Source organism: Mustelus asterias, chromosome 4 (assembly GCF_964213995.1).
Source record: "Mustelus asterias chromosome 4, sMusAst1.hap1.1, whole genome shotgun sequence".
NCBI lineage: Eukaryota > Metazoa > Chordata > Chondrichthyes > Carcharhiniformes > Triakidae > Mustelus > Mustelus asterias.
Window position 1 is genome coordinate 46,144,865 of NC_135804.1, and position 144,179 is coordinate 46,289,043.

A 144,179-nucleotide genomic window follows, 5' to 3' on the forward strand; every position below is an offset into this window, starting at 1 on the left:
TAAGATGCTGAGAGGCATAGATCGGGTGGACTCTCAGAGGCTTTTTCCCAGGGTGGAAATGTCTGCTACGAGAGGACACAGGTTTAAGGTGCTGGGGGGTAGGTACAGGGGAGATGTTAGGGATAAGTTTTTTCACACAGAGGGTGGTGGGCGAGTGGAATCGGCTGCCGTCAGTGGTGGTGGAGGCGAACTCAATAGGGTCTTTGAAGAGACTCCTGGATGAGTACATGGAGCTTAATAGGATGGAGGGTTATAGATAGGTCTAGAAGGTAGGGATGTGTTCGGCACAACTTGTGGGCCGAAGGGCCTGTTTGTGCTGTAGTTTTTCTATGTTTCTATGGAAAATTACTTTCTATTAGGCCTCTCGTTAAGATATGTAAAGGGACCATAAGATTTAGGACCAGAATGAGGCCATTCGACCCTTCGAGTTTATTCCACCATTCAATCATGGCTGATAAGTTTCTCAACCCCATTCTCCCACTTTTTCCCTGTAGCCTTTAATCCTTTTACCAATCAAGAACCTATCTAATTCTGTCTTAAATGTACTCAATGACCTGGCAGTGAATTCCATAGATTCACCACCCTCTGGCTGAAGAAATTCCTCCTCATCTCGGTTCTAAAGAGTCGTTCCTTTACTCTGAGGCCGTGCTCTCAGATCCTAGTCTCTCCTCATAATGGAAACATCTTCCGCCTGCTCACTCTATCCAGGCAAACAAGGCTTGTTTTAAGTGGACAGATCGGATATTCAAACTGGCTGGTTTTCAGGCAATCTTGAGACACAGAATGTTTTTACTTTGTGGCCTTTTAGAGAGATGTTTGTTCAGTGAGATAAATGTACGATATGATCCTGTACTATTTCTGGTGCACAATTAAATGCTTTAAAAAGAAGTGTTTGACCTGCTACCATCTACACCCAGCATTGTGCATATGATCATGTTTCTGTTCATAAGGAGCACATTGTCTGTTGAAACAGTATTTATTGTTGAGCATGGAAAAAATATCTAAAGCAACCACATATGAGACCAGCACATTCAACTACATATAATACAGCAATATACTGTGAAATGTTCTTCTTATTTGCTCCGCAGTGGACATCATTGCACCTTGTAAGCACTCTACGTGTTCACAAATAAAATGATCTTGGGGCACTTTGTGATTTGTGGATGGTCAGGTGTGCGTGCAAACGATGAGTTTTTATGGAATGCTGGGGTGTTGGAGTTGGCTGAACAATGCCTTTATGCAGGGTAACATTGACCAACGTAAAAAAGACTCACATTTATATGACCTCAGGACATCCTAAAGCATTTTGCAGCCAGAGGAATACTTCTGAAGTGCAGTCACTGTTGTAATGTAAGAAACGTGGCAGTCAATTTGCACACAGCAAGCTTTCTCAAACAGCAAAGTGATAATGACCAGATAATCTGCTTTTGTGATGTTGATTTCAGTTTGACATTTCAGTTGAAAGGTGGCACCTCCAGCAGTGCAGCATGCCCTCAGTACTGCAAGGGAAGATCATTTGTGTGCTTCAGTGAAAGTCTTGCACTTGGAGCCCTATGACTGAGAGGAAGGAGAGTGCGCTACCATTTGAACCATAGTTGACGCAGATGTGTCATGGATTATTAATTCTTAAACTAAGAAAACCATATTTTCACTGATGTCTCTGGGGACTACAGACCTTATTCACTACTCTGTGCAACCTCTAATCTGGAGTGGCTCATTCTTTTAAGAATTAGCCCTATTACAGATTCATCCCTCCCCCAAGAGCCTGTCTCTATGCTGTACATTCTCTGATTCGATAGGCAAATGGGGTTAACTTAGATGGGCTTTTTGGTCGTCATGGACCAGTTTGGGCTGAAGGGCTAGTTTCCGTGCTGTACATTCTATGATTCTAGGAGTAGACTGGTTTTAGACCCCAGTACTTGCTGTGAACAAGTCCTTGCTATCACTGCAAACATTGAGGCTGGATTTTATCACAAGCACAAGGCTTGAGCCACTTTCATCGATCTTCCCTCAGCCTGCAATACTGTGTGGAAACATGGACTGATGCTCAAACTATTGTTGCTGCTGCCAAGTACCAGGCAACACCAGCTGCTGTGGGCATTTCTCAGCCACAGATGGGTGAAGGTCCACCTACGAGATGAGGTCAGCACTTCAATATGCTCAATAACATCATCTGCAAGCTTGCTCCCACAAGCTGGAGCTTCTGCCGTTGCTCTGGTCTTCTCTACAGCTGAGTACTGTGCACCTGTATGAACCTCAAATGATCACAACAAATTCAGACACACAACTTCACTCAGTAATGAGGATAATCTTTGGAACTCTGAAAGCAACTTCAGTTCAGGGGCTCTCAGTCCACTCAAATAGCGTCCCTCCCTCCATTCGACAGGACTCGGCATCGTGCAGAGAAAATAACCTGAATCAGCAGCAACGTGAACCTTCCCATCCATAAAGAGCTTCAATATCCCACCCAACTCACCATGTGGCTCAACAACCTAGACTCAGATTGAACATTTCCAACTCCATTACACCAATGAAAACTGGAGGAAAGCTTACACAGAAAACATCGAAACTCCCAAGTGAGCACATTAGCCAGACTTTACCAGTCATTCCCGCCGGTGGGATCTTCTGGTCCTGCCAATGGCGAACCCCTGCCATGGGTTTCCCGGCGGCGGCGGGGGGGGGGGTTGTATGCAATGGAAACCGCATTGACAGCAATGGGACCAGCAGATCTCACCGCCGGCCAATGGCAGGCCACCTCTGCCACCACGAAACGCACCATGGAGGCACAGAAAATCCCACCCATTGGCTGGAATTTTCCTATCCCATCCCGGCAGAATCCCCCCCACCCCGGACGTGACAGATCATTCAAGTGCCCATTGATTTCTGCAGAACCAGAAGATCCACCAGCAGGAAGGCCTGAAAACTTTGGCCTTTGTCTCTGATCCAACATCTCAATAACCAGGCTTTAATCTCCCCTGGTGCATGTGGTCAACCCTCAATAGAATATGGACAGGATATGGCCTATGTGGCTACCTGATATACAAGTGACATCTCAAAACACCACCTGGCTGTGACTGTGGTAACCCTGACCAAACCATGGAGCATTTGATAACATCTTACCCCGACTCACATTGGAAGGTGAGATCCTGGAGTTATACCTGCTCTCTAGTGGAGCATTGGTCTGGTCAGCGAACCTGAAATTAAAATGTGACAACAGCATCTGCTCCTAAAACCACACAAAAGAAAGAAGACTGGTTGATGATGGCCATTTGGCCAATGGGCAATGTTGCAACAGAGTGCATCTCTTCTCCTTCCTTCATGGAGTTGCAGTTTAAGTGGATGACATTGTTGAAATGCAGCTCAATGCATTGTCCAGTGACAGGGGTGCAAGTTCATGTGCAACTCCCATGTTCCCTCTTGCCTCTAGTGAGTTCCCTATCAATGCCATGTAACCATGAGATGGTGCTAAATATTGTCTCATGGAAAGAGAAAATCAAAGACCCAAAGTTACCTTGAGCAGCCTTGTCAGAGGTCTTAACCCTGATCACCAACCTGCTTCCCTCCTTAATTTGGGTGCATGGAGCAGAGATACAAGTAGCACAGGAAAAGGGGAAGGTTTTTTGCTTCTTAAAATGGTTGGTTCCATTGGCAAAATAAGTATGATTGTTAAAGGTTTCAAATGTTTTTTGCAATACTGTACTCATAAAAAAATGACAAGCAGATGAAATAGACACAAAACAGAAGCAAGCGGCTCATGACGATACCAATTCTTGGTACCAACAACAACTAAAAGCATCTTTAAAGTAATAAAATATCCTAAGGCACTTCACAGGCACATAATAAAATATGACACCAAGCCATATATGGAGAGATTGGATCAAATGACCAAAGGTTTGATTAAAGAGGTGGGATTTAAGCCATGTCTTAAAGACCTAAAGTGGAAACGCGGTAGAGATGAAGGAAAACACAAATCTTTAACCCAATTCTTGTCAAGGGATTTTACTTCTAATATTGAGTCCTCAATGACTGGTGCAATGACTTGAATGCCACCTCTATTTATTAGGATACTTATAAGAATATCCGGTTTGGTCAGAAATGCGATGAATAAACAAGCCAGTTTACATTCCCAGAAACAGTTGTGTTCGATTTCATCAAAGATCACATTTCATTCTGGAAGTCAGAGATTAATTCAGAGTCATCTGTTTTATGCTGGAGTGGAAGTTAATTTATCTCCATCAATTATCACTGTGTGGACATACGAGATTGTTACAAGTTTATTGTCCCAGCTGCATAATTGTTTGGAAATAGCTTTGCAGCTGAATGATCTTGGGCCAGATTCACTCTCCAGTTAAAATAAGAGGAATGTTGTAGAGCATAACTGTGCATATAATGGTCAAAGTAGGATACATGGTTTTGCTGAGTGAATGTCCTAAATTGCGATTTGGGAATGGTTCCTTGAGATTCAAGCGACAGGACTTGTTAGGAATCTCTTTCCAGGGAATCTCCTTTTCACAGGCTGTAACACTCTTCAGTTTCACCTTTACCTGTTCAAAATAAATAATTGTGTTAGCAAGGTGAAGTTTATTTTTTGATTCCTATCCTTGAAGCCATTTGGAATGTTCAAATGTTGTTTGCTCATTTCAGCAGAATGGACATCATGACAATTTGGTGGGATTTTGTGCCTGCCACCACAACAGGATCTTCCAATGCCCCCGCTGTTAATGTGGTTTCCCCTTACTCACACCCTACTGCCAAGGAGCCTGTGGCAGGTGATTGCCATCGGCGGGACTGGAAGATCCCAGTGGGGAGAATGCCTGGAAAATCCCATCCATAATTATCTTTTTTAACATTAAAGACTAATTCTGACAACACTGGGACACAGCTAAGCCTTAAGCATTACGTCCAAAAAGCATCAATTTAAGTCTCAACACAAAATGTGAGGGCATAGTACAGTATTGGGAGACTCTCTTTGTACAAAGTGTCTCTCTTTCAGATAAGATGTTAAACTGAGGTGCTGGCTGCTTGCCCTGGTGGATTATAAGAACATAAGAACTAGGAGCAGGAGTAGGCCACCTGGCCTCTCGAGTCTGCTCTGCCATTCAATTAGATCATGGACTCAGCTCCACTTACCCACCCTCTCACCATAACCCTTAATTCCTTTACTGTTCAAAAATTTATCTATCCTTGCCTTAAAAACATTCAATGAGATAGCCTCAACTGCTTCACTGGGCAGGGAATTCCACAGATTCACAACCCTTTGTGTGAAGAAGTTCTTTCTCAACTCAGTCCTAAATCGGCTTCCCCTTATTTTGAGGCTATGCTCCTTAGTTCTAGTTTCACCCGCCAGTGGAAACAACTTCCCTGCTTCTATCTTATCTATTCCCTTCATAATCTTATATGTTTCTATAAGATCTCTCCTCATTCTTCTGAATTCCAATGAATATAGCCCCAGTCTACTCAGTCTCTCTTCATAAGCCAACCCTCTCAACTCCGGAATCAACCTAGTGAATTTCCTCTGCACTCCCTCCAGTGCCAGTATATCCTTTCTCAAGTAAGGAGACCAAAACTATACACAATACTCCAGGTGTGGCCTCACCAGCACCTTATATAGCTGCAACATAACCTCGCTGTTTTTAAACTCCATCCCTCTAGCAATAAAGGACAAAATTCCATTTGCCTTCTTAATTATCTGCTGCACCTGCAAACCAACTCCTTGAGATTCCTGCACAAGGACACCCAGGTCCCTCTGCACAGCAGCATGCTGCAATTTTTTACCATTTAAATAATAGTCCATTTTGCTGTTATTCCTACCAAAATGGATGACCTCACATTTCCCAACATTGTACTCCATCTGTCAGACCCTCGCCCATTCACTTAGACTATCTATATCCCTTTGCAGACTTTCAGCGTCTTCTGCACATTTGCTCTGCCATTCATCTTAGTGTCATCTGCGAATTTTGACACACTACACTTGGTCCCCAACTCCAAATCATCTATGTAAATCGTAAACAATTGCTGTCCCAACACTGATCCCTAAGGCACATCACTAGTCACTGATCGCCCACCAGAAAAACACCCATTTACCCCCACTCTTTGCTTTCTGTTAGTTAACCAATCCTCTATCCATGCTAATACATTACCCGTAACACCATGCACCTTTATCTCATGTAGCAGTCTTTGGTGCGGCACCTTGTCGAATGCCTTCTGGAAATCCAGATATACCACATCCACAGGTTCCCCATTGTCCACTGCACATGTAATGTTCTTAAAGAATTCCACCAAATTAGTCAAACATGACCTTCCCTTCATGACTCCATGCTGCGACTTACCAATGGGACAATTTATATCCAGATGTCTCGCTATTTCTTCATTGATGATAGATTCAAGCATTTTCCCTACTACAGAAGTTAAGCTAACTGGCCTATAGTTACCCGCCTTTTGTCTACCTCCTTTTTTAAACAGTGGCATCACATTTGCTGTTTTCCAATCTGCGGGAACCACCCCAGAGTCCAGCGAATTTTGATAAATTACCACTAGTGCATTTGCTATTTCTCCTGCCATCTCTTTTAGTACCCTGGGATGCATTCCATCAGGACCAGGAGACTTGTCTACCTTTAGCCCCATTAACTTGCCCAATACTACCTCTTTCATGATAATGATAGTTTCTAAGTTCTCACCTGCCATAGCCTTCCTGTCACCAATTTCTGGCATGTTATTTGGGTTTTCCACTGTGAAGGCCGACACAAAATACCTGTTCAATGCTCAGCCATTTTCTCATTTCCAGTTATTACACCCCCCTTCTCATCCTCTGAAGGACCAATGTTTACTATTGGCCACTCCTTTTCATTTTATATATTTGTAGAAACTTTTGCTATCTGTTTTTATATTCTGAGCTAGTTTACTCTCATATTCCATCTTACTTTTCTTTATAGCTTTTTTCATGGCTTTCTGCTGACCTTGAAAGATTTCCCAATCCTCCAGGTTCCCACTAATCTTTGCCACTTTGTATGCATTTTCTTTCAATTTGATACCCTCCTTTATTTCCTTAGATATCCATGGCTGGTTATCTCTTTTTCTACAGTCCTTCCTTATCACTGGTATATACTTTTGCTGAGCACTGTGAAAGATCGCTTTGAAAGTCCTCCACTGTTCCTCAATTGTCCCACCGCAAAGGTTTTGCTCCCAGTCTACCTTAGCCAACTTAAAACATCCAATGACACTATTCTAAAAAGAGCAGGAAAGGTGCCCCCAACCAACTTTTATTCTCAACTTGTACAACGCAAACAGAGCTGAGGATCTGGTCATTTATGTCATTGCAGTTTGTATAACCTTGCTCTGCGCAAATTAGCCGCTGCATTTACCCACATTACAACAATAATTACATTTCAAAAGTGAATTATTAATTGTGAAACACTTTAGGAAATTTTAAGGATTTTCAATATCCTATACAAATGCATTCATTTTTCTTTAGTGGTTTTAAGCTGCCGGCTTGTCCATTAAATGTGTTGTATTTGGACTTCCACAAGGCTTTCGACAAAGTACTTCACAAAAGGTTATGAAATGTTGTTGTTGGTAATACATTGACATGAATAGAGAATTGGCTATTTGGCAACAAACAGCAAGTGGGGATAAGGGATTGTTTTTCAAGTTAGTAACCAGCGGATTCCATAGGGATCAGTGCTGGGACCGCAACTATTTACAATATTTATTCATGATTTAGAGGAAGGAAGCGAAAGTACTTGCCAAACTTGCAGACAACACAAAAATAGTTGGAAAGGCAAGTTGCAAGAGGGATCCAAAAAATTTACAAAGAGGCATTGATAGGTTAAGTAAGTGAGCAAATGGAGTACAATGTGGGAAAATGTGAAGTTCATTTTGGAAGGGAGAACAAAAGAGCAGGGTATTATTTAAATGGAGAAAAACTGCAGAAAGTTGTGACACAAAGGGAGCTTGGGACTACTTGTTCACGAAACACAGAAAGCTAGCACACCGATGCAGCAGGTGATCAGGAAGACTAATGGAATATTGGCCCTTTTTTCAAGGGGGTTGGAGTATAAGCTTGGGCAGTCTTGCTGCAACTGTACAAGGTACTGATGCAACTATATCTGGAGCACAGCAAGCAGTTTTGGTCCTCTTATTTGAGGAAAGATATTACTTTATTGAAGGCATTTCAGAGAAGGCTCACTAAAATGATCCCCAGTATGGAGAGATTGTCTTATGAGGAAAGGTTAAACAGATTGGGTCTCTACTCATTGGAATTTGGAAGAATGAGAGGTGATCTCATTGAAACATATAGGATTCTTAAGGGGCTTGGCAGGGTAAATACTGAGAGGATGTTTCCCCTCATGGGAGAGTCTAGGACCAGAAGGCATAGTCTCAGAATAAAGGGGCACCAATTTAAGACTGAGATAAGGAGGAATTTCTTCTCTGAGAAAGTTATGAGTCTTAGGAACTCCTTGCCCCAGAGATCTGTGAGGGCAGAGTCTTTGTGCATATTTAAGGTTGGAGATAGATAGATTTTTGATCAGTAAGGGAATCAAGGGTTACAGGGAACGGGCAGGTAAGCGGACATGAGGAATGTCAGATCAAACACGTGACTTTGGAACTCTATGCCTGAGAAAACAGTGGAGGCAGGAGTCACTGAATATTTCTAAGGCAGAGATTAGATAGGCAAGGGAATCAAAAGTTATCGCGGATGGAAGGGAATGTAGAATTCAACACAAACACATCAGCGATGATCTTATTGAATGGTGGAGCAGACTCAAGGGCCAAATGGCCTACCTCTGCTCCTATAAACACTGCATTATAAATCCATTCAGAAGTGGAAACAACAGCAAAATGCAGCAGATGCCAGCAATATTATTGCCAAGATTATGTGTAGAAAAATATCTTCTCATCTGGGACATGTTCCGATCACATCTCATCAATGATGTTGTTGCTGAATTTAGATCACAAAACATTGATATTGCAGTGATTCCTGGTGGTCTAATCAGCCTTGTTCAACCATTGGTTGTCTCTCTAAATAAACCCTTCAAGGATAGTCCATGAGGTAAAAGTGGAATGACTGGATGATCAGAGGAGAGAAGACGCACCAAGAGAGGCAGCGAACGGGCTCTGATGTCAGCAATCCTGTGTGAAAGGGTTGTAGGGCCTGGGGTGAAATCAGAACGGAGATTGTTGTCGAATCATTCAGGAAATGTGGGATATTAAATGTCCTCGAAGGGAGAGAAGATGATTATTTGTAAAATTATATGGCCAATGATGACATGATTGATGCTGAAGATGCTTTAATGATCAAAGGGGGTGCAGAGGAGATTCACCAGGATTCTGCTGGGATGGAACAATTAAGTTATGTGAAGAGGTTGGACAAGCTTGGGTTGTTTTCGTTGGAGGAGAGGAGACTGAGGGGTGAGCTGATCGAGGTATACAAGATTATGAGGGGCATGGACAGGGTGGATAAGGAGCAGCTGCTCCCCTTAGTTGAAGGGTTAGTCATGAGGGGACACAAGTTCAAAGTGAGGGGCAGGAGGTTTGGGGGGGATGTGAGGAAAAACATTTTGACCCAGAGGGTGGTGACGGTCTGGAATGCACTGCCTGGGACGGTGGTGGAGGCGAGTTGCCTCACATCCTTCAAAAAGTACCTGATGAGCACTTGGCATATCATAACATTCAAGGCTATGGGCTAAGTGCTGGTAAATGGGATTAGGTGGGAGATCAGGCATTTCACACGTGTTGGTGCAGACTCGATAGGCCGAAGGACCTCTCCTGCATTGTATGATTCTATGATTATGCCACTGAAGAAGTGGAGTGAGAGTTAATTGGTTCTGAAGATGAGGAGGATTAAATGGTTATTCTGGATTTTAATTTACATTCACTGCCTGTTCTGCTGTGAAGTAGTCTTCTGTATTGTGATGAAAACTGAATAAAATTGTATATGGCTTTTTCTAGATACATTTAGTGTCTCCTTTGAGGTTATTATAAAAATAAAAACTCAATAATAAAATACATTTCTCACAACATCCTCTGATACCACAATTTACATTGTATCTTATTAAACTGTTTGAAAGGAGAAATAAATTATTTTCCATTTTTGCTACTGCTTTGGCGAGTTTTGAGGGAGGAGTTGGCAGGAACAGATTCTTACCTGGCAACTCTATGATCAGCTGATGAACCGCAGTAAACAGTTAGTTAGCAAGGCAATGGGAGTGGATGGCACAACAATTAATATCAGTTAAAGTGTGTCTGTAAAGTGTCCTTATTTGCAGAATTGTCATACCCAAGAAGAAATCTAGGCGATGGCTACATATGCTTAACCTGCAGAAATGGCCTGGCTTACTGGTAATTGGTAAATATTTCTCACGTTAAGACCGTGCCAGGGATGTGGGTTCAATTCCACCCTTGGGTGACTGCTTGTGTGGAGTTTGCATGTTCTCCCCGTGTCTGCATGGGTTTCCTCTGGGTGCTCCGGTTTCCTCCCACAGTCCAAAGATGTGCAGGTTAATTGGATTGGCCATGCTAAAATTGCCCTTTCTTGTCCAAAGATGTGCAGGTTAGGTGGATTAGCCAATGGGAAGTGCGTGGGTTTATGGGAATAGGGGAGAGGGGAGGGCCTGGGTGGGATGCTCTTTCAGAGAGACAGTGCAGGCTGATGGGTCGAATGGTTTCTTTCTGCACTGTCGGGATTCTATGAACAGTTATCCCTCCAACGTGCATGGATTTCAACCTCTCTAAATATTACTCGTGTGTAAGTCAAGCCCCCACTTTTTTGCCTAAAAGTTTGGTCTCCAAAAAACTGTACTTTTACATAAGTATTTATGGTTAAAAGAGAAACACGGTTCAGGCACCGTGAAACAAACAGTTATCATTGCAGGTCTGTGACCTTTCATCATGTTAGTTACCCTTTTGGTTCAGATGCTGTGTAAAACTCTTGTCAACCCTTCCCCAAAATACACCCTATCGTAGCCTTTTTTAAATTCAAGGATGACTGGTGGGAAAGCGAGGGTAAAATCGGGAGGGTCGATGGTGATGGGAGGTGGTGGATGGGTAATGGGAGGAGGGTAAAAGGTGTTGGGACACTGTCTGGTAGGTGGCGCACATCACTTAACCTGCGACTTCCTGTCCACCCTGCCACGAGATGCGCACATGCGTAATTAAAGAGACAGGGAGCAGGGATTGCACATAACGGCCCAACTTGCTCATTGGCGGAAACACTCCGGTTCCCGCTGTCACCTCGGAACTTGGCGAAATTCTAGCCTATAAATGGAAATAGAATAGGATCCCTACAGTGCAGAAGAAGGCCATTCGGCCCACTGAGTCTACACCAACTCCCTGACAGAATATCTTACCCAGGCCCTCTGCCCCGCACTATCCCAGTAACCCCACACACATTCACCATGGCTAAACCATCTAACCTACACATCTTTAGGCACTAAGGGGCAATTTAGCATGGCCAATCCACCCAACCTACGCATCCTTGGACTGTGGGACCAAACCGGAACACCCGGAGGAAACCGACGATAGGATGTTCGCAGTATCACTCTCATTGTTTTCCTGTCTGTCATAGAGAACACAATACGGCTGCAATTCTGAAAAACCAAATCTCAATCTGAAGGCACAAAGAAACTAAGTGCCTGGGAGCAGGTGAATGTGTGACAATATGTAATAAATAGGTGAATAGCACCGAGGCATTTATAAGAAAGTTAGATGAATGCATGAGAGAGGATACTTAAAGTTGCTGCTAGGTTTGGATGAAGAGTGATGGAGGAGAGCTTACCTGGAGCACTGATACTGATAGCAGTTGTGGCAGCCAAATGGGCTGTTTCAGCACTGTACATTCCATATAATTCTGCGTAATGGGCAGTGACATTTCTCAGCAGTTTTGTTCTTAATTGCATAGGTATCTAGGTTGGAAGGTTTTGTAGCCCCAATAAATACTAACTCCTGTCCTTAAAGTGTTGAGTTGAGAGGAGAGCAGGAGGCAGCAAAGCTTCTAGATGTTCATTTATGCATCATGCAAAACAGAACAAGACTGCAACAGTTGTATTTCTAGAAGAAACAGTCCAGAGGAAGTGAGTGTTACTTTTCTAACTACAGGAAATGTTGACTAGCACCTAACACCCACTGTCAGGTTTGTACCAGCGCTTCCAAACGTGCTTTCCCTTACTATTTTGACTTCAAAATATCTTGGCCATTACTTAGCAAAATGTTGATAGATTATAATGATATTAAGTATGTTGGAACTAAAAACAAACTAAGATACTATTCTAAAAATCATATGCAATTTTAAAAATTATTTTTAAATGGTTTACTGCTGCTGACCGTAATAGAGAATTAGTTGGCACGGTGGCACAGTGGTTAACACTGCTGTTTCACCAGCGCCAGAGACTCAGGTTCGATTCCCAGCTTGGGTCACTGTCTGTGCAGAATCTACACATTCTCCCCGTGTCTGTGTGGGTTTCCTCCAGGTGCTCCAGTTTCCTTCCACAGTCCGAAAGACATGCTGGTTAGGTGCATTGGCCATGCTAAATTCTCCCTCAGTGTACCCGAACAGGCACCGTAGTGTGGCAACTAGGGGATTTTCACAGTAACTCCATTGCAGTGTTAATATAAGCCTACTTGTGACACTAATAAATAAAAATTGTTCAATCCACTCTTCTCTGTGTGACTTATTTTTTTTTACTATTTGCGTTACAATTACCAAATCATAGGATCATAGAATCCCTACAGTACAGGAGGAGGCCATTCAGCCCATTGAGACTGCACCGACAACAATCCGACCCAGGCCCTATCCCCTTAACCCCACATATTAACACTGCTAATCCCCTTGACACTAAGGGGCAATTTAGTATAGCCAATCAACCTAACCCCCACATCTTTGGAGTGTGGGAGGAAACCAGAGCACCCGGAGGAAACCCATGCAGACATGGGGAGAATATGCAAACTCCACACAGATAGCGACCCGAGGCCAGAATTGAACATGGGCCTCTGGCGATGTGCAGCTGCAGTACTAACCACTGTGCCACCTTGCTGCCGCTATATAACATCCTGTCTAGACCAATATATGCAATTAATTGGTTAACACAGGACTTAAATCCCCATGAATTGGGTCACATTGTTGAACACATTGCAGCAGGGTAATGGTGTGGTTCTGGAGCTGTACTGGAATATGGGTTCACCCAACCAGTTTCTGTCAAGTGAGCTTCTGATCCCAACCACACCATCCTTGGGACTGTCCCCACCATCAGATAAAGGGATGTACGGTTGGAAGTCACCCAAGCCACTCTCAGACTTGAGCGCGGGTCAAATATTGTCCTCAGACAAAATGTAATGTATGAACCATGCTGAAGTGGGGATTTTTTAATATCAATCAATAGAACCTGAGGGGGCACATGATTGAGATGTATAAAATTATGAGGAGCAGAGATAGAGCAGACAGGAAGAAACTTTTCCCCTTGGTGGGGGGATCAATGACTGGAGGGGGTCATAGATTTAACGTAAGGGGCAGGAGGTTTAGAGGGGATGTGAGGAAAAACTTTTTCACTCAGAGGGTTTTGGGAGTCTGGAAGTCACTGCCTGAAAGGGTGGTGGAGGCAAAGATCCTCACAATATATAAGAAGTATTTAGATATGCACTTGTGACGCCAAGGCATACAAGGCTATGGACAAAGTGCTGCAAAATGGAATTAGAATGGTTGGGTGGTTTGTCTATGACTGGTGCAGATGCAATGAGCCAAAGGACCTTTTTTCTGTGCTCTAACCTGGAACTTGAATTAAATTTTCTCTCATAGTTTAGGTCAAATGGACACCTTGGGCGGAGTTTTACGGCCTCACTCGTCCTGAAACCGTAAAATCCCGCCCAAGGTCAACGGACCTTTCCATGGACTGCCCCTCACCCGCTCCGATTCCTGTGGCGGCCGGGATGGTAAAATTCCGGCCCATGTTTTGACAGACCATGCTAATTTGCTAAAATATAGACATGCAGAAGTTCTCGAGCAAAAGGTTCATGGAGTAGCACCTACATGAAAGCAATCAAATGACCCACTTTTTTCATTAGGACCTGTAAGAAAATAGGAACAAGAGTTGACAATTTAGCCCCTTCAGCCTATCCACCTTTCCCTGAGATCTGAGCTGATCTGCAGCCCAATTCCCTTTGTCCAACATCCCTTAATATCTTTGGTTAAAAAAAAATCAATCCATTTGATCGAGCATCAATTGACATTCGTGGAAGAGGGGATTCCGAACTTCCTGTCAGCATTTGTATTTTTCCTAATCTCAGTCCTGAAAGGTCTGACTCCAAGCCCCCTAGTCCTTGGGGCGAATTTTCCTGTTCCACCCGCCACAGAAATCGGAGCAGGCGAAGGGTGGGCCATGGAAAGGTCTGTTGACCTTGGATTGGATTTTTCAGTTTCAGGGCGATCGCAGCAGGAAAATCCCACCCCTAGACTCCCCAACCGACCGAAATACAGTATCTCGAGAGAAACTATTGATTCTTCTTAATACCTTGAAAACTTCAATCAAGTCACCTCTTAGCCTTCTAAGTTCCTAGGAGTGTTCTACATGCAGAAACAGAGTTCAAACCTGATGGAGGAGTTTCCTCAGCTCCTGCCGGATATAGATCCCCACATCCTGTGGATGAGTGAGGCTCGAGGGAAGATGCCTGATGCAGTAAATTTCTGGCTGGGGAGTCGGCTGCAGTAACTTCCTTGCACAAAGCTCACTATCAGAACCTGTACTGTGTGGTTCTGGAGAGAAACACTTTATCCTCCACCCTCCCACTGACAGACCCTTTATCCTAGGAACACTTTATGAGTAAATCCCTCATAATCTCACCTCATAATTTAACCTTTGGAGACTAAATAACGTTTGGTAAATCTCCAAGATCATAGAACATAGAACATAGAAAGCCACAGCACAAACAGGCCCTTCGGCCCACAAGTTGCGCCGATCATATCCCTACCTCTAGGCCTATCTATAGCCCTCAATCCCATTAAATCCCATGTACTCATCCAGAAGTCTCTTAAAAGACCCCAACGAGTTTGCCTCCACCACCACCGACGTCAGCCGATTCCACTCACCCACCACCCTCTGAGTGAAAAACTTACCCCTGACATCTCCTCTGTACCTACCCCCCAGCACCTTAAACCTGAGATATCAGTATATCTCTCCTAAAGTGTGGAGCCCAGAATTTCTCATGGCACTCAAAGTGCAGTGACCAGGGCCTTGCATTGCTGAAGCATGATATCTTATCCCCTTGCATTCCAGCTATGAAGGCTAGCATTCCATTAGACTTTTTGACCATTTTCTATATCCTGTTTGTGTCATTTTTAGGATCCATATTACTGGACCTCCCAGTTCCTTGGGCCCTCAATGGTTTCTAATTTTTCACAATTTGGAAAGAATCCTGTTCTATCCTGTTTAAATCCAAAGTAAATAACCACGTATTTGTCTACATTGAAATTAAGCTGGAGTTTTGCTCATCCACTCAGTCAATATTTCTGCAATTTTATGCATTTATCTGCATTGTAAGCAATGTGGCAAACCTTTGTGCCTTTGACTAATTGAAATATGTCGCATTCCATTATCCAAATTGTTAACAAATACGATGAGGCCCCATAACATATCCTTATATGGAATATTGCTCGTCACATCTTTTTAATTAGATTACCTACCTGTTAGCCCTACTTACTGTCTTCAGAATCACAGCCAATTTCCTAATCAGATTAATAATTTTCCTACAATTCAATTATCTCCACCTTTAGCTAGTAGACTCGATGCCGGACTTTCTCAACTGCTTCCTGGAAGTCCGCATAAACAGCAGGCATGGGGATGACTAATCCTTTACAAATCCTTCTTGGCTCTTCTTAATCAGCTGAAAAATGTCAACCCTTAATAATAGATTCCAGTCAGTTCCTGACAATAGGTTTAAAGCAACTGTCTAAAATTCTCTGGTTTCTCTCATTTTTCTTAGATAATGGAATGATATGCTCAATTTTCCAATCTAAAGGACCAGTTCCCAAATAGAGAGAACTTTGGAAGATTATGTTTGGGGTAACGGCAATGTCCCCACCTCCTTCCTTTAAAGCCTGGTGAAAATCCCTCTGGATCCATCTGCAGATTTGTTACTCCTTAGTATTGTTACTTTCTTTTTCCTGACATTAATTTTGATAAGTCCCTGTCTCTGATTCAATAGGATGCTGACCCCTTCCTGTACTGTAAATACTGAAACAAAGTAATTATTTAACATGTCCGCCATTTCCTTATTTTCATTGACAATTCAGCATTATAAGTTCTTAAGGGGATTACTTCTTAACTGCATTATCTTGATCACTTAAAATGACTTAAAATGTGTTGATTTTGTGTCAGTTGTGGTTTAATTAATCACATTCTTGCCTCTCTGTCGCAAGGTCCCACCCCAAGCTTAAGCAAAAACTGTGGCTGATGCTCCAGTGCAGTGCGCTGCAGAGCGTTGCACTGTTGGAGGTTTTTTAAAAATTCATTTGTGGGAGGTGGACATCACTGTCTATGCCAGAGTTTATTGCCCATCCCTAAGAAGATGGTGGTGAGCTACCTTCCCGAACTGCTGCAATCCCTGAGGTGTAGGTACACCCAGAGTGCTGTTAGGGAGTGAGTTCCAGGATTTTGACCCAGCGACAGTGAAGGAACGGTGATACATTTCCAGGATGGTGTGTGGCTCGGAGGGGAACTGGCAGGTGGTGGTGTCCCCATGTGTTTGCTGCCCTTGTCATTCTAGATGGTCGCGGTTGTGGGTTTGGAAGTTGCTATCTTTTGGATCAAACATGAAACTGAGATCCCATCTGTCTGCTTGGGTGGATGGAAAAGAACCAAGGTGACTATATTCAGCCCTCATTCAACATTTCAAAAACAGGTTATCTGATCATTATCACATTGTTTGTGGGAGTTTGCACTTCCTGCATTACAGCATGGATACAGATATCCCATTTAGAATACATTTTAATTACGTTTTCATTTTGGAGCCATTTGAAAAGCGGGAACTTTCCTGAACGTTTCCCACTGCCATAACCTCGATTTTTGATTTAGTGTGGTGGGGTTATTACTGCACATCTACTAGCTAAAGCTGGAGGTAATTGAATTGTAGGAACGAGAGTAAAAGATAGAATTAGAAGGTATGCTGGGCACAGCTTGCAAGAAGTCACCTCGCTCCGACACCATCTTAGAGATAGCAGGGGCATTACTACATCTACTTAATCATTAGTTAAACAAAAGGTGTAGTGCCAGAGAGCCGGCAGATAGATGACATAATACTTACATTTAAGAAGAGAGATCGAACATACCTGAGCTGGGAGTGTTTTTTTGAGTCAGAAAACTGGGATAACATCTGGCGAGCTACCTTCCTGAACTGCTGCAATCCCTGAGGTGTAGGTACACCTAGAGTGCTGTTAGGGAGTGAGTTCCAGGATTTTGGTTGTGGTTTGCTCTGGGACCTGGTGGTGGACACCAGCCTGGGTCCGAGCAACCTCCCTGATTAACTCCACTGTGCCAGCCTGACTGGCTCCAAGATGTGTCTCACCACTCAGATGGCCTGCACCACTTCAAGGGCATGACCATACACCAAACCAAGGCCACAGCCCTGTCCTGAGGGTAACTTGGAGTTGGTGACCTGGCTGAGCAAGCAGAAGAGCAGAGGCTGGCTAGAGGGCCAGCAGATACAGGGCCATATGGTTCAGCTAGCTACTGGAGATCAGGGATATCATTAACCTGGGTGACTGGTAGCTTACCCTGCACTGTACAGTATTTAATAAAATGTCAAGTCATTGTGATAGCTAAAAGAGTTGAAACTGAAACTAAGTGCGTGCTTCTTAATTCCTCTTTGCCTTCTCTCCTAATCTCTTTGTATTCTCTTACTTCATGTGTGATGCGCTATCAATAAGGCGAAAGACTACCGATATGCCAATATAAGTGTAGGCTTTTATTCACAACAGAATCAGGAGCAGATCCCAACATGTAACCAACCTGGACTGAACAAGGGGGAGGAGACAGCCACCTTTATACTAGGTGCTGAGGGGAGGACCCAAACTGGAAGGGGATGTGTCCAGGTATGACAAACACACAATGGTGGTCCATATAGGACAAAGGCACAACTGAGGTCCACCACAATGTGTTCCTCTCCTGCCTGTATATTTAATGCATGTCTCTTTCTTCAAACTCAATTGTTCGTTTATGTCCTTATTCTTCACTAGAAGCTCATTAGTATTTAGTTTGTTCTTTCCTTTTAGTGGAATATATATTTCCTGTATTACAGACATCTTTTTACAATATTTCCCATTGTTGGTCTATTTGTTCTTTGCCAATGTAGTTGCCTGTTTTTATTTTCCCAGATTCTATGCTCATCCCCACAACATCATCTTTTCTCAATTACCCTGGTTTTGTCAAACCCATATCCTTTTCCATTGTCATCTTCCAGTGCTTTATATTATCGTCACTATTTCCTAGGCGTTCCCCTACTTTTACTTCTCTTAACTGCTCTGGTTCATTCCTAGCACTAGATTCAATAGTGAATCTTCCCATGATGGGCTTTTTACACTTTGGTTGAGAAAGGAAATTTTTACAGATGCACCATAGAAAGCATCCTTTCAGGATGTATCACATCTTGGTATGGCTCCTGCTCTGACAAGACCGCAAGAAACTACAAAGGGTCATGAACAAAGCCCAATCCACTAAGCAAACCAGCCTCCCATCCACTGACTCCATCTACACTTCCCACTGCCGCGAAAAAGCAGCCAGCGTAATCAATGACCCCACGCACCCCAGACATTCTCTCTTCCACCTTCTTCCGTCGGGGAAAAGATACAAAAGTCTGAGGACACGTACCAATCAACTCAAGAACAGCTTCTTCCCTGCTGCCATCAGACTTTTGAATGGACCCACCTCGTATTAAGTTGATCTTTCTCTAAACCCTAGCTATGCCTGTAACACTACATTCTGCACCCTCTCTTTTCCTTCTCCCTTATATTTAAGTTTATTTATTAGTGTCACAAGTAGGCAATGAAGTTACTGTGAAAATCGTCACGCTCCAGCACCTGTTCGGGTACATTGAGGGAGAATTTAGCATGGCCAATGCACCTAACCGGCACGTCTTTTGGACTGTGAGAGGAAACCGGAGCAGCTGGAGAAACCCATGCAGACACGGGGAGAACTTGCAGACTCCGCAGACGGTGATCCAAGCCGGGAATCAAACCCGGGTCCCTGGCGCTGTGAGGCAGCACTGTGCTATGGTGCCGCTTTATGAACTCTATGAACAGTATGTTTTGTCTGTATAGCACACAAGAAACAATACTTTTCACTGGATCCCAATACATGTGACAACAATAAATCAAATCAAATCAAATCAAGTCAAAATCAAGTCAAAAGGAGTTTTCTCTACACATTGTGATACATTTCCTTATCCCCTTTACCCATCTCTTTTGTTTAATTAATATCGGAGTAGTTGAATTGCCACAAAATCATGGTTCTATTCTACCTAATTTGACAGATTTTCTCCCTTGAGGGTCTTTAGTGAACCAGACAGATTTTTAACCACAATCTGGTAGTTTCATGACCATTGTTGATCATTAATTCCACATTTATTAATTCATTCAATGTAAATGCCTCCAGCTGCCATGGTGAGATCTGAACTCACATTTCCAGAGCATTAGTCTGGCCCTCTGGATTACAAGACCAATAAAGTATCACAACGTTATCATCCCCCAATTTTTGCAGAAAGGTATTCCGGGTACATTCGAGAAATCCACTAACTTTCTGACTTGTACTGGACTGTTTATCCCAATCTAAATGAAATTTTAAATTCCCCATTAAAGCCATTCTGCATGAATTAATAGATGTGTGTGGTGAACCATAGATGGTTACCACTATGGGTACTGAACCATAGATGGTTAGCACTATGGGTATTTGTACATATGTTGCTGTTGTCACTGTTGGGGTTAGGGTTGAGGTGTTCTACCTGTTGGTATTGTTCTGTGGTACACTCCGGTTGGCTCTGCATACCTGTAGGAGTATAAAGGTCACTGCACTGCCTGGTGACCCTTTAGTCTGGGATTGTATTGTTATATAGTATGCTCCATTCTTGTTACTAATAAAAGCCTTTATTTCCCGGGTACGATCCAGCCTCCCGAGTGATCAATCACGCATCAATGTGGAATTGCTATTTGTCTATTTTCTATTTTGTGCAACCAGCTACTTCACAGCTGTTCTCAAGGGTCCATAGTCCAAATAAAAATAGAAGGGTAGATGCTGAGGAGATAAGGCAGCATCTGAGGAGAGAGAAATGGATATCATGGGGAAGATTCTCCCAAAACATTTCTAAGTGTCATAACAGTGAGGATAAAGGAGCGATTCTGGCCGGCCTCTCAGGTACGCTCCGCACTGCAATCCTCCCACACTCAGTCACTGTTTTCGAGAGTTGGGAGTTTCATGTCAGCACCAAGGGGGTGGGGGACGGAGCTTAAATATGCCGGTGAGCCCGGTTTCTGAGCGCTCGGGCACCATTTCTCAAGGGCGCCCCGATCTCAGAGTGCATTGGGAGACCCCTCTCTCACCCCATGGACATTGGGGCCCCACCCATCGCTGGTGGCATGTTCCTCCACCCATTCCCCAACACAGGTCATCGGCCTCGAGACCCAACTGATGTGTCCCCCTCCTGACCTTTGACATGCCCACCCCCCCATCCAAACCCCTGACATGCCCCCCCGATCAAGACCCCCAACATGCCCCCCCATTAAGACCCCTGATATGTCCCCCGTCCCCCCCCCCACCAAACACCCCAGCATGCTCCCCCCATCAAGACCACCCATCAGGCCACCCCCTCCTGCGTAGATCACCTATCATGGCCCCCCACTCAGGCCCACTCCCTTGGCACTGCCCATGGCATACTGGCGGTGTCCAACTAGCACATTGACAGCACTCAACTGGCACGCTGACAGTACTCAACTGGTGCACTGGCAGTACCCAACTGACGCACTGACAGTACCCAACTGACACCACCAGGCTGTGTAGTGTCAACTGCCACCACCACCGCTGTGCCAAGTGGGCACTGCTGATGTGCCAGTTGGGCAGACCACCCAGGGGCTTCAATAGCCCCCAAGCCCCCGACATAACCATCGCAACAGGTCTTCACCAGTGGAGACTAGCAGTGATTCTCGCTGTTATCATGCCTAGCTCGAAGGCTGGTGAATTGCATGCGCTGAGATTTGAATGGGCTATGCATATTTAAATGCTACCCAAGGCCAGTGGTGAAATGAAAATAACAGGAATATGAAAGAAATTGGAATATTGTCTGCTTGCTATATATTTTAAAACTGTAGGAAACCCAGGTCCCTGGCACCGTGAGGCAGCAGTGCTAACTACTGTGCCACCATGCTGCCTCCAGGTTCAATCTTTCCACCCTTTCCTCATAATCCTCTTATCCCAGGAATCCATCAAGTGAACCTTCTCTGAACTGCTTCCGATGCAATGATGTCCTTTCTTAAATAAGGAGACCAAAGGAGACCAGTGGTCCAGATGTGGTTTCACCAATACCCTATGCAACTGTAGCAAAAACTTCACGAATTTTATATTCCATTCAGTTGCCGAATCTGCATACTAACTTTTTGTGATTTATGTACTAGTGGGAGGCAATGGCCTAGTGGTATTATCGCTAGGCTATTAATCGAGAAACTCAGCCAATGTTCTGGGGACCTGGATTCAAATCCCAGCACAGCAGATGGTACAATTAGAATTCAATTTAAAAAATCTGGAATTTAGAGCGGGAGTTTACAGCCTTTCTCGACCCGAAACTGTAAAATCTCGCTCGAGGTCAACGGACCTTTCCATTGTCCGTCCCTCACCCACTCTAATCCGGGCAGACGGGGTGGTAAAATTCCGGCCTAAGAATCTACTGATGACCATGAAACCATTGGTGATTGTTGGGAAAAACCCATCACTAATGTCAGGGAAGGAAATCTGCCTACCTGGTCTGGCCTACATGTGACTCCAGAGCCGCAGCAATGTGGTTGACTCTCAAGTGCCCTTTGAAACAGCCTAGCAAGCCACTCAGCTGTGTTAATGTTTCAAGAGGGCAGCTCACCACCACCTTCTCAAGGGCAACTCGAGTTTGGGCAATAAATGCAGGCCAGCCAGCGACGCCCATGTCGAATGAATAAAAAAAACACCCAAATCCCTCTCTCCCTCAGAGTTCTGCAATCTCTCTCCATTTAAATAATTTGCTGCTTTTTCAGTCTTCTTGACAAAGTGGACAAGTTCACATTTTCCCACATTATACTCCATCTGCCAATTTTTTGCCCACTCTCTTAATATCCATGTCTCTTTGCAAACCCCTGCGTCTTCTAAACAGTTTACTTTTCTACCTACTATGTGTCATCGGGAAATTTAACATTGATATAAATTGTAAATAGTTGAGGCCCCGGCACTGATCCATGTGGCACTCCACATGTTAACATTGTGCCAACTTGAAAATGGCCCATTTATACCCATTCTCTGTTTCCTGTTAGCTGACCAATCTTTTATCCATGTTAATATGTTACCCCTTACATCATGACCTCTTATGTTATTTTGTAATCTTTGAAGCAGAACCTTGGTCAAAAGCTTTCTGAAAATCGAAGTACCAACACAACTGCAGGTTCCCCTTTATCCACGTTGTTAGTTACTTCCTGAAAGGACTCTGATAACTTTGTCAAACACGATTTCCCTTTCATAGAACAACATTGACTCTGTTGGATTGCATTGAGATTTTCTAAGGTAGCTGCTGTAACTTCCTTAATAATAGATTCGTGATTTTCCTACAACATATATGAAGCTAACTGGCCTGTAGCTTCCTGCTTTCTGCCCGTCTCCTTTCTTGAAAACATTGTTTTCTAATCTGATCGGACTGTTCCAGAATCCAGGGAACTTTGGAAAATTAAAACCAATGTGTCCACTAACTCAGCAGCCACTTCCTTTAAGACTCAAGGATGAAGTGCACCAGGACCTAGGGACTTGTCAACTTTTAGTTCTAAGAGTTTTCTCAGTACCCACCCTTTCCCTGGTGATTGTAATTAGACATAGCACCTGTTTAATCTTCACGGTCAACTTCCGACTGCCTTAACCAACTAAGCCATCAGAGGAACTTGGGGGAAATGTATTTTTAATACAGCCTAAATGACTGTTTAGTAAATCACAGCAATTTTATCTTACAGCTTCTATGATTTCTCAGGAAAATAGTGGTGAAATGTAAATATCAGGAATATGCAAGAAATTGGAATATTGTCTGCTTGCTATATATTTTTAAAACTGTGGGAAAATGTAAGTTGCGTGGGTTAGGGACAGCTTGGTTATGTTAATGGAACCACTGCCTTAGATATATTGATGAGTTTGGCAGCACTGCAGACAGATATTTACCTAAGGCAAGTTGATAACAATGGGGGAATATAACATGAAGGGATTTGACTAAAGTAGTAAAGGTTCAAAGGAAGGGGCAAGGTATGAAGGGAGGATCATAAAGCATTTGCATTTGTACTCTAAAAGATAGAATTAACAGATGAAGGTAATTAAGTTTGACTTCTGAAGATGTTGGCTGGGATTTTTTGCTGACGTTCACCATGCAGGAAAATGGTAACGCCGGTGGAAAATCCCGCAAGACCACTGAAGCAAGAATCTCGGCAGCGAGATCTAGTTTTCTGATTTCCCCATCCCTCGCCAGTGACATAGCGAAGTTCCCATTATTTCCATGACCTATAATTGAATTGGAGGGCTTCCCTGCCGTATATTCCCCCCACATTAGGAATTCCCCCTCACTGGCGTGGATGTCATGACAGCAGAGTTTACAACAGCCTTTGCAAAACATGAACCAGGCAAAGGGAACCCGCTGGGGACGCACAGGTAAGTAAAGCTCCCAGGGGAGGGAAAGGAACATTCCTGGGCATTACCCTGGCACTACCCGCGGCATCCTGGCACTGCCCCCATGGGGCCAGGGTCAGGGGGCCTCCTCTGGGGAACTCAATTGGGTCGGTGCCCTTATCCATGGGGTGGGTTTCCACGTTTCCCCTTATCTGTGGGGGGTGGGGGGGGGGGGGGGGGTTGCGGTGGGAGATGATTTTTTTTCTTACAGGTTAGAGCTGTCTGCAGCATTTTTTTAACTATAAGTTCTGCATTACCTGATGAGAAAATCTGGGAGCTGCACACCCGTTTTCTCACCAAAGCCAGCACTGAGAGAAAAAATATGGAAGATTTTGCCCGTTAGCTCAATAAAGGAAGATCCAAATGGAAAACAGGATATAAGGAGATGATTAAATCTATGCAAGGGAAGCTGTTATTTAGACCTCAACCAATAGCCGTGTATTTCCCCACAAACAGTGTCCGTGAAGAAAGCCTGTTTTGAAAAGCCAGCTGTTTGTTCTATCTCAGTAGCAACTCCAAAGAGATATAACTGCCTGGTGTTACTGGATTCTTATAGTTTTAAAATCTGTATGGTGTTATGGAAACCTTTGCTCTAAAGGTAGTGAAAGAAAGATAGTTTAGAACTGTGTAACATTAGTGATACTGTGTATAGTCATTGTCTTAGTTAAGTGTACTTCCTGTTTTGTTTATTGTCATTTATTTTAATGCCCAATTTATTTAATTTAAAATCATCACAAAACGTCTAGGACACCCAAATCTGGATTTCAAACCTTTCCTCACATTGTACCAAATTGCAAGAGATATAGCAGCAGGCAGCTGTTTCAAGTTTCCCTTCTGGCATTAACCGTTAGCTGTGTGCATAACAGATGTCTTGCGTGCTGTGAATCCTTTTTATTTCTGTGAATAATATTACCGAGTTCTTCGTTGTGGATTGTAATACTTATTTGTTTGGATTACCACATCCTCTGATTTCTTATCTCTGGTAGTAATGGAAAATTGCCATTGCTTCAGCTTCCTTTGATTAATCGTCACACGAGCGCTAAGTAAAAATCATTGACAGCTAGCTGGCCGATGTGACCTGCTCGGAATAATACCTTGAATAGTATCAGGAGAATAGAGTGCAGCCATTTAAATGCTTCAGGCAGATTTCAAGTGCAGATTTCTATCAAATTTTATAGAACTTTCCAATTGCCTGAAATGTTCTTACCATGATAACAGTCCATTAACACCATAGGAAGAACTGTCTAAAAGACTAAAATTGCCCAGAATGGATTCGGCCAGCATACAATGCAGCATAGAAACATAGAAACTAGAAGCAGGAATAGGCCATCCGGCCCTTCAATCCTTCTCCGCCATTCATTTTGATCATGGCTGATCATCAAATTCAACATCCTGATTCCCCCTTCCCCCCATACCCCTTGATCCGTTTAGCCCCAAGGGCTATATCTAATTTTTTCTTGAAATCAGATGTCTCGGCCTCAACTACATTCTGTGGTAGTGAATTCCACACATTCATCACCCTCTGGGTGAAAACAAGCTGAAGTTCATTAACAGCGTCCTAAAAAGCTAAGTACTCAGAAACAACATTGAATGTAAGTCGGCTGTGGGAGAGTACTGCAAGTGCAGTGGGAAATGGAGCTGTCATTGAAATGTATGCATAACCAGGCAATAAATCAAATGGAGAATTGAGAATTCTTGACCCAGAGGGTAGTCAGAATGTGGAACTCACCATCTTTAGCTGCAGTTAAGCTGAATGGCGAAGCATATTTAAGAGGAAGCTGAATAAACACATGAGAGGGGGAAGCGACCAAAGGTTATGCTGATAGGGTTAGATAAAGAATGCAAAGAGTACAACATAGACCAATTGCGCCAAACGGCCTTTTTGTGCTGTATAAATTCATGTAGCTTTATGTAGCATTCCTTCACTCATATCAGAGCAAACCAAAACCCAAAATCTTCAGGTATTGAAGACGGAATATTCATTTTCAGGGAGGAAATTTCTGGTATTATTTTCCACCTTACCTGGAAGAACTTTCATTTTTGACTTTATTTGGTGCTTTTCTCTGGTATTTTAGAGTTCATAATGAATATGGGCTTTTGATCAAAGGAAGGGGAGGGATGTTTTCCTTAATGTTATTGAAAACTATTCCCTCGTTATCACTTAATTATTTCTCTTCATTTTAAAAATGTGTTTCTCCCGGTAGCAACAAAGAAACTATTATGAGGAGAAAAAAGGAATTGAATTAATTTCCCCTTTTTAAAAACTGCCCACTTGCAAAGGGGACATTTCACTCATTTCGACTGAGTATAAAATAATTCCAGTTAGGGCCACAGCAAAGGGAAGGCGATTCTCCCAGCCCACTGCACTCATTTTTTAGCGCAGCGGGATGGGAGAATCTCACAGCAGCTGATGTGTGGGATTCATGCATACGTTCTCACCCTGATAACGTCTCCCAGCGCCAGATTTCCGGCAGCGTTGCATCGGTGCCGGAAATCGGCGGGGAGCCGCATTTATGAAGCAAATGTTAATTTCAATGTCGTTTCAATGCCATTAGCGGGCCCAGGACTGAAGTCTCCAGGCCCACTAGCCTCTTCTGCCCCGCCAGGAGTATTTCACTCCAGCGGGTTTTACAGTAGCTCCCCACTTTTGGGGAGCTCGTGACCCAACGCCGCTGGAGTGAAGGGCGGGCAATTGAGGCCACCCCAGAGGGTTGAGCGGTGGGAAGGGTGCCCTCTGGCCCCTGGGCATTGGCACTTTGATGTGGAGATGCCAGTGTTGGACTGGGGTAAACACAGCAAGAAGTCTCACAACACCAGGTTAAAGTCCAACAGGTTTATTTGGTAGCAAAAGCCACTAGTTTTCGGAGCGCTGCTTCTTCATCAGGTGAGTGGGATTTCAGTTCACAAACAGGGCATATAAAGACACAAACTCAATTTACAAAATAATGGTTGGAATGCGAGTCTTTACAGGTAATCAAGTCTCAAAAGTACAGACAATGTGAGTGGAGAGAGGGTTAAGCACAGGTTAAAGAGATGTGTATTGTCTCCAGACAGAACAGTTAGTGAGATTTTGCAAGGGCTTGCAAAATCTCACTAACTTGCCTGGGCTTGCAACATCTCACTATTTGTCCCGGCTGGAGGCAATACACATCTCTTTAACCTGTGCTTAACCCTCTCTCCACTCACATTGTCTGTATCTTGAAGACTTGATTACCTGTAAAGTCTCGCATTCCAACCATTATTTTGTAAGGCCGGGGGTGGGGGTTCGGGCCTGGCCCGGAGATGGTCAGGGGGACCAGCAATCAGGCCGTTGGGTGGCGGGGTGAGGGGGGGGCGGGGGGGGGGGGGTGTTGCGAGGATCACAGGGTTGGCCGGCAATCAGGAGGCCGGCAGTGCAGGGCTACTGCGCATGCGCTGATCTCAGCACTGACGGTCTGGCACATGCGCAGTGGCCTGATCAGCCCTATGCTGCCAGCCTCTCCAGTGGGAATAGGCCTCGCTCACTGTTTTATAATGATACTCAGGTTGGTGGTCTCTGCAGTGCACAGAATGTGGGAGATTCTTCTCTGAGCTCCCACTGAAAAAAACAACCAGAATTACTCCAGTTTTCCAGCGAATCCGGCACTTAGAATTGTTCTGGGAGAATTCCGGACCAAATTTATAAATGTAAAATAATCCTTCATAGAATCATAGAATCCCTACAGTGTCAAAAGAGGCCATTTGGCCCATTCTAACCTTCTCATGCTGCCCAGCTTCCTTCCAATGAAGCATGAGCCAAGATCATTTCAATGGGCCTGGAGCTATGTTCCCAGAAAAATGTTGACCTCCCATCTTAAAATGTTGCTAGTGGGTAACCTTTTACTTTGGATCCTTCCTCATATTCTTAATCGTAAATAACTGAGTGTGAATTTTGCCTTGGTTCTATTGATGAATGTGGCTGGCGTTCCCAGCTTGATGGATGTCTATACAGACGGGGCCAAATAGAGAATACTTCCTGTGTGGATTGAAAGTGATGTGTTATTTCTATCCCATCATTTTAGTTATTTCCTTTCACAAGTAAATATTTGTTATGTCTCACTGCCTGACATGAGGCTGCCACTACGCAGCTGAAAATACCACCTCGCGATGAAAATTTGAAAGAAAATGACTTCATTCATTCACTGATATGGCTGAGACTGCAGCTCCTGTCCCATTACACAGAGCACAGATATACTAACACACATTGCTACCTTAATCACAATCATATATTTGGGGGATTGGGATGGGGGAGTGGAAGAGAGAGGTTGCGGGGGGGGGGGGGGGGAAAGGATTGTTTTCATTGTTGAGGTTTACTCCCAATATTTTCTCCAGAGGAACTCTGACTATTGACACCTGCCTCATTTTTAATTCATAGATTTCATAGAATCCCCACAGTGCACAAGGAGGCCATTCGGCCCATTGAGTCTGCACCAACCTCTGACAGAGTATCTTATCCAGGCCCAACCCTCTACCCAATCCCCGTAACCCCACATATTTACCCCGCTAATCCCCCTAACCTACACATCTTGGATCACTTTGGGCAATTGAGCATGGCCAATCAACCTAACCTGCACATCTTTGGAATGTGGGAGGAAACCGGAGCACCCGGAGGAAACCCATACAGACACGGGGAGAACATGTAGACTCCATACAGACAGTCACCCAAGGCCAGAATTGAACTTGTGTCCCATGAGGCGGCAGCGCTAACCACTTAACTAACCCAAACACAGTGGCAATAGTGTAACACATACCCAGCCAACCTCTCCTACTTAGCTTTCTTACCTCTTCAACTTCGCGGAACACCCGGAGAAAGTTGTTTCGTAGTACAGCTTTTAACTCTCCTTCCATCCAGTTGCGCCTCAGCAGTTCCTCAATTAGTGCAGGATATTTTGATACATCTTCTAGACCCTGTGGGGACCTGCAACCCACCACAAATGTCAGGAAATATTGGGCAACATATCAAAAGAAGTAACATTTGGAATAACACTGTATACAAACCCAACGGCCCCATCATAATCTGCACCAATTCCAATCGACTCAATACCAGCAATCTTCTTAATGTGGTCGAAATGATCTGTAACAGCAGGTGCAAATTGTAACACCGACTCCAACAAGAAACTTCAATATGCTCCTAGTTTTACCCTCAGTGAGGTTCAAAATTCAGCTTGTTCATGCAAAGGAATCAATATCAATTAAAAATTCTTTTAAACACAAATACATGCTGTTTTATGTCAATTGTTGAGATTCAGATTTTTATTTTGCTTGTGTTGGTTTAAGCTGTACAATGGATTTTGAACTTAAAATAACTTACAGCACAGTAGGAAACCGTTCAGCCCATTGCTGGCTCCTCAAGTCCAGTTAAACCCCCACCCTACCTCCACCCCTACCTCCACCCCCCCCCCACCAGCCCCCCCCCCCCCCCCCCCCACCACCACCAACACTTTCATAAACTCTCTTTCCAAATACCCATCCAGTTAGCTTTATTGAGGCAGAGACGATAATGTCAGATGTGGTGATATACTCTTGTGGTTGATTTCATAGAAAATCATAGAAACCCTACAGTGCAGAAAGAGGCCAATCGGCCCATCGAGTCTGCACCGACCACAATCCCACCCAGGCCCTACCCCCATGTCCCTACATATTTACCCACTAATCCCTCTAACCTACACATCTCAGGACACGAAGGGGCAATGTTAGCATGGCCAATCAACCTAACCCGCACATCTTTGGACTGTGGGAGGAAACCGGAGCACCCGGAGGAAACCCACGCAGACACGAGGAGAATGTGCAAACTCCACACAGACAGTGACCCAAGCCGGGAATCGAACCCAGGTCCCTGGAGCTGTGAAGCAGCAGTGCTAACCACTGTGCTACCGTGCCGGAAGTTTCAGCGTATTTACAGCTCTATAAGGATGGAAGCTCTGTAAGTGTCAGTTGCTGCTTAAAGCTCTGCTCCCTACTTATCTCAGCAAAGCAGAGATGGTCCCAATCATTCATTACAGTCCATCATTTATCTTTCATGGCATTTGAGCTGCCGAGGCCTCATACCTGAGGCATGTTAATGTTTCTTTAGAAGCTGGGTTTAGACGGATAACTCTTTTACAGCAATTTCCTAAATATTTCTATGGGGAAAGGGGAAGGGGGGAAGGCAGATAACCTGCTCCCATTTTCGGGGAGAGGGGCACGGGACCAGGAACGGGAAATCCCCCGGGATTCCCAAAATGCCAGTGGGATTCCCCATTCTGATTGACCCCGCCCCCCCCGCCAATGACATAATGGGGATGCCGACGTTGAACGTTGGGATCCCCATTTGGATGATGATCAGGTCCCGCACGACGTGCACCTGGTGAGCAGATCCCATCAGAGACATGCAGGTGAGTAAACCTCCCAGGGTGGTCCCTGGTACTGCCCCGGGTGTTCCAACGGCAGGAGGGAGGATGTTTCTATTTTATCTTTTAAAGGGCGCCCTGATTTTTTTAAACACTCTGGCCAGAATTCTACCGCCTCGCTTGCCCGTTGGCCTCGGGAGGATCTTACGAGCCTCGGGCGGGCAAGGTGGTAAAATTCCACCCTCCGGGTGTGATCTTACCACCCGTTCACACCCCATTCCCATTGCAGCGAGGATGGAGAATTTGGTGGCCAGCCAGATCTCCGTTCACTGCAGTAGAAACAGCAAATCCTGCCGGTAAGAGAGGTAAGATTCCGGCTTCCGCACTGGTTTTCCCGCCCACTGTGAAACTCTGCCTAAAGCTCGGAAAATTCCACCCTGTGTTTCTATCTATTCTGTGCTGGTTTACATATTCCTGAGCTGTTCATTGCATTCTGTATCAATCTCTCAAACTATGGTTTCCTATCTGATCAGGGACTTAATTCATATTCACTTGATTAAAAAAAACTTATCAACGCATAAGCAAGAGAAGCTCTGTCCTAATCTTTCAAGGATGTGGCTTTCAACATTGCTTTCCTCCACATCCCCAAACCGCATTACCACCCTGAAACATTTTGTGTACAAGTGCAAAGTAAAATTATTTAATCAAAAGGCATTTTTTAAAAAAAATTTGGTTGAAAGTATCAAAACATTAAAGATTTTATCCCTATTAAAAGGGGCAGGTCAGCCTAACATGATTCCTTTATCCCAATACAACTGTTCAAATCATTTACCTGCAACTATAGAAATATTGGAAATCTTCTGACAGGATACAAAGCCAGGGTAGAAGTTCACCATCACAAGGCCCCTGGTCCTCTTCTGAAACAAAATGTGGAAAAGAAAATCATTTAATTTAACCTTAGTTTTAAAGCTGTAGTTATTTTCCATCTAATCTTCAGATCTTCCTCTCTAGTCTCTGGCTCAGAGATCAGACAGATCACCCGGTTCCAGGCTTCTGCCAATACTTTATTTTAACTTGTCATTAAAGGAGAAACAGCCTGGATGATTCCTCGCATGTTTCCTCATTCAATTAGAAGGGTTTATTGACTTCTGTTTGGTATTTTCTTTTTGATATCACTGCTGAGATCAGGAACTCACCGTGTGGGGACGTGGCAGCGCAGAAACATATTCTTCTCCTCTGTGACACAGTACATTGGAGTACAAATTGACTGAAACCTGATTGTGCTTTGTGGGGGATGTGAGGGTCCTTCAGTGGGTGCAGAGGAGATTTACCAAGATGGTTCCAGGGATAAAGGATTTTAACTCCAAGGTTAGGTTGGAGAAGCTGGGGCTGTCCTTGTTGGGAGTTGAGGAAAGGTCTGATGACAGGTTTAGATAAGTCATTCAGAGAAAAACTGTACTCATTAGCTGATAGTAGAATGATGAGCAGACACTGATTTAAGATTTTGGGCAAGAGATAAGGAGTGATATGAGGAAAAAGCTTTTTTTGCGGTGAGCGATAATGGCTTAGAGCCTCTGTGATTGGTGGGAGCAGGAGATGATTGATTACAAAAGAAAATTAGATAGGCATTTGGGCAAAGTAATCTTTCAGGGCTATGGGAATATAGTTAGGGGAATGGGATTGACTGGGTTGCTCTACAGAGAGCTACTACACATTCAATGGGCAGGATGTCTGTCTTCTGTGCTGTTATGACTCCAGTGTACTCTGACCCACTCCATAGCCATAAAACAGAGTGGGCAGGCTAAATTGCCCAGTGGTATCTCTGCCCTTTGCTGAGGGAGGATGTCCCACTCTCAGGAGCTATTAGCCAGTCAGCCGTCCCAGCAGCAGAGCCAGGGACACAGGAGTGATTGCTGCCAGGACTGTGAGTAGGCCCAAGGAGAAGGGGCAATGGATCCCAGAGCAAGCTATGTGCAGGATATTTATTGGATAGTGTTGGGGAGGGGTGGTGGGCGGGGGTGGAGGGGGGGGGGGGGGTGGTGGTGGTGTGTTTTAGAGAGCAGGCATGTAGGAAGAAAAGTGGGGGGGATAGTTCTACCTGAGGGCATCTGTTCCCCAGTGCACAAAGGACAACCCCCAAAGGTAGTGATTCCCCTTCCTTCCCTTTTAAAAACGGTTTACAAAATGGCCTGCCCGTTCCCGGCTAACTATCCACGCCAATCGCTTTATAGCATGGGCAGCAGATTATCAGGGCCGGTTGGCTTGCTAATTGACCCTCAATTATGTATTTAAATATGACTGGCAGGCTGCCAATGTCTGTGCCCACCCGCCCACCCACTGTGTTATGCGGGTGCGTTGACAGGTGGGCGGGAAGGTGTATATTACATGCCCCCACGTCCCTCAAAAACACGTCAGGTGGGGACATGGTAAAATCCAGCCCACTGACTCTAACCATCTTCCACCCAACACCAATGTACCCACATTTCGTAACATCAGAAGAATAAATGGCTTGGCTCTAGTATCTGGTCCAACACAAACGAATTGTGACAAAATCCCATGTTTAACATAGAAATCATAGAAACCCTACAGTGCAGAAAGAGGCCATTCGGCCCATCGAGTCTGCACCGACCACAATCCCACCCAGGCCCTACCCCCATATCCCTACATATTTTACCCACTAATCCCTCTAACCTACGCATCTCAGGACACTAAGGGGCAATTTTAGCATGGCCAATCAACCTAACCCGCACATCTTTGGACTGTGGGAGGAAACCGGAGCACCCGGAGGAAACCCACACAGACAAGAGGAGAATGTGCAAACTCCACACAGACAGTGACCCAAGCCGGGAATCGAACCCGGGTCCCTGGCGCTGTGAAACAGCAATGCTAACCACTGTGCTACCATGCCGCCCAGTGTAAACAGAATTAACAGTTTTGCTGCACTGCATTGCATAATATTTAACACTGACCCCCACCATTGTGACACAATGGTAGATTCTCCTGTGTCAATGGACATCACTGCTCCTGGAAGGCTATGATATAGATCAGTAATTTATCATTTAATGTGTTCTATAAAAAGAAGCACAGACCAGAGTTGAGTTTAAATTGCTTACAATCATCCTAAGAAGCTCATCTGGAACATTCCGGGGATGCTTGCAGATGGCATAGGCAGAGGAATGGCTGAATATAACCGGTGCCTTGGAGATCTGAAGGACAGCTTTGGCTGTGTCAGCGGCGGTGTGTGACAGATCTATTATCATTCCCAATCGATTCATCTCCCACACAACCTCCTGAAAATTCAACATTGCAATTACAAAGTTTAGTGCCGTACCTTTCATTGAAAGCTCGCATATAAAACTGCTGTTAGAACTAAAGTGCTTAACTGACATTAGATTAAAGAAAAATGGATTGCTTTCAACTTTTTAAAAATGTTAACTTATTCTCTCATTGCTCATTAAGTGCTAATGAGAATGAAACACTTTCCAGTTCATGCGTCAAGTGTTCCCAGACCAAGTATACACCAGCTAGAGATAGAATCATAGAATCCTACAGTGCAAAGGGAGGCCATTCAGCCCGTCTAGTCAGCACCAACCACAATCCAACCCACGCCCTATCCCCATAACCCCATGCATTTACCCTAGCTAGTCCCCCTGACACTAAGTGGCAATTTAGCATGGCCAATCCATCTAACCTGCACATCTTTGGACTGTGGGAGGAAGCCGGAGCACCTGGAGGAAACCCACGCAGAAACGGGGAGAATGTGCAAACTCCACACAGACAGTGACCCAAGCCGGGAATCGAACCCGGGTCCCTGGCGCTGTGAGGCAGCAATGCTAACCACTGTGCCACCATGCCGTCCTATATACAGAGCTGAATATAGCATACAGCTCTACCCCAAAATCAGGTGGCCATTCTTTCCTCTTTCAATATGACAGTTTTATAGTTGCACCACCAATGATCCTTCAGCCTATCTGAATGAAGTTGCTAATTAGTGCGATCGGCTCTTTCCCAGTAAGAACTGGACAAAGGCTACCCAAACTCATTTCAGATAGAACTTCCACAGTCACTAGACATAGCAATCTGGGCTGGATCAGAACCTCATGGAGGTGCATGTGTCTAATCCTCTCAGGTGGGTACGAACGATTCAATGGCGCGATTTCCAACAAGAGCCGATGACTTTAACCGTCTGCCACCCAACCCTAACATATCCCCTTTCGGAAAGCCAGAAGAATAAACGACTTGGTTCTAATAGCTGGCCCGGCACAAGTAAGCTGGCATCAAATCCCAGGTTTAACAGCGTAAATAGAAGTTTTGTTGCACTTGTACCAACGTTACCGCATGAGGCCGGGAGAAGCTCAGAGGAAATTCCCACCCCCGTGTTACTCACTGATTCCTGCTTTTCCTGCTGTCCTGGCCAATATTTATCCCTCAGTCAATACCTGCGTAAGTGATAAACTCGTCATTTTCACTCATTATGTTCCACGTGGAAGTTTGCTGTGCACAAATTTTCCATTATGTTTCCTTCATTACAACAGTGACGACACTTCAGGAAGGTCAAGGACTTGTAAATGATGTTATTTTTCCAAGTCCTTTTTTTTCCCAAATGCATCGTGCCACCCAGTTCCTCAGTTCTCTTTTTAAATTTAGTACATCAAGAAGAGTGATTATTTTTTCCCAGTGTAACAATTATGACAAATCTTCAGTGAATCCAAACTTACACGCCCTATTTCCTGAACCCATGACCCTAGAATAATATAAACAAAAAATGACAATCCACAGGCCAATAATAGCACCATTAGCTTACCCAATCGTAGGGAAGCAGAATCACTATACTACACAGCTTTGCACTTACAGTTGTTTAATTGCCATGATACATTCAGTTGATGCCAAGTACTTTCTTTTGAAGCAAATGTAAGTAGATTGTTAAACTGCTGACACGTCCCCGTATCAGTTCACAACACAGTAACAGAAAAAAGAAATCAATCTTATCTGACCTCCTGGCTGTACTTCCGATGTGGCCTAAGGTTGTGGGGGGAGGACTGAGTATTTGTTTTTGTTCATTTGTGGGGCATGGGCGTCACTGGCTGGTCAGCATTTATTGTACATCTCTAGTTGCCGGAGGGCAGTTGAGAGTCAACCATATTGCTGTGGCCCTGGAGTCACATGTAGACCAGACCAGGTAAGGACAGCAGATTTCCTTCTCTAAAGGATATCAGTGAACCAAATGGGTTTTTCCCACAATCGACAATGGTTTCACAGATATCAGTAGAATCTTAATTCCAGATATTGGAGCCGAGATTTTTTTTTTCTTACATTTTATGATTATAGTAAAGTTATAAAGGTGACAAGCATGTTTTTTAAAAAATCTTCCTTCCCTTTTCCTACACTTCTCTACCCATCTTTCCTTCCTCGACTCCTCATCTCCTCATTTTCCTCTTCCCGTCCCTCCTTTGCTCTCTTTTACAAATCCCCATTCCACCCTCCCCTTCCATCCTCCACCCTTCTTGTTCAATACAGCTGCTCAAATCTGCTCCAGTAAGGGTCCACAATGAGTTTCTACCTTCTGAACTGATGCTCCAATTACACTGCAAATAGAACAGACGCTTGTCTGAAAATAATCTTACATTTATATGGTGCCATTCATGAGCTCAGAACACCCCAAAGTTCTTTACGCTCAACATTCTTTTGAATTGCCATCACTGCTGTAATGTAGAATATTTGCCAATTTAACACACAACAAGCTCCCTCAACAGGATTGAGGGATAAATATTTGCCAGGACACGGGATAAATCCACTACTCATTAAAATAGTGCCATAGGATTTTTTTGTGACCAGAATTCTCCAGCCGTTCATGCCCCACTGCGCTCAGCCAAATCTCCATTCACTGCAGCATGACCGGAGAATCCCAGCTGCAGGTGAGGTTGGAGAATCCAGGCCTGTGCCCACCTGAAAGGGAAGACGAGATCTCATTTAGCATCATGTCTGAAAGATAGCATCTGCAACAGTGCAGCATTCCCTCAGTAATGCACTGGAATGTCAGCCTAGAATTTTGTACTCAAGTCCTGAAGTGGGACATGAACCCACAACCTTCTGACTCAGAGCGCTCCCAATGAAGAAATAATTACACAAAGATTCTGGGCCAGGAAAGCGCGTTAGTGTCAGGGTTGCAAATTAGAAGCAGGAGAGAAGTCATGGCCCATCGAGGATCTTGAGCCAAAATAGCTGTGGGGAAATTTGTGGAACCAATAAACAGCCCTGTGAATCCGTGAAACATGAGTTTGTGTCTGTTACAAAAATGTACCTTTATCTAGATGTGTACTCCAGTTAGGCAAGCTCATGACGTCCCCCTTTAGAATGAATAAGGAATCCTGGAAAAGCTATGGGATCCAAAATGTGACATTCTCCACATCACTGAAATCCTGCTAAGAACTGGGAGGAAACCAAAACATTTCCCCATCTCCCCAATACAATCAACATCCCCACCACAACAAGTACAAGATGAAAGGGAAGGATTGATATGGGGCAGGCTGTACCCTCAAAAAAACTATCTGAGACGACTCTTTTTTTCTGCTAGAAAGTTGTTTTTTTACAAATACCTCACAGAGCTGCATTGTTGTGGTGGGGACATAGGGAAGTTGTTTCCATTAACAGGGGAGACTAGGACGCGGGGGCACAGCCTTAGAATAAAAGGGAGTCACTTTAGAACAGAGATGAGGAGAAATTTCTTCAGCCAGAGAGTGGTGGGTCTGTGGAATTCATTGCCACAGAGGGCTGTGGAGGCCGAGACGTTGAGCGTCTTCAAGACAGAAATTGATAAATTCTTGATTTCTCGAGGAATTAAGGGCTATGGGGAGAGAGCGGGTAAATGGAGTTGAAATCAACCATGATTGAATGGTGGAGTGGACTCGATGGGCCGAATGGCCTTACTTCCGCTCCTATGTCTTATGGTCTTATGGTCTTAATATTCAGCATGGTGGCTGTTTAGATGTGGAAAGTATCAAAACATTTTTTATTATATTCCAGCATTTGCTAACCAGAAATTGTAGGGTTTTTTAAATAAATATCAATTACAAAGACTGGAACTGATAGATTAAATTGATACTGCCACTCAATTTTCCTGCTTTGAGCTCGCCACAGTGAGGGTGGCACGGTGGCACAGTGGTTAGCACTTTTGCCTTTCAGCGCCAGGGACCTGGGTTCGATTCCTGGTTTGGATCACTATCTGTGCGTAATCTCCACGCTCTCCCCGTGTCTGCGTGGGTTTCCTTCAGGTGCTACGGTTTCCTCCCACAGTCCGAAAGACGTGCTGTCTAGATGCATTGGCCATGCTAAATTCTCCCTCAGTGTACCCAAAGAGGCGCTGGAATGTGGCGACCCAGGGATTTTCACAGCAACTTCATTGCAATGGTAATGCAAGCCTACTTGTGACAATAATAAATAAACTTTAAAAACTTTCAAACTTTGAGCTTGAGGTATGTGTAGCTGAAAACACATTGGCTGCTTCTTTGCCCTAAATTGTGTACTGAATATTACACATACAAAGTTTGAGCTCAGCAGTAAGGAAGTGTGAAGCAGCCTACAGGATACAACTAAACCATTAAACCTTCCCTTTCCAGCAAGACTACAAAACAGACAGGAAGTTTTCACAATGTGCGTGCGTATTGCTAATGATTTAAAGATAAAAAAATGAAGTGTGGAAATGTAGAAATGTAGAAATACTACTTGGCCATTTTGTAGTATTTTTGTGAATGCAAAGTTTAATGATGCTGATTACTACTTAGGTCCTGATAAAGTGAGGTTCCAGTTCATGATTGTGGCTGTTTTGCCCTGTCTGGAAACCTCTGTCTGTAGCGGATATGATCCTTTTGCTCCCATTATAATGATATTGCTGCTGGAATAGATTTCTGATAACCTGCGTCACAGTGTTTCCACTCTTTCCTCTTCCATTTACAATTCATTTCCTCCCATTAGGGTCTTCCTGAAGCAACCCAGCTACATTAATGAACAATGATAATATAATCAAGACTGGGAATGTTGTCGGTTTGGTGGGATTGTTGTCAGTGCAGGCTTGATGGGCTGAACGGCCTCCTTCTGCACTATAGGGTTTCGATGATTGTATGAGTGCACAAAGCACTCACTCCTTAGATCCCTGGTGGAGAGCATCTCACACCAGTTTGAGTCCTTAAAGTGCGCGGTGTAAATCTACTCTTCTGGAAATAATAGACAATTTTAAATTTCTAGCATCTGTGGTTTTGAAAGCTGTTTTCTGACCTCTGAGGATCTGAGAGAGAAGACAAACACGGGACACAGTGGACAGAGTACCCTTCGTCGTCCAGTACTTCTCTAGAGCGGAGAAATCATAGAAGAAATCATAGAAACCCTACAGTGTAGAAGGAGGCCATTCGGCCCATCGAGTCTGCACCGACCACAATCCCACCCAGACCCTACCCCCACATATTTACCCGCAAATCTACGCATCTCAGGGGCAATTTTTAACCTGGCCAATCAACCTAACCCGCACATCTTTGGACTGTGGGAGGAAACCGGAGCACCCGGAGGAAACCCACGCAGACATGAGGAGAACGTGCAAACTCCACACAGACAGTGACCCAAGCCGGGAATCGAACCCGGGACCCTGGAGCTGTGAAGCAGCAGTGCTAACCACTGTGCTACCGTGCCGCCCCAAAGAAGCTACGGCATCTCCTCCGGAGCCTTCAACATGTCATTGATGAAGACAAACATCTCGCCAAGGCCATCCCCACACCCCCACTTCTTGCCTTCAAACAACCGCACAACCTCAAACAGACCATTGTCCGCAGCAAACTACCCAGCCTTCAGGAGAACAGTGACCACGACACCACACAACCCTGCCACAGCAACCTCTGCAAGACGTGCCGGATCATCGACACAGATGCCATCATCTCACGTGAGAACACCATCCACCAGGTACACGGTACATACTCTTGCAACTCGGCCAACGTTGTCTACCTGATACGCTGCAGGAAAGGATGTCCCGAGGCATGGTACATTGGGGAAACTATGCAGACGCTGCGACAACGGATGAATGAACACCGCTCGACAATCACCAGGCAAGACAGTTCTCTTCCTGTTGGGGAGCACTTCAGCGGTCACGGGCATTCAGCCTCTGATATTCGGGTAAGGGTTCTCCAAGGCGGCCTTCACGACACACGACGGCGCAGAGTCGCTGAGCAAAAACTGATAGCCAAGTTCCGCACACACAAGGACGGCCTCAACCAGGATATTGGGTTCATGTCACACTATTTGTAACCCCCACAGCTTGCCTGGACCTGTAGAGTTTCACTGGCTGTCTTGTCTGGAGACAATACACATCTTTTTAGCCTGTCTTGATGCTCTCTCCACTCACGTTGTTTGTATCTTAAAGACTTGATTAGCTGTAAGTATTCGCATTCCAACCATTATTCATGTAAATTGAGTCTGTGTCTTTATATGCCCTGTTTGTGAACAGAATTCCCACTCACCTGAAGAAGGGGCTTGGAGCTCCGAAAGCTTGTGTGGCTTTTGCTACCAAATAAACCTGTTGGACTTTAACCTGGTGTTGTTAAACTTCGATCTGAGAGAGCCACAGAGGCAGTACAGGAAAAACTTTTTTCATTATTACAGTGATGCTTAATTATCTATCATTACTCAGTAATGGTGACTGTGAAGCCATTCTGGTTCGCTAATGTGTTTTAGGAAGGAAACTTGCCATTCTTCCGTGGTCTGGCCTACATGTGACTTCAGACCCACAGCAATGTGGTTGACTCTGAATTGCTCTCTGAAATGGCCGATCAAGACACTCAATTCAAGGGCAATTAAGGGATGGGCAATAAATGCTGGTCCAGCCAACAATGCTCACGGCCCTCGAAAGAATGAAAGTATATATAATGTGTCATACTAATTTTAAAAGACATTGAAAATGTGAGGCTTGAGTATCGAATTACCGCTTATTAACAGTGTTGCGGTTTTTACAGTTCCTAAGATAGTTGGTTAGAGGCTGGAAGAAAGCATGTGTTCTTTGAAAGAGAAACAGTTCCGTTTTGAAGACGTTTCCAAATCAAGTGTGAACTCTGAGTTCTGCATAACACTGTGTAACAGTGATGACCCCCATGACCTGGTGAATGGAACTCACTGGAGCTACAAAGATGAGTATAGCCCCCAGGGGGGAAGAGGGTCGTGTCAGGCAGTACCCTGGCACTACCCCATGGCACTTCCCCCAGCACCGTCACAGAGACAGTGCCCAGGCAGTGCCAGGGGGCAGTACTGGTGGGTGTTCCATGGGTATGGGCTCAGCGGGGGTTCCATGGTTGGGGAGGGTTTCCGTGCTATGTTCCTTTATTTATTTTTAATCACGTGTCCTTTTTAAATTGCTGGCACCCACTCCACCAGCATGAGAGCATGCGAGCCGTCCCTTAACTTTATTTCTCCAAAGTGTCAAAAGAAAATGGCAGGAAAAGCCAGCAGTAGAGCCGGCGTGCTACACTCTGCTTTTCCTGCCCGAGCTCCCACTTAACAAAAATCAGATAATTCCACCTCTTAAACTTTCAACATCACACAACATCAATCCTGCAGGTTACCCTGTCCTGTACCTTCACTTCCGTGGCACCTTCACTCTACCAATTCACCACCTCCAACCATTCCCTGATGGGCTGTTCATGAAATGCCATTGATTCACATCATTCAGTCACCCGGATAGAATCGCCACAACAAAAAAGACACCCGGATCTCCGGCCTTCTCCTTCTCCTTCCCAATTCAGATTTATTTCACCAAACACTTCTCTTGATTATGGCAATCCTTGAAAATGTCAATTGCGTACATCAGTAAATTCACTCTTCTCCAGTCGGATTGCACCTGGCTGAAGACGTTAAAGAAGCCCAGTTAAATGGTGCTTAAAACAATCCCGCCAGAACTGATGGTTTCTCCAGCCACGCTTGATGTTATTTTTTATTTCAGGATAAATCACAGACTGGCTGTTAAGAAAAGAGGTGTTTATTTTTCCCAAGTGAGACAGACTGGCACTTCTTGACTAATGGGGAACATAATGAATGGGAAGAAACATACTTATTAGCTCTGTCTGAGACATGAGTTAGTCATGATGTGGAGATGCCAGCGTTGGACTGGGGTAAACACAGTAAGAAGTCTCACAACACCAGGTTAAAGTCCAACAGGCTTATTTGGTAGCAAAAGCCACGAGCTTTCGGAGTGCTGCTCCTTCGTCAGGTAAGTGGGAATTCTGTTCACAAACAGGGCATATGAAGACACAAACTCAATTTACAAAATAATGTTGTAGAAACTTGATGTCTGTGTTGACATGAGTTAGTACCAACTGTGAAATAATGGTGTTAACGTTTCTCTGAAATTTCTCTCTCTGCCGCTGCTTTAACAGGGGCAGTGACTCATTCGAAAGAAATGTCAACTGATCTGCGGGAAAGATAGAGAAGAACTTCTGAGAAATTCATATTGCACTGTCAAGTCCATTATTTTTGTTAATAGAAACTGGAAACAGGAGTAGGCCATTTGGCCCTTCGAGCCTGCTCTGCCATTCATTTTGATCATGGCCAATCATCAAATTCAATATCCTGATCCTCCATATAATGTCATAGCAATGTAGGAGTCTGAACCATTTGAATAGTCGGGAAGATGCTGCGACATAAGCAGGTTTCTGCAGTGCTGCCATAACCAGTTGTGAATGGTGGCGGGCAATGAAGCCAGTAATCATAGAATCCCTACAATACAGAAGGAGGCCATTCAGCCCATTGAGTCTGTACCAACCACAATCCACGCAAGCCCTATTCCTGTAACCCCATGCATTTACCCTGCTAGTCCCCCTGACACTCGGGTCAATTTAACATGGCTGATCAACCTAACCTGCACATCTTTGGACTGTGGGCGGAAGCCGGAGCACCAGGAGGAAACCCACGCAGACAGGGGGAGAATGTGCAAACTCCACACACACAGTGGCCCGAGGCTGGAATTGAACCTGGGACCCTGGCGCTGTGAGGCAGCAGTGCTAACCACTGTGCCACCTTGCCGCCCAAATCAGAGGAGGAGGCTTCACAAACATCCCAATCCTCAATAATGGCACGTTGTTGTCATTGTCAGCTCGCCCTCTATTCGAGGATGACTCCCACTCAGGGTGGAAGGTTTCTGCCAGGGTCTTCATGTGACTGAGCAGGTTAATTTTTGACCTTTAGTTCTTTGGGCACACAGGGTAGGACATTTCATGAGGTGGTGGGGTCTGGAGTGCATGATTTTCTTCCTTTTCTTTCCTTCTCTGCCACCGCTTTGCCTCATCATTATGACATTGTAACGCAAAGCGCGATGCAGCTTGATGGATGAGTTGTCGCCATTTTGAATGATTGGTAGCAAGTTCCTCTCTATCAATACTCTAGAACTTCAAGGAGAGCCTCAGAGTGTCTTTGGTGTATTTTCTTCATCCTCTCCTGTAAAGTTGGCCATTTGACAGTTGAGAAAAGAGGACTTGATGGGAGAAACGCTTTTTAGCCAACTGGACCCAGTGTCTGGTCCATCAAAGTTGATTTTGGGGGTGTTTTGCCAAAAGAACACACAAGACTGAAGCATTTGCAGCCATCTTCACCAGAATCACCAGAGTGGATGATCCATCTTGGCCTCTTCTTGTGGTTCCCACCATTGCAAATGCCAGTCTTCAACCAACTTGATTCATTCCATGTGGTATCAAGAAATAACTGGGACCAATTTCTTCACAGGGGGTTTTAGCTATTGCTGTTGAGGAGGGCTTGAACTAGCCAGGCAGCATGATAGGAATCTGAGAATTGATTCAGGAAGGAGAAAAGAAAAGTAAGAAATGGAAGGCAGAAAATTAGTAAGTGTTTAGAAGACAAAGAGAGATAACTGGGGAGGTCACACTGCTAACTGGTTTATAATTCAATGCAAGAAACCTAGGAGATAAGACAGATGTACTGAGAGTACAGATTGACATGTGGCTGTATGATAGGTATTACTGAAACATAGCTCACAGAAAGGGAAGGAATGGCAACTCAACATTCTTTCCAACAGGTTTTTCTGATGTGAAAGAGAGAGAAACAAAAATGGAGGGGAGTTTATAATACTGATTTTTAAAATTCATTTATGGGCGTTACTGGCTGGGCAACGTTTATTGCCTACCCCTAATTGCCCTCCATTTCAGAAAGCATTTGAGAGTCGACCACATTGTTCTGGATCTGGAGTCACATGTAGGCAGACCCGGTAAGAACAGCAGATTTCCTTCCCTAAAGGATATTAGTGAACCAGATAGGCTTTTATATCAATTGACAATGGTTTTGTGATCATCATTAGTCATTTTAATTCCAGATTTTTTTTTACTGAATTCAAATTTCACCAATTTATGGCAAGCATTATAGCTGTGAGGAGCTGATAGGATTCTCAAATGAGGCCATATAGATTGAAGAGAAGAACAAGGGCAATCACAGAACTGGGAGTGTACTATAGATCTCAAACAAAGAGAGATAGAAAAGCAATCATGAAGGCAAATCTCTGAGAAGTGCTATAGGTCAGTGTTGGTTATGGAAAAGGACAACGTACAATTCAGGATAAGAATAATTAACTGGGTGAATGATAACTTCAATGGATTAAGAATGAGCGGCACGATGACACAGTGCTGCCTCACAGTGCCAGGGACCCGGGTTCGATTCCCAGCTTGGGTCACTATCTGTGTGGAGTTGGCACGTTCTCCCCGTGTCTGCATGGGTTTCCTCCGGCTGCTCCGGTTTTCTCCCACAATCTGAAAGACGTGCTGGTCCGAACAGGCGCCGGAGTGTGGCAACTAGGGGAATTTCACAGTAACTTCATTGCTATGTTTATGTAAGCCTTACTTGTGACTAATAAATAAACTTTAGAATTAATCTGGGACGCAGTAATGGGAATCATAGGTTGGCAGGAAAAATAGTACCTGTTCAATGGGTACAGATAATGGGTAAAGAAGAGATAGTTCAGGCACAGTCAAGGTATACTCCCAAAAAAAGGGAAAAAATGTGGGGCTAATAAATCCAGAACTCCCTGGATAACTAATGAGATAGTGGTCAGATAGATAACACAGGGGAGAACCCGATTGAATATAAAACCTTCAGAGGAGAAGCGAAAATGCAAATAAGAGAAACAAAGAAAGAATATGAAAACAGAGTAGCAGCTAACACCAAAGGGAATCCCAAAGGGATTATATGCATATATTAATAGTAGAAGGATGGCAAAAGGAGGAATGAGGCTGATTAGGAACCAAAGATTCAAGCCTAGAGACAGGGACAAGGCTGAGTTATATAATTAATATTTTTCATATCTTTACCAAGGAAGAAAATGCTACCCAGGCCATTGTGAATGAGGAGATAATTAGAATGGTTAATACACTTGCAAAGATTCAAAAAGAGGAAGTATTAGAAAAGCTGTCTATACTTAAAGTTGATAATGCATCTGGACTGAAAGAGATGCATCCAAGGATACTGATTGTTGGGTCCATTCATTCATTTGAACAGACGAGGGGACAGCACTGATATGAGTTTTAAAATGGTCTTCTTTTATTGAACAGAACTTTTAAAAAAATTAACATGGCAGAAGCAGTAAAAAGCGAGCTTGGAGACTGGCTTCTGACCAGGCCCTCGAACTGTGCTGAACCTGAACACACTCAACTGAAACATTCTAAAATCCAAACTATATTTTAACCCTTATCTCGTTATTGGAAGTGTCCTTCATATGCTGTCTCCATCTAGAAAAACAATCCTTGCAGCTGCTGTTATGCTGTTGTTTGCCTGCACTGTGTACCCTTCAGGAATGCAGTCAATTTTTAGCTAACCCACCATGCCTTGTAGGCAGAAATATCTTAAAATTAAGTCTTTGCACAGAGTGAAGCAAACAGGGCTAAGCATACACAGGATCCCTCACTGATGAAAGTGAGAGTGGAAATCACCGAGGCACTGGCCATCATTTTGCGTTCTTCCTTAAGACTCTGGAATGATGCTAGAGGGCTGGAGAATTGCAAATGTTACACCCTTGTTCAAAAAATGATATTGAAATAAGCCCAGTAACCACAGGCCAGTCAGTTTAACTTTGGTGGTGGGGAATCTCCGGAAACTATAATTCAGGGCAAATTTATAGTCATGTTGACAAATACAGGTTAATTCCTGCAGGTTAATGCAGGAAAGCCAGCAGAGATTTGTTAATGGAAAGTTGTGTTTAACCAACTTGCTAGAGTTTTTGAAGCAGTAACAAAGGGCTTTCTATTTGAGCGGTCTAAATTGCCTCAAAACTCTATACTGTAGTAAGAATTGCCAGAGGTCCTGGTCCCAAGTACAATAAATAATTAAATGTTCTAATTTATTGGATTCTGCAGGAGTTTTATGTTCTTCCTGAATGAGTTCAACCGTCGCTGTCACACCTTCAACCTACTCATAGCGCAGGAAATGACAGGCGTGGATGCACGCCAATGGAGCAACTCCCTGAACATTTCCAAGCTTGGTCAGGTGGGGTCAAAGGTCACAAAGCCATTCAAAACATCAGGTGCGCAAAATGGGTAAGTACTCGGGACGCCACTGTTCCGATGCAGCAACTCCCCAAACAAGACAGTGGTCGGAACTTCCTAGCCATTCCCACAGGTGGGAACTTCCAGTGTGTTCCTCAATGATCGAGGATGCGGGCACACAAAACCCATAGACATTGGCAGACCCAGAAGATCCCATCGCCGGACCATGGCAGGCTGGCTCCATTACCACAAATTACGTCATGGCGAGATGGGTCTGGGGGGGGGGGGGGGGGGGGGGCAGAAAATCTCACCTAGTTACATTTTTTCACTCATATAAATTGTTTGCACCGTTTGTTTCTCTTCCCATACCTAGTGGTGCACAAGGCAAACTTTCATCTGTTTCCATAGTGAGTTTTTTCCTGAAACAGGTTGCGAGCTCACAGGCTTAAAGCTTGAGGGATGCCGCTCTGCATCAAGCATGGCTGACCAGGAGTCTCTCCCACTCTTACCGCCAGCCACTATCATGTTTGGAATGATTTGCAGGTTGACATTCAACTTGTTTGGCCGCGTTATGAATGCTCCTTCCTTGGCCATCAAGTCCTGGAGTGGGACTTGAAGACAGAGCTTCTGGCTCAGAGGCAGGGGCGGTACCCACTGTGCCATTAGACCTCCAAAATTCCTGTATGGCCTGCTTTCAAAGGAAGTCCGATTTCAGGATGCTGTTGGTTTTCAGATGGATTTGCACAGGCTAATCAGTGACAGGAGTCATAATAGCAGGATAGTCACTATCCATGGAGGGCAACACTTAAAAAAGGATTAATTTAAAACAGAAACCTTACCCGACCAAAATCAGTTAAGCTGGATTTGGGAGGCACACTGTTATGATGAAACACTGCACTCATTGCCCTGAAAAAGTAAATAGCAATGATTGTAGTTTGCAATTTTAACCAGAGTTTAAATCTACAAGATTACCAACATATTGAAAGAAATTGTACACATTTCAAAATGCCCTTTTTGAAACAGTAAGCTTTACAGTCTTGTATGGCAACATATAGACAGAAACAAGATTCTGGAAAGGATTACACAGAGAGACTTTCAATTTTGATTCAGGCTAGCTCCCCTGATAGCTCAGTGGATTAGGTACAGTGCGGTGAAAATGAAATCCCTGATATATTATTTTGTTCTCTTTTCATGTTTGGCTGTAATTCTCTTTCCCAGTGAGCAGTGCAGGCCGGGTCATTTTTAAGATTGAGTTCGATAGATTATTGATTGGCAAGCTAATCAAAGGGGGTAGACAGGAAAGTGGAGTTGAGACCACAGTCAGATCAGCTATCAAATGGTGGAGCAGCCTCGAGGGGCCAAATGGCCTCCTCCTCCTAATTTATATATTCGCATGTAAATACAGGGTTATAATTAAGACTCCTGTAAAGAAAATATTTTTATTACTCAAAATAATATCGGGAGAATATCTTCTAATGTAAAGGATAAGGAGACATATGTTTTCACAATCTGTTCACCCATTCCCCTTGTTCTCAGTTATCACATTGACTCCTTGTTAAGCTAAGAATTCTTAACCTTATGCTTATTCCATAGCTTCATCCTATCCTATCCTTGCATTCCTCTTCAGTGTTGCATCTCCATGCCACATTCCTCGTCCTCTGTCTTCCATTTTCTCACTATGTACCAGCTGTGCTTTCAGTCATCGAGATTCTGATTCTAAGTCCCCTACCCCATTCTCCAAAATCCACCTTTAAGATAACCCTCTCTCCGACCAATATTTTGGTCACTCCTCTCATTATTTCTTTTGGCTTGGCATGGCCATGTGATCCTGTGAAGCAGTTTGGGACATTTTTCTGCATTGAAGGCACAATATAAATGTTTAAAATAAGTAGAGATATTAAATTGGAACTCTGTGCCTGTTTGCCTCGTTATTGTTTTCAAGGCGCAGTTACTAATGGCTGTTAGTTGGATTCCTCTTGCATCATTCAATGGGACAGATTAATTTTCTCCCACACAATTTGGCACAGGTATCTTGTGATGCAAATATTTGATTGGCAGCTTTAATTTGTTTGAGTTTTTATGAAGTAATTCTTGTTCTGGCTGACCTTTGAAGAGTGTTGTTACATCAGAAGCTGATTTACTCCCATTCAGCACTCATTCTGACACAGGCCAGAACATTGGGGATTGTTTGTCAATGAACTATTGAGTATGCGTCAGGGGTCATACTTTCAGTCCAGTTTACATTAAGGAGCATTTTGTTCTCAATTATTCAAAGAGAAACACGAAAATCTGTTATCATTATTCATCTACCACTTTTATTTAATATCCTTAATCTGTTTTCTGTTCAATAAATCTGACTAGTATTTTAATTTCAGTAGGACATCTGACAAACTCATTCTTTTGGGTTTGCTTCTTCTGGGAATCCTTCCCTATTCCCCACTCCTATTCTCTTCATGGTCCTCATAAATATCAGGACCATGGCGTTAATAACCCACCTATATCGTGTTCTTTAAACCACAATCATAATGTATAAAGTTGCTGTACATTTGGACTCTGTAGCTGGAACGTACTAAGGCAGCCATATCTCCAGTTCTTCAAGTTAAGGAGTGGGTGAGGGAGTTTTGGCCACAGTTCTCGGAAGTAGGCAGGACTCCGAGATCACGTCCATGCAAATACATTAACTGATAAAGTTCCAAAATGAATATTTATTACAGTTAATCCAAATTCACTAAGATTGAAATCAGAATTGTACTCACTTCCTATTTGCTTATGGCCTAGTCATATTCACCTTGTGGCCCAGTCATATTTTTGGAGAAGTCTTACACCTGCATTTATGCAGCAATATTTCTGGCTTTATTGTGCAATCTTATGTCAGGCACTGTGGGGGGAATTTTCCAGTCCCGCCTGCCACAGGAATTGTAGCAGACGAAGGGTGGGCCATGCAAAGGTCTGTTGACTTCGGGCAGGATTTTCCGACCTTGGAGCGAGCAAGGCCAACAATATCGCCCTATGTTTCTTGTTTTTGTAGCCTAAACAGATTTAACTGACATTTTCTTTCAATTTCTTACATTTTACTTGAAATATGTGTGCATATTTATTTGACAATGCATCTTCTTCATATCATCAATTATTTCATTTTCAAACTAATGAATGATAATCAATCTTAACATTAGTGAGAGGGATACAGGCTGCTAATTTGCACTCTCTGTAACCATTCACTGCATGTTTTCTATCCATTAGGTTTTCTTAATTGCATTATAATGATCACCTGGAGTCAAAAATACACACACCACAACAACAGATTCCACGTAAAGCACCCCAATCTATTGGGGAGTGGATAAATTACTCCTGCAGAGAGATGACAAGGACCAGAATGGCTGAATGGCCTCCTTTTCTGTTGTAACCATGAGGGGCACGGTGGCACAGTGGTTAGCACTGCTGCCTCACAGCGCCAGGGACACAGATTCAAATCCTGGTTTGGGTCACTGTCTGTGTGGAGTTTGCACGTTCTCCCTGTGTCTGCGTGGGTTTCCTCCAGGTGCTCCGGTTTCCTCCCACAGTCTGAAAGACATTCTGGTTAGGAGCATTGACCTGAACAGGGGCTGAATTGTGGCAACTAGGGGAATTTCACAGTAACTTCATTGCAGTGTTAATGTAAGCCTCACTTGTGACTAATAAATAAACTCTAACTTCAATGTAGAGACCTCAGCATAGTGGCTGCAACCATATATTGAAATCACTTTTTAAGCAGCAACTCAAGTGCAAAGGGCTTGTATTATTTTGGAAAGCAACATATCTTTGAGTGCTGTTCATGATTTCAAGCTGCCATTTCACTTAGTTCCACCAGCCCCATAACTGATTAAATGACTTGCTGGAACAAAACATTGACCTTTCTGTGTGAACTGACATTAATACAGTGCAAAACAACCCTAACATCTAGATTGTTACCACACAAATATAAGTCAGAACATTGACCCTTCGTGTCAGCAGAATATATCTATTTTTAAAAGTATTAATGGATATGTAGACACCCAACAATACAAATATCAGTTTGAAACTGAAGTATATTACAACCACGTTTCGACAGAATACAATATCTAATGAACTACACGACAAATGGCTACAGTGTATTTGGGGATTTCCTGAGGATGTGAATAGTATCGCATGTGTGAGTTTGTTCTTTTTGAGCTCTGCCTCAGAACAAAGCTCTTTCAATAGTCAGGTTTGAGATGTAGTGGTGCAGGGTCCAGCATTAAGATTAGTTCCATGCTTACAGATTCAATTTAAGTTGGAGGCCTGGGGCTTGTTGCATGGAAACAGTAAATATTCTAGTCCAAACGCTATGTCCAAGACAAGACATAAAAATAATCACCAGAGTGCCATTGACAAATTTTGTCACATCCACAAAACTATTGGGTATGATTACCATGCACAGCTTTTAGTCAATTGGTTTAGATTTGTTGCTTCCACTTAGATGTGTTTAAATTGCATTTTTCCCCAAACAAGCTCTGCTATTGCTATTTCCAGATGACCAGAAGATGAAACTTGTAACAAGATGTTTAGTTTGGCTATCCATTCAATGCCCTTGAGAGACTATGTGACGAGATGTAAAATTTGCAGATTAATTTTCCTGAACTTAATTCTGACAAACCACAATAGGAGAACATATTCTGTCACCTTTAGTGCCCAATAAATAGTAAATATTTCTCTCCCAAAGTCATCCACTCCCTCTTTAATTGTACCCTCATGTCCTCAAGTATTCACAAATGAATGACACTCTGTATGCTTAAACTATCAGTAATGTAATTTCTCTACATTTCTCTACATGCACAAGGGACCTGGGGGTCCTTGTGCATGAGTCGCACAAACTCAGTCTGCAAGTACAACAGGTGATCAAGAAGGCAAATGGAATGTTGGCATTTATCGCAAGGGGGATAGAATATAAGAACAAAAGAACAAAGAACAGTACAGCACAGGAAACAGGCCCTTCGGCCCTCCAAGCCTGTGCCGCTCCTTGGTCCAACTAGACCAATCGTTTGTATCCCTCCATTCCCAGGCTGCTCATGTGACTATCCAGGTAAGTCTTAAACGATGTCAGCGTGCCTGCCTCCATCACCCTACTTGGCAGCGCATTCCAGGCCCCCACCACCCTCTGTGTAAAAAACGTCCCTCTGATGTCTGAGTTATACTTCGCCCCTCTCAGCTTGAGCCCGTGACCCCTCGTGATCGTCACCTCCGACCTGGGAAAAAGCTTCCCATTGTTCACCCTATCTATACCCTTCATAATCTTGTATACCTCTATTAGATCTCCCCTCATTCTCCGTCTTTCCAAGGAGAGCAACTCCAGTCTACCCAATCTCTCCTCATAGCTAAGACCCTCCATACCAGGCAACATCCTGGTAAACCTTCTCTGCACTCTCTCCAATGCCTCCACGTCCTTCTGGTAGTGCGGCGACCAGAACTGGACGCAGTACTCCAAATGTGGCCTAACCAGCGTTCTATACAGCTGCATCATCAGACTCCAGCTTTTATACTCTATACCCCGTCCTATAAAGGCAAGCATACCATATGCCTTCTTCACCACCTTCTCCACCTGTGTTGCCACCTTCAAGGATTTGTGGACTTGCACACCTAAGTCCCTCTGTGTTTCTATACTCCTGATGACTCTGCCATTTATTGTATAACTCCTCCCTACATTATTTCTTCCAAAATGCATCACTTCGCATTTATCCAGATTAAATTCCATCTGCCACCTCTCTGCCCAATTTTCCAGCCTATCTATATCCTGCTGTATTGCCCGACAATGCTCTTCGCTATCCGCAATTCCAGCCATCTTCGTGTCATCCGCAAACTTGCTGATTACACCAGTTACACCTTCTTCCAAATCATTTATATATATCACAAATAGCAGAGGTCCCAGTACAGAGCCCTGCGGAATACCACTGGTCACAGACCTCCAGCCGGAAAAAGACCCTTCGACCACTACCCTCTGTCTCCTATGGCCAAGCCAGTTCTCCACCCATCTAGCCACTTCTCCTTGTATCCCATGAGCCTTAACTTTCTTAACCAACCTGCCAAGTGGGACTTTGTCAAATGCCTTACTGAAATCCATATAGACGACATCCACGGCCCTTCCTTCATCAACTGTTTTTGTCACTTCCTCAAAAAACTCCACCAAATTTGTAAGGCACGACCTCCCTCTTACAAAACCATGCTGTCTGTCACTAATGAGATTGTTCCGTTCTAAATGCACATACATCCTGTCTCTAAGAATCCTCTCCAACAACTTCCCTACCACGGACGTCAAGCTCACCGGCCTATAATTTCCTGGGTTATCCCTGCTACCCTTCTTAAACAACGGGACCACATTCGCTATCCTCCAATCCTCAGGGACCTCACCCGTGTCCAAAGAAGCGACAAAGATTTCCGTCAGAGGCCCAGCAATTTCACCTCTCGTCTCCCTGAGCAGTCGAGGATAAAAGCAGAGAAGTCTTGCTGCATCTGTACAAGGCATTGGTGAGGCCGCAGCTGGAATACTGTGTGCAGTTTTGGTCCCCTTACTTGCAAAAGGATATATTGGCCTTGGAGGGAGTGCAGAGAAGGTTCACCAGGTTGATACCGGAGATGAGGGTAGATTATGAGTGATTGAGCAGATTAGGTTTGTACTCGTTGGCGTTTAGAAGGCTGAGGGGTGATCTTATAGAGGCATATAAGATAATGAAGGGGCTGGATAGGGTAGAAGTGGAGAGATTCTTTCCACTTAGAAAGGAAACCAGAACTAGAAGGCACAGCCTCAAAATAAAGGGGGGGTCAGTTTAGGACAGAGTTGAGGAGGAACTTCTTCTCTCAGAGGGTGGTGAATCTCTGGAATTCTCTGCCCACTGAAGTGGCGGAGGCTACCTCGTTGAATATGTTTAAAACACGGATAGATGGATTCCTGATCGGTAAGGGAATTAGGGGTGATAGGGATCAGGTGGGTAAGTGGAACTGATCCACTTCAGATCAGCCATGATTTTATTGAATGGCGGGGCAGACTCGAGGGGCTAGATGGCCTACTCCTGCTCCTATTTCTTATGTTCTTATGTTCTAGTTTAAAAAACAATGATTGACTAAGTTTTCAATGAACTCACCCCTTCCACTTCTGGACCAGAAATTAAATAAGTATTTTTCAGATCAGAAATGAAATGAATATTTTCTATGGTGAAAATTGTTGCACAAAAACATGGGTTTACGATTGTGATTTTCTTAATTTTATATTTCAGGATATTTTTCTTTTCTGAATTCATCCCGTTAATTTTGTTATTTCTTTTTCTCGGTATAATTCTGTTGTAAAATTTGAGGACAGAATTGGACACACCCTTTTACTGAGAATGCTATTGATTTCTCTCATACCATCAGACAATACAATCACACAGAACAGAATGAGTGTCTTTGTCAATATTCCACTGCCAACCACCAACTGAAACAGATAAACAAATTATTCCTACCACAGCAGTTTGTGGAACCTTACTGTACATAAAATGGCTGTTACACTTAAGTATAGAACACCACTAACTACAATTCTAGGAAATTAATTGTATCAGAAGTACCTTAAAACATTTTTGAGAAATGTGCTATATGAAGGCAAGTTTTTTGCATTTTCTTTAGTAATGCATGCCAAGCATCCATACCATATTCAGGGGTTGTACGGTGGCACAGTGGTTAGCACTGCTGCCTCAAAGCGCCAGGGATCGGGGTTCAATTCTGGCTTTGGGTGACTGTCTGTGTGGAGTTTGCATGTTTTCCCCATGTCTGCGTGGGTTTCCTCCAAAGATGTGCAGGTTTGGTGGATTGGCCATGCTAAATTGCTCCTTAGTGTCTCAAGATGTGTAGGTTAGGGGAATAGAGGAATTAGCAAGGTAAATTCGTGGGGTAACGGGGATGAGACCTGGGTAAAGCGTTCTGTCGGTGAGTCAGAGCAAACCCGATGGGCCGAATGGCCTTCTACTGCATTGTACGGGTTCCACGAGAGTCACAATTGAGTTAGGGTAGCCATGTTGCCAGAATGCCTGACATGTCCTTACTAAAGCAAATCCTTTATAGAGAGCATGAGTCTGGGGTGTGCTCGCATGGTGCTCAAAGGAAGTGCAAGGCCAAACTGCAGGCCTCGCTTAGAAGTCTTGATGTTGACTTCAAGTCCTGGGGGAAGCCCACTCAGCATCTCTGCACCTGCCACAACCAAATAAAAAATAGCTTGTGTGCCGTCCTTCCCAAGCTAACAAATATCAGAGGCAGAAAGAAAAGACAAGCAGAGAAAATGCTGAGCCAGCAACATGTCCAAAACTCAATTGTCTGCAATGTCCTATCCTCTTTGCAATGAGTTCAGATCAGCCTTGGCATCACCTACTCATCAGAACCTACTCATCTCGAAACTCCATGGCCTGGGCCTCGGCACCTCTCTCTGCGACTGGATCCTGAACTTCCTAACTCACAGACCACAATCAGTAAGGATAGGCAACAACATCTCCTCCACGATCATCCTCAACACCGGTGCCCCACAAGGCTGTGTTCTCAGCCCCCTACTATACTCCTTGTTCACCTATGACTGTGCGGCCAAATTACCCTCCAATTCGATTTTCAAGTTTGCTGACGACACCACCGTAATGAGTTGTATCTCAAACAATGACGAGACAGAGTACAGGAATGAGATAGAGAATCTGGTGAACTGGTGTGGCAACAATAATCTCTCTCTCAATGTCAACAAAACGAAGGAGATTGTCATTGACTTCAGGAAGCATAAAGGAGAACATGCCCCTGTCTACATCAATGGGGATGAAGTAGAAAGGATCGAGAGCTTCAAGCTTTTCGGTGTCCAGATCATCAACAACTTGTCCTGGTCCCCCCGTGCCGACACTATAGCTAACAAAGCTCACCAATGCCTCTACTTTCTCAGAAGCCTAAGAAAATTTGGCATGTCAGCTACGACTCACCAACTTTTACAGATGCACCATAGAAAGCATTCTTTCTGGTTGTATCACAGCTTGGTATGGCTCCTGCTCTGCCCAAGACCGCAAGAAACTACAAAAGGTCGTGAATGTAGCCCAATTCATCTCGCAAACCAGCCTCCCATCCATTGACTCTGTCTACACTTCCCAATGCCTTAGCAAAGCAGCCAGCATAATTAAGGATCCCACACACCCCGGACATTCTCTCTTCCGCCTTCTTCCTTCGGGAAAAAGATACAAAAGTCTGAAGTCACGTACCAACCGACTCAAGAACAGCTTCTTCCCTGCTGCTGTCAGACTTTTGAATGGACTTACGTTGCATTAAGTTGATCTTTCTCTACACCCTAGCTATGACTGTGACACTACATTCTGCACTCTCTCCTTTCCTTCTCTATGAACGGTATGTTTTGTCTGTATAGCGCGCAAGAAACAATATTTTTCACTGTATGTTAATACATGTGACAATAATAAATCAAATCAAATCAAATCAAAGAACCCTACCAAACACATCAGATGATGAAAGTGGTCATCTTGGTCTTGAAGGATGAAACATATAGTAATAGGGAATTGTGCTGATTGTTCCTTTAAGGGCAACACAGCAGAAGAGGCTCACCTGGCTTGAGGATCATTTGGGACTGAGAGTAAGTAATCACCCCAGGGGGTGGAGTCCTCTTTTAGGCAGAAGACTCAGGCAGTCGCATGGGCTGCTTTGGGGCAGCCATGTGCTGTTGGCCTCTGTACAGTTTTTCTTATTAATCAACACCTTTCATGTTTCTAATGAATCCTGTGAACATGTGTCATTACAGAAACCATCCATTTGTCCCAGAAACTGCTGACTTGAAACAACCTATTACATCTATATTTCATCAAACAGCTAAAAGCAGATATCTCTAACATAATGTCCAAGCACTAGACAATGGGCCCGATTTTACCATTTTGATTCTAAGTGCTGAATCTGGGCGTAGTACAGATCCGACTTTGAAATCTGCTTTCCAGCGCGCCCATACGCTGTCAGCCATCTCCAGTCCGATCCGTGCTGTGGGTGGGGCTTAGCGCTGCCGGAACAATTGGAGCTCTGAACTGCACATGTGCAGTTCGAAAAAAAATCTGAAAAAGCGCGCCCGTGTCGGGAAAGAAAAAAAGAGCAGAAAGCGGAGAGAGCGGCTCTCTGACACCAACTTGCTCACCTAATCTCCACACGCCATCAAGTATCAACTGATCTAATTCTGCGGTGTTAATAGCCAGACATAACATAATCTCAATCGCCCATTACCATCATTCTCACTGACACTTCTTCGTTTTCACGGCTTAAATATAACATGGTTCTTTTTGCATTAATAAATCCACGTTACATTCCCTTCCGTCTCCACCTTCTCCTCCAGATCGACTGCGAATGCATTTGTCATCTCTACATCATTTTGATATAGATCTGGCTTAGTGGGATTGATTTAACTCACTCAGTTCTTAACCATTCAGTTTTAACTACAGAGTACCCAAAATAAATGGCTGTGTATCTGACACCAGAGCAGTGAACATCTCAGTATCCAACACACCCATTCTACCTCCCTGCACTTCATCCACCTCAAGCTGTACGCTGCTCACACCAATCACAAACATGGAGTGAGTTTCAACTTGCTGTAAATGCAGAACTCAAAATCCTCACCAGCTCCTCACTTCTTTACTACCTCTGTGTTTGCAGAATACAACTAGGTGCTTTTCTATCAGCTGCAGTTTTCTCTAATGATATAGAAGGAATATCAAATCGTCCATGCTTGATGCCCATCAGCAGCTGTACAGGTGTTATTGAGTCCTGAATCTTTCCATAATCCTCTCGATATTGTCTCAAGATAAAATTACTTGAACTATCTTTTGTCATTCATCGCAAAGGAAGAGTATTGGTGCTTCCAGGCCATTGCACACTTCACGAAATGTCAGTGTACCATTCCTAAAACCTAAATCACACAGTTTTCAAATTCTAAGTTTCAGTATTTGTCTTCGATTCACCATATCTTTATTTCCATGACACTGCCCCTTCTGCGCATCTTCCATTTTTTGTTGACATTCTCACCTGACAGATCACAGAAACAAATCCTCCAGAAATCTATTCCTCCTTTCACAGTTTGAAGTGGTCAGCTATTGTTCCTTTTTTCGGTCAACGTGAGCTGCGATAGGGCACTGCCATGGCACAACAATGAAACTGAGTCTGTGGTACACATCTAACTTCGTTTTGAGCTGAAGGGGAGAGTAAATTTTGTGATGGATGCAAGAGAAAGGATGTGAAGTGAATCAGGGTGAGCATTGTAGGAGTGCGTGGAGGAAGGGTGAGTGGGATTCATTCCTCCGGTGGGGAGGAGGAATCACCCGCAGAGTGGCAGCGGACCCCCCTGCCCCCCTCCCTCCCCACCGATCACCTGCAGAGTGGCAGCAGACCCCCCTGCCCCCCCAGAGGATGATCCGACCTGCCCCCCTCCTCCTCCCCCCAACCAGAGATACATCAGAGCCACCCCCCTCCTCCCCCCCCCCCAACCAGAGATATGTCAGAGCCGCCCCCCCCTCCTCCTCACCCCCCCAACCAGAGATACATCAGAGCCACCCCCCTCCACCTCCCCCCCCCAACCAGTGGATGATCTGGGCCAGAGAGCCGTTGCAGCTTTGAACTCGCTTCGGAGGTTCCCCATCAAAATAAAAATCGTGTTCGGATTTTTATTTTGCAGGTCGCTAAAAGCACGGATCCGGAACAGAACAGAAGAAGGGATTTGATGGTAGAGTTGGGCGGGCAGTTCATTAAATCTATTTAAATGCATGCTGATGCATTTAAATCGTCGGGCCGCCCGATTCGGGCGCGGAACGGATCGGCACCCGAATCGGGTGTCGGTAAAGTCGCGATTTGCTCGGATGCGGGTGCAGATCGCGATAAAAGCCTCACGCCCGATTTTACCGCGATTTCATGCCTGAAAATGGGCACAAAGTGTTGGTAAAATCGGGCCCAATCTTTCATTTGGATCTTTGAAAAGAATTTCTCGTTAAAATTTAATTTATCCAGCCTGACTCCGGGTCTGGGAATCCGGTGTCTGGAATCCGATAGTTCATGTCCAGGTCCCAGTCCTGAGCCAGGCTTTCATCACTAATATAATGCCATTTTAAAATGCGGATCCCCTAATTGGGCCAGAGCCAAGCTAATGGCTTGGAGCACTGCCAGAAAGGAGGAACTGGCTTTAAAGTACAGTTCACAAAGGCAGATGGCAGGCATGATAAGGTTTGTTGTTGCCTTGCAGGAGACCAGATGGTCAACAGACTCATGGCTCAGACAATTGGTCAAACAGTCAATGAAAAGGTACTAGATCCACACAGTATGAACGTCCCTTTTTTTCCAACACTGCCACTGCAGCAGAAACATCATTTAATGGCTCTTCGCATTGCCCCTGACACATTTCTTTGGCAGAAGTAAACAAGCTATTGACCATTGTAGGGCCTAATCATTTTTTAAAGTTATTGGCACTTCTCCCATCAAAGTAATCTGAAGTCTGATCCTCAATTGGTCAGTTTTCACTCACATTCTGTCATTGAGTGTTTAAAATGGAAAGTATAAAATATACATATTTAAATTTACCACAACCAGATATGAGGTTGCTGTTTGCAATACTAGCAGGTGTTGAAGAATGCATTTTTATGTTTAGAGCTCCATTTTGCAGTTAACGAACAGTTCTTTCAGGTGATCTTTGTAGAATATCGACAAAGAAGCTCAAATTTCCAGAACTTTACTGATTTTTGTCATATATTTCTAATAAACATTCTAATCTGTTGGCAACAATATGTTGACATTTTCTGCACTTGTAAGAACAATGTTTGTAAAATGATGCACTTTCTGGAATGCTGAGTTGATGTAAGTTAGTAAACCAAGAATGAAGATCAGGAAGAGCCAATGATCTTAAAAAGTGGGACCATTGTCAGGAAACAAGTGAAGATTTGAAGGACTAATCAGATTGTGACTGAACTCTGCATCTGTGATATAAGATCTTCTGCAACCTTTGTATCATTGCACACATCTCCTGTAATAAAATCTTTAGGAGAGGTTTTCCATTGGGATTGGTCAGGGAGGAAGAGTGGAGGAAAAGACTTACTGTAAATTCAGCTCAGAAGAATTGAATGAGACTATCTCCCCTCTGAGAACTGTGGAAAATAATCTGAACCTAGTTCCCAGCACAAGCCCAGAGCATAAATCTGCCCATGATTTGGGAAAATTTGCTTTCAAATTTAGAAAAATGAAAATAAATTCAGCCTGGTTGATTTGATGAGTTTGAAGTTAAGGTGTGCTGTTATCTGTGTAGAAGGAGTATAACTCTGTCTTACATCACTTATAACTACGGAGTGCTCAATGCTGACAATGAGTTCTAAGATTGGAAAACCTTCAAATCATACCAATCTCCAGTTTGAGCACATAAAAATCATTCCTCTTTTGCAACACAAGAGATATTTAAGGAAGTTTATTACCATGGTGTGTGGCAGTTGTGAGTCAAAGACATAGAGCGTACTCCAAGATCATAAAACATCCTCAAGGTTGCCAAACTGCTGTCAATTGAGTGTCCTCCCTCAATACTGATGAGGCAAGCTATTTTTTCCATATTATTTCTAATGCCTAGATTTAAAGAAATCACAAATTGACATTAATATATTTTATCGTATGCATAAATTCAGAAATGTTCAATTTCCAGATAAGCTTTATTGGGACATTCACAACTGATACCTTCTGAAGTTGTAACCAACTTAAATTCTTCATACTTTCCACACATTCGTTTGATGACATCTATTTGTTCCAGGGTCAGGCGGACCGCATCTTTGTATTGGGATGAGCACAGTACGTAGGCAGACCACAACTGGAATGAATAATAAAACTTGGTTGTATTTATTGCATGAATTGTGACTATTAAAAATAATAAGCTTCAGTGAAAGATAAGATGGAACGTTATCCCTGACTGTTGTATGTGTAGGGCAGGCACTCGGAAAAACTGGTTGAGTTAAATATTGGGAAGACCAAGGTCATTGGCTGGGATTTTCTGTTCCCATTAGCATCAGGCGGGAATGGTGAGAGGAGTGGAAAATATTGCGAGAAGGCCAAAGTTACGTTTTACGTTGGTGTGAAAGCTTGTCACGATTGTCTCCATTCCCAATGAGTGGCAGGCCGCATTTTCCACTGTTCAACATCAGGAACACCATTATAATATATTTGCATCTGACAATCAGCCCCATATGCCAGAATCATACCCTGCCCTCATCAAAAAATCCACCCACAGCAATGTGATGTCAGAACAGTGCAAATCACGACTGCTTCAAAATGCGTGCACCTGGCAAGCACGCCGCTGAGGGGAGGTGAGTGCAGTGTTCATGGAGTGACTCCACATATTAAGGAAGTTGACTCAGGGGTACTGACTCAAAATCAGGATTACCGGCTCTGATTCGGGGGTGTCCAGACTTTGACGAGAGCATAGCGGTTTTGACTGGGGGTGACCAGCCTTTGAGTCTATGGCAATCAAACTTGACTGGGGTGACGAGGGTAACACTGGAGGTAGACCAAGGTAACACTGGAGTGAGACTGGTGTAAGACTGGTCTAAGTCTGGAAGGGTACCCGGGAGTTAATTCCAGTCTACCAGGGAGGAAGACTTCATAGTACTTACCCTAACCCTAGTCAGGAGAAATGGGGGAAGCAGGAGGAAGACAACAGGGTACCATGGGCCTAGTCGGTGAAGACCTGGGGGAAAGACTCCAGGGTACTGGCCATTTGACTCAGGGGAGATTGGGGAGGGGTCGGTACCAGAAGGAAGACTGTCAAGCATGAGAAACACCGTTCCTGAGGTTGCCTTCTGCTGCAGGGCCACATTATTCCTGGAAGAATCTCATAGAGAAAGGGAAGCCTGGGGCAGTGCGGTGGGTGGGTGGGAAGTCATCATGAACCGGCAGTTCACTTAAACCTGGGGGAGGGGGGACTTCTAAAGGCAGGATGTGACAAGGGCAAGGCTAATAGAAAGACATGTCACCAAGGGTGGCATCAAGGAACCCTAACAAAACTGGAGTCAATGGGAATCAAGTGGAAAATTCTATGAACTGGAGCCAACCTAAGAAAGGAAGATGACTGTCGTTGTTGTTGGCCAATCATCTCAGTTCCAGGACATCACTGAAGGAGTTCCTCAGGGTAGTGTCCTAGGACTAGCAATCTTCACTTGCTTTATCAATGACCTTCTTTCCATCATAAGGTCAGAAGTGGAGATATTCACTGATCGAGTCTGTTATAATTAACCAATTGGTGAATTGTTGTTACTGAGTTAATTTCTTTCTGAGTAAATTTAATCGATTTAGCCATTTGTGATTATTGTCCCAAGAAATGGAACAATGAGTGTACATGATGTTTCCCTTAACCAAATTTGTACAAGTTTCTATTTTTTATCCCTGACATCTGCTGCCCACAGCCAAGGACAGAGGTAATGCTGGGTGGTATCGGATTGTTCCCTTTCCCACAAAGCTTACAACCGCAAATTAACACTTCTAAACTTACAGACACTAGTACATTCCCAGCCTTAATAACTACTTGATATTGAAAAAGGTTGGATCTCATGGGATAAAGGGGGAGGTGGCAAGATGGGTGGAGAACTGGCTTGGTCACAGAAGACAGAGGGTGGTAGTGGAAGAGTCTTTTCCGGCTGGAGGCCTGTGACTAGTGGTGTTCCGCAGGGCTCTGTATTGGGACCTCTGCTGTTTGTGATTTATATAAACGATCTGGAAGAAGGTGTAACTGGGGTGATCAGTTAGTTTGTGGGTGACACAAAATTGGCAGGACTTGCAGATAGTGAGGAACATTGTCAGAAGCTACAGAAGGATATAGATAGGCTGGAAATTTGGGCAAAGAAATGGCAGATGGAGTTCAATCCTGATAAATGCGAAGTGATGCATTTTGGTAGAAATAATGTAGGGAGGAGCTATACGATAAATGGCAGAACCATAAAGGGTGTAGAGACGCAGAGGGACCTGGGTGTGCAAGTCCACAGATCCTTGAAGGTGACGTCACAGATGGAGAAGGTGGTGAAGAAGGCATATGGCATGCTTGCCTTTATAGGACGGGGCATAGAGTATAAAAGTTGGGGTCTGATGTTGCAGATGTATAGAACGTTGGTTCGGCCGCATTTGGAATACTGCGTCCAGTTCTGGTCGCCACATTACCAGAAAGACGTGGAGGCTTTGGAGAGAGTACAGAGGAGGTTTACCAGGATGTTGCCTGGAATGGAGGGGCTTAGTTATGAGGAGAGATTGGGTAAACTGGGGTTGTTCTCCCTGGAAAGACGGAGAATGAGGGGAGACTTAATAGAGGTGTATAAAATTATGAAAGGCATAGATAGGGTGAACGGTGGGAAGCTATTCCCCAGGTTGGTGGTGACGTTCACGAGGGGTCATAGGTTCAAGGTGAAGGGGGGGAGGTTTAACACAGATATCAGAAGGACATATTTTACACAGAAGGTGGTGGGGGCCTGGAATGCGCTGCCAGGCAAGGTGGTGGAGGCGGACACACTGGGAACGTTTAAAACTTACCTAGACAGCCATATGAATGGAGTGGGAATGGAGGGATACAAAAGAATGGTCTAGTTTGGACCAGGGAGCGGCACGGGCTTGGAGGGCCGAAGGGCCTGTTCCTGTGCTGTATTGTTCTTTGGTCTTTGACCTATTCTTCAGTCGCAACATCATTGAGGAATGCAACTTATTCTATCATATGATTCTGGCTGGTTACTAATTATACAGTAATTCTTGTTCAGTACATATGAAAGATTGTTAAGTATAGATGCAAAATGGCTTACTTGGTCCACTGCAAAATGGTGTTAGCTTAGTATAGTGAATATAGTGTGAAAATATCCTAGAAAGGCCAAGTTAAACTGAAATCTACTGTTTAGGTCTGCTTCCACATGTCTACCCATCTCACCCATCTACCACCTCACTGACCACCCACCTATCCCCCACCCACTTACCCACCTGCCCTCTATCCACCTACCGGCCCACCCACACAGCTACCCTCTGTCCACTTACCCACCTACCCTCTGTCCACTTACCCACCCACCCACTCTCTATCCACTTTCTCACCCACCCCACCTACCTTCTGTCCACTTACCCGCCTACCCTCTATCCACCTATGCACCCACCCACCTACACTATGTCCACTTATCCACCTCCTCTCTATTCACTTTCCCACCCACCCTCTACCCATTTGCTCACCCACCCTCTACCCGCTTACCCACCCACCCTCTACCCACTTACCCACCTCCCCACTATCCACTTACCCACCCACCCTCTACCCACCCCCCCCACTGATCCATTCGCTCACTCACCCATTCACTCATCCAATCATTAACATTCAAACTGGACTTTTAAACTTACCATATGGGAGCTAGTGCAGTAAAAAGGGAGCATATCCTATCTTTCCCCGACTCCTCTCATCTCTGATGGAGTCCCTTGCTCAGTATTTCTTTGGAAGCTGGGCTTGGATGACCCCAGAATAAATGTGTAGCTGTGTCGAATTGGGGGAATTTTCAATCACAGCGGAAATCTGGGGATCGTTGCTGCTGCTCGGATGGTCCCAGCCAATATATTTATCATAGAACCATAGAATCACTCCAGTGCAGAAGGAGGCCATTCGGCCCATCGAGTATGCACCGACTCTCCAAAAGAATTTACTTAATTTTAAATGTTTCCATTTTAAGCTCTGGATAAATCATTTTGGCTACAACTTGTGCACTTACTTGAAATAGCTCATGCTATCTTAAAAGAATGATTCATATAATTGCAAGGACCAATCTAACCAGTTCAACTGATCCTTAACTAGTAGTGTATATAAATCACATCAGCCCTGCAGGGGGCCAACGCTAACCTAATCACATCAAGTACAAATCATATCACACCGAGGAGACCCAGGCACTGGAAACTTCATAAACGAAACATGTCCAAAACTCTTGTCACTGTGGAGGAGACCATTACAAAGGCCAACCTCGCAGTGGTATGGCTATGAGACAAGTCCTGGCATGCTACACTGTCCAAAGCCAAAATGGAAAATAAAGTCTGTAACCTATTGCATGGTTTGTTAATTTTTGCCACATGGTAATGCTTAATACAGCCTCCTGAACTGCTGAACTAAAGTAGCCTGATGCCTTTTTGTCCCGTACGTAAAACCTATCAAAATTGTATAACATTGGCCCACCACCTCCGAGTAGGTGCAAATCCACAGCCCAAAACGGCCAATGATTTAGAACTAAATTGCAGAGTCTCACTTTAGAAGGACAAGAACAGCAGATACCTGGGAACCATCAGGAAGTTCCCTCCCGAAGTCACTCACTATCCTGACTTGGAAATATATCACCGTTCCTTCAGTGTCACTGGGTCAAAATACTGGAACACCCTCCTAACAGCACTGTGGGTGCACCTACACCACATGGACAGCAGCGGTTCAAAAAGACAGCTCACCACCACCTTCTCAAGGGCAATTAGGGATCGGGTGAGAAATGCCCACAGCGACATCCACATCTTGTAAATAAATTCTTAAGCTCTCAAAAGTGTCACGTGCTTGGCTAGACCAGGGAAGCTGTCAAGTTGATACAAACATTATGGTATGTATTTATTTTTTTAAGTAAAATAAACGCATTTAATGAATATAATGAACATGCAGAAAACATTTGGAGATTTTCCACTTCTAATCGCCTGGCATGAATATTCCCTTTCGTGTGGTGAAAGAACTGTGATTGTACCAGGTTTTCAGGTCAGCGCCTTTTTTCAACTACTGCAGTTACCATCAGCTCAGCAGCTGACAGTTTAAGAGACTCACCTTACAATTTCTTAACTGCCCCTCGGAAATGGCCGAGCAACCCACTTAGTTGTGGCGCAGAAGGCAACTCACCATCACCTTCTCAAGTGCAATCAGGTAGGGACAACAAATGCTAGCCTCACCAGTAACACCCAGTGATGAATAATAACAAAAAAATATCCCAGCATGGGATGAAACTGCAGCATGCCAATTCAAAGAGCCAAGGATATGATGGCTTTGACGAAATTGTAACCCCAATCTACAACATCCAGCACCTTTGAACTTTAAATTACAAAATTACTGTTCATTGTGAAAGTTCTAAAGCACCATTTAATTTTAAATTACAGAATTACTGTTCATTGTGAAAGTTCTATGTACTCGCCCAGCCACTTCATCCTCTCAGGAATTGTACCAGGATGACATGAGGTGGGGGGAGAGGAGAAGAAAGGAGAGTTAAAAAAGAAAATGGAGAAAATATACCTGGGCTCCCACATTTCCTTCTTTTAGTTTGTTAATATTTGTATATGTCTTGTTCAAAGTGTTCAAGTCAACTGCAGTCAGGTTGTTGTTAAAGTATCTTCTCAGCTGTAGTGCTAAATCATTGTGGCTAAGAACAATAACAAATGATTATCAGCTTATTCTAAACACTACCCATGGAAGTTAAATTGTTTTGATTCTGGTTAACGCTATTTGACCAGTAATTGTCCCTCCAAAGCAGTCTCCCATTATTGAACCCAATTGTTCCTTATTCTACCCAGAAATATAGTTCATGTGTTGATCATTCCTTGTCGTTCTCATTGAGTTCCATTCCTATCTTTCCAGTTACAGCCAGAGACTCACCTGTGATGGGGTCTTTTCCCACACCCACACCATTCCCTCTGATGTCCCCCCAAGGATCAATTCTTTCCACCCTCCTATTTTTCACCTACATGTTGTGACATCATCCAAATCACAATGTCAGTTTCCATATCTGACAACACTCACCTTAACATTGTTATCCTTTCTTTCAACCCCTTCACTTCCTCTGATTCATCTCACTCTTGCCTAATGCAAGATGAGCAATAATTTCCTCCAACTGGATATTGGAAAAACCAAGTCCCATTGTCTTTGATCCTTGCCATGAACTCCATTCCCTATCCACTGATTTCATCCCTTTTGTGTGCCAATCTCTTTGGCTGAACCCAACCATTTGCAGACTTGGTGGCCTATTTGACTGTGAGCTGTGCTTCTGACTCCATATACACTCCATCACCAAGAGCATCTCTTCCCACCTGGGTTTATTGGTTTGAGCCTGTGTTGCCTCCTCTTGTTTCCACTGCTTAGTTTAATTAGTTTAACATTTTCTGTTATTGGATTTCAATTTGCTTTCCATTTCTGAATCTTTTATCGTCCTATAAATTAACAGTCTTCCAAATAGCGAATGCTAAGCAAGGAAATAAGGTGAATATGGAGAACGTACCCATCAATTAATGGTGCAGATTTCATTATTTGATTTACTCGGTTGTCTCTTTGGGACATCAGTGTGTTGGACAGTAGGAAGAGTAGAAACAAAACTGGATGGAATGATGCCCGGAAAATCATCTTGCAGGACGAGGCTTATATCTCAGAATTGTAGAGATGTGATAAACATTCAAGTATGACAATAAAACACAGACAGCTTCTGGAAGAGAAAAAAAAACAAAATGTAAAATTTAACGAGTGCCACAACTCAACTCAGACGGATACTACACTGGGTGTGCTAGAAACATTTTCACTTTTCTTTCGTGCTGATGGTGGTTGGGGGTGGTTGGGGGTGGGTGGCGGGGTTGTGGGGGGGTTGTTTTACAAACCACAGGGTTTTCCTGAAAAACCCAGCTGAGCAGTAGATATTCCTGCCTGACACTACCTCAGGAATCCATCTCAATGAAGTCTCAGTGCACTTTAGAGAAAGGCAGAGAAGGGGGGAGAAAGACTTGCATTTGTATAACTCCCTTCATGACCCAAAGCATTTTATAGCCAATCAAGTCGTGTGAAGTGGCCTCACGTGTAAGGTAGAAAACGCGACAGCTAAATGACACACAGCCACAGCCCAGACACAGCAACTGAGCAGGTCATTTGTATTTTTAGCTATGTTACTTAAAGGATAAATATTGGACAAGACTTCAGAGGCATCTTAGGAATCAATGGTGTCATGGTAATGTGAATGGAGCAGTAATCCAGAAACTCAGATGGATGCATGAGGGACATGGGTAAAATTTTAAATTCAACTAGTTAATAAATCTAGAATTTTAAAAAGCTAGTTTCAGTAAGGGTGACCATGAAACTATTGGATTGTTACAAAAACCCCTTCACCGGAATTTTGCCACCCTGCCCGCCACAGGAATTGGAGTGGGCGAGGGGTGGACAATGGGAAGGTCTGTTTAACTCGGGCAGGATTTTACAATTTCAGGATGAGTGAGGCCATAAAATCCCACCCTTTGTAATCATTAATGACATCTGGCCATGTGGCTGACTCTTAAGTACTCTCTGAAATGACCCAGCAAGCCAGTCAATTATACCAAAATGCTATGGAAAAATTATAAAGAAGAAAACCAGGTGAGACAACTGGCATCAACCTAGACATCGGAAATGACTTTGGCACGTCCAGGACTGCCAAGCCTGCAACTCCTCCTAACATCTGGGGGCTTCTGCCAAAATTGGGAGAGCTAAACTATAGGTCAGTCAAACAATAGCCACATACAGTCACACTAACAGAATCATACCTTACAGACAAATATCCCAGACACCACCATCACCTTCTCTGGATCTTAAAGTTTATTTATTAGTGTCACAAGTAGGCTTACATTAGCACTGCAATGAAGTTACTGTGAAAATTCCCAAATCGCCACATTCTGGTGCCTGTTCGGCTACACTGAGGGAGAATTTAGCATGGCCAATCCATCTAACCAGCACGTGTTTTAGACTGTGGAAGGAAACCGGAGTATCCAGAGGAAACCCACGCAGACACAGGGCAGCTGTGCAGACACCGCACAGACAGTGACCCAAGCCGGGAATCGAACCCGGGTCCCTGTCACTGTGAGGCAGCAGTCCTAACCATTGAGCCACCGTGCCGCCCTCAGGTCTGTTCTGTCCCATCAGTAGGATAGACCCAGTAGAGTTAGTGGCACAGTGGTATATATTAACTCCAGACCCCATGAAAGATCATGGCAGCAAGTCAAACATGGACAAAGAAACTTGCTACTTAAACCACCTACCACTCTCCCTCGGCTGATGAATCAGTATTCCTCCATGGAATCAGTATTCCTCCATGGAATACTGATTCACCACTTGGACAAAGCACTGAAGGTGGCAAAGGAACAGAATGTAGTCAGGGTGGGGGACTCCAATGTCCCTCATTAAGATGGGGCTCGGTAGCACCGCCACAGACTAAGCCCCCGCCACTCATTTCTTCCCTTTTAAAGTCATCGCCGTTCTTTGGTTTGATGCCACGAACTAAGGACCAGGCAGACAAGTGTTTCACTGAGAGGAAAGGGGTCAAATCACAAAACCTTTTCAGTTCGGTGTAGCGGCGGGACTTGGTTAATGTTTCTCATTTCAGGCTGTTCCCCAGGTTTCATTTACCTAAAGATAAGACACATTGTAACGCATGGTTTATAGAGTTGCCAATTTGGATGTATTTCATCAACCTTCTGCATTGCCCAGTCAAATACCACTTTCCCTTCTCCAATATTTTTATATCCAATAATCTGAAGAGTTCGAAGAATTTTTATTTAAATGAAGCGTAATTTTAAAAATACCCCACAAAGGCTCCAGTGCAGTCCTGGAGAGCTGGCAAGTAAGTCTACATTAAGCCGGACCCTGAGAGGAAGACAATTACATTCATGTTAAATACAGCGCCGCACTTGATAAAGAGATAGCCAGGCACAGCTTCCACTGCCCCCTCTGTACCTGTCCCGCTGCACCACCCGCTCACACACTGCCAACCGGCTGCCCACTTCGCTGTCACCTTACCCCGGCCGCCGCTGCTGTGGCACTGACCCTGGGGCTCTGCTGTACGAGTTTCCGCGGTATAAAACGCCTACATTTCCATTGACATCACTTCAAGCCCTGCCTCGAAGTGAGACCTATTGCATCAGTGCTTCTGATATGTGGCCTGGTGGGCATTTTAATTTAAGATGAGTTAAGCTACTGGTGATGAGCTCCCGGCAGGGAGAGAGAAACACTTATCCTGGGTTCACACTCCGGGATCCCTTCCCCACGCCCTGCTGGATTAGGGAGCCTGTGTGAGGCGGCAGGAGGGGACCACAGCATCTGGCTGGCTTGCCTCCCACCAGCCACTCAGGTCATACACTGAGAAAGTTTGCAACGCATTGGAAGACTGCCAGATAACAAGTGAATGCGAGAGTTAGAAACTTCAAACTATGTTGGGGAGTGGGGAGGGGGGAACATTCAAAGGAAGTTAGAATTGACAACACTCAAACTAATCCAATAATCAGGTAACAACTGGACAATTTGTTCATAAAACTGGTTCTACCTGTTTTTCCTGCTTGCTGTAATTTTCTGATAACAATTGGTTAATGAAACGTGCATTAAGAAATATAGGAAATTAACGCCCACCTGATGCCTCCTCTATCTGCCACTTTGGTTTTTAATTTTTCTAGACAAAACCAACATTGTGTTGTTCGGATCCTCATGCTTATTTACATCTGCACGTGTGTGTGTATGTGCGCACATGCACCTATGTGATACATAAATTATGGTGATCTTGTTTCAAGAGGAATTCTCCTTGCTTATTTAAAAACAGATTGGCTGTGCGGAGATGTTTCATTTAGCATTCTGATGAAGATGTGAGTTACATTATCAACTACTAGAGTAACACGGTGGCACAGTGGTTGGCACTGCTGCCTCACAGCGCCAGGGACCCAGGTTCAATTCTGGCCTCAGGTGACTGAGTGTGTGGAGTTTGCACGTTCTCCCTGTGTCTGCATGGGTTTCCTTTGGGTGCTCTGGTTTCATCCCGCAGTCCAAAGATGTGCTGGTTAGGTTCCCTTCGTGTCAGGGAAATTAGCAAGGTAAATATGTGGGGTTACGGGGATAGGGCCTGGGTGGGATTGTTGTTGGTGCAGACTCAATGGGCTAAAATGGCCTCTTTCTGCACTGTAGGGATTCTATGATTCCACGATAACTGTAGTGAGTCCTATTGTGGCAGCTACCAGAGTGCTTAATATCTCACAAAGATTTTTTGAGTGGACTACCTTGAGAAGTGTAGATCAGAAGAGCAATGAGTGGCTGGGGACAGTAAATTGAACCAAAGGCATGTAGTTCAGTGGTGGCCAGTTGTTCTGTCAATTTGTGTTGACCTATTTTGTACAGGTACCTTCAATAGTATCACTAACAGCTTCATTCAATGGGAAACATGTTCTTTTTGTCTTGTTTGAGGCAGTGTGTCAATGTTCTTCCAGTTTTCTTATAAGTAGAAGAGCTGATTGTCCTAAATTAAAACCTTGCCACAGCTTGCATTACTATCGGTGTTTCTGCCAAGAATCCCAACAGCTACATGCACTCAACGGCTTGTAAACAGCAAGCTTAAGGAAGAAGACAGGGGTGAGTCATAACACAGACATGAGGAGGAGAAACAAGATGTGCTGTCTGCTGTCTGGAGGCCCAATACAATTTCTATCCATGTTTCTCGGGTTTTAGACCTCAATGGATCAGCTTCTAAAGTAGGATCACTTACGAGTCACTGGAGCGTGTGGAAAGACAGTAAGTTCTGGTGAATAGTATGGATCTGTGCAGTCTTGAGTGAATGGTTCTCAGCAGTCAGTTAGCCATTGAACATCAGTAGTGGAGTTAAACAGATCACAGAGACATCAATGCTCACATTTCTACTCACAGACCTTGGTCGTCTGTTTTAAACATGATTAGGGCTGATTGGACTTTGGATTTCCCCCAACCACACACCATCCTCCTACACAGTTTGGTACCAGGACCACCTAATGCTCAAATCTGGAGCTCAAAATCTGCATGCATACTTTCCAATGGGAACTGTGCCATCTTGGTAAATGGGTTTATGCGCATGCACTGAAGGACTGCTGGTGACATGCAGAGCAAACAGATTACAATGTCATGTCCACCTGTATACAATACTGATTTCACACCAGTGCTGCCATTTTCTAATACTCCACTCAGCCTCACGCTGCCAAAGACAAAACAAAGAACCCCTCCTTCTCCCCCACATCCCACTAATGCTATTTACAGTGATTATGTAGATCAGTTATTGGATTTTGTCTGTTGATTGCTGGTGCAATTGTACATGTTTTGGAGATGTCTGATATTTGGCTAGATTTTAAATAGTCTACAGGGAATGGTCTGGCTGGTACACTTTTTTGTGTAGTTAAAACTCACGCTGAAACAAATGGCTTGCAAAAAGCGCAATTGCCTGACAGACCATCCTCTGGGAATTGGGCATAACTGGGAGAATGAAGAGAGGCTACATAGAGTAGGTTAAGCTGTTTGAGGTGGGAGGAGGTGGGGGGATAAAAGAATTCTCAGCTGCTGATGGTATCTGGCTTCAGAGAGCAATACTCTTAACTCAACTTTAATGAGGACCAAAACATGAGACAAAATAGATGCCGATCGTAGTCTAAGAACAGTCTCAACCACAATTACAACCACAAAGCAGGGCTGAAACACCATTGACTATGGCTTTCAAGGTACATTGGCTCTGAATTGTTATTCACCTGGCTCCTCCCTGGGTGCTGTTGGAGATATAAGCAACATTGTGCAATTTGCAGTACACAGAAATTGCAGCTTTGGAAGCTGTTGTTGAAGGAAGCTTGACAACTTGCTACAGAGGATCTTGCCACTGCTGCCACTGTGTGATGGTGGTAGAGGGAGTAAATTTCCAAGATGGTGGATGGGGTGTCAAACAAATGGGCTACTTTGCCCTGGATGTCATCAAGCTTCTTGAGTCTGATTGGAACTTCACTTATGCAGACAAGTGGAGAGTAGATTAGTTTAACTTAGTTTATTTATTAGTGTCACAATTAAGCTTACATGAAAACTGCAAAGAAATTGCTGTGATAATCCCCTAGTCACCATACTCTGGTGCCTGTTCGGATACACTGAGGGAGAATTTTGCATGGCCAATGCACCTAACCAGCATGTCTTTCGGACTGTAGGAAGAAACCGTAAACCCAGAGGAAACCAACGCAGACACGGGGAGAACGTGCAGGCTCTATAAAGACAGTGACTCAAGCCGGGAATCGAACCCAGATCCCTGGTGCTGAGAGGCAGCAGTGCCACTGTGCCACTCCCATCACACTCTTAACTTGAGCTTTGTAGATGGTGGATTCAGGAGGTGAGTTACTCATAGCCCCTGGATCTGCTCTTGTAACCACTGTATTTATCTGACTTTTCCAGTTAAGATTTTGGTCAATGATAACTCTCTGGATGTTGATAGTGGGGTTTCAATCCTGATAGTACAGTTGATGTAGGAATAGAAACTTTACAGAAAAATAGTCAGGTTACAGTATCAGATATCAGGTGACTAACGACAGCCATTTTTAAACTCTCTGGGGCGATCTTACCGGCTTAATTGGTGATCGGTGTGGCGAGCCGCTAAGATTGGGCAAAAGGCAAAAAAATCTGGTTCACGCCTGGTTTTTTGTCTCTTGCGATTTAACAGGCACTGTTTTTCTGGCATAATCAGCTTTGCATAATCCATAAAGAGTGCAAAACTGATTTCAATATTCATTACTTTATTTAAATATCATTAGCCAGTCCCAGACTTGACTGCTCCTGCTTATCGGTCGAGGTCTTCACAGACGGGGTAAAGGATGGAGGGGAATTTTCTCTATAAAACTAGCCTCCAGAGCAGCAGGGTTTAGATCCAGAACATTGCTGTGGAGAAATGAACCAAAGCAACAAGCCATTATTAAAGATGTCCAAACCAAATAGGATAGTTTATAGTATTCTATTTAGTTTGGACATCTTTAATAACGGGGACCAGATATGATGGCCTCGCCGGTGGGAACAGAGGTCACTGTAGCCCCCAGGTGGTTGGGGGCAATGCCAGCCTGGCACCCCAGCAGTGCCTACCTGGTACCCTGGCACTGCCCACTGGGCACCTGACAGTGCCCACCGGGCACCCTGAGGGGGTCCCTGAGGGGGACAGGTCCTAAGGTAGGTGGAGCCTTAAGGGGGTAAGGCCATGATGGGGAAGCGGGAGGGGTGGGGGGGTGCTCCATAGGGAAGCAGAAAAGCAGAGGTGGGTAGGGAGAGACCAGCACTGGGAGTAATCAGTGGTGGAACCACTGATTACTTGGGGGTGGGGGGAATGACAGGACATCTCCCAGTATAGTGTGTAGGTGTGTACACAGAGCACTAGGAGATTGGGGCGCCTGCGCAATGGCGCACCTAGAGCTCAGCAGCCCGCTTCCCAGTGAGATTAGACTCTGTCCCGCCCCCTCCTAGCAAGAATCACATTCTGGTACTTTTACTTGACTGAATGCCATAAGATTGCATTTTTCCCACTCGCCGAAAAACGAGTCTGAAACTATCCCATTTTCTCACTCATTCAGCACTTAAAAACTTGTTTGGGCAGATTGCCCCCCACCCTGTGTCTTTTCCTATATATATTTTTAAGACAGGTCTTCTTTAAACAGTTAAATATGACTGTGATTAACTGGTGGAGTTGTTCATGGATCTCATTCAGTCACAGTTTCCTGTTGTTGTGACATGACATCCAGGCAATTAATAGACAATGATGCTTAAAAAGTAAAACGGAAAGAAATGCAAGAACTGGGTTGCTTGTAAGGTGCTGTTCCTTTATTTGTGGTTAAAATGTTTTGACGACAAGGAGCTGAAAAAGTTGTTTCACAAAGAAAGCACGGAATATAAATATTTCCATGTGAAATATTTGTTTGTTTTTCATTTGAACTTCTTTTAAAATGGTATCTCAGATCATTTTTAAAACAAATCCTTTCTCTGGCAGAAACTCTGGCCTTTGAAGTCCAGTTTACTATAAACTATCCTATTTAGTTTGGACATCTTTAATAACAACTTGATTCATTTCTTCACAGCAATTTTCTGAATCTAAACCTTGCTGCTCTGGCGGCTAGTTTTATAGAGAAAATTCCCCTCCCTCCTTTACCCCATGCAAACATTAATATTTGATCAACGCTGTATCCCAATTGCACAGTTTTGGGAAAGAAATTGCCTACTGTTTCTCTTTTATTGAGAAAATTAATTCAAGGACCAAAGTCTGGATTACAGGTACACAAAAAATGAAAACTTTGAATGAAAAATAGCAGCAGCTCAGGAAAATGGTGCCTCATGAAAAACATTTGGTATTAGGGAGGCTCTTATCATCTCTCCTTGACCCTTGGTGACCAATAGCGTTGTCCTGTGCTGCGCAATCAAACTCTAATTCAATATTCTTCAACATTTTGAGAATGCTCAATTTTGATGAGACAATTAAAATCAGGCCAACGCTCCCCATAGGAGGCGATCTTTCTGATTAAAAGTCACCAACCCGAAATACAATTTTCTCTACATGTTTCCCAATCTATGAAGATCTAATATTTTGATACCAGGACCTGAAGTATGTTTTCTACATTGGGAGGAGCACTTAGCAAAGAGGAACCACTATCCTGACCCATAAAATTTGCCCCAACAAAAGCAAGTCCAAAACAAACAGGGAGGGGTCAATAACTTTACTGGGTGTTTTCTATTGGCCGCCCAATAGTAACAGGGATGTTGAGGAGCAGATAGGGAAACAGATCCTGGAAAGGTGTAATAATAACAGAGTTGTCGTGATGGGAGATTTTAATTTCCCAAATATTGATTGGAATCGCCCTAGAGTAAGGGGTGTAGATGGGGAGGAGTTTGTTAGGTGTGTTCAGGAGGGTTTCTTGACACAGTATGTAGATAAGCCTACAAGAGGAGAGGCTGTACTTGATTTGGTATTGGGAAATGAACCTGGTCAGGTGTCAGATCTCTCAGTGGAAGAGCATTTTGGAGATAGTGATCATAATTCAATTTCCTTTACAATAGCATTGGAGAGAGATAGGATCAGACAAGTTAGGAAAGTGTTTAATTGGAGTAAGGGGAATTATGAGGCTATCAGACAGGAAATTGGAGGCTTAAATTGGAAAGAGGTTTTCTCAGGGAAATGTACGGAAGAAATGTGACAAATTTTCAGGGAATGTTTGTCTGGAGTTCTGCATAGCAACATTCCAATGAGACAGGGAAGTTATGGTAGGTTACAGGAACCGTGGTATACAAAGGCTGTAATGAATCTAGTCAAGAAGAAAAGAAAAGCTTACAAAAGGTTCAGGGAGCTAGGTAATGTTAGAGACCTAGAAGAGTATACGGCTAATAGGAAGGATCTTAAGAAAGAAATTAGGAGAGCCAGAAGGGGTCATGAGAAGGCCTTGGCAGGCAGGATTAAGGAAAACCCCAAGGCATTCAACAAGTATGTGAAGAGCAAGAGGATAAGACGTGAAAGACTAGGACCTATCAAGTGTGATGGTGGGAAAGTTTGTATGGAACCAGAAGAAATAGCAGAGGTACTTAATGAATACTTTACTTCAGTATTCACTATGGAAAAGGATCTTGGTGGTTGTAGTGCAGACTTGCAGTGGACTGAAAAGCTTGAGCATGTAGATATTAAGAAAGAGTATGTGTTGGAGCTTTAGAAAAGCATCAAGTTAGATAAGTTGCCGGGACCGGATGAGATGTACCCCAGGCTACTGTGGGAGGCGAGGGAGGAGATTGCTGAGCCTCTGGCGATGATCTTTGCATCATCAATGGAGACGGGAGAGGTTCCGGAGGATTGGAGGATTGCGGATGTTGTTCCTTTATTCAAGAAAGGGAGTAGAGATAGCCCTGGAAATTATAGACCAGTGAGTCTAACCTCAGTGGTTGGTAAGTTGATGGAGAAGATCCTGAGAGGCAGGATTTATGAACATTTGGAAAGGTATAATATGATTAAGAATAGTCAGCATGGCTTTGTCAAAGGCAGATCATGCCTTACGAGCCTGATTGAACTTTTTGAGGATGTGACTAAACACATTGATGAAGGAAGAGCAGTAGATGTAGTATATATGGACTTCAGCAATGCATTTGATAAGGTGCCCCATGCAAGGCTTATTGAGAAAGTGAGGGGGCATGGGATCCAAGGGGACATTGCTTTATGGATCCAGAACTGGCTTGCCCATAGAAGGCAAAGAGTGGTTATAGATGGGTCATATTCTGCATGGAGGTCGGTCACCAGTGGAGTGCCCCAGGGAACTGTTCTGGGACCCTTACTCTTTGTGATTTTTTAAATGACCTGGATGAGGAAGTGGAGGGATGGGTTGGTAAGTTTGCTGATGACACAAAGGTTGGAGGTGTTGTGGATAGTGTGGAGGGATGTCAGAAGTTGCAGCGAGACATTGATAGGATGCAAAACTGGGCGGAGAAGTGGCAGATGGAGTTCAACCCAGATAAGTGTGAGGTGGTTCATTTTGGCAGTTCAAATAGGATGGCAGAATATAATATTAATGGTAGAATTCTTGGCAGTGTGGAAGATCAGAAGGATCTTGGGATCCGAGTTCATAGGACGCTTAAAGCAGCTGTGCAGGTTGAGGCTGTGGTTAAGAAGGCGTATGGTGTACTGGCCTTTATCTATCGAGGAATTGAGTTTAGGAGTGTGAGATAATGTTGCAGCTATATAGGACCCTGGTCAGACACCACGTGGAGTACTGTGCTCAGTTCTGGTCGCCTCATTACAGGAAGGATGTGGAAGCCATAGAAAGGGTGCAGAGGAGATTTACAAGGATGTTGCCTGGGTTGAGGAGCATGCCTTATGAGGATAGGTTGAGTGAGCTCGGCCTTTTCTCCTTGGAGAGACGAAGGATGAGGGGTGACCTGATAGAGGTGTATAAGATGTTGAGAGGTATTGATCGAGTGGACAGTCAGAGGCTTTTTCCTAGGGCTGAAATGGTTGCCACAAGAGGACACAGGTTTAAGGTGCTGGGGAGTAGGTACAGAGGAGATGTCAGGGGTAAGTTTTTCACTCAGAGGGTGGTGGGTGCGTGGAATGGGCTGCCAGCAACGGATTCAATAGGGTATTTTAAGAGACTTTTAGATAAGTACATGGAACTTAGTAAGATAGAGGGTTATAGGTAAGCCTAGTATTCGCTAAGGTAGGGACATGTTCGGCACAACTTTGTGGGCTGAAGGGCCTGTATTGTGCTGTAGTTTTTCTATGTTTCTATGTTTCTATAATGGCATCCCCGCCCCACATCCCTATCATGGCCCCACCCCCTTAAGGCCCCTTTAAGGGTGGCACAGTGGTTAGCATTGTTGCTTCACAGCTCCAGGGATCTGGGTTCGATTCCTGGTTTGGGTCACTGTCTGTGTGGAGTTTGCACATTCTCCCCGTGTCTGCATGGGTTTCCTCCGGGTGCTCCAGTTTCCTCCCACAGTCCAAAGATGTGTGGGTTAGGCTAATTGGCCATGCTAAATTGCCACTTAGTGCCCAGGATGCATAGGGTAGAGGGATTAGCAGGGTAAATATGTGGGGTTACAGGGCTCAGGTCTAGGTGGGATTATTTTCAGTGCAGACCCAATGGGCCAAATGGTCTCTTCTGCACTATAAGGTTCCTATGATTTCTATGAAACATAATATTACCCTGGAGCAATTGAAAAAGATATGCTGGTTAGGTTGATTGGCCATGCTAATCTGCCCCTTAGTATGTCAAGGTGTGTACGTTAGGAGGATTAGCAGGGTAAACATGTAGGGTTAGGGGAATAGTATCTGGGTAAGATGCTCTGTCAGAGAGTCGGTGCAGACCCAATGGGTTGAATGGCCTGTTTCTGCACTGTAGGGATTCTATGATTTTATGATAAGCAATATTGATCCATTAGTGATATGAAACTTCACTATGTGGTTTACAAGGATCAGAATTACAAGACCATGCTGAATGAATCAACGTCGGCTTGAACCAAATGTTTTCTGCTAATTTTTAATCTCCTCGTAAGATTATATGAAAATTCTTTTCTATTTACAAATTTTATATGAAGGTATGTATGACTTAAAAGATACTACTGAGCAGTCAATGCAATGTTTTGCTGGATTTCTTTTTTATTTTATACATCTAAACGTGTTTGAAAGTAAGGTTAAAATAACACAAAAATCCCATTAAATCTAATAAATTAAACTAATAAATGAAGAATTCATTGAAACCTTCAAATCCTTACTTTAAATCAATAATACCCTGTTTGTAAATACAGTCTGCATGGTAATCACACGCAACCAGTATTTCAATTCATGGAGTCACAGAGATACACAGCAAAATAGGAAGAGGCCATTCATTCCATCTTTCCTGTTCCACATTTGCTTGAGCAATCAAAAACTAATCCTGTTACCATACACTCTTCTTGTCATTCTGTACCATATCCTGCTTTATGTCTATCCATTTTATTCCTACTTTATTCATACTTTATTCCAAGGGTGGGGTGGGGGGGGACAGAGATCGAAGCGGGGAGTTGTGGGGGTGGCGGGGGGCACACGACTGGCCCAGACACATCCGGGAGGCCAGCAATTGGGTGATGGGGGGGTCTCGGGGTCGGCCAGCTGGTCAGCGATCAGGAGGCTGGCAGTGCGGGGCTATTGCACATGTGCCGATCTCCGTTTTGACAGATCGGTGTATGCACAATGGCCCGGTCAGGGCTGTGCTGCCAGCCTCTCCAGCGGGAATAGGCCCCACCTACAGCTTTTTAATGAGATTCACGCTAGGACTCTCTGTGATGCAGAGTGTGGGAGATTCATTTTCAAAATCCTGCAGAAGAAACCAGCAGGATTTACTCCAGTTTTTCAGCAAATTTGGCACTTAGAATTTTTTTGGGAGAATCCCACCCATCTTATCTCGGCCTTTTGGCTAAGATGCAAATGAGATCAAGCCTTGGAGGAGGTGAGTCTGCATCTTCTCCAATCAGCTTGGCTCATGTAGGTCAGGCCCTATCTTGTCAGCTTGGATCGGAAATGTCTCAACTTGTTGATACTCTGAATTGGACTTGGTTTGATTGAATTGGAAAAGTATATTTAAAAAATAATTATGTTTTAAAAGCAGCCAATTTAACTAGGATTTCTTGAGTTAAAGGGTAAGTTTATTAAGTACAAATTGCATGAAACCGATTCAAGACATGCATATAGATTCCTACAGATTAGAAATGAGAATTGAGTCCGAAGTAAGCAAGTAAAGAAGAGTATACAAAACAGTCCTTGACTTGTGGTGTAGATGATTGAGTGTTGCGGCCATTGTGATTCGATTCTAGTGGGGTTGACTTCAGCAGGCGAATAGTCGGTTTTGAGATTCTAATAGCGTTGACTTCAGCAGGTGAATAGTCGGTTTTGATTCCTATCGTGCTGGCTTCAGCAGGCGAATAGTCGGTTTTGATTCCTATCGTGCTGGCTTCAGCAGGTGAATAGTCGGTTTTGAGATTCCGGTGTTCTGGAATTTGGTTGATCAGTTTCCCTGTTTCCGTTTCAGCTGTGGTCTTTGCTGATGTGACTTACTTCAACAATCAGAGAGAGAAAGAGATGGAGATATACCTGCAAAAAGCTTCTGCAGGGGTTGTTGCTGCTGCTGGCTGGCTTTTTGTTTCAGTGTCATTCACATTCCCACCCCCCCAACACCAGTTGACATATTTTCATTTCATTATATAAAGGAAAAGGAAATAGAAAACAACAAACACTCTCACACACACGTTCATTCTCTTAGCAATGGCCAATTTTATCTTTTTCAATTCTAACTAGTCTTCTTTTGGTTCTGGATAGGGGGTCCATAATCAGGTTTGATATCCTCAGAATGTGGGTGATTTTTAAGTGACGTGGTTGGAGGAACAAACTCTAACAGAATAACCTGGCATTCTGGGTCTGGAACATTTCCACATAAGTTGACGGATTTCGGTCGGTATAGAAAGTGGCCTCTTGGTACCCATTTTGGAAATATATCTTAAACTGTGTAAAGGCCAGTAATAAACTGAGGGTTTCCTTTTATACTATGGAGTGCTATTTCTAGATCTTGTTGAGCTTTTCCGAGAAGTAGCCAATTGGTCTCTCTATTCCGCATCCATCCTCCTGTAGGAGAACAGTCCCTATCCTGATGTCACTCGCATCAATGGTTACTTTAAATGCTTGGTTAAAATTCAGAACTGCAAGCACAGGCTTGCCTTTTAGAATAGCCTTCAGCTTTCAGCGAAAGCTGTCCGGTATTTCTCAGCCCATACTACCTTTGCTTTTTCCTGTAGTATGTCTTTCAGTCAGCAGCTATTGTGTTAAAGTTTGGGATGAGCTTGCGGTAGAGTCCACACACCCCCAAGAACCTGATGAATTCCTGTTTCATGGTCAGAATTGGGAACTGGGCTATGACTTGTACTTTCACAGCCCCAGGCAGTATCTGTCCTTGACCCTCGATGTGTCCTAGATAATCCACTTTACCCTGAGTAGGCTCCCTCTTTGCGAGATTGACCACAAGGTCAGCTATCTGTAGCCTCTAGAAAAGGGCTTCCAGTGGCTCTATGTGGTTTTCCAGATGTCACTGTACACTAGGAGGTCATCCAGGTACAACACACAGTTGGACAAGCTGACCACTACCTGGTTGATCAGCCTTTGAAAGGTAGCCGGGGCATTTCAAAGTCCAAGGGCATAGCTCGACACTGGCATAAACTGTCTGGTGTTACTAAGGCGGAGTGATCCTTTATGCAGGCTGTCAAGGGAACATGCCAGTATAGAGTAAATCTATCTTTGTGATATAGGCTGCTTTATCTATCCTATCTAACTGGGCTATTGCAAAAGAATAGCTCAGGTTACTGAATTAACTATTCATGGGTTTCCTCCGAGTGCTCCGGTTTCCTCCCACAGTCCAAAGGTGTGCAGGTTGGGTGCATTGGCCATGCTAAATTCTCCCTCAGTGTACTCGAAAAGGCGCCGGAGTGTTGCGACTAGGGGATTTTCACAGTAACTTCATTGCAGTGCTAATATAAGCGTAATTAATAAATAAACTTTACTTTGCTTTATGCAGTAGTCAAAGCAGAACCTTGCGGAACCATCCAGCTTGGGCACGAGCACAACTGGGGAACTCCAGCTACTGTTGCTATGCTCTGTCGTTGGTACTCCAGCATGTAGTTGATCTCCTCCTGGCTCTGAGCCAGCTGTTCTGGGTCTATATGATAGGGATGTTACCTTATAGGATGGGCCTCTCCCACATCGAGATCAAGTAGGGCTAGGGTGGAGCAGCCGGGCTTGTCTCTTCACGAGTCATTTAACCGCAGCAAGCAGCTTTGTCAGTTCTGCTCACTGCTCTGTACCTAGGTGGGAGCACAGTAAGAGTTTTAACAACACCAGGTTAAAGTCCAACAGGTTTGTTTGGTAGCAAATGCCATTAGCTTTCGGAGCGCTGCTCCTTCGTCAGATGGAGTGGATATCTGCCCTCAAACAGGGGTGAGACAAGGAGTCTAAGTTGGTTAGTATTTCAGTAATGGTTAGCTGGGTGATAGAGGGTTTAATGTGAGCCTCACCTACATCTCCCTCCAATTAATTCCCAGCCCTGCCCTCATCCTCGTGGTTAGTGGAAATGGGACAGACTGTTACTTGCTGTCCCATTCTCAGCTGTGACATTGCTTTAATCTGTTGACACAGCCTTTACTTAATCCCTCAATCTGGAGTGTTGATTAGATAGTTCAGTTCCTCGTGCTTCTTTGCTACTCTGTACAGATCACTGAACTGGGCTTGTAAGGGTTCTAACAAGGGTAAGGGTTCACCCCAGTCCAACGCCGGCATCTCCACATCTTGTAAGGGTTCACCAGATATTGGTATCTGGTATTAAAACAAAGAGGCTCCTGGCTGGAAGATTTGAGCCTTGACCGCTTCCATTTTCATAGCTTTAAGACAGAAATGAGGAGGAATTTGGTCTCTCAGATGATAGTGAAACTGTGGAAATCTTTACCGCAGAGAGCTGGACAGGCTGGATCATTCAGCATGTTCAAGGCTGAGATAGACATCAGTAATGGAATTTGGGGATAAGGTGGAAAAGTGGAATCATAGAGACATAGAATCCCTACAGCGCAGAAGGAAGCCATTTAGCCCATCGAGTCTGCACTGGCTCAACATCTTACCCAGGCCCACACACACACCCATGCCCCCCCCCCCCTCCACACCCTGCCTGATCCTTGTACCCCTAATCCACCTTAACTTTGCAACTTGGGACACTACGTATACCTGTAACCCCACGTATTCACCCTGCTAATACTCTTAACCTACACATCTTGGTTAATTAAAGGATGATTGTGCATGGCCAATCCACCTAACCTAACCCAAGCATCTTTGGACAGTGGACAGTGGGAAGAAACTGGAGCACCCAGAGGAAACACATGCAGACACAGGGAGAATGTGCAAACTCCACACGGACAGTCACCCGAGGCCAGAATTGAACCCGGGTCCCTGGCACTATGAGGCAACAGTACTAACCACTGTGCCACCGTGCCGTTGTCTCGTCCAAGAAGCCATTCTTTGCAGGATGTGCTCGTATGTTGCTTGCCGAAAGGCATTGGACATTTTACCTGACACTGTTCCCACATCACCGTACACACATGAGCTTTCCTGCAGGCATTGCGGGGTAAGGGATAATGTGGAGAAACATCCCAGGGCTTACCTCCTCAGATCCAACTGAAACAGGCTGATGTCAACCATGCCCCCCTGATCATCACCCAGATGAGATGAGCATAGGGGTCCACCTACTCTGTGGCTTTGGTACATCAGTGGGTGGTGCATTTAGCCACTTAGACCATCAGGAGGAGGCTATTCATCCCCTCCAGGCTTTCCGCCATTCAATTACGATTGATATAGACGTTAGTCCCGTCAAACCACCTTGATCAAACCACCATAGGAAGCTTAGTGTGAATCAAATAACACTTTGCCCTGGCTTTTTGGCTGCAGCTGGACATCCATTCATTTGTATATAATCGTATCAAAAGACATCGCTTTCCCCATTAAAATCACATGCCATACAGGTCCAATCTTTATATGATGTACTCTTATATTATATCGAATTTGATCATTTGTTTGCGTGCAAGCGCCGCATCACAGTACTTCAGAAAATGCCACTACCCTACCTACAAAGAAGTGCATTCAAATGCCTAGCATTCCAACATTTAGCTTGGAATAAATAGCCTTTTCTCCTACAGAATTATGTTTTTATCAATACACAATATATATTATATAAAATTGGTTAAGGCTTTTCAGGATTTGATTTTATTCTCGGGTCTATATGGCAGTGCTTATACTGTATAATAATCGAGCGGCAGTTGTATCATGCCACTTTACACATCATAACTGTGATGTCCAAACCCATTTAATTCAAGCCGTTTCCATTTTTAAACTGAGCTCCAGATCAAAACCCCCGTACTCTAGGAAAATAACAGGTGCCAAATCAAAATCAAAGTAGGTACAATACATACTAGCTAATGGATTAGAAATGTTTTGGTTTGATTCTTAACTAGCTAGATTTAAGCGTTGCAGTGCTTTTATATTTGGCAAACTTTGAACAATAGATGGCACATGAGATTCCAACGGCAGTGCATAATTTTAACCAGTTACAGAATACTGAACTATCAGACGTTCGTAAATCGCAATATTCTGAGAACCTTAATACTGTATTTCACTGACTTGATATACTTTAAACTGACTCATAGACAGTATATTCACCTCATTTTGTTCCTGCTTTTCCTACTTTTCCACAAAATTACTTATTTTCTTCTCCTAACTTCTCAACTAACTCTTATAATTTTCACTTCAAGACAAAAGAAAGAGCACATGGTTCCTTCCAAGGTTTAAATCTTTTCTTAACATTAAAACATTAAAGCAAACAACAACAAACATCCACGCAACCACTTTGTTAAACACACACACAGACACACATGGGAGCTTTCAACATTCTTTCAAACGTAACATTTTGAAAGTAAAACATTCAAAGAGAATACAGAACGTTGATTAAGACAGTAGCTTTTATTCTTCTTTCTTCCAAACTTGTAATTAAACTCGAAACAGAATTAAATTCAAGAAATCTTATCACATTAATCTTTAACAGTTTTAACACTTCCCCAGCCCCCCAGACTAAACCAAAGTGCAAAGCACTGCATCCACTGCCTGTAACAAACACTCCACAAGAACAAACAGGCTTCAACAGCTCCTGCTCTCAATCTAATACAACAACAGCCACCTACATTCGACAAGCTACCAGATCACACAAACACACTGAAATACAAAAACTAAGATTTCTCCTATCCTCCTCCAGGTATGCCACTAGCTCACTCTACCAACTCATCGTAAACTTGGGACATAATCACTCCCATTTTTAGGATGGTTTGGTGAGCACTAGAGAGTCCATCCTTAAAAGCCTGGATGAACGCTCGATCTCCTCGACCTGGGTTCCCTTGTCTTGAGCACTCTTGATATACCTGGAACAACCGTTCCCCATATTCAGAAGTTCCTTCCCCTTTTAACTGTTTTGTTGTGGTAATTCTGCTCCAGTTAGTGGGAACATTCCCTAATACCCTCTGAATCTCTGCATTAAACTGGGTGAAGGGTGCCTGTTGGGCATCTATCTCTGATGTTAGGGCGACTACATGTGTCCACTGTCCCCCACTATAATCCTGTGCTGGAGGAACGGCGGGTCCACCTGCTACCTGCCTCACTTATCCGCTGGACAGGCTGCCCTGACCAGCTGGTGTACGTCTCTCAGGTGTAATTGGTATCCCACCCAGATTGTGTCTAATTCTTCCCAGAATTTAGTGTTTGTGCTTCTAGGTTGTAATTTACCCAGGGAAGCCATTATCTGCTGTCTCTCACCTGGGGTGAAGGGTTTATAATTTGCCTTTGGCTGCGCATGTTTTCCCACTCAGGTTACTGGCGCTAAGTTGTGTTCTAGCGCTTCCCACTCCTCTGGAGGAGCGGTCGGTCCTTGTTGTGTGGACTCATAAGGAGGTAGAGGAATAGTTTCCCCTCTCCATTGCTTTTCTTCTAACACCTGGTTTTGTTTCTCCAGTTTCCTCACACGGGATTCTAATTCTCTAATCTTTTCTTTATCTTCACTCCACTTCTTAGTAGAGGCGACTACTTGCTCAATTAGTCCAGCTAACTGATGGATTAACAATACTCCTATCTTCTTTGTCTTGTTTCTCTTTTCTTTTTCCAACCATTTCCGTTGTTGGTCTGGCGGGTGGGATGAATTCCTCCCCCCTTTTATCACCTGTTTAATGAGTCTGTCCCTCTCAGTCATATATTCATTTATCAGGGATCCCGGGGGTCCCCACTGTCCTTGTGATCCCGCCATAATACAGATAAGTTTTATACTCACCACCTGGAGTCTTCTATTCTCCCTTCTCGCTCTTATCAGAGTCCGGTGATACCTTTCAGGGGTGATCAGATTCCTCCGTACCACCGCTTACACTAGTAAGCTTACACTATTAAGCTTACACTATTAAGCTGGCTTTTCCTTCAACTCCGGCGATCACTCAGACAGTCTCTTTCTCACTCACGTCTCCCATCACAGACTCTCATCACAGACTTTCATCACAGACTCTCATCACAGATGATCACCCACTGTAGTTTGACTCACCCTATTAGGTTCAGTATTCCATTTCCAGTACCCCGGTTGTGGCCACTCAACCGGACCCGCAAACAGAATCCCGGGTTTTGGCACCAAATTGTTGTAGGTAAAAAGATACCTCTGAGACTGTTAGTGAGTCAAAGTACAGTGGATTTATTACAAAAGCTTTTGGGAGAGATCTGGCCCCTAACAGCGGTTTACCAGATTTCTCTCTGAACACAAATAAGTGTGGGTATTTATACACCAAGGTTCCCAGCCCCAGTCACGACGCAGTGCCCAGTTCCCATCACAACCCACAATTCCTGGCTCCAGGCACGACCCGCACTTCCTCTGGCAGCTGTAGTCACGACGCAGTCTTCGGTCCTGTCACGATCCACAGCTCTTCCAGCGGCTTCGGCAGCTTCTTCATTGAAGTAATTTGTGTGATCAGCTGTCCCAGCAGGAGTCCTCCTGTCAAACAGCCGTTATCACACGCTACTATCTGCAGCTGTTTAACTATGTTTAGCTAGTACAAACAGGTAAGGTTTGCAATGTCTGCAAAATAACATTCACATTTAACTATCTGTCTTTATGGAAATGAAAGTTAAAGAATGAAAGACATGAACAAGTAAGGAAAACATGAAAAAATAATTTATATTGATGCCAGGAGCAGTATAAGCCTGGGGAGATCAGCCATGAGGAAGGATTATGTTTGTGATATATTCTAGGTACAAAATTCATTAATCCTTTAGGTACAAAATTCATTAACCCTTTCCCTTCTTCAGTTAGCTGGACTAATTGAGCAAGTAGTCGCCTCTACTAAAAGGTGGAGTGAAGATAAAGAAAAGATTAGAGTTAGAATCCAGAGTGAGGGAACTGGAGAAACGAAACCAAGTGTTAGGAGAGAATCAATGGAGAATGGAAACTGTCCCTCTACCTCCTTATGAGTCCACACAACAGGGACCAACCGCTCCTCCAGAGGAGTGGGAAGCGCTAGAACACAACTTAGCGCCAGTAACCCGAGGGGGAACAGATACGCAGCCAAAAGTGAATTATAAACTCTTCACCCCAGGTGAGAGACAGCAGATAATGGCTTCCTTGGGTAAATTACAACCTAGAAGCACAAACACTAAACTCTGGAAAGAATTAGATACAATCTGGGTGGGATACCAATTACACCCAAGAGACGTACAGGGCTGCCTGTCCAGCGGATAAGTGGAGGCAGGTAGCAGGTGGACCCGCCCGCCGCTCCTCCAGCACAGGATTATAGTGGGGGACGGTGGACACATGTAATCGCCCTAACATCAGAAATAGATGCCCAACAGGCACCCTTCACCCAGTTTAAGACAGAAATTCAGAGGGTGTTAGGGAATGCTCCGACTAACTGGAGCAGAATTACCACAACCAAACAGCTAAAAGGGGAAGGAGCTTCTGAATACGGGGAACGGTTGTTCCAAGTGTATCAAGAGTGCTCAGGACAAGGGAACCCAGGTCGTGGGGATCGAGCGTTCATCCATGCTTTTAAGGATGGACTCTCGAGAGCTCACCAAACCATCCTAAAAATGGGAGTGATTATGTCCCAAGTTTACGATGAGTTGGTAGAGTGGGCTAGCGGCGTACCGGGAGAAGAGAAATCCCAGACAAGAACAAGGCTAAAAAAGAGTAGCAGCTTACAGTAACGGGAACGGGACTAAGTCTAAACTGACTTGCCACAATTGTGGCCGGCAAGGGCACTTTGCGAGGGATTGCGGGGCCCCAAGGAAAGGAAACAGATTTGGGAGCAGTGGGAAACATTGCAGCCACTGTAACAAATGTGGACACACAGAAGCAGTGTGTTGGGATAAACATGGGAGACCCCCGACCCAATCCATGACCACAGCAGAACCGGAGGAACCATGGAACCTCCGAGGTCAGCAAGATTGACGGTCTGCAGCCCCCATTCACAAGGGTAAGAAGGAGGGAAGGATTTATGTGTCTGCACTAATAGGGGGCAGGCAATGTGAGATGCTGGTGGACACAGGAGCATCCATATCTGTCACCGACCTACCCTTACCCACTACAAATAAAATGATTTACTTAACCGGGATAGGAGGGAACAAAACACCCGCCTACCTGAGCGAGACCACGTTAGTAGAGATAAATAATCTGTATATACCAATGAGGTTTTATGTGTGTGAGAATAACGAGGGTACAATAATGGGAAATTACTTGATGAAAGAATATGAGATTCTGATAGACTGTGGAAAGGGAGAATCTGGCCAAGACAGGACGGTCGGAAAACTAGAATAGGGAAACTCACAAGTCACCTCGAAACTATTAAGGTGGCCACAGTCACCTCCAGAAATTGGGAGTTAGAGACAGGAGGGTTCGGAGCCATCTGTGCTTCCGTCCCCGGAGCATGGGCAGAAACAAAGTTAGATACCGGTTTGTCTACAATGGACCCAATAAAGGTACATGGACCGGAGCATAAGCCCCACCGACAATACCCAATAAAACCAGAGGCAGAGAAAGCTGTAGTGGAGATAGTTAAAGGGTTAGCGGAAAGAGGGATTCCATGAGAAACCACAAGTACCACTAACTCCCCAACCTGGCCAGTGAGCAAGCCTGACGGAAGCTGTAGGCTCACGATAGATTACACCGGACTCAATAAAGTCACGTCCAAGTTGCACCTCATTGTAGCCAGCCCTTCGACAATCCTGAATGGACTGTCATAGGAGCTCAAAATATTCACAGTATTGGACATAGCCAACGGATTCTGGTCCCTACCCTTGGATCCCAAATCCCAAGACAAATTTGCCTTTACAGTGGGAGACAAACAGTACACTTGGATTTGTTTACCACAGGGATTCCACAACAGCCCCGCTATCTTCCATCGAGTAATGAGTGACATCCTGAACAAGGTAGAGCTGCCAGAGGGTAGCACGATCCGACAATATGTAGACGATATCCTAATAGCTTCGGAGTCCAAGTCAGGACATCAAGAAGGACTATATTTAGTAGTGAACGAACTCAAAACCGCAGGGTTAAAGGTGAGCCCCAAAAAGGCACAAATCGGGAAAACACAGGTCCTATACCTAGGACACCTTATATCCCAAGGACTTAAAAAATGCCAACAGACTAAAAGAAGGCGGTACGACAAATGCCGTGACCCGTCACCGTAAGAGGGGTCAGAAAGGTACTAGGATTATTTAACTATAACCGAAGTTTCATCCCAGGGTTCGCAAAATTGGCAGAACCTATACAAAGACTAGTCAAAGGGGGAAAACCAGCTTTAGATCCTGTAGAATGGGGACTCAAGCAGAAAGAGGCTTACAACAAACTAAAAACAGAACTGATATTAGCCCCTGGACTAGGATTACCAGATTCTAATAAGGACTTCCATATCCATTGTAGCAATGAGGAAAGGTTCTATTCTGCAGTGGTAACACAGGACCATGGCGACAGAAAGAGACCCATAGGGTATTATTCAGCCGCAGAAGGGCCGGTAGTCACCGGACTGCCAAGGTGCACAGCCGCCTTGGATTGCGCCGCCTGGGCCGTAAAGGTTAGCGAGCCAGTAATCATGACAAGGAATATCATCCTTCACACCAAACACACCTTGGTGGAAATGTAGAACATGGGAAAACTAAGGTCAGTCTCAAACATGAGAAGGGCTAAGTGGGAAGCTGTCCTCCTACCTCCAAGCAAGTCCATAATAATAATAAGGGATACAGGGAATAACCCAGCAGAAGGGATTTTAGACACAGGAAAGCCACACAATTGTGGGGATATAGATATGGACGTAGACGAGGGTAGGATAAAGGATGTACCTTTAACAACAGCTGAGGAATCCCTTTTTGTAGATGGTTCACGCAAATATGTGGAAGGATCACCCCGGACAGGGTGGGCAGTAGTGAATGACAAATTAGAGACAGTACAGTCAGGAAGGATTGACGGAGGTCTATCCGCGCAAGTGGCAGAACTAGTGGCATTCACACAGGCACTAGGGTTATCTGAAGGCAAAATGGTGAACATCTATACAGATAGTCACTACGCGTTCGGAGTCATACATGACTATATGACAGCATGGGGTAGAAGAGGGTTCATAACCGCGGGAGGAACTCCTATCAAACACCAACAAAGAATTGAGGCATTGTTGAGAGCTAGCGAGAAACCTCGAGAAGCCACAGTAATCAAAATTAAAGCGCACCAGAAAGAACCAGGAAGAGATAACCCGGACTGGTTAAATTTCAAAGGGAACCAAGCTGCACATAAAGCGGCACAGTTAGCCTTAGGACAGGAGACAATTGGCGAGCTGCCAACAGCAGCAGTAGAACAGACAGGGGACGAAATAGATATTCGGGACTTACATGAGGATACCTCGAAAGAGGAAAAGGAAAAGTGGGAAGCACAGGGAGCGGTCGAAGGGACCGATAACGTTTGGAGACGGGAAAATAAGGTAATAGCACCAGAGTGCATACAAAACACCCTATTGGAACTACACCATGGACTCTCACATGTGGGTAGAGACGCCATGATAACTAGTATAGGAAAGGAATGGTGGTGGAAAGGAATGGGAAGAGACATAGCCCGACACTGTCACCGATGCGTGATGTGCACGCAACACAACCCTGGTCGACCCATAAAAATTAAGATGGGACACCAGCCCCGACCAAAGGGACCCTGGGAACATCTGCAAATAGATATCACAGGGCCACTACCACAATCCCATGGCAAAACCTATTGTCTGGTTATTATAGACCAGTTCACCAGGTGGGTAGAAGCGTTCCCTACTACAAATTGTACTGCTACCACGGTGGCTAGGATATTGGCAGAAGAGGTCATCCCTAGATGGGGAGTACCCCTACAAATCGATTCAGACCAAGGGACGCACTTCACTGGAAAGGTGGTAAAAACAATATGCCAATTGATGGGGATAAAACAAAGAATTCCACATCCCTTACCATCCACAGAATTCTGGAATGGTGGAACGTATGAATAGAACACTTAAGAATGCACTAGCTAAAGCCATACAAAGAGCAGGGAAAATGTGGACAGAAGTATTGCCCACTATACTAATGAGGCTAAGAGCTACCACAAACCGGACAACCGGATTAACCCCTTATGAACTAATGACAGGACAGGCGATGCAATTACCAGAAAACATCATAACAGGTGGGACCGATGTAGGTCCACTAAAAGATAAAATCCCCCAGAACATATCCCCCAGGAGATATGTTCTGGAACTAAGCACCCAACTAAAAGGGATGCGCAAATTGGTAAAAGACAATCAGGAAAAAAGAGACGCAGAGAGAGAGTTTGAAATGCTCCCTGACGTCCCAACAGCAGGAAGTCGCGTCCTAGTAAAAACACTACCTAACAAACCAGGGTTTGCACCAAAATGGAATGGGCCATATGAAGTTATAATTAGTGGAGATACCTCTGCCTGTATAGACATGAGGGAAAGGTCTATGGAAACATTGGACCCAGCTGAAATTACACAAGGAAATGAATGAATGAACGAAAGAATTAATGAATTAACCAAATTGCTTTCCTCAACACAGGCAAAGACTGCAAGCAAGAGCAACTGGCGCGTGCGGGTTGATAGTATAACTTTTGTAAAGTGTATAACTTATAGTATTAGAATTGATATTTGCTTGTTGCGGATACGTATGTAATTGCGTATGTAATTGTACTACTTTGCATCGTCGCGACTGTAAATTTGACTGGACTGGAGGATAACCTATTTTACAAAGCTCACATACATTTACACGGGAATCGGTAGAAGCCTTATTTGTAGCCACCCCTGGGTGGACCTCTCACGACTTATATACAGTAGATACATCAGATGCACCATGTAAGGGACAAATTGGCAAATATGAGAGGTACACAGGGGAGATGTGTGGAACTTGTAAATCCCACAGATCTTGTGTGCAGGGGACTCCAACAGGTGGGAGGAAGAGCTTGTTCAGATACTGCAAGATATGCGCTTTGTTTTACGGGGCAGGGATGGAGATGTGCCTATGCCTTGGTCCCCAAGAATAAGAACATAAGAAATAGGAGCAGGAGTAGGCCATCTGGCCCTTCGAGCCTGCCCCGCCATTCAACAAGATCATGGCTGATCTGAAGCGAATCAGTTCCACTTACCCGCCTGCTCCCCATAACCCCTAATTCCCTTATCGATCAGAAAACTATCTACCCGTGATTTAAACATAAACGAGGAAGTCTCCACCACTTCAATGGGCAGAGAATTCCAGAGATTCACCACCCTCTGAGAGAAGAAGTTCCCCCTCAACTCTGTTCTGAACCGGCCCCCCCTTATTTTGAGGCTGTACCCTCTAGTTCTGGTTTCCCTTCTAAGTGGAAAGAATCTCTCCACCTCTACCCTATCCAGCCCCTTCATTATCTTATATGTCTCTATAAGATCACCCCTCATCCTTCTAAACTCCAACGAGTACAGACCCAATCTGTTCAATCTCTCCTCATAAGCCACACCCCTCATCTCCAGTATCAACCTGGTGAACCTTCTCTGCACTCCCTCCAAGGCCAATATATCCTTTCGCAAATAAGGGGACCAAAACTGCACACAGTACTCCAGTTGCGGCCTCACCAGTGCCCTGTACAGTTGCAGCAAGTCCTCCCTGCTTTTATATTCTATCCCCCTCGCGATAAAGGCCAACATTCCATTCGCCTTCTTGATCACCTGCTGCACTTGCAGACTGAGCTTTTGCGATTCGTGCACAAGGACCCCCAGGTCCCTCTGCACAGTCGCACGATGTAATTTTTCTCCATTTAAATAATATTCCAATTTACTATTATTTCTTCCAAAGTGGATAACCTCACATTTGCTAACGTTATATTCCATCTGCCAGATCCTCGCCCACTCGCTCAGCCTATCCAAATCTCTCTGCAGACTTTCCGCGTCCTCCACGCAATTCGCTTTCCCACTCACCTTCGTGTCATCAGCGGAATGATTCCTGTGTGCAGACGCAGTGTGTCTGTCAACATTGTCGGGTTAATAAGGGACAGTTTACTTGCACTTGTGATGAACTGAAATGTCTAAATGTAACCGCGGGAAGACAGCTCATTTGTGGACAATGCAACGGGACTCACATAAGCTCAGCCAAATGGACATACCCATTTGATACTTACCAGGTGGTGGGATAAAACGGGGAGTCAAGTAAACTGCGCAATTGGCAACATAAACAAACTCATAATCGGGACACTAAATGCTACCGGGCTAACAAGGGATATGTGTTCCTCTTCAATGGTACTTACACGACAGAAACACCAAACCTCCCAAACCTTTTTGCAGTAGGAACTATAGGACCACTCACTGTTCCATGCCCTCAGAAGGGGCATATTTGGAGGAGAATAGTAACCCGGGCTATCAGCAAAGAATTCTGTGCTGATTGGGAAGCTCCGGGCACAATGGGATCATCACTAGGATACAGGTTCCTTGGAGCCCTATCTCTGGGGGGGGCAGCAGAAGTGATTAGTGCAAAGAATAGGAATCATATTGTTTGTGGACTAATAGTCCTGGGAAACAGCACTTCAAAAGCACTGGAGGCTGTTAACCAAGAAATGGCTGAACTGAGATTATATGCACAGCAGACACGATACGCAGTGGTCTACCAGTTAGCACAACAAGGGGGAGTGTGTACAATCATAGGCAACAAATGCATAACCCATGTCACAGATGAATCCTATAACATTACACAAGTCATCAATAACATCAGAGAACAACCTGATAACTTCAGAAGGGGACCTAAGAAAGGAAGTAGCTGGCTGGAATGGCTAGTAGGTGGATCCTGGGGGTCTTACTTATTACATGGATTGGTCATACTCATTTCAATTGTAATTGTCTGTTGTCTAATTGTTGGATGCCTTGATGTCTGTTGTAAAATAATGGTAACACGAATTGTGCCAGGAGCCAGTGTAACCATCGAGGAAGAACCCATGATGGAAGCCCCTGAAGCCCCAGAAGAAACGAGGAAGGAAAGAAGAAAATCGATCTCTACATGTGAAAATGCAGCTGTTGGTTTGGGGATTATTAAAGTCATAATCTGGACCAAAAGAGGGGACTGAAGTGGGGAAAATTATAAAATGGGTACCTGACACACAAAATGGTTGCCTGGCACACAAAAGGTTACCTGGGAAGAGACATTAAGCAGGCACTGGCTTTTAGCACAGACAGCTACTTAAAAATTAAAATATGCAGCACTGAAAGTCACTTAAAGTTAAAACATGCAATGACCAAAATACTGCAGGAAGCCAGTCAGAGCTTGAGGCACTTTAAAGATAAGGACAGACCCAGGACAATAAGGTCTGATAATAGATGGGAACATAAATACATCAATGCAACAAAAACCAATCACTGTATGTATAGACCGAAACCAGTCATTGATAGTCATTGATAGAGGAAATGTATCCATTCTATGAACAATGCGATGTTAAATGCCCATGTCTGTACTTGTCTGATTGTAACGATGTGTTAACTATCGATCACCATGATCTGTCTACTCAACTATAACGATGTGTTAAATGGCTAATGTCCGGACTATCCATTGTCTAAAAGGTATAAAAATGATCAACTGCTATTGTATGATTGAGCAGGTACCTGCCAAGTACTGCAGAGTACCAGTGCTTTCTCCCCGAAGCTTCATGTCTGAAATAAAGCTGTATTATTGAACCTCCAGTCTGACTCCGGTGGTAATTTCTCACAACACTCAGCTTGTCCAGTTAAGGATAAGTTGCATTGACAACAGTCAATGTGGCTCAGGAGAGTGGGATAACTTCTGATATGAACTTTTCAATCAAGGCACATGTGAAATTGATTTTCACATGCAACTTAATACAGCAAGCACAACAGAGTTAAGGACACGGATAACTATCAGAAATTGAAACTACATTTGTGAAGGACATTGAATTTGAAGAAAATAATGTTAGAATAATCTACAGGAAGAAAAAAAGTATGATGCAGGACATTTTAACCACAAAAGGAGGGGAACAACACTGCTTTTGTGTGATATGCTTGCATATGCCTTTATTCTGAATGGAAAATCAACCAGCTGTACTGTGCAAATTTGGAATCATAGAATTCCCAGTACAGAAGGAGGCCATTCGGTCCATCAAGTCTGTACCGACCACATTCTCTCCCAGGCCCTATTCCCGTAACCCCATGCATTTACCCTGCTAATCCCCCTGACACTAAGGTCAATTTAACATGGCCATTCAACCTAACCCACATATCTTTGGACTGTGGGAGAAAACCGGAGCACCCAGAGGAAACCCACAGAGACACGGGGAGAACGTGCAAACTCCACACAGACAGTCACCCAAGGCCGAAATTGAACCTGGGACTGTGTGCTGTGAGGCAGCAGTGATAACCACTGTGCCACCGTGCCAACCACTGTGCCACCGTGCCAACCACTGTGCCACCGTGCCAACCACTGTGCCACAGTACCGCTCCCAAATTGGATCAGTGGAGCCAGTAACATGCAAATACAAAACAGGAACATACTGTGTCTGCCCAAATACAAAACAGTAAACATTGTCTTAGGGCTGAAGCTCTACGGTGGTACAATTAGCCATTCCCTCTATTGTACTTGAGTCATAAACCTCTCAGATATTTTTCACAAAGCCATATTGTAAATGTGCAAAAAGAAAACAGAGATGGAAAAGTTCATTGATGGACTGAGAAAGCATGGATGGGGAGAAAACGCTTGAGTTTTGGAAATGCAATGCTGTACTGACTAACTGGCTTGCCATAGTCATGTGACTTTGCCATTAGCACTCTGCTTCAGGAGGTAGACATCTCCAGACCAGTTCAGTTAAAGCCTCTCACAGAAACACACTAAGGCATAGCTGTCCTTATACTTGCAACGGTCTATAACTTTTAGTCCATATGCAAAACTGTGGGTGTGCGTTTCCCCTGTAGTGTGTGGCCCCCATTGCGTCAATGGCCCGTTTTATGGTCTCTCTCTCTAACATCTGATACAAGTTCTGTACCTGTTCTGAGCAATGCCTGGGTACCTGGATTCCTGAAATGTCGATCAGGACAGGTACCACCTCATGTTTTACGTTGTCGTACACAATTTCCCCCTCGTTCCACAACACCAGTCCTCCCTCCGGTCGGTTTGTTTCTTAAAGACTGGATTAGTTGTAAGTATTCGCATTCCAACCATTATTCATGTAAATTGAGTCTGTGTCTTATAAGTTCTGTTTGTGAACAGAATTCCCACTCACCTGAAGAAGGGGCTCAGAGCCTCGAAAGCTTGTGTGGCTTTTGCTACCAAATAAACCTGTTGGACTTTAACCTGGTGTTGTTAAACTTCTTACTGTGTTTACCCCAGTCCAACGCCGGCATCTCCACATCATGTGTGCCTACACCACAGGGACTGCAGCAATTCAGGAAGGTAACTTACCACCACCTGCACCAGGACAATTTGGGATGGGCAGTAAATGCTATTCCAGCCATAAATGAATAAAAAAGCAGGAAAACAAGCATATGGAGAAGCTTCGGTGACCATGGAAACTGGAAGATTGGGTAAGATTTTGGAGAGTACCCTTGGGTTAGTATCATACCAATGTTGCTCAGTGTGCAATGTATTTTGTTCATGATTAGGCAATATTGATTTGTGTAATCAAACATAGAAACCATAGAACCCATCGAGTCTGCACCAACAACAATCCCACCCTGGCCTTTTCCCATTTAGTTACTCTGCTAATGCCTCTAATCTATCACATCCCGGGACACTAACGGTTAATTTAACATATCAAATCAACCTAACCCACACATCTTTGGACTGTGGGAGGAAACCAGAGCACCCGGAGGAAACCCACACAGACACGGAGAGAATGTGCAAACTCCACACAGACAGTGACCCAAGTCGGGAGTCGAACCCAGGTCCCTGGAGCTCTAAGGCAGCAGTGCTAACCACTGTGCCACCGTGCCACCTCATGCTCTTCAACAACACAAAAACATGATGTGACAAATGAATTCAGAATGGAAATCTGGCCTTTGTGATTGATCTGGAACTTGAACTCATCTCAGTGTACGAATTGTATACATACAAGCTTGTTAAAGATTTCTGAGCGGCTTATTCATTCTGGAATGAGGAAGGTTTTTTCGAGTGAGGTGGGTATTGATTTATTTCTCTCCCTCAATCCACCTGAGGTGGAATTAATTCGTTTTGAAAGAATTACTTGGCATAGCTTGAAAACCTGAAGACACTTTGCCCACCTACTCTGGCTTGCATGTGAGAATTACAAAAATAATGGAGAACATTCGATGTATGGAATCAGATTTTACATATTATTAAGTTGATCCAGATATCAAAGATGCTATTTAGCAACTTCTAGTACAAGTCAAACTACTTAGTACGAACACGATGTTGAAATATGGTGCAAGTAAAATACATTTCCCAAAACCCCACTAGATGCTCAAATTTGGTCAGGCAATCACCTTGAAATGATCAACTTCATTACATATTATATATCCTTCTAACAGTTCATCAAGTTCCCTTTTTCGTGACTGTAACACAGGTTTCTATATTTCTAATCACTTGCAGTGGATCTGGGGTTATTGAGATGACAGGACCCCACTATCCAGTAACATTTACCTTAAGATACAATGTCCAATAACATGCTGAATTTGTTATCTGACATGTCCCGGTCGAGACAGGACAGAAAATAAATACATATCTATGTCACCTGGACTACTCTGTAAATTTTTGTTTAATGGACCAGGCTTTTCCTGACTAGCCATTGCTCACAGCGAAGAAATTCCAAGCCATCAGAGGCTCGATTTCTGTAAGGAGATGCTAATGCCCTCTGTGACTGCTGACAATCAAATTCCAGAGAAATATATCAACCATTTTGCATTTCGAAGGCAGAATTCCAGCCCGAGACACAGTGGGTCTGTCACAACCAGCTATGGACAAAGGTAGTTATTTGTGAATCCTAAAATCCCACGGTGGTATTAATAGCCTAATTGTTACCTGCTCCCAAACACAATTGGTTTCAACCAGGAGGGCCCTATATACCCAACGAGATTTGAGCTGTCTGAATTCCTTTAACTGATAAGATATTGGACGTTATCTTCAGTTATTTGACCTCTGAAGGAAACAGTATTCCAAGCAAAAGCCTACATTGTCTACCATCATACCATCAAACAGCTAGCAGCAGATGAAGCTCTGATCAGCTACAATTGCCTGACCCTCATCGAAGCTGCAAACTACTGGAACATGAGAACTGGTGCCTTCAAATCTAATTCAACTCAATGTGCCTTTTCCCCTTGTGGAAGCCTTGCTTCTGGAAAGACAGATCACCCTGCAACAGTTAACCTCCCCTCTGAAGGAACATTCCATTATGCTTTTGATTCTGGACTCTGGACATGTAAAACCCTAGCTTGTATTTTACCGTAGTCTTGCTTTGAACCCTCTTCTTTTCCCTTATTCCCCTTTTATTGTTTGAGTGTAAAAAGGGGCAGACATTACGAAACCCATTTCCTGCATGTTGTGTGTGAAATATATTTTGTTTTATCTTAGTTCGGGTTACTGTATGAGTTATTCATAGACGATTGGAACACTCCAAATTTAAGGGTTAGGGGAATTGCACCTAATGAAGAGCTAATAGGGACATGGCTATGTGGTGAGGGCTAACTTGCAAGCTGCCCTCATGCAAATCCATCCCAGAATAGTTATAATTTTAGGGCAGATAACAGTCTTAGGGGCAGAGAGGCACATAATACACAGTGCCAATGCATGTGGTATATGCTGCCATTTATGAAGAGGTTCACAGTAGAGGTGGTCTTCAGGCTTGACAATTATGCCCTTGTCTAAAAGATCACCGACGACACAGCATGTCAATTCCTCGAGCAGTTTCAGATCCAAGCATGCCCATGGTGATTGTATACACAAACACCTTTGCAGGATGTGCCCACTCCACAGGACCTCATTAAAAATCACGCTAATGGAATCTAGTATAGGCATGGGTTAGTTCTGTTGTAGTGTGTTTCCACTGGGCAATCTTGTGTGAGATTGTGGCTTACTGTTGCATCCAAACTGCGGGAATGCTGTGGGAAGTGGATAACCCCTGTTTGACTGTTTTTTACGGGAAAGGATGGGTTAAGGTGCTCCACAGTGAGCCCTACATCTTCAGGCCAGGCAAAAACTCCAAGGCCTCCATGTCACCCAATTTCTTTTGAAACTCAACAAGTTAATCTTTGGCATACTGTAGAAGGTGAGATTTGTAATGTGGAGGCTGTACAGGTGCCATGCTGAGATTAAAAGTTTCAGCCTTGCCATTGTGATCTGGGGATGTTGGATCTAAGACTTCGTCATCATCACTTTGCTGAGTGAGTGTGTGAAACTGAGAGGGGGCGATTCTCCCATCCCGCTGCAGCGGGCCGGGAGATTCCAGCAGCACCCAATCTGCGGCATCCGCACTGGGTGTCCCGTCCCGAGAGCGTCTCCCAGTGCCGGATTTCCGGCGGTGTCAGCTGTGCGCATAATTCATTTAAATTCTAATTTAAATATATTTTAAATACAATTAGTTGGCCCGGAACTGAAGTCTCCAGGCCTGCTAGCATTTCCCTCCTGTCAGAGTGGTTCACTCGGGCGGGGTTTACAACAGCTCCCAGGGAGTTAGTTGCCTGACCCCACTGGAGTAAGGGGGGGGCAATCAGGGTCCCCCAGAGGGTCAGAGGTCGGGCAGGGGGGGTGGTGCACCCTGGGCATTGGCACCTTGGCAGTGTCAGCCTGTGCCCCCTGGCGCTCCCCAAGGGGCAAAGTGCCAATGCCCAGGGGGCACCTTGACACTGCCCACCTGGCATTGGGCAGTGCCAAAGGGACGGGGCCTATTAGGAGCAGGACTTGATGGGGCGGGGCCTCCGGGGGCGATCAGTGGGGGTGGGGGGGGGTCCCGCTGCCACTTTGGGATTGAGCAGAGGGAGGGAGGCCAGCGATCGGGGCTGAGCATCGGGGTGGGGAGGGAGTCAGGACTGTGGTGGGTGGGGAGTTGGCTACTGGAGGGGGGGGGCGGTGTGGTGGGAGATTGGGGCTGCGGGGTAGGGTTGAGGCTGGCCTGGGCATGCATGGGGGGGCCAGTGATCGGGCCGTGAGGGGGTGAGAGAGTCAGCATTGTGGGGGTGGCGAAGATGGCCATGGATAGCCTGGTAAAAGAAACAGACAGAAGGCAGGTGAAATTTAACACAGAGAAATAAGAAGTGATGTGTTTTGGGAGAAAGAACGTGGAATGACAGTATAAACTAAACGATCCAATTGTAAAGTGGGTACAGGAAGAAAAGGGCCTGGAGTTATATATGCATAAATCATTGAAGTTGGCAAGACAAATGGAGAATGTTCATAAGGTTTCTGGGATACTTAGCTTTATTGATGGATGAATAGAGTACAAAAACATGGAAGTTATATATAGCTTTATAAAACATAGGCTGAAGACCTCAGCTGGAGTATCATGTCCCATTCTGGGCTTAACATTTTTGGAATAGTGCCAAGATCTTGGTGCTGAATGATTTATTAGAATGGGATCAGGGAGAAGCAAGTTGAGTAACCTGGACAGACTGGAGAAACTGGAATTGTTTTCCTTGGAGCAGAGAAGTTTAAGAGGAGGTTTGATCGTGGTATTCAAAATCATGAATGGTTTTGATTTGAGTAAATAAGGAGATACAGTTTACACTGACAGGACAATGGTGACTCGGACACACAGATCTGAGGACAGTGGCAAAAGAACAAAAGGCTTCATAAGGAAACTTTCTTTTCAAATCACACTGGCCAGAATTTTATGTATGAAGTTCAGGCACGCCCGACCCAGAAGCATGTAAAATTATGCAAGAAGACACCGGTTGCATGCCCCAATGTCTTTGCTCCCTGACATGAATCAGAAGCGTGCCCGCTGGCAGTCAAGAAACTAATTTAAATTAGTTAAGATCAGTTGATCGGGATTTTACGTTGCCCGCCTGCCTTTATGGTTGACAAGTGAGCTGAAAGGCTTCGTGGTCTTTATGTTTACCTGGGCGGCATGGTGGCACAGTGTTAGCACTGCTGCCTCACAGCGCCAGGGACCCGGGTTCGATTCCCGGCTCGGGTCACCGTCTGTGTGGAGCCTGCACATTCTCCCCGTGTCTGCCTGGGTTTCCTCCGGGTGCTCCAGTTTCCTCCCACAGTCCGAAAGATGTGCTGGTTAGGTGCATTGGCCATGCTAAATTCCCCCTCTGTGTACCTGAACAGGCGCCTGAGTGTGGTGACTAGGGGATTTTCACAGTAACTTCAGTGCAGTGTTAATGCACTGCACTTTCCCTGTAAACTAATACATGTGACAATAATAAATCAAATCAAATCAGAAATGCAAGCCTACTTGTGACACTAATAAATAAACTTTAAACGTTTAAGCTGCTCCCTCAATCCAGGGTGGGATGAAAGTCAGGGCTCAAATAAAGTTAGCAAATGTGTCTGAGGTCTGTGTGTAATTGTGCTGCCCAGATAATGGTGGCATAGTTTTAACATTGATGTTTATCTATCACAGGTCTGCAGCTCCCTCAGACAGTTTCACAGCAGCCGTGCCCCTGAAGGAGCACATTGGAAGCACCAGCCCGCATGGTCTCTTCTGTCAGTGTCTGTCCCCTTCTCCCCCATCCCCAGCAGCCTTTCACATGCTGGATGACCGTCAACTGTCCAGCCAGTGGGAAATTGTGCTCCAGGGGGGTGACCATTTCTGGGAAGGCATCTCACACCCGCTTCCGAGCCTGCTGAGTGCACATACCCAACAGATGAAAGTTCTGGGTGACTGCGTCATTGTGATTTGGAAATCTTTCTCTGAGAGGATGGTGGAAACAGATTCAATAAATGAATACCTGAAGCATAATGAATTATAGGGATTTAAGAGCCAAGAAATGGGATTAATTAAAATTAAATAGCTGGCAAGGACAAAGTGTACTGAATCATCTTCTTATGTACTCTATGATTCCAATTGACTGAACGACCAAAAAAGGAAAATGAAGTTGTGTTTGGAAAGAAGGAATCATCCTGATTTACATGTTTTTCTCCTCTGGCTTCAAAGCTAATTGAATTATTCTTCTGAGTCAAAATGTTATGGCATTCCATATTTGAACAGCATTTGACAATTGATAGACTTCTTTTGTACGGAAATGGTAAGTTGAAAGTTCAGGGTCCACAATGCACCACATTGCCAAGACTGGAGACAGTAAAAGAGCGAAGGGAAAGTAAGAAATAACTAATAGGTGATAGCAAGCTTCTAATAAAATTCAGAGAATATTCCTAATTGGGTTTGTACCATTGGTGGATTAACACTTGTTAATATGTTGCTGGGAGAACTTTTAGCTTTGCCAGTTGCCATTCAAGCAGTTACATTAACAAAATAAGGATTGTCACCAGCCCCCACCGAACACTCCGGCCATGCACATGTAATTGTAATATAATAGATTTTAAAAGACAACTGTTTTAAAGCACATTTCTGTTTTCAAACCTAAACAAAATGGAAATATGAAAAATTGAATCCTGACAGTGCAGAATGAGACTATTCGGCCCATCGGGTCTGCACCGACTCTCTGCTGGAATATCTTACCCAGGCCCTATCTCTGTAGCCCCACACATTTACCATGGCTAATCCACCTAACTTACACACTAAGGGGAAATTTAGCCTGGCCAATCAATCTTACCTAACCCGCACATCTTTGGACTGTGGAAGAACACCGGAGCACCCAACGGAAACCCACACAGACATGGGGACAATGTGCAAACTCCACACAGTCAATCACCCGAGGCCGGATTGAACCTGGGTTCCTGGCACTGCGAGGCAGCAGTGATAACCATTGTGCCACTGTGCCGCCCCACAGACAGACCACAGGGCACCTGTGGTGTTTATTCAAACCTTGGCAGAATCTTATTTCTAGAGCTGGATACATGTCGCCATTAAAAATGAAAAAATGTTCCATCAAATTCTAAAAGGTGCGGAAGACCCGATTACTTCTGAGGGAACAGGAGAGGGGAAGCGAGTTCAAGGGACATCAACATAATTAACTTTTTGGTCTGGTAGAACAATGCTTCATTGAAATTTTAAAAAAACACCAATTTAGGTAGTGATAAAGACAGGTTGAGAACAGCCATTTTGTGTGCAAAACCCCAGGAAGAATGCTGAGGAATGACTTCAGAGAGGGTTCTTGGCCAAGGGAGGGCAAAGAGCAAGGTATTAAGAAATAAAGTGCTGTTCTGCCAAGAGAGTCCAAGCAATCTCCAACTGCAGAATTAGTGAGGGGTCGGAAACATGTTCTCGTTCCCAAAAACCTGCTGACCTGCTGAGGTCACCTGAAGAAGGCAAAAGCCGACTGAGCAACTACAGAAGCCATCACAGCTGCTAAGCTGAACCCCTTCACTTTGGAAAGAAGCAATTCAAGCAGCAGGAGGACTGCAATAATTTCTCATCGAGACTAATTTAAGTATTTAAAAAAATATTTGTTTGCTTTTAAACTTTGTATCTGCGTTTTAGTTAATAACTTCATCACTTTAGCCTAAGTAACTTCCAGCAGAAGTTTTTGTAGTAAACTAACCTGTATCTTGTTGAAAATTAACAAATCAAGGACAAATTGACCAAATTATCAGGCAATCATGGGAAAAGTGAATAATTTTCTTTAAAAAGCCTGTTACTACAGCAACATGATTCATCCATCTGACGAAGGAGCAGCGCTCCAAAAGCTAATGGCATTTGCTACCAAATAAACCTGTTGGACTTTAACCTGGTGTTGTTAAAACTCTTACTGTGTTTACCCCAGTCCAACGCCGGCATCTCCACAATCATGACTACAGCGACATGCTTCATTCTTGCCAGAGACCATGTGTGGACCTGAATCCAAAACAAATTGAGATGGTTTCATTATAATTGTTGTCCACTCCTTTGTTCCATGGAGTATTACTTTAATAAATGTCAAAGTTGAATCAGTTTGCGACTTCAATCTGACACATTCTGATATAAATAGACCTTAGTTCTTTCCAAAACCAACCTCCAAATACATAATCCAGGCAGGTGCATCACTTATGGAATGATTCCATGACAACAGCCAGTGGGAAAGGGTGAGCATGCCTAAATAAAGCAACAACATCAGTTTTCTTTTAGTCTTATACTTTAACATATATTCCGAGAATTATGTGCCAATAGATGCGGGGAAGGTGGTGGTGTAGTAGTATTGTCACTGGACTAGTAATCCAGAAACTCAGGGGACCTGGGTTTGAATCCAACCTTGAAATTAATGAAATTCTGGAAATAAAAGTGTAATGATTACAATGAAACCATTGTTGATTGTTGTAACTCCCCGCCATGGTCTTGCCTACACGTCATACCAGACCCACAGCAATGCGGTAGACTCTTAGATAGTCTAGCCAGTTGTATCAAACTGCTATGAGGACATTTTGCGCCAAAATTCCAAGAGTTGTGCCACAGATTAGTCAAACAACAGTGTGTCATAGTCATCCTCACAGCGTTATGGCTTGTAGACAGATAATGTCCCAGGTACCACCCTACCATCTCACCAGAAGAGGTGGCACTGTAGTTTACAATTGGGTGGGAGTTACCCTGGCAGTTGTCAATATGAACTCCAAACTCCATGAAGTCACATGGCATCAGGACAAACATGGGCAAGGAAGCCACCTGCTGATTACCACATACCACACCACACACACTTCCACCCGGCGCTTGAACGAATCACTGAGTGGAAAGGGCACAGAGTGTGCTCTGGGTGGGGGACTTCAATGTCCATCACCAAGAGTGGCTCGGTTGCACCACTATTGACCTAGCTGCTAAATCGGGTCTGTGGCAGGCAGTGAGGGAAACAGTAAGAGGGAAAACATACTAGATCTCATCCTCACTAACCTGCCTGCCACATATGCATCTGTCCATGACAGTATCGATAACAGTGATCACCACTCAGTCCCTGTGGAGACAAAGTCCTGACTTCACATTGAGGATACCCTCCATCATGTTTGTGTGGCATAACCACCGTGCGATTTCAAACACATCTAGTAAGTCAAGATTGGGCATCCATGAGGAACTTATGGGCCATCAGCAGCAGCAGAACTGTGTTTAACCACAATCTGTAACCTAATGGACCGGAAAATCCCCCATCATTACCATCAAAGCGGGGATCAACCCTGGTTCATTAAAGAGTGCAGGGAAGGGCATGCCAGGAGCAGCACCAGACAGACTTAAAAATGAGGTGTCAACCTCGTGGAACTATGACATAAGACTACTTGCATGTCAAACAGCATAGCAGCATGTGACAGACAGAGCTAACCAATTCCACAACCAATGGATCAGATCTAATCTCTGCAATCCTGACACGTACAAGGTGCACTGCAGGAAAAGCCCCTTAGACAGAACCTTGATACACATGATAACCACCACTTCAAAGGGCAGAGTAAGCAGATACCTGGGAATTCAGCCACCTGGAAGCTCCCCTCCAAGCCACTCACCATCCTGACTTGGGGATATATTACCATTCCTTCATTGTTGATGGGTTAAAATCCCCGAGCTCCCTCCCTAACAGCACTGTGGGTGTACCTGCACCACATGGACTGCAGCGGTTCAAGAAAGCAGTTCACCACCACCATCTCAAGGGCAATAATGCATAGGCAATAAATGCTGGTTTAGCCAGTGACGTCCACCATGAATGAATAGAGAAAATGAAGGCAATACCTTGAATGTCCACTTCTGGTTACACTAAAAGGAGCATAACTAAGCATTTAATTGGATTATACCAAAGATGGAAATGCCCATGTTACATACTGACATTTTCATTCAATAAGGGGCGGCACGGTGGCACAGTGGTTAGCACTGCTGCCTCACAGCGCCAGGGACCCGGGTTTGTTTCCTGGCTTGGGTCACTGTCTGTGCGGAGTTTGCACATTCTCCCCGTGTCTGCGTGGGTTTCCTCTGGGTGCTCCGGTTTCCTCCCACAGTCCAAAGATGTGCGGGTTAGGTGAAATGGCCATGCTAAATGGCCCCTTAGTGTCAGGGGGACTAGCTAGAGTAAATGTTATGGGGATAAGGCCTGGGTGGATTGTGGTCAGTACATACTCGATGGGCCGAATGGCTTCCTTCTGCACTGTAGTATTCTATGATTCTATGAATGTCAGCTTAAAAACAATGAACTGATCCATAAAATTACTATCAGCAGCAGAACCACCCACTTGTTTTCCCAGTATTATGGAATTGAAGAATTGATTGCTGTAACCTAGCACCTCAAGAATCACAGAGTCACAGAATACAGTGCAGAAGGAGGCCATTTGGCCCATCGTGTCTGCACCGACTCTCCAAACAAGCATCATGACTCAATGTCATTCCCCTGCCTTTTCCCTGTTCCCCTGCACATTGTTTCCATTCAAGTAATCATCTAATGCTCTCTTGAATGACTTAATTGAATCTGGTCCACCATACTTCCAAGCAATGCATTCCAGACCCCAACCACTTGCTGTAGGAAAAGATTTTTTTTTCATATTTGCAAGAGAGTTATCCCGGAGGTGAACTTAAGTTCTTCCATTGGAGTCTGCATTTTTGAACAGTCTGGGACAACTAGTGAATATTGTCTATACTTTGAAATGCCAATGCTGTTTTGTGCTGTTAATTCATCAATCATTAGTACTGACTTCATTATTGTTGTAGGTAAATAATACCTCTGAGACTAGTCGTAAGTCAAAGTACAGTGGTTTATTTTCACAAGCTTGTGGGAGAAGTCCGATCCCTAACGCGGTCTCCAGGCTTCTCGCCGAATATAGGTTAAGAACAAATATTTAAACATATATTTTCCCCCCTGGTCACGTCTGCATTTTCTCACGATTATTGCTGCCTCAGCGATTCCGTCCTTCGTGTAATCCATGTAATCGTGGCCATCTCAAGGCTGTCTGTTTGACGCCTCTATGTGGCCACCCGCGGTTTGTTTATCCAGCATACGAGATTATAAGTTTGCAGAAACAAGTTAACTGACGTACAGGGGCCTATATAACACTTTATATCGGTAAGGATGAATAGATAATAATGAATATATATGAATCTATTATTATACGACCACAGAAGGCATACCTGTCAGCTCCACCATGTTAAACAAAGGTACATAATATAAAAAGACACAAAATGGATTCTAGCTTATACTAGCTGGGTTAGCCACATTCCTGAACACAATTAGCTGGGAAAATCATGAGCTTATATACAGCAGCAAGGACAGCTGCTTCTCTTTTCTGTTCTTGGATACACGAAAACAAGTTTTACAATGCCTGTTACAAATTGCTAAGTATTACAAAGTTCATTAACCCATTCCCGTCTTCAATTATCATGACTGATCATCCATTGTTAACAATATTGATAACACTGGAATTTAGTTTGTAATTTAAATTATTAATACCTTCTTTGGGTAGGTGAATTTACTCAGCAAATTTCTCATCTGTGGGTTCTGTTTATCTGTGGGTTCTGTTTATCTGTGGGATTGAGACACAAAGAGCAGCTCGCACACATGAATCACAGATCCAATTACGGGACAAGGGATGTCTTAGCAATAAACAAATCTGGGACATATGCGCTGGAATTCTACCACCCCGCCCCACCACGGAATTGGAGTGGGTGAGGGACAGACAATGGAAATGTCCATTGACCTCGGGCAGGATTTTCTGGTCTCGCTCGAAAAGAGGTTAAATTTATTTTACCCCTTATTTAGTTTTAAAACAGGAGCAGAGAGAGAAAGACACGACTGACAATGGCATGATATCTAGTTTGATCTCGCCAGTTTTGGTTATGAAAGCTATTTGCCATTGGTAATTAACATTTCTCATTTTAAGTTTGTTAACTTTTAGAACCTTGGAAAATAAAGAGTGGCTTGTGTTCATTTAGTCTCCGAAAGACTGGAGCCAGCAGACATCTCATCATAGAATCATACAGTGCAGAAGGAGGCCATTCTGCCCATCAAGTCTACATCGACCTCAATCCCACCCGGCCCTATCCCCATAACCCCATGCATTTACCCGAGCTAGTCCCCCTGAAACTAAGGGGAAATTTAACTTGGCCAATCCACCTAATTCGCACGTCTTTGGAGTGAGGCAGGAAACCGGACCACCTGGAGGAAGCCCACGCAGACATGGGGAGAATGTGCAAACTCCACACAGACAGTGACCCAAGGCCGGGAATCGAACCTGGGTCCCTGGTGCTGTGAGGCAGCAGTACTAACCACTGTGCCACCGTGCCACCATGAACCTTGGATTCTCCAGTGCATAAATATAACAATTTATCTTTTGGAATTTTCTTATTGCTTATCAATAAGGCAAAAAATGAAAACATCTTTTTCTCAGTGCAAGTTTACCACCCCCATTGTGTTTCCTTCATCTCCAACTTCTACTGGAGCACAATGGATCAGTGTTTGTACTATTCTCTAACAGACAGATAAAACTATAAAGTAACTGATATAGATCTTGAAGCATTTCTGGAAAGGTTTGTGAAGAAACATTGCTACTAACATATCCGTGTGTAATACTTAAATTTATACAACAGTTTCATCCTGAATTTACTCAAGTGTTTTAAGTTGGTGTCACCAGCATTATTGTTGGATGAACTGGTAGGAGTTTAGGATATATCTACTGTGATTCCTAGTTGTTCTATGGACTTGACCTAAGCAAATCAGTTTTATTTTAAATAGACTGGCGTTGACAGTCTATCAGCATCAGTAAAACATCAAATGGCTGGAATACAATTTATTCCACTCTATTTCACATCATTCAAGCCTGAGATGGTGGCTTCTGTCTCTCTGAGATGTAGGGTGTCCAATCCGCAAAAAGGTGCCAGCAAATCATAGAATAGAATCACAGAATCCCGACAGTGCAGAAGGAGGCCATTCAGCCCATCGAGTCTGCATTGACCATATTCCAACCCAGGCCCTATTCCGTAATGCCCACATATTTACCCTGCTAATCCCCCTGACACTAGAGTCAATTTAGCATGGTCAATCAACCTAACCCGCACATCTTTGGACTATGGGAGGAAACTGGAGCACCCAGAGGAAACCCACGCAGACATGGGGAGAATGTACAGACTCTACACAGACCCCCACCTCCCCCGCACCCCCCACCGGTGCTGGTAAAACAACAGCAATGGCAGGGAGAGACACTTAAGGCCTTTAGATAAAGAGCAAATTACTGCGGATGCTGCAATCACTGAGTCCATCCAGACTCAAAACATTAGTTCTGGTCGCCGAAATCTTGCTGGTGTTTATGTCAGTGGGATCTTACGGTACACCCCTGCTGACCCGAAACCAGAATTGAACCCAAGTCCATGGTGTAGTGAGGCAGCAGTGCTAACCACTGTGCCGCCCCAAATCAGTCTCAGAAGTTCCACTGGAAGCAGTGACCACTGCTGTGAGACTACAGCAGGCCCTGGACCATAAGCAAAGAAGTCAATGGGATAGGTACACTGGGGCCAGACACGTAGCCCCTTGTGAAAGGCAAGGAGAGTGGGGTGAGTTTGATTGTGGAGGGCAGGGTGGAGTTTTCCACTGGAGAGGACCTTTACCATTGCAGTGGCTCTTCCTGGGGCAAGGTGTGCCTGATCAGAAAGGATCCCGACCTATACCTGCAGGTAGGTCACCAAGGTAAATATGGTGTGGACCCCCCCACCTGCCCCCCCCCCCCCCTCCCCCACCTCACCAGTGCTGGTAAAACATCAGCAATGGCAGGGAGAGACACTTAAGGGCTTTAGATAAAGAGCAAATTACTGCGGATGCTGCAATCGGAGAGTCCATCCAGACTCAAGACGTTAGTTCTGTTCGCCGAAATCTTGCTGGTGTTTATGTCAGTGGGACCTTACGGTACACCCCTGCTGCAGTTTCCCAGTGGCGAGGGGTGCATTCAGTGGGAAATCCCATTGACAACAGTGGGACCATAAGATCCCTCTGCCAGCAAGCGGTGCACCTGTTCCTTCTGTCACAAAACACACCACACAGAGGGAGGAAAGTCCTGCCCGTTTTCTCTTCACAGATGCTGTCTGAAATGCTGAGATTTTCCAGCATTTTCTTTTTCTGTACTTAAGGGCCTCAGTTGGCCTAAGGATGGACAGGCTGCTAACCAGCTAGCTAGCTGTTGATAAAATACCAGTGGAGGTGGAAAGACAATGGCCACATCATCCCCCCATACCATCCACCCAATTCTATACCACCCTCACCTGCAAGCCCACTCCCAGGAAGGGTGGGGATTAAATTGAACGATGTCCCAAGATGTTGATAACGACTTTATTTCATTAAAGGGTTTATTCACCAGAGAGGAGTGACACTTACAGGGTTCACTGCTCCAGCAATTGAGATTCCAGAGAAACTCATCTCCCATCTATCAATTCAAATGGATGGAAATTACAGCTTCTGGATCGGAATTTTCCTGGTGACTGCTATCTGTCAGTGTCAATCCTCCCTTGGAACAGACAATCTGGAATCAACTCTTAAATGCGTCTGCACCAGAATAATACAATTTTCAGAATAGCTGTCCCAACCACAGGAAATTTGGATCTTAATGAGAAGAATGTAGCCAAAACTGATGGGGTCAACTTGATATGTGGAATTGAATGTCCAGGATGGCAGTGTATGCTACGCAATCTTGGTACTTATGATCTCGATAGCAAGGTGTCAGATAGCATTCACGTACTTCCTACATTGTTGGAAAGTGTAATGACATTGTTAGTTTTGGGCTTTTCAGGATATGATTGTAGCTGAAACTACTTATCTATCAATAATGTGAATGTATCTCAGGGCAAAAGGAGGAGCTTCAGCTGACTCTGCATTCATGCAATCATCTCAATTATTATCTTCATCAGAATTGAATTCTGAACATCAATCAGCAATTTCACAAGAAACCTTCTGATGTGATGACGAAGCTATAGATTTCAGAATGCTGAAAAGAACGTTATTGTAATATGGTGCCTAGAAATCTTAACCTAATGATTCTGTGCTTTGTAATCGGTTTCATTTCAATTAGGGAGCTTGTATAGAATTGAGGCCTTGAATGTGATTTACAAAGGACCAAATTAGCTAAATCAATCTTCCAAAAGTATTCCTCTCTGCATTATCCAGAGATCCCTCCTCTTGATCTTCATTCTTTTCCAAGACCACAAGAAACTACAAAAGGTCATGAATGTAGCCCAATCCATCACGCAAACCAGCCTCCCATCCATTGACTCTGTCTACACTCCCCGCTGCCTTGGCAAAGCAGCCAGCATAATTAAGGACCCCACACACCCCGGACATTCTCACTTCTACCTTTTTCCTTCGGGAAAAAGGTAAAAAAGTCTGAGATCACGTACGAACCGACTCAAGAACAGCTTCTTCCCGACTGCCATCAGACTTTTGACTGGACCTGGCTCACATTAAGTTGATTTTTCTCTTACACCCTAGCTATGACTGTAACACTACATTCTGCACTCTCTTGTTTCCCGCTCTATGAGCGGTATGCTTTCTCTGTATAGCGCGCAAGAAACAATACTTTTCACTGTATACTAATACATGTGACAATAAAAAAATCAAATCAAATCAAATCAAATCAAAATCCTTTTCAGACTTTTAATCTTTTTGATTTGCTGGATTTCATGCTGATATAGAGACAGGGTGTAGGTGTTGGAGGATGGAACACTTTCTCCTGTTAAGCCTCCAGCATCAGCATCGAACCTTCACACATTAGATGCAACACAACACGGGTGAAAGTAAGATTTCACCAATTCCGCCTCAACGGGAGACGGCCGCCCTCATCTCGATATTTTCATTTTGACGGGGAGATTTTTGGTAATTTTTGCAAGCATTCCGAGGCCAAGGTGAGAATGTGCCTCAGTATATATATCAATTTTCTGATTTCCCTCCCAGTGCATGCTTTGCAGTGAAATCTACACAGTATGTGCAGGATGCTGACTGAGGCTGTCAGTGTGAGGAATAGAGCACATTTCAATGTTTCCACTAGGTGGTAGGCCGAAGCACTTCCAGACAAAGAAAAGCTGTTTCCCTGTGAAATGAAGCTTCTCATGGTAAAATTGTGTGTCACATTCTCCAGCCTCGGAAGCACACCTACCATTGGACAAATATACAGCCTTCATTTATCCTTATGGTCTTTAAATGCCAATTTAATATCAAATCTCAACACCTTTTGCTTCTGTGGACCAACAGCCTTGAAGGAGTCAGTTTGATTTTTAAAATGAATTTATAGGAACTTAGGGATTAGGAGCAGGAGTTTGCAAATTCAGCCCTTCGAGCCTGCTCCGCCATTCAATCAGATCATGGCTAATCTCTCCCTGGTCTCAAATCCACCTCCCTACCTGTTCCCCATAACCCTTTAACCCGTTTTTAAAACCAGAAATATATCTATATCCTTCTTGAAACCATTTAATGAATCAGACTCCACTGCGCTATGGGGCAGCAAGTTCCTCAGATCCACCACCCTCTGCAAGGAGTAGTTCCTCCTCATCTCATTTTTAAATCTACTGCCTCTAAATTGCCCCACAAGGGGAAACATTTGGTCTACGTTTATTTTATCAATCCCATTTATTATTTTATATACCTCGATCAGACCCCCTCTCATCCTTCTAAACTCCAGCGAGTAAAAGCCCAAACTGTTTAATCTCTCCTCCTACGTCAACCCCTTCATCCCCGGAACCAGTCTGGTGAACCTCCTCTGAACTGCCTCCAATGCCACCTTTTATAGGATTTGAGCATCTCTGGCTGGGCCAGCATTTATTGCCCATCCCTAACTGCCCTTCATTTCAGAGGTTGGAGAAGAGAGTTACATCCTTTTAGAATCCAGTAGAATTCCAACATATCCTACAGGTGAATATAAAACAGCCTTAAGCCACACTGTCTCTCAGCTGTATTCAGAACTAACCTTCATCCTTTTCATATTATACTGACACAATATAAACTTTTAGTTCCATTGTGTGCTGCTCTTGTTGCCAGGTTACAAAATGTGTGGATTGAATTTGGGTGTTGACTTTATGTGGTAGGTTCATTGTTATAGTGCAGTACGAAATTCTGGAGGGCTGGAGGAAGTTTCAGATTTAAACGTTTAAGTGGTTTTGCATGTTGGAACTTTGATGAATCTGAGAAACACATGACAGGATCTTTGCACATTTTTCATTCACTTGATGGAGAAACACTATCATGACGTAAATCTGGTTACACCATTACTGAAATGGTTGCCTTTGTAAAAAGTGACTCACGTGATTCAATTTTCCCTAAATGGAGCTTTCAAGTATTGCCAAGCTCATTCATCTTCATCTATAATTTACGCCCATTATATAACCTCTTCAGTAACAGAAAAAAAACAATACATACAGGAGCAATGGAGGCAGGAGGGAGAAGGAAAGTCATAAAAGGGAAACCTTATGGCCACAAAGTAGCAAATGGTGACAAAACATTTGAGTGCAGGAATCTTCCAGTGATGCCACAAGAGGTCCATATACCTGTACTTTGCAGTGGGGACACTGCACAGGCCCACAAACAGGCACTGAAATCCCATTCACTGTGAGTTACAGAGGAACACAGACAGAACACCAGGGGAAGAATTGGCTCAGAGAACCAAGATATATGGGCATTGGAGATGAGCAGTGTACTCAAATGGAAAGAAGTCACAATTGTTCTGGGAGAATACAGCTGATAAGAATTCCGAGCCAGGAGATCTGAGGGATGAAAAACTAATCGCTGTCAAAGAATTGGATAAATTAATGAATGAGTATCATGAGTGGGCATTTTTATTCATTTATTCAAGAAGCTCATTAGTTGAAGTAGTTAAATTGTTGAATGACTATCTGTTTCTGCCTGAAATACACAAAATATATAACTCGATGTAATTAGTCACTCTGTAATCGGCTATAGTGGAAAATAGTTTGCACTTTGACTGACTGCTTACCTTAAACATGGGCATCTTAAGGCAATTGCACCCACATTGATCAGGGTTTTCACTCACAGGAAGAGATTATATTTTTCAGTTAATACATTGACAGTTTTTAAAATAAGTATGGAGTAATTTTCTAACAGTTCACAAAAAAGGGGAACTTTGTCCACCATTAGAACATGATTTTCCAACTATGTATAATAATTGGCATGAATGCATGTAGATTTCCAGTTTGTGTTTCAGATGGACAAGGCTCCTGCGGACAAGTTCTGAAAAGGAAATCCTTATCTTTATACCTTTCTGTTGTGGGTATTCCTTAACTTTCGTCACTATAACTCTTGAAGTTTAGTTTAACTGGAATTAGGGTGAAACAGTATCATTAGATAAGTATGAGCCTAAAGTAATGTTAAGTTAGGCTGGGTCAGGTTGTAAGTCATTCATCAATACTACAAGATATTTGAATGAAACAGTGAGGGGAGGGGGGGAATTACTGAGCTTTGCATTTGAGCTAAGGCCAGGGATAAATTCTGTAGCTGTTGATTGTGATGCTACTGTGCCTTTAAGAAATATAAGTGTATCATGTTTCATGTAAGGGGTGTGTTTAGAATTTAGATCTGTTTTGCAGGGCACTGACTTGTCTAAGGAATCTTTTAAATTGGTAACTGGAAGAACAGGATAAGTACATTAAATGCTTGTTTAAGGAGGGCTAAGGCCTTTGTGTTTACTTATGTTTCCCCTGGGGTTTCAGAGGGAGTTTTGATTAGGTTGATTGATAGGAACAGAGTCATGTGCTTAATGGGAGGAGTTGTTTTTCCTAAATGAATATTTCTTTCAGTATTTACTGTTGAGAAAAGCATGGATGTTAGGGAACTTGGGGAAATAAATAGTGATGTGTTGAGGAGTGTACATATTACAGAGAAGGAGGTGCTGGAAGTCTTAAAGTGCATCAAGGTAGATAAATCCCCGGGACCTGATGAAGTATATCCCAGGAAGTTGTGGGAGGCTAGGGAGGAAATTGTGAATATATGAGATATATATGAATCATCGATAGTCACGGGTGAGGTGCCTGAAGATTGGAGAGTGGCAAATGTTGTGCCTTTGTTTAAAAAGGGCTGCAGGGAAAAGCCTGGGAACTACAGGCCAGTGAGCCTCACATCTGTGGTGGGTAAATTGTTGGAAGGTATTTTGAGAGACAGGATCTACAGGCATTTAGAGATGCAAGGACTGATTAGGGACAGTCAGCATGGCTTTGTGAGTGGAAAATCATGTCTCACAAATTTAATTGAGTTTTTTGAAGGGGTAACCAAGAAGGTAGATGAGGGCAGTGCTGTTGATGTTGTCTACATGGACTTTAGCAAGGCCTTTGACAAGGTACTACATGGTAGGTTGTTGCATAAAGTTAAATCTCACAGGATCCAGGGTGAGGTATCTAAATGGATACAAAATTGGCTTCTTGACAGAAGCAGGAAGATGGTTGTAGAGGGTTGTTTTTCAAACTGGAAGCCTGTGACCAGCGGTGTGCCTCAGGGATCGGTGCTGGGTCCATTGTTATTTGTCATTTATATTAATGATTTGGATGAGAATATAGGAGGCATGGTTAGTAAGTTTGCAGATGACACCAAGATTGGTGGCATAGTGGACAGTGAAGAAAGTTATCTCCAATTGCAACGGGATCTTGATCAATTGGGCTAGTGGGCTGACGAATGGCAGATGGAGTTTAATTTAGACAAATGCGAGGTGATGCATTTTGGTAGATTGAACCAGGGCAGGACTTACTCAGTTAATGGTAGGGCGTTGGGGAGAGTTACAGAACAAAGAGATCTAGGGGTACATGTTCATAGTTCCTTGAAAGTGGAGTCACAGGTGGACAGATGGTGAAGAAGGCATTCGGCATGCTTGGTTTCATTGGTCAGAACATTGAATACAGGAGTTGGGACGTCTTGTTGAAGTTGTACAAGACATTGGTAAGGCCGCACTTGGAATACTGTGTGCAATTCTGGTCACCCTATTATAGAAAGGATATTATTAAACTAGAAAGAGTGCAGAAAAGATTTACTAGAATGCTACCGGGACTTGATGGATTGAGTTATAAGGAGAGGCTGAATAGACTGGGACTTTTTTCTCTGGAGCGTAGGAGGCTGAGGGGTGACCTTATAGAGGTCTATAAAATAATAAGGGGCACAGACAAGGTAGATAGTCAATATCTTTTCCCAAAAGTAGGGAAGTCTAAAACTAGAGGGCATAGGTTTAAGGTGAGAGGGGAGAGATACAAAAGTGTCCAGAGAGGCAATTTTTTCACACAGAGGGTGGTGAGTGTCTGGAACAAGCTGCCAGAGGTAGTAGTAGAGGCGGGTACAATTTTATCTTTTAAAAAGCATTTAGATAGTTACATGGGTATGATGGGTATAGAGGGATATGGGCCAAATGTGGGCAATTGGGATTAGCTTCGGAGTTTTTAAAAAAAAAGGGCGGTATGGACAAGTTGGGCCAAAGGGCCTGTTTCCATGCTGTAAACCACTATGACTCTATGACTCTAAGCTTGCATGGGAAACACAGTTTCTCTTTCATTTTTAGAACATGCAGTTACTGTCTGGTTCTAAAAAAAAGCAAGACGTGTCTCTCTCTCTCTAGAAAGCTCCAAAACTGTCAACCTAAGTACAAACAAATGAGCCTGTGGTTTGCTACTAATTTCAAAGAGGGGGTTTAAGTCTATAAGAGGAATATTGCTTGAATTGGAACTCATAGGGATAGTTGAGCAGTTAAGAATTGTATCTTGTCATGTTTAAGCATTATTCAATTGTTAAACGTTAAGCTCATTCATTTGTTATCATTAAACTGTGTTGTTAAATAAAGTTTGTTTTGATAAAGGCTCTCTGGTTTGTCAGCAGAATCACGCCTGGAGTGAAACATCAAATCCTCACATTAATGCCAAAATTGCAAATAGTTGAAGTCTAGTCTGACTTCATAATATACCTTGGGGGTTCTGATCTGGTACCCTAACATGATGATGAGGCTTTTAGAGGAATATACTTTATTATCTTATTGTAGCTGTATTAGTCAGTTATTGAGGTACGTTTTTCATTCCTAGACCTCAGTTAATGTTATCGACTCTGATTGAATTTGTCATATTCTGAGCCATTAGGCTCAAAGACAACAGACTTAAACGTTAAAATAACAATCTTTTAAAAGTGCACTTTCTCCATCCTTAAAAATATGATGTTTGCTCTCTTGCCCAGACAATTCCACTGTTTGTTATACTCTTTGAAAAATCGACCCATAACAACTTACACATGGTAACAACAAATTGCTGTCAAATAAACCATTTTATTCGTTCCATTTTGAACAGTTTGATTGACAGCTTCTGGTCACAATTCCATTCATCTATCAGCTTGTAATGTCAAGATCGACAATGGGAACTGCCTGGCATGAAGACATTTGGCAGTAAGTAGGTATAAACAATGCATATTTACAATTGAGCCAGTGGCAGAATTGTAAACTATCAGCATATTACAGATTTCACTATAATCTATAAGTTACTGTGCACGAGTATTGCTGTCCTACTGATATTTATAAGACTAAAGTAATAAAAGAAAATGGAAGCCTCAATTTACAGAACAAGAGAAGTATCAAGCTGATAGAGCACTCATAAGGAAGCTATTCAGTGATTGTTGACCAAGTATCACAGGTCACCAAATTTTATTCAGTTCAAAAGCCAGTAGCTGCACTTGTCCTTACAGTGATGGGTGGTGCCATCACCAACAAAATCGGTGATTATTAGTAGCCATTCAATACATGGCAGATCTCAGTGAATCCATTCTCGGTGAGATTAAATCAATGAGCACTTTGCAGTCCAATCAAGAAAATTCATTTGTTCTTGTCCTGGAAACTTAAATTCACCTCCCCTTTCTCCAGCTCTCTGCTGCTGCAAAGTCCACTTGAACAAAGGTGAATGAATACATAATTAACTGGACACCCTTCGAAATTCAGAAACGTGGCAACGAGAGAGACTGCAGTGGTGACATTATTAAACCTTAGCTCATCATGAGAGAAAGAAACATTTACATTTATGTAGCACCTTTCACAATCTCAAGATCCCAAAGTGCTTTACAGCCAATGAAGTACTTTAGAAGTGTAAATATTGCACATGATTGCACAAACCAAAGGCCTCAGAGTGCTGCTCTGACTGCACTGTGAGTGCTGCCTGACTGTGAGGAGTGCTTTTGGAGTTGGGTGAACACAGGGAGTTAGGTTAAACAGGCAGCAGAGGCTACAAGGGATTGGTAAGTAAATATTACTCTTGATTCTGAAACTGACAGTGAGTTCGGACTAAAAGAAAACTCAAAAGTGGCATCGCAGGAGGGCTGTGATTTGATTGGCTAACAGGGAGCTGTGCTAAATTTGAAAATCCTGATTAGACATTGCGTTGAGAATGAGGTAATAAGGAGATTTTTTTAAAAACCCAAATTAAAAACTAATTAAATAAAATAGAGATGAAGCGTCAGGTGATGTGTTGTTCATGCATGATGTGGGAGCTGGTGGACCCATTGTGTTTCCCAGTGATCATGTCTGTAGTGAGTGTTTGTTGCTTGAAGAACTCCGGCTCAGAGTGGATGAGCTGGATTCTGAGCTTCGGACGCTGCGACACATCAGGGAGGGGGAGAGATATCTGGACACTGTGTTCCAGGAGGCAGTCACACCCCTTAGATTAAATACCTTGAATTCGACCAGTGGACAGGGACAGAGGGTGTGGCTGTGAGTGAGGCAGGTAGAGGGATCCAGGAGGAAGGGCTACAGGAGCCTCAGTTCCTGAACTTGTCCAATAGGTTCAAGATTCTTGCTCCTTGTGTGGACAGGAATGGGTACTGCAGGGAGGATGAGCAAACTGACCACAGCACCGTGGTACAGGGAGCTGTTCAAGTCGGGGGAGATAAAAGAAATGTAGTCGTAATTGGGGATAGTATAGTTAGGGGCATTGACATTGTTCTCTGTGACCAGGATCGAGAATCCCGAAGGTTGTGTTGCCTGCCTGGTGCTCGGGTTTGGGATATCTCATCTGGGCTGCAGAGGAACTTGGAGTGGGAGGGTAAAGACCCAGTTGTCGTGGTCCACGTAAGTACCGATGACATAGGTAGAATGGAAACAAAGGTTCTGCTAAGCTAGGAGCTAAATTAAAAAACAGAACCAAAAAGGTAATAATCTCTGGATTACTACCTGAGCCACGAGCGAATTGGCACAGGGTCAATAAGATAAAGGGGGTAAATACGTGGCTCAAAGATTGGTGTGGGAGGAATGGGTTTGAATTCATGGGACATTGGCACCAGTATTGGGGAAGAAGGGACCTGTTCAATGGGACGGTCTTCACCTGAATTGTGCTGGGACCAGAGTCTTGGCGAATCGTATAACTAGGGCTGTAGATAGGCCTTTAAACTAAATAATGGGGGGGAGAGTTCAGTTGTATGGAGAATTAGAAAATCAAAGTTAAAGGGGTGGGTAGAAGTGCAGGTTAATGGAGCTGAGAGCTCAGGAGAGGTTAGTAAAGTTTCCAGACCACATATTAGAACAGAGAGTATAGAAGGTGGCAGGAATCTAACCTCAGTTAGAGCAAAAAAGGTGACAGATATGAGAAAGGAGGTAGTCAATGCAGGACTGAGAGTGTTGTACCTAAATGCACTCAGAACAAGGTAAATGAGCTTGTTGCGCACATTGAAATTGGCTGGTATGATGTTGTGGGCATCACAGAGACGTGGCTGCAAAGGGAACAGGACTGGGATCTAAATATTCAAGGATATGTGTCCTATTGGAAGGACAGGCAGATCGGCAAAGGGGGCGGGGTTACATTGTTAGTAAGCAATGAAGTTGAATCAATGGCAAGAAGTGATATAGGATCAGAAGGCATAGAGTCTCTGTGGGTAAAGTTGAGGAATCGCAAAGGTAAAAAGACCCTGATGGGAGTTATGTACAGGCCCTCTAGTAGTAATCAGGTTGTGTGGCAGAAAATAAATCAGGAGATAGAAAAGGTATATAAAAAAGGCAATATTACAATAATCATGGGGGACTTCAATATGCAGGTGGACTGGGAAAATCAGGTTGGTAGTGGATCCCAAAAAAAGGAATTTGTGGAATGTCTAAGAGATGTTTTTTTGGAGCAGCTTGTGACAGAGCCCACTAGGGAACAGACAATTCTGGATTTGGTGATGTGTAATGGGGCAGACTTGGTTAGGGAACTTAAGGTGAAGGAACCCTAAGGGGGCAGTGACCACAATATGATAGAATTTACCCTGCAGTTTGAGAGGGGGAAGCTGGAATCAGATGTAATGGTATTACAATTAAATAAAGGTAACTACAAAGACATGAGGGAAGAGCTGGCCAGAATTGATTGGAAAGGGAGCCTAGCCGGGGAGACAGTGAAACAGCAGTGGCAGGAGTTTTTGGGGGTTATTTGGGAGACACAACAGAAATTCATCCCAAGGGGAGGACGAGGCATCCATGGCTGACGAGGGAAGTCAAGGACACATAAAAGCAAAAGAAAAAGCGTACAAAGTAGCAAGGATTAGTGGGAAGCCAGAGGATAGGGAAGCCTTTAAAAGCTAGCAGAGGACAATTAAAAAAAGCAATAAGGGGAGAGAAGATGAAATATGAGTGTAAGCTAGCTAGTAATATAAAAGAAGATAGGAAGAGATCTTTTCAATATATAAAAGGTAAGAGAGAGGCAAAAATAGCCATTGAACCAGTGGAAAATGAGGCTGGAGAAGTAATAATAGGAAACAAAGCAATCACAGAGGAACTGAATAGTTACTTTGCATCAGTCTTCACGGTGGAAGACACCAGTGGGATGGCAGAGCTCCAGGAGAGTCAGGGGGCACAGGTGAGTGTAGTGGCCATCACTAAGGAAAAGGTTCTGGGGAATCTGAATGGTCTGAAGGTGGATAAATCACCTGGACCAGATGGACTGCAGCTCAGGGTTCTAAAAGAGATAGCTGAGGAAATTATGGAGGCATTGGTGGTGATCTTTCAGGAATCACTGGAGGCAGGGAGTGTCCCAGAGGACTGGAAAGTAGCTAATATAATACCGCTGTTTAAGAAGAGAGGGAGGCGGCAGACGGGAAGTTATAGATCGGTTAGCCTGACTTCAGTCATTGGCAAGATTTTAGAGTCAATTATTAAAGATGAGATCACAGAATATTTGGAAGGGCATGATAAAGTAGGACTGAGTCAGCACGGATTTGTCAAGGGGAGGTCATGTATGACAAATCTGTTAAAGTTCTTTGAGGAGGTAACAAGGAAGTTAGATAAAGGAGAATGAGTGGACATGATTTATTGAGATTTCCAGAAGGCCTTTGACAAGGTGCCGCATAGGAGACTGTTAAAGACGTTAAGTGCCCATGGGGTTAAGGGTAAGATCCTGGCAATGGATAGAGGATTGGCTGACTGGCAGAAGGCAGAGAGTGGGGATAAAGGAGTCTTTTTCAGGAAGGCATCCGGTGACTAGTGGTGTGCCTCAGGGGTCAGTGCTGGGACCACAACTTTTCACAATATATATTAACGATTTGGAGGAAGGAACTGAAGGCACTGTTGCTAAGTTTGCAGATGATACAAAGATATGTAGAGGGACATGTCATGTTGAGGAAGCAGTGGGGCTGCAGAAGGCTGTGGAGGTCAAGTCATTGAGTGTCTTTAAGACAGAGATTGATAGGTTCTTGATGAATAAGGGGGTCAGGAGTTATGGGAAAAAGGCAGGAGAATGAGGGTGAGAAAAATATCAGCCATGATTGAATGGCAGAGAAGACTCGATGGGCCGAGTGGCCTAATTCTTCTCCTATGTGTCATGGTCTCATGATCTTATGACCTCATGTTTACTTAACACAGAATGTATTGTTTTCCTAATATAGCTGCAATAAGATAACAAAGTATGTTCCTCTGAAAGTTTCATTATCACATTAGGGTACCAGATCAGAAACACAAGGTAGGTTATGAAGTCAGACCAGACCCCAACAATTTACTATTTTGATATTAAAATGAGGATATGATGGGCCCAATTATACCAACAAGTTGTGCCCATTTTCAGGCACAAAAACTTGGTAAAGTTGGGCGTGAGGTGAGTAGCACGATCTGCAACCACCTCCGCGCCCGTACCCCCTTTACCAAGCGCCCAAAATGGCCGTGATCAGCACCGCGCCCAAAACGGGCACGACGTCAATTTAAATGCATTTGCATGCATATAACTTGATTTAATGGGCTGGATGCCTAAACTTACCGGCCCTTCCCCCTTTACCACCGCATTCGCCTGTCCAGATTCGGAATGAAACAGACATGGTCCGCAAAAGTCTGTTTCGGGAGCTCCAGCTTCTGAGGAGGTAAGTTCAGAGCTTCCAGCGGCTCTCTGACTCAGATCGGTGGGGGGGGGGGGGGGGGGGGGGGGAGGGGGGGGGGAGGGGGGGGGAGAGACGGGCCATATGTATCTCTGGTGGGGGGGAGGAGGAGGAAGGAGGGAGGAGGAGGAAGGAGGGAGGCAGGCCAGATTGTTCTCTGATCGGGGGGAGAAGGAGGGAGGCAGGTCAGATGGATCTCTGGTCGGGGGGGGGTGGGGGAGGAGGGAGGCGGGCCAGATGTGTCTCTGGTGGGTGGAGAGGAGGAGGGAGGAGGGCCAGATCATTCTCTGGTCGGGGGGAGGAGGAGGGAGGCGGGTCAGATGGATCTCAAATGGGGGGAGAGGAGGGCCAAATGTATCTCTGGTGGGGGAGGAGGAGGAGGAGGAGGGAGGAGGGCCAGATTGTTCTCTGGTGGGGGGGGAGGAGGAGGGAGGTGGGTCAGATGGATCTCTGGTGGGGGATGGGGGAGGAGGAGGGAGGCGGGTCAGATGGATCTCTGGTGGGGGATAGGGGAGGAGGAGGGAGGTGGGTCAGATGGATCTCTGGTGGGGGATGGGGAAGGAGGAGGGAGGCGGGTCAGACCGTTCTCTGGTGGGGGGAAGGAAGGAGGTGGGCCAGATCGAGGGGGGTCCGCTGCCACTCTGCGTGCTATCAGTGGGGGGGAAGTAGGGCAGTGGGTCATGATCGGTAAGGGTAGCAAGGGGGTTGGGTGGATAAGGGGGACAGTTATGTTGTGGGGGTGGGGCAATGTCTATGGGGGCCATACATTTATGCAGCCCGGGAACAATGTAGCAGGGAGCGTTTTCAATTTTTATTTACTGTGCATGCGCAGTTGAAGTCTCCGATCGGAGCAGCAGCATTTTGGGCGCGATAAGCCACGACCACAGGCTTCTGCAGCGCGATTCAGAATCACTGATTTTTATTCAGGCTGAATGCGTATGGGGGCGTCGCAGAAAAGATTCACAAGTCGGATCTGGATTATTCCCAGATTCAGCACTTAGAATCAAAATGTTAAAATTGGGCCCGATGATTACACTGACAAACTAGGGAGCTTTTATCAAAACAAGCTTTATTTAACAACACAGTTTAATGAGAACAAATGAATTAGCTTAACATTTAACAATTGAATGATAGTTAAACATGACAATATACAATTTTTAACTGCTCATTTACCCTTTTGAGTTCCAATTCAAGCAATATTCCTCTTATAGACTTAAACCCTGTCTTTAAAATTAGTTAGCAAAACACTGGCTCACTTGTTTGTACTTAGGTTGCCAGTTAATTATATCTGCCCTCTAATAATTGCTCTAATTTGTATTTTTGTTGTATCTGCAGTGTTCCACAATAATCTGAAGTAATATATGAAAAACAAAGGCTTCCTTCACTATTTGTCTGGAGTTACCACAATCAGTGCTAAATCTTCACTTCAGAATACCTCCCATACTGGGGGTGGCCCATGGACCAAACACAACCTACATGCCCTCCATCCAGCTCATGAAACTCCTTCCAGTTCCACATATAAAGACATCTTCAGCAGTTCTGGATATGGGTATTTTAAAGTTGCTGGGTCAGGAAAATGGAAGTGAGTGTTTGTTCCTTGTGGTGAATTTTAGCATGCTGGGGAGTAACCATTGTAATTTATCCAAGGAGTTTCAAGAAGGAGATAGATATATTTCTAATTTAAAAAAAGAGATAAAGGGATATGGGGAACAGATGGGGAGGTGGTTTTGAGACCAGAGAGAGATCAGCCATGAATGGCGGAGCAGGCGCAAAGGGCTGAATTTGCATACTTCTGCTCCTAATTCCTACGTTCCTATCCCGATCTTGGAATTTCAAATAACTAAAGTTTCCAACTTTTTAAAATCTGGAGGGAATACGAGGTGGAGTTCACATTTTATAGAAGGGCCTCAGTTTTTGTGCATTTTGAGTGGATCGGTGGATCTCTTTTTTCTATACAGAGCTTTCATAGTTTTTATATACCTGGGGGCTTACATAACCATAAACAGCCCACTTACTGACTTACACATATTTAGACAGTGCACAGCTCCAGAGGTTTGGATATGTCCATCAGTTTCTATATATAGGAATTACACTTGATTTTGCCAGTAAACCTTTCAGGTGAATTAACTTTATCTAATACAATTTTGATGTACAGACCCTCTTTGTTAATCTGTTTCTTCTATGTGATTATTATCTCTCTGAAACTCATTCCAAGACAATAAAACATCATTCTATTCAGTAATATCTCATTGTTTGCAATATCTTTTATTGAGCAACAGTACATTATGTGCTCTATTATTATAGCTGGTTTCTGAAGTAGAAGCTGGTTCTGCAGGTAAATGCTAAGCCAGATAAATACTAATCAATGCATTTCTTCCATTTCAGATTTTAGTCTTGGCCACAATTCTTCTGTAGTCCTACAAATCTCTTCTGTGTATCCAATCATTGCACGAGAAATTCCCCTTTGTTAGTAAAACATATCAACCCATATTTTTTACTTTATGCCTCAGTCATATATAATTTGGGGACCCAGGTTCGAATCCCACCATGGCAGATGATGAAATTTGCATTCAATAAAAAATCTGGAATTAAAAATCTGATAATGACCAGAAAACCATTGTTGATTGTTGATTTGATTTGATTTATTATTCTCACATGTACAGTGAAAAGTATTGTTTCTTGTGCGCTTTACAAAGCACACCGTGCATAGAGAAAGAAAGGAGAGGGTACAAAATGTAGTGCTACAGTCATAAATAGGGTGTAGAGAAAGATCAAATTAATCTGAAGTAGGTCCGTTCAAAAGTCTGATGGCAGCAGGGAAGAAGTTGTTTTTGTGTCGGTTGGTACGTGTCCTCAGACTTCTGTATCTTTTTCCCTGTGGAAGAAGGTGGAAGAGAGTATGCTCAGGGTGCATGGGGTCCTTACTTATGCTGGCTGCTTTTCCAAGGCAGCGTGTTGTAAATAAAAACATCTGGTTCACTAATGCCCTTTAGGGAAGGAAATCTGCCATCCTTACCTGGTGTGGCTATATGTGACTCCAGACCCACAGCAATGTGGTTGACTCTTAAATGGCCTTAGGGATGGGCAATAAATGCTGGCCCAGCCAGTGACGCCTACACCCCATGAACGAATAAAAAATAAATGCAGTGCTCTAATTGCACATAGCAAGGCCCCACAAACAACTGTGAGATAAATAACCAAACAGGCTCTAGTAGTGATGTTTGGGATAAATGTTTGGCCCATACACCAGATTTCCTTTGCTCCTTGAATAGTGCCACAGGATCCTTTACATGCCTCTGAAAGACCAGACAGGGCCTTACCTTAGTTGAAAATGGCACCTCCGATAGCACCCACTAGTGCACTAAAGAATTAGCTTAGTTTATGAGTTCAAGTCGTTGAACTAAGCTTTAACTCCACTGCTACTAAGCCAAAGGTTGACACGACAATACTTAGTAGAGGTTTGAGTAAAAAGTTACATCATTCTTTGGAGCAACTGTGCAATCCCTTTAGCCAGAATCACCCAGACATCCAGCTCTTTTCAGGTCAGGCTGAAGGTTTGTGGAGCATCTCTTCTGCAATGAAACCTCCAGCTTCAGCTAACCTGCAGGCTTTTACAATTTAGCGATATGCAATAACACGCACACAGACAGACATTTATAACCTATGTATCATTGTCATTGTTGTCAATTGGGACAGCATTCAACCCCCTAAGACTGAAACTATCAAACCCATGGTGACACAGTGGTTAGCACTGCTGCCTCACAGTACCAGGGACCTGGATTCAATTCCTGGCTTGGGTCACTGTCTGTGTGGAGTTTGCACATTCTCCCTGTGTCTGCATGGGTTTCCTCCCACAGTAAAAGGATATGTGGGTTAGGTTGATTGGCCATGCTAAATTGCCCCTCAGGGGTGAGTAAAAGGATGTGTGGGTTAGGTTGATTGGCCATACTATATTGCCCCTCAGGGGTGAATAAAAGGATGTGCGGGTTAGGTTGATTGGCCATGCTAAATTACCCCTCAGGGGTGAATTTTACAATCCTGCCCACCATGGAAACCAGAGCAGGTGAGGGGTGGACCATAGAAAGGTCCATTGACCTCCAGCGGAATTTTCCAGTTTTGCGATGAGCGAGGTTGGAAAGTCCCACCCTTGGTGTCAGGGGGATTAGCACGGTAAATATGTGGGGTTACAGGGAAAAGGGTGGGATTGTTGTTGGTGCAGTTTCGATGGGCCAAGTGGTCTCCTTCTGCACTGTGGGGATTCTAGGATTTCCAAGCCGAAGGGTAGGGTTCATGAATACCAGGAAGATATTTCTCAAAGTGCCTTATATATACGGACTTTCCTTCATCAAACTGGAAACTGGCTACTGCCAATTCAACTTGTAAGAGGATTTGGAAGCATGGAAAGATTGCTTTAAACATCATTGGGTTGTCTGGGGTAAGTTTTTAAGAGATAATTATGGTGACTTCCGGTACTTGTTATTAAAAGTCTACAAACAGCTCTATGATTTGAGCTGGAAATCTAAACGTGTCAATCTATTTACATTTCGGAAAATGTGACTGTTTAGTCACAGCCCCTTTCCTTACTGCAACCAGGTTTTAAAATCATGCAGCATCCATGCATAAAACACATGAACGAACACAAATAAAATCTCTTCAACAAAGTCAGATGTTTTCTTCAGTTAAACATCCTTTCCAGTAAAACGAAAAAGCCGTGTCTGGTGCCAGGCTTTTGTAAAATACACATTGCCTTCACATTTATTAGCTGCACAAACAATAAATTAGGCTCCTTTCGAGTATTAGTTTTATTCTGCTATATATCTGCACACACCTGCCTTTCCCTTCAAGAGGGCCACTCGTGCATCTACTAAAAAGTGTAATATGATCCCCACTGCTCTTTTAACAAGTGCGTTCAGACAGGAATATGCCCTCAGGTGTGTATAAAGGATCCCACGGCATATTGAAAAGGAGCAGTGGAGTTACCCCAGTATTCTGTCCACTACTTAACCCTCAAACAACAGGGATGATTTTGCGTCTGCGTTCACTGCGATCGCAAGAGTGACACAGTGGTTAGCACTGCTGCCTCACAGTGCCAGGGACCGGGGTTCACTTCCAATCTTGGGTGACTGTCTGTGTGGAGTCTGCACATTCTCCCCTGCTCCAGTTTCCTCCCACACTCCAAAGATGTGCGGGTTAGGTTGATTGACCATGTTAAATTGCCCCTCAGTGTCAGGGTAAATAGGTGGGGCTACGGGGATTGGGCCTGGGTGGGAATATGGTCGGTGCAGACTTGATGGGTCAAATGACCTCCTTCTGCACTGTAGGGATTCGATGATTCTATGAAAAGATGGCATGGCACAAACTCTCACAAGGATTGGAAAATGAGATTCTCGCCGGTGAGATCTTGTTTTCCGATTTTCCCCGTCCATCACTGGTGACGTAACGGGGTTCCTGCCCTTGTTTAAATCTATTTAATAGGCATCCCCACCATATGATCCCTCCAGGTAAGGAATCCCTCCGTGCATTGCAGTCCCTATCACGCCCCTTCCCGCTAAAATGATGGTGGAAACCTCGGCCCAGATTCTCTGTGCATAAAGTGCCAGAGAATCTGGAGAGAAAACTCGGCTGAGCAGCTGGAGATCAACACACCGGTTTTCCCACTGAAACTGACACACTGAAACAGTGCCGGAATATTCTGCCCAACGTCATAAAAATATACCATGTGGTCGTTAGCAATTTGCTGTTTGTGAGAGCTTGCTGTGCGCAAAGTGGCTGCAGTGTTTCCTACACTACAACAATGATGACACCACAAAAGTGCTAAATTGGCTGTAAAGTTCTTTGGGTTGTTGGAAATAAAAAGCCTGATTGTTTTTTCTTCCTTTATGTGATCTTGGCATCCTGTCCATCCAAACATTTACAGTCAATTAGGGGATGAGATTTACACTCGCACGATAAATGAGTGGCAAAGCTAATATCACCATGGTGCATCTCAGCGGTGCCTGAGGCGAAAGGATTTGAAGATGTAAATCAATCTAACAATCTATACATTGCCCTGGGGAGTGAGTGAGTCACCCCCATTGCCTCCCCAAGCGCCCCAAAAAAATCATTAGAAAATCTGAATTGAAGAGGTAGAGAACTAATGAAACAAAGCCAGGAAACTACCAAACAAAAGTCACTAAGAAACTATCAATCATGAATGAACAGTCGCAACAGTCTTCTAATCCAAAAAAAGGGAACCAGCCAACTCATCCAAAGTGCTTTTGAAAATTAAAAATAACATTCAGCATTCCAACATTTCAATTCAAACTTAGTGTTGAATCTTCAGAGTGCCATCTTTCAGATGAGACCTTAAACCAAGTGTTCACAAAGGATCCCATGGGCCGTTGTGAAAAGGACTTCCAAACAAACCGGAGATCGAATTCTCAAGGTTTTATTTCAGGCAAGTTTCTTATTTAAAACATTAAATACCTTTCCTACTATCAATCGCTCAGAGATAAGTAACAAATCCCTACAGTGCAGAAAGAGGCCATTCGGCCCATTGAGCCTGAATCGGTAACAATCCCCCCAGGTCCTATCCCCGTAACTCACTTATTTACCCTGCTAATCCCCCTGACACTAGGGTCAATTGAGCACAGCCAATCAACCTAGCCCGCACATCTTTGGGCTATGGGAGGAATCCCACGCAGACACGGGGAGAACGTGCAAACTCCACACAAACAGTCACCCAAGGTCAGAATTGAACCTGGGTCCCTGGTGCTGTGAGGCAGCAGTGCTAACCACTGTGCCACCGTGCCACCAGATCGACCATAATTTATGTTAATCATGGGTATTGAGATTCCAAAATGAAGACAGATGCTTATTGAATATGGATTTAATTTCTCAATAGAAAATTGAAGATGTTTTTGTTTGATCTTCCAACTTCCAAGTAATTTCAATTTAGCTGAAAAATCAGTTAGGGCTATTGGGTCCTCTGCCAGTCCCCTTGATAATCATAGCAAGCTCCTCTCCTCTTCACTTTGGCACCATATCTAGTTGAAAAGCCTTTTCCTTTGAATTATTTTAGTCTTTTATGGAAATAAAAAAAACATGAACCAAATGAGAGCAAGGAATATAGTGGGAAATGATTGCCTCATTTTCCAAAGAGGTCACATGAGTTTGGGAACTAGGTTGATAGACAGGAATGCGGGATAGGGATATCGATGGATTAAATGAGTGGGAAAACATTTGGCAGATGGAGTACAATGAGGGAAAATGTGAACTTGTCCACTTTGTCAGGAAGATTAGAAAAGTAGTATATTATTTAAATGGAGGGAGATCTCAGAACTCTGCAGTACAAAGAGACCTGAGTTTCCTGGTACATGGATCACAAAATGCTATCCTGCAGGTACAGCAAGTGATTAGAAAGGCAAATGGAAAGTTGTTGCTTATTGCAAGGAGAATGGGATATAAAAGTAGAGATGTTTTGCTACAATTATATAGGGCACTGGTGGGACTGCATCTGGAGTACTGTGTACAGTTTTGGTTTCCCTGTTTAAGAAAGGATATAAATGCATGAGAAGCAGTTCAGAGGTTTACTTGGGATGAAGGGGTTATCTTATGAGAAAAGGTCGGACAGGTTAGACTGATGTTCATTGGAATTTGGAATGCAAGATGAACAAATTGAAACATACAAGATCGTGAGGGGACTTGACAGGGTGGATGCTTTAGGGAAATGTCCCCTTAAGAGAGAAATTAGAAATAAGAACATTTCAGATGGAGTTGAGGAGAATCCTTTTCTCTCAAAGGGCCATTAGTGTTATGATGAGGTGCACCTTTACGGGAGCTTACCTCAAGCAATGGCAATCAATTCCACATTGACAGATGTATGTATAAGTTCCATAGAATTGTTATCCATTGAATCCCTACAGTGTAGAAGGAGGCCATTCAGCCCATCAAGTCTGCACCGACCACAATCCTACCCGGGCCGTATTCTCGTCACCCCACATATTTACCCTGCTAATCCCCTGACACTAGGGTTAATTTAGCATGGCCAATCAACCTAACCTGCACATCTTTGGACTGTGGGAGGAAACCAGAGCACCTGGAGGAAACCCATGCAGACATGGGGAGAATGTGCAAACTCCACCTAGACAGTGACCCGAGGCCAGAATTGAACCCGGGTCCCTGGCGCTGTGAGGTAGCAGTCCATGACTTGAAGTCAGTTGGTAGCAGCAAGATAGAGATCAGATGCACTATACTTAATGTCCTACTGAACATCATCTGTGTATAGTCTTATCTTCAAATCCAGAACCCACATAATTTTCTCACCAGTCCTTGTGTACGATAAGTACATTACGTCTAAAAGAAGAATGTAACATGGTGACAGGGTGGATAGGCTGGTTTTTGAAACTATGATTACGCAAAATATACAAGCTGCAATATTTTGCATCCGGCAGAAGAAAAGGGTTGGTGTGAGCATGAAACAACCATCAAACCTCGCCTTGTGTCAGGGTTCTGCAGCTTTCTAGTGATTCTACACATACTGTTAGTTCATTTTGGGATCGCACCTCGCTCCTGATAGCAGGTATCAGGTCCTGGTAAGATCGGTCAAATTTGGGTGATCTTAATTTAGTAAAAGTTGAACAGCTGCAAAGTCTAAGCAGGAAGTGAAATTAAACAGCAGACTGCAAGCAGTCTCACTTTAATTAGAACTCCACAGACAGGAGAATTCATTCTTGGTGAAGGACTGCAGACTGGGCTGAGAATCATAGAATCCCTACAGTGCAGAAAGAGGCCATTCTGCCCATTGAGCCTGCACCGACAACAATCCCCGTAACCCCATGTGTTTACCCTAATAATTTCCCTGACTCTAAGGGGCAATTTAGCATGGCCAATCTACCTAACCCGCACATCTTTGGACTGAGGAAGGAAGCCGGAGTACCCGGAGGAAACCCATGCAGACACAGGGAGAATGTGCAAACTCCACACAGACAGTGACCCAAGCTGGGAATTGAACCCTGGCCCCTGGCGCTGTGAGGCAGCAGTGCTAACCACTGTGCCACCATGCTGTTAGCAGCTCTTGCTGGGAACAGAAGATTCTATTCCCAGCAACAGCTCCTAACAGCTTGAAAAAGGCTTGTAAAAGAAAGCCTTTCTTACTTCCATTTCATTTTTAAGTCGACAGCCATTTTTCTGCTGAAATCGCTACTTCATGGGTGGTACAGACAAAACTGGGAGGAGATTAAAAAGAGCACAGCAGTGCCACCAATGCAGTCAAGCAGTAACTCATGACTAACTAAGGTAGTGGTTACTAAAGGTACTGAAGCTCAAAGCTAAATTAACTCTAAACAAGCCAAAAGAAACTTGCACAGCTGTCAAAAACTCCAGGGGCCAGCTTTTCCAACCTCAGCCGCAGCTGGGATTCTCCTGTCCCGCTGCAATGAACAGAGATTTGGCTGAGCACCAAATTCTTCATTCTCGCTGGCAGCAGTGGTGGGGCGTGAACAGCCGGAAAATTCTGAAAGGAAGTGTATTATTTAAATAGTGATATATTTTATTATATAAGTGGATATACAAAGGCATCTGGGTGTCCCTGTACACCAGTCAATGAAAGCGGGGAGGTAGGTGCAGCAAGCAATTAGGAAGGCAAATGGTATGTTGACCTTCATTGCAAGAGGATTTGAGTTCAGAAGTAGGGATGTCTTACTGTAGTTGTACAGGGCCTTGGTGAGAGCACACCTGGAGTATTGTGTGCAGTTTTGGTCTCCCTAAGTCAGAAAGGATATACTTGCAATAGCGGGAGTGCAGCAGAGTTCACTCGGCTGATACTGGAGTTGGCGGGACTGTCCTAAGGAGAAATTGGTTCAGTTGGGCCTGCATTCACTCACGTTTAGAAGGATGAGCAGAGATCTGATTGAAACATATAAAATTCTAACAGAACTGGACAGTTTAGATGCAAGAAGGATGTTTTCCCTCATTGGGGAATCTAGAATGAGGGGACATAGTATCAGGATGCGGGATAGACCATTTAGGACTAAGATGAGGAAAGATTTCTTCACTCAAAGGGAAGTAAACCTGCGGAATTTTCTACTACAGAAGGCTGTGGAGGAGAAGTCACTGATTATATTCAAGAAAGTGATAGATAAATTTTTGGATTTTATTGGCATCACAAGATGTGGGGAGAAAGCAGGAATATTGCATTGAGATAGAGGATCAGCTGTGATCGTATTGAATGGCAGAGCAGGCTTGAAGAGTCAAATGGGCCTACACTTCTCCTAATTTCTATGTTTTTGCGGTCAGATAATGAGGGTAACCAGACCATTGGCACACAAAGTGAGCTGATGTTCAACATGGTGAACATCAAATAATATACTGGCACAGTGATACCACCAGAAGCCATTGCCATCATCCAAATTATATGCCCACAGTTGAAGGGACTGCATAATCTATATGCAAAACTGGATTTTGATGCAGGTTCAAACATTCTTCAATGAAATGTATGTACCCATAGAAGGGGCAAGTGATGATTCAACCAACCAAAGCCAAACTCACCGCATTCCATGACTTGGAGATTCCATCTATTACACGCAAGTGTCATGACAAAACCCCACTCTGGTCACCCCAGATGTTTTATATTGTGGTTTTTACAGGTCCAGTGATCACAGGCCTACTTATGTGCAGGGATCTGTCCTTGGCCATCTCTAAGTTAATGTAAAGAGCACGACAAGAATCTGAGATGATAAGGATCACTATCAGAAACCCAGTGCTTACACTGGCAGAAGTCACCTATACGCCAGTCATTGGCATCTTTCATTTTTCCCTATTTTTTAAGTAGTGCATCTCATACTCCTGGGAGTATTGATGAGTGGAGTTCTATCCACGTTTATCTGCCAATAGTAATGTCCTCTAACTCTGCAACACAGATAATCAGCCAACAGGCTACATAACACTGTTTGAATTGAATACGTATGGAATCATAGGATAGAATCTCGACAGTGCTGAAGAGGTCATTCAGCCCATTGAGTGTGCACCGACTCTCTGACAGAGAATCTTACCCAGGCCCTCTTGCCCTCCCTATCCTCGTAACCCCACACATTTCCCATGGCTAATCTACCTAACCTACGCATCGTGGGACATTTAATTTAACATGACCAGTCAGCCTAACCTGCACATCTTTGGAATGTGGGAGGAAACCGGAGCACCCGGAGGAAACCCACGGGGAGAACGTGCAAACTCTATACAGAATGTCACCCAAGGCCATAATTGAACCCGGGTCCCTGGCGCTATGAGGTAGTAGTGCTGATCACTGTGCCACCATGCCATCCACCGTGTATACCCATTCCAAATTTCTCAACTTCATACAGCAGAACCAAAATGAAACTACTAATTGGCATATAAATGTGGATAGAACTCCACTCAGCAATACTCCCAGGAGTATGAGATGCATTACTTAAAAAATAAGGAAAAATGAAATGACTGACATAATCCCAACAAATTACCCAACCTAAACATCAGACCCAAAGTTTGAATACAATCGCAAGCTATTGGTACCTGGAATGTAGTGGGGGGGGGGGGGTCACCCCAATGCTTGTGAAAGGGTACTCCATGTCCATGGGGGGAGTTAATGTTTGGCGCATATCGAGGCGCCCTTTAAAGATGGCGCCCAGGTTCCTGCAGAGCCGGCCTTGCTGGCTTTATCAGGCACCACCCCACCAGAGTGACGGTGCCTGTGTTTCTGCATAGTCTATTAAACCAATGACTGCCCTAGGAGCGGCACAGTGACACAGTGGTTAACACTGCTGCCTCACAGTGCCAGGGACCCAATTCCGACCTTGGGTGACTGCCTGTGTGGAGTTTGCATGTTCTCTTTGCCCCTGCATGGGTTTCCTTCAGGTGCTCCGGTTTCCTCCCATAGTCCAAAGTTGTGCGGGTTAGGTTGATTGGCCATGCTAAATTGCCCCATAGTGTCAGGGGGATTAGCAGGGTAAATACATGGGGCTACAGGGGTGGAGCCTGTGTGGGATTGTTGTTAGTGCAGGCTCAATGGCCAAATGGCCTCCTTCTGTGCCATAGGTATTCTAAGGAACTTTCAATAAATGGGAGATTTATTAACTATACAAATGAGCTCTCATTAACACACCTACTCTGCCTGAGGTCCCAGGTAATTCTGCTAAGCTCCATCCCCATGACACTCCATGTGACGGCGTCACCACATAGTTGGGTGATGACCCAGTGTGGTGAACCATAGATGGTTACCACTATGGGTACTGAACCATAGATGGTTATCACTATGGGTACTTGTACATATGTTACTCTTGTTACTGTTGGGGTTAGGGTTGGGGTGTTCCACCTGTTGGTATTGTTCTGTGGTACACTCCGGTTGGCTCCGCCTTTCCATAGGAGTATAAAGGTCACTGCACTTCCTAGTGACCCTTTAGTCTGGGATTGTATTGTTAAGCAGTATGCTCCATTCTTGTTGCTAATAAAAGCCTTTATTTCCCGGGTACAATCCAGCCTCCCGAGTGAATTAATCGCGCATCACCCAGTCTACAACAACCCCAGATTCTCTGTGCACTGAGTGCCAGAAGATCTGGAGTGAAAACTTGATAGGTTGATAAGGACTTTGAAAATAGACCAGATGTATGAAGCTCTTAGAGAAATGATTATTTTGGAAGAGTTTAAAAATTGACTTCCTGATATAATGAGAATTCATGTGGAAGAGCAAAGGGTTAAAACTTAAAGGTTAGCAGCAGAAATGGCAGATGATTATGAATTAGTTCATCAATCGAAGTTTGGTTTCTGACATCAGTTTCAGCCTGTGAAGGACAAAAACTGGGGAAAAGAGGAATCCACAGGTGGTAAAGGTAAAGGAAATCTTGTGCATAGATAATGAAAAGGGCGGCACGGTAGCACAGTGGTTAGCATTGCTGCTTCACAGCTCCAGGGTCCCAGGTTCGATTCCCGGCTCGGGTCACTGTCTGTGTGGAGTTTGCACATTCTCCTCGTGTCTGCGTGGGTTTCCTCCGGGTGCTCCGGTTTCCTCCCACAGTCCAAAGATGTGCGGGTTAGGTTGATTGGCCAGGTTAAAAATTGCCCCTTAGAGTCCTGGGATGCGTAGGTTAGAGGGATTAGCGGGTAAATATGTGGGGGTAGGGCCTGGGTGGGATTGTGGTCGGTGCAGACTCGATGGGCCGAATGGCCTCCTTCTGCACTGTAGGGTTTCTATGATTTCTATGATGAAAACAGGTTAAAAAGGATATACAAGAAGGTGGATGGGAAATGAAAAGCCTCAGATGTTTTCACTGTAATAAATTAGGCCATGCAAAGTCGCAGTGCTGGTGGTTTAAGAAAAGCACTGGGAAGATTGACATGGTAAAACAGGATAAGCCAGTGGGGTTTGTTAAAGTAGTAAAGGAAAGCCCAGTTGAAGCAAAAGAGGTGCAAAAGAATGTACAGCTTGGTCAGGAGCTGATTGATAAGAAGGTGCCAGAGCTCTTTAAAGAATTTACTTGTGTAGGTAAAGTTTACTCGTATGTACCAGGAGGAGTAGGTAAAGAAGTTAAAATTTTAAGAGATACAGGAGCAAGTTTATCTTTAATGGTAAGAGATGAGGTGTTATGTAGTTTGGAAGGAGTATTGCCATAAAAGGCAATATGTGGAATTCAGGGTGAGAAAAGTAGTGCTCCATTATATAAGGTGAAGTTGGAAAGTCCAGTGAAGAGTGGTGAAGTGGTAGTAGGAGTAATAGAGAAGTTATCTTGTCCAAGAATACAGTTTAGTTTGGGTAACGATATAGCTGGATCACAGGGGGGAGTGATGCCTACTGTGTTTGGAAAGCCAGTGGAAAATCAAACAACTGAGTTAAGACAAGAGGCGAAATCAAAGAGATAAGAAAGTTGAAGTTCAATTATCAGAAATTATTTTTGATCAGATGGTTGGAAAAGAACAAGAACAGGTGGAGGATGAGGTGGATATTTTTAGTTCGGGAAAGTCAGCAGAGTTACAACAGAAGGATATAGAAGTAAAACAGTTGTATCAGAAAGCATACATAGAAGAGGAATTTGAATGTATACCGGAATGTTTATTACCTTAAAAATGATGTCTTAATGAGGAAATGGAGACCTTTACATATTCAGGTGGATGAAAAGTGGGCAGATGTTCCTCGAGTAGTATTGCTGGTAGGGTATAGAAAGGGGGTGTTGCAAGTTGCACATGAGGTACCAGTAGGTGGTCATTTGGGAGTAAGGAAAACTCAAGCTAAAACACAAAAACATTTTTATTTGCCTGGGCTGCATAAAATGTGGTTAAATTGCCGGTCAAGTCACACATGTCAGGTCATAGGGAAAACCTCAAGTGGTGATAAAACCAGCACCCTAGATACCCATTCCAGCAATTGAGGAACCTTTTACAAGGGTCTTAATTGATTGTGTAGGACCCCATCCTAAAACAAAAAAGTTGGAATGAATATCTATTGACTACAATGGATGTATCTACTAGATTTCCAGAGACCGTTCCATTACGCAATATTGTAGCTAAAAAGATTGTAGAGGAGTTACTTAAATTATTTACTAGATATGGACTTTGATTTGATTTGATTTATTATTGTCACATGTATTAACATACAGTGAAAAATATTGTTTCTCGCGCGCTATACAGACAAAACATACCGTTCATAGAGAAGGAAACAAGAGAGTGCAGAATGTACTATTCCAGACATAGCTAGGGTGTAGAGAAAGATCAACTTAATGCAAGGTAAGTCCATTCAAAAGTCTGATGGCAGCAGGGCAGAAGCTGTTCTTGAGTCGGTTGGTACGTGACCTCAGACTTTTGTATCTTTTTCCCGAAGGAAGAAGGTGGAAGAGAGAATGTCCAGGGTGCGTGGGGTCCTTAATTATGCTGGCTGTTCTGCCAAGGCAGTGGGAAGTGTAGACAGAGTCAATGGATGGGAGCCTGGTTTGCGTGATGGATTGGGCTACATTCACAACCTTTTGTAGTTTCTTGCGGTCTTGGGCAGAGCAGGAGCCATACCAAGCTGTGATACAACCAGAAAGAATGCTTTCTATGGTGCATCTGTAAAAGTTTGTGAGAGTCATAGCTGACATGCCAAATTTCCTTAGTCTTCTGAGAAAGTGTCAGCATGGGGGGACCAGGACAGGTTGTTGGTGATCTGGACACCTAAAAACCTGAAGCTCTCGACCCTTTCTACTTCGTCCCCATTTTTGTAGACAGGGGCATGTTCTCCTTTACTCTTCCTGAAGTCGATGACAATCTCCTTTGTTTTGTTGACATTGAGGGAGAGATTATCGTTGCCACACCAGTCCACCAGATTCTCTATCTCATTCCTGTACTCTGTCTCGCCATTGTTTGAGATCCGACCCACTACAGTGGTGTCATCAGCAAACTTGAAAATCGAATTGGAGGGGAATTTGGCCGCACACTCATAGGTGTACAAGGAGTATAGTAGGGAACTGAGAACACAGCTTTGTGGGGCACCGGTGTTGAGGATTATCGTGGAGGAGGTGTTGTTGCCTATCCTTACTGATTGTGGTCTGTGAGTTAGGACTTCCTACAGAAGTACTATCAGATCAAGAATCAAATTTTACATCAAAGTTATTCAAGGAGGTTCTGGTTAGTTTAGGAATAAAACAGTTTAAATCAACTGTGTACCATCCAGAATCGCAAAGGGTATTAGAACAAAGAACAGTATAGCACAGGAACAGGCCCTGCAGCCCACCAAGTCTGTGCCAACACAGATGTCTCTCTAATCTAATATTTTCTTGCCTTTACGTGGTCCATATCCTTCTATTCTCTGCCGAGTAAGAAGTCTAACAACACTAGGTTTTTTCATGTATTATTCATGTGCTATTCATGTATCTATCCAGATGTCTCTTGATAGCTGGGATAGAACCTGCTGCCACCACTTCCTCCGGCAACGTGCACAGTGGCATCAAACTTTAAAGACAACGTTGAGGGCTTATTGTAAACATTATCCAGAGAAAGGAATTCCATTTGTCCCCTTTGCAATGAGGGATGCACAAATTCAGTCCGTTTGAATTGATTTTTGGTGATGAAGTAAGGGGACCACTTAAATTGATTAAGGAGAAATTGGTGAGTCAGCTTTCTGAGACTACGTTATTGGACTATGTGTCAAATTTTAGGGGAAGGTTGAAAAGAGCAAGAGAATGGGCTAGACAACATTTAAAAGTGGCACAGCATGTAATGAAACAAGAGGTGGATAAGAAATCAAAACTTTGTAGTTTTTCTAGTGGGGATAAAGTCTTAGTATTGCTACCCAGTGGTAGGTGAACATTTAAAAGCAAGGTTTAGCATGCCTTATCAAATTGAAAGGAAATTTAGTGAGGTGAATTATTTGATGAGAACGCCAGAAAGAAGGAAAATTCACAGAGTGTGTCATGTGAATATGCTTAAAAGGTATTTTGATAGGGAGGGAGGACAGAAGAAGGATGCTTTAGTGGTTATAACTCAGAGTGAAGAACCAAATCCAGATGACTCTGAATTTGACATTCCTCAAATTAAACAGGATAACAAAGATCTTATTAAAAATTGGGATAAATAATTGAGTTACCTTCCAGAGGAAAATCAAAATGAGCTGAAGGAGTTATTAATATCACATGGACAAGTATGTGGGAATACACTGGGAAGTACTAAAATAATTGGAAGTGAGATAGTTGTAGAAAATGGTGTTCCAATTAAACAACATCCTTGCAAACTTGATCTTCTCAAGTTGGCACATATTCAGATGGAAAAGCTAATGCTTAGTTGGTCTGAGATGCAGCCGCTGAAAGTCCCGATTGATCATGTAGAACTGTTGAAGGTGGAGAAGGAGAACCAGTTGCTGAACAATGACGTGAACAAAGAAAGTGAGCAAAATAAAAGCAAAATACTGCAGATGCTGTAATCTGAAACAAAAACAGAAAATGCAGAGAATAGAGCCAACGTTTCGAGTCCAGATGACTCTTTGACAGAGCTGAGAGCAAGGAGAATCAGCGGAGATTTATACTATGGGGGTTGTGGGGATGAAATGGGACAAAGGGAATGTAAATGAGAATACAGAAGGTAGAGAAGGTGCTAGAAAGTGTCCATTAAGTGATCAAGAATGTGAGCAGGTGTGGAGACAGATACAAGACAAGTTGACTTTTTGGAACATAGAACATAGAAAAGCTACTGCACAAACAGGCCCTTCGGCCCACAAGTTGCGCCGAATAATTTCCTTACCTTCTAGGCTCATCTATAACCCTCTATCTTACTAACCTGCATAAACCTAACCAAAAGTCTCTTAAAAGACTCAATCGAATCTGCTTCCACCACCACTACCAGCAGCCGATTCCATGCACCCACCACCCTCTGAGTGAAAAACTTACCCCTAACATCTCCTCTATACCTACTACCCAGCACCCTAAACCTGTGACCTCTTGTGACAACCATTTCAGCCCTGGGTAAAAGCCTCTGAGAATCCACTCTATCAATACCTCTCAACATCTTATACACATGTTCCTGATTTGTTCAAATTATTTGATTGCAGGTCTGCCAAAAACAGTTCATCATCTACGCAAAGAGAAGTGTGGATGAATCAACAGTCATGTGTAATCTCAAAAAGGAGATTGAGGAGTGGAAGTATTGTACTAAGTGGGTCAATGGAAAAGACAACCACATGAGATCAGACTGTTTGTTGAAATGGTAACATCATCAAAAATGAACTGCTAGCATAATGTACAGTGTGCAGAGATGTGGATGCCTTGTGAAATTGTACTCTACACAGCTGGTATTCGAATTAATACAGTAAGAAGTCTCACAACACCAGGTTAAAGTCTCACAGGTTTATTTGGTAGCACAAGCCACAAGCTTTCGGAGCACTGCCCCTTCATCAGGTGAGTGGGAGTTGTGTTCACAAACAAGGCATATACAGTCACAAACTCAATTTACAAGATAATGGTTGGAATGTGAGTCTTTATAGGTAATCAAGTCTTAAAGGTACAGACAATGTGAGTGGAGAGAGGGTTAAGCACACGTTAAAGAAATGTGTATTGTCTCCAGCCAGGACAGTTAGTGAGATTTTGCAAGCCTAGACAAGTTGTGGGGGTTACAGATACTGTGACATGAACCCAAGATCCTGGTTGAGGCCGTCCTCATGTGTGCGAAGCTTGGCTATCTGTTTCTGTTTAGCGATTCTGCATTGTCATGTGTCGTGAAGGCCGCCTTGGAGAACGCTTACCCGAAGATCAGAGGCTGAATCAGGAGACTTCCACTCACCTGATGAAGAGGCAGTGCTCCGAAAGCTTGTGGCTTGTGCTACCAAATAAAACTGTTGGACTTTAACCTGGTGTTGTGAGACTTCTTACTGTGCTTATCCCAGTCCGCCAGTATCTCCACATCATTCGAATAAATTACAGTGGTTTTCGCAGCAGCGTAACAGCCACAGTGATCTTTGGAATCATGGTCAAAATGGGTTCTAACACCAAAAAAAAGAATCTGCTGCGTGTCTTTACCAAACAGTGTGCAGAAAGTGATGGAGCAGATCCAGAGCAAACAAAGGAGTCAAATTGCTCGACAGAGGAGGAGCTAAGTCCAATGAACAAGAAAGGGGACAGAAATAAAATGACCTTTCTGAATGGCCCTGACTACACACATGTAATGTGTTATCCTGCTGATTCTGCCTAGTTCTCTGAGGACATTACCAGTGCTCATTTATCATCGTAACAAGAAACTGAATTTGGATTGGAATCAACGCAGGATTAAGGACTGAAGGAGAATTTTGAAGAGGAAAAAGTTTGTCACAAATGTGATTAAAAGAAGTGTTCGATGGTGGAAGACAAGAACTGAAATTGCTGTTCTGTTTGCATGTTTGATTTTATAAAATGTATGTATATTTATTGTAGAGTAATAGTAATGTGAAACTGAAAGGATTTGATAAATGAAACCATCTTTGAATGTTGATGGTTTGTTTTTTTCTTAAAGGGGGACTTTCGTATACCTTTAAGAATTTTTTAAAAAATCATGTGCTCTGCAGTTGTAAGCAGGCCTTTTCCGTTTTCTTTGTTCTCATTGTTGCCAGGCAGGTTGAAAGAAGTCCTTTTATTGCTACTTCAATGGCTTAAATGGGGTTTTGTTTATTTTTACTCTGGGATCTTTTATGATCTGCATTGTGAGGGGGAAGATCGATTGACAAGTCAAAGTCAAGTGGCTCCTCTCTGGGAACAAATCTAAGGATTCATTTTCAGTTTTAGTTTAGAAGGGAGTGGACTTCAGGCAATGTTTTTCTCTTTCACTCCCTGGTATTGGAAATTCTGCTGGTTAGCTGAAAGCAAGTCTTCTTGCCTTCCTGAAGTAGAAAATTTGCTGTTGGTGGTTGGCTTGCCTGAGTCTCTCTCCCTGGTGTTCTGGGAAGCTATTCAGACTCAAACTGTTCTGGGTGTATCCAGAGGACTGCTAGAAGTTACAAGGCTGAGAAATCAGGGTTTCCATTCTCCAACAAAAGGACTGAGGTTGTTCTGAGTCCAAGCTTGTCTGTGTGCGCCTCAAGAGAATTGCAACAATCAACCAAAGGACTAAATTCCACTATCACGTGAGCTTTGCTGTGTTAAACCTTTGGCAAAGGTTTTGTTTATGGGATTTGCTTTGTTGGAACAGTGTTTAGTTGTTAAGGTTGATACTATATCATGATTTTTTTTTCTTGTTTGTAATTGGTAAAAGGTATTGCTAATTTTCTTTCCATCCTTGTTAACTGTATTCTTAGATAAACTTTGTTTGATAAAAGCTCCCTAGTGGGTCATTTGAATCATACCTAAAGTGAAATATCTCTTACTCACCCTAGCCAAATTCAAAGTGCAAAATTTATGATCCAGGCAGACTTCATAAAACATTTTGGAGTTTCTGACTTGAATTGTAACACTTGAGACTTGAGGAATGACAGTGTATGTGTTTAGGATTCTCATGTTTCTCTGCTGCCCCCACTTCACCAGCAGCGCTGGCATGTTCTTCCTCCTCCCATCCAGCTCGAGGACTCGCTCCTCAAAGCATGTGAGGGTTCTCAGCTCGGGTATCACTCTGGCTGTCTGCGCCCGCTGATGCCTGTTGTGGTTGAGATTGGCCTGTTATGACACAGGGAGGAGGAGTGCAGGTGGGAGTGAGGACATTGAAGATGATGATGAGATGTGGCAGGCTGGGTTGGAAGTTGGAGTGTGAGGAGCATAGCAACTACTGGGGGAACATAGTGATTGTGGGGGGGAGGAACCTGGTGCCTGGTGTTGTTAGAGGCCAAGGTGACTGAGTGAAAGAAAGGGTTCTGGATGCAAGGGGTGTGCGAGCGGATCCAGTGGGAGACTGGGTGTGATTCACTTACCCTGACTGAGTGAAAAAGATCATTCATCTTGTTCCAACACTGCTGCTCCCTCCTCCCCTGGTGAGCACTTGCACAGACCAGGGCTACCACTGCATCCCAGTTGGGGATGGTCACCCTGATAGATGGTCATCTCCTGGAGCAGGTTTGCCACCCTGTACCACTCCATCGAGCAGTCTGGTTAGTGGCCCCTCCGTAAAGTGCGATGTTGTCTTCTTGGCTCCCATCCCCTGCAGTCGTTGTGGAACAGGTGCTGGGTGGCCATTTATATGGAGTTCCCCAGTGCCTGCAGCAGTTAAGTCATTCCGTGGTGGGAATCAGAGGGAAGGGGCCACTGGAGCAATGTGAAACTCGTGGGAATAGAAATTAATACCAGTGAGCCGTTAGATTTGGCCCGAAAACACATCGGTGCGAAACAGTCCATATATCGCTGCAGAACCCTTTTGGTAAGATTTCACCCAGGGCGTGTCAAAGATGATTCAGCTGAGGGAGTGGCCTTGTATCCAGAGAAGAGAGTTTAAATAGTGAGAGAGATTTAGTAAGGACAAGAAGCTGGTGAAGTTAGAGGAGGCATTTTTTGCGGTCATGAACAATCCTCCCTCTATTTTCTTTTAGATTACACAAGCAATTTGGTTACATGAGGAGCCCTTTGAAATGTTTAAATAGTTGTCCATGCACAGTAACATAAAGGGCCCAATTTTTCATGGCCGCAAATTTTGAAGGGAGCATTGGTTGTGGCCTTCCTAGTTTTTCTTGAATAAGATTACATGAGTGAAACTCAAGGCCAATTCATACAGAAACCCTTTGTCCAATGGGAACAATGTTAGAATTTTCAGAATTCCTTCAATTTACTGGGTGTCAAAGTGCAACAATCTCCAACAAATATGTTGGGCAGCGTAATGAAATCTGAAGACACTCCGTATTGAAGTCTGATACATGAATTCCATATTTAAATCGCATAGAGGTTAAAAGGTGAGAGTTTACACAATGAGGAATGTTCCCTGGTGCAGGAACAGGTTCACGTTTCAACTGAAGCAGAAGAGCAAGACAAGCCATGCTAGACTTCATCTGAGGCTGCCTGGTGCTCAAACCGGGGTTACATTTCAAAGTCTCATAGAGGCGCGATAGGAGGCAAGCGTGGATCGGAATGACAGATCCTCACATTGGGACCTCACTCCGCGCGAGGTGATCCAGGTCGGAATTCTCTGGTCTCGTAAACTCCACCATCGCTGCCAGTGAGAACGGAAAATTTGGCGCTCAGCCAAAACTCCACTCGCTGCAGAAAGACCGGAAAATCCCAGCCGTGGGCGAGTTTGGAGAATTCCGGCCCAGCCTCTGAACGATCTTGCTGGAAGTTGCTATCCACCTGGCAGTGGCAAGCAGGCATCAGTTCAATTAATTCCCCACTTGAATTTAAAATGGTAACGCCATTAGGATCTTCCAAAAGCAGACTCTGAAGCGAAGCCCAGCAGTTGTCTGGAAGCAGCAGGTCAGCAGATGGTCATGAGTCGTTGATGCCTCCCTTAACCACTGCACCCACACCTCCTGGAGCCACAGGGACCAGCAGCACACAGCCATGGCCCAATCCCATCCTGTGGAAAGGTTCCCCTTTTACACTAATGGTCTGAAAGCTGTGGACACACATCTTTTTTAAAGCAATTTCATAATTTTTCAGAGAGCATCTCCAACATGAGGCACCCACATATCCTCCTGCCTGCCTCAGCTGTGCCCACATACCCCAGTAGGAATGCCAACGTAATTAACTGCATGCCCCACCTATTCTATTCCATTGTCCACCTGTCATTCCTATTTCGACAGGTCGACTGGAGGCCACTTCCCAATTGGCTGCCTCCAGGAAGACGACGATCGCTGTCCCACCAAGGCCAATTCTGAGATGCAGACATGGAGTTTAAGACAACACTGAGAGCCTGGAAAATTCAGCACACTGTCCAAACTGTCTATACTACCACAGAAAATAGTTGAGGCCAAAAGATTGTGTGATTTCAGGAAGAAATTAAATATATCTCTTGGGGCTGAAGGCATCATGGGTGATGGGGAGAAGGCGGGATTAGGGTGTTGATTTGATGATCAGCTATGATCAAAATGAATGGTGGAGCAGGCTTGAAGGGCCAAATGGCCTACTCCTGCTTCTAGTTTCTATGTTTCTATGTTTCTCAACTGGACGAGTGTTTTGTTTCCTGGTGTATACATCTTTTACCTTGATGAGTATATGATTAATTCAAAATGGTAATTAATAATTTGCAATTATTTTATATATTTAACACATTGAGGCGGCATTGTGGCACACTCTTGCCTCACAGCACCAGGGACCTGCGTTTGATTCCACCCTCGGGTGACCATCTGTGTGGAGTTTGCACATTCTCC

The 144,179-nt window shown here is 44.0% G+C and overlaps 1 protein-coding gene across 2 annotated transcripts; it reads right to left on the reverse strand.

Moving 5' to 3' along the window:
* Positions 1 to 967: 967 nt before the first annotated feature.
* Positions 968 to 68,624, reverse strand: dpep2 (dipeptidase 2). Of its 2 annotated transcripts, none has more exons than XM_078210923.1 (11): positions 68,504 to 68,624; positions 66,036 to 66,236; positions 65,057 to 65,183; positions 59,491 to 59,620; positions 59,238 to 59,382; positions 46,602 to 46,668; positions 33,367 to 33,543; positions 31,086 to 31,170; positions 28,923 to 28,998; positions 28,707 to 28,842; positions 968 to 4,544 (listed from the first exon to the last, which is right to left on the reverse strand). In XM_078210923.1, the coding sequence occupies exons 2-11, from the start codon at positions 66,155 to 66,157 to the stop codon at positions 4,338 to 4,340; spliced, it is 1,272 nt and encodes a 423-aa protein (XP_078067049.1). In that variant the 5' UTR covers positions 66,158 to 66,236; positions 68,504 to 68,624; the 3' UTR covers positions 968 to 4,337. The 2 variants fall into 2 exon arrangements, with proteins under 2 accessions (XP_078067049.1, XP_078067050.1); XM_078210924.1 differs by having other exon boundaries at positions 66,036 to 66,233; positions 68,504 to 68,557.
* Between the last annotated feature and the right edge of the window lie 75,555 nt (positions 68,625 to 144,179).

What these genes read in the sequence shown, in the direction of transcription:
- dpep2 (XM_078210923.1), bottom strand. Translation starts at nt 66,157, where the DNA reads ATGATTTTCCGGGCATCATTCCATCCAGTTTTGTTTCTACTCTTCCTA. An exon ending in AAGGAAATGTGGGAGCCCAG is followed by an intron (nt 59,621 to 65,056) that starts GTATATTTTCTC and finishes TATTCATTCCAG; the next exon opens with TTGTGGTCTGCCTACGTACT. An exon ending in GATTATGATGGGGCCGTTGG is followed by an intron (nt 28,843 to 28,922) that starts GTTTGTATACAG and finishes GGTGGGTTGCAG; the next exon opens with GTCCCCACAGGGTCTAGAAG.